This window comes from Gouania willdenowi, chromosome 5 (genome assembly GCF_900634775.1).
Source record: "Gouania willdenowi chromosome 5, fGouWil2.1, whole genome shotgun sequence".
NCBI lineage: Eukaryota > Metazoa > Chordata > Actinopteri > Blenniiformes > Gobiesocidae > Gouania > Gouania willdenowi.
In genome coordinates, this window is record NC_041048.1 from 39,425,745 (window position 1) to 39,539,593 (window position 113,849).

The 113,849-nt window shown below is 43.0% G+C and overlaps 6 protein-coding genes, 3 long non-coding RNA genes and 1 other non-coding gene across 21 annotated transcripts; 2 read left to right on the forward strand and 8 right to left on the reverse strand.

Moving 5' to 3' along the window:
* The first annotated feature begins 796 nt into the window (after nt 1-796).
* On the forward strand, nt 797-903 carry LOC114464130 (U6 spliceosomal RNA). Its single transcript, XR_003674156.1, has one exon. It is a non-coding gene; the product is annotated as a U6 spliceosomal RNA (small nuclear RNA).
* Nucleotides 904-29,308: 28,405 nt separating this feature from the next.
* Nucleotides 29,309-29,907, reverse strand: LOC114462761 (uncharacterized). The gene is made up of 4 exons (XR_003674026.1): nt 29,759-29,907; nt 29,596-29,653; nt 29,467-29,501; nt 29,309-29,358 (listed from the first exon to the last, which is right to left on the reverse strand). It is a non-coding gene; the product is annotated as an uncharacterized LOC114462761 (long non-coding RNA).
* A 319-nt stretch (nt 29,908-30,226) lies between these two features.
* LOC114463433 (uncharacterized) lies at nt 30,227-52,305 on the reverse strand. The gene is made up of 13 exons (XM_028446979.1): nt 52,182-52,305; nt 50,201-50,749; nt 49,852-50,123; nt 33,943-34,023; nt 33,745-33,863; nt 33,173-33,619; nt 32,763-33,056; nt 31,911-32,685; nt 31,607-31,822; nt 31,300-31,538; nt 30,961-31,226; nt 30,638-30,880; nt 30,227-30,551 (listed from the first exon to the last, which is right to left on the reverse strand). Exons 2-13 carry the CDS (start codon nt 50,743-50,745, stop codon nt 30,227-30,229), a joined length of 3,822 nt encoding a protein of 1,273 aa, XP_028302780.1. The 5' UTR covers nt 50,746-50,749; nt 52,182-52,305.
* Nucleotides 38,291-39,135, reverse strand: LOC114463170 (uncharacterized). Its single transcript, XR_003674071.1, has 4 exons — nt 38,811-39,135; nt 38,648-38,718; nt 38,520-38,555; nt 38,291-38,422 (listed from the first exon to the last, which is right to left on the reverse strand). It is a non-coding gene; the product is annotated as an uncharacterized LOC114463170 (long non-coding RNA).
* Nucleotides 39,415-39,890, reverse strand: LOC114463171 (uncharacterized). Its single transcript, XR_003674072.1, has 3 exons — nt 39,778-39,890; nt 39,583-39,658; nt 39,415-39,498 (listed from the first exon to the last, which is right to left on the reverse strand). It is a non-coding gene; the product is annotated as an uncharacterized LOC114463171 (long non-coding RNA).
* A 2,814-nt stretch (nt 52,306-55,119) lies between the features above and the next one.
* LOC114463167 (uncharacterized) lies at nt 55,120-96,235 on the reverse strand. Of its 11 annotated transcripts, none has more exons than XM_028446491.1 (17): nt 96,042-96,235; nt 93,270-93,757; nt 92,710-93,142; nt 92,512-92,630; nt 91,941-92,386; nt 91,531-91,855; nt 90,682-91,453; nt 90,378-90,593; nt 90,083-90,309; nt 89,744-90,009; nt 89,422-89,664; nt 88,834-89,329; nt 88,425-88,746; nt 88,262-88,332; nt 72,623-72,677; nt 72,324-72,544; nt 55,120-55,638 (listed from the first exon to the last, which is right to left on the reverse strand). In XM_028446491.1, the coding sequence occupies exons 3-10, from the start codon at nt 92,909-92,911 to the stop codon at nt 90,004-90,006; spliced, it is 2,313 nt and encodes a 770-aa protein (XP_028302292.1). In that variant the 5' UTR covers nt 92,912-93,142; nt 93,270-93,757; nt 96,042-96,235; the 3' UTR covers nt 55,120-55,638; nt 72,324-72,544; nt 72,623-72,677; nt 88,262-88,332; nt 88,425-88,746; nt 88,834-89,329; nt 89,422-89,664; nt 89,744-90,003. The 11 variants fall into 11 exon arrangements, with proteins under 11 accessions (XP_028302292.1, XP_028302291.1, XP_028302290.1 ...); XM_028446493.1 differs by lacking the exons at nt 55,120-55,638; nt 72,324-72,544; nt 72,623-72,677 and adding exons at nt 87,256-88,041; nt 88,134-88,169 and having other exon boundaries at nt 92,710-92,805; nt 92,881-93,142; XM_028446490.1 differs by lacking the exon at nt 55,120-55,638 and having other exon boundaries at nt 72,156-72,544; nt 88,262-88,319.
* Nucleotides 61,087-75,692, reverse strand: LOC114463168 (uncharacterized). Its single transcript, XM_028446496.1, has 10 exons — nt 75,276-75,692; nt 74,972-75,187; nt 74,665-74,903; nt 74,326-74,591; nt 74,003-74,245; nt 73,362-73,918; nt 72,936-73,266; nt 61,946-62,003; nt 61,799-61,853; nt 61,087-61,720 (listed from the first exon to the last, which is right to left on the reverse strand). The coding sequence occupies exons 1-6, from the start codon at nt 75,577-75,579 to the stop codon at nt 73,579-73,581; spliced, it is 1,608 nt and encodes a 535-aa protein (XP_028302297.1). The 5' UTR covers nt 75,580-75,692; the 3' UTR covers nt 61,087-61,720; nt 61,799-61,853; nt 61,946-62,003; nt 72,936-73,266; nt 73,362-73,578.
* On the reverse strand, nt 63,313-86,463 carry LOC114463434 (uncharacterized). Its single transcript, XM_028446980.1, has 13 exons — nt 86,340-86,463; nt 84,365-84,913; nt 84,013-84,287; nt 83,838-83,901; nt 83,626-83,744; nt 83,055-83,460; nt 82,876-82,969; nt 76,105-76,335; nt 64,466-65,237; nt 64,162-64,377; nt 63,867-64,093; nt 63,528-63,793; nt 63,313-63,448 (listed from the first exon to the last, which is right to left on the reverse strand). Exons 2-12 carry the CDS (start codon nt 84,907-84,909, stop codon nt 63,788-63,790), a joined length of 2,955 nt encoding a protein of 984 aa, XP_028302781.1. The 5' UTR covers nt 84,910-84,913; nt 86,340-86,463; the 3' UTR covers nt 63,313-63,448; nt 63,528-63,787.
* LOC114463169 (serine-rich adhesin for platelets-like) lies at nt 76,547-80,976 on the reverse strand. Of its 2 annotated transcripts, none has more exons than XM_028446498.1 (6): nt 80,786-80,976; nt 77,878-78,419; nt 77,463-77,800; nt 77,284-77,358; nt 77,086-77,204; nt 76,547-76,960 (listed from the first exon to the last, which is right to left on the reverse strand). In XM_028446498.1, exons 2-6 carry the CDS (start codon nt 78,318-78,320, stop codon nt 76,676-76,678), a joined length of 1,260 nt encoding a protein of 419 aa, XP_028302299.1. In that variant the 5' UTR covers nt 78,321-78,419; nt 80,786-80,976; the 3' UTR covers nt 76,547-76,675. The 2 variants fall into 2 exon arrangements, with proteins under 2 accessions (XP_028302299.1, XP_028302298.1); XM_028446497.1 differs by lacking the exon at nt 80,786-80,976 and adding an exon at nt 79,866-79,987.
* A 9,895-nt stretch (nt 96,236-106,130) lies between the features above and the next one.
* LOC114463612 (red-sensitive opsin) lies at nt 106,131-109,967 on the forward strand. Its single transcript, XM_028447276.1, has 6 exons — nt 106,131-106,279; nt 106,356-106,652; nt 106,723-106,891; nt 106,971-107,136; nt 108,376-108,615; nt 109,758-109,967. The coding sequence occupies exons 1-6, from the start codon at nt 106,177-106,179 to the stop codon at nt 109,854-109,856; spliced, it is 1,074 nt and encodes a 357-aa protein (XP_028303077.1). The 5' UTR covers nt 106,131-106,176; the 3' UTR covers nt 109,857-109,967.
* The last annotated feature ends 3,882 nt before the right edge of the window (nt 109,968-113,849 follow it).

Genomic DNA, 113,849 nt, shown 5'->3' on the forward strand with positions numbered 1-113,849 from the left:
ACTTTAATTGGTTAATAATATTATTTATCAGATACATTTTGAATCAGTTAACATTTATATTTATATTAATAACTATATATAGTTTTTAGACTTTATTTTATTGTATATTGACGGTATTATATTTATTAAAGTATATATGTACATAATACTTGATATTTCATATATTTAGCAGTTTATTTGTAATATAATACTGGTGACTGGTATTACTTGTCTAATTTTTAGAATTGATGTGGCAGATTGGTGTATATGACATAAGACATGACAAACTTCATTGTCTTTGCAAATAAACAACGGAACTTCGTTGATGACAGTCAGTTGTCAGCAGTTAAATATTAAAGAAAAGAAATCAAGTATTAAAATGGAATAAAAATAAGTAATACGTATAAAAAGGTGCATAAAATAACAGTAAACATCACACGGTATTTATTGGTAGTATAATGGAGTATTAAGTTTTAACAGTTTGAATTTATTGCACTTTACTTTAGCTCTGCTCCAGCTCGTTTGCAGCGCTCTGTGGGCGACCTCTAGCGGTACAAACTACAAACTGCAGCACATCGAATTATACCAACTTGACTTCCCATGATTCTTTGCGGGTCCCAAACCAACAAAAAACGGTACCGAAACCGGGTCAAAGAAGAAATATCGGCTCTACCTCCGACCAAGGTTCAAATCAAAATCTCTTGCTCGTTCAATTTAGCCATTTAACGGCTCAAAATGTCAAGAAATGCCCGCACCATGCTCGAGAAGGATTGTGTCCTATCAGCATATATATACCGTGTGAGAACCTTAGAATATTGTGCGGCTACAAGCCACACGTATACTAAAATTGGAACGATACAGAGAAGATTAGCATGGCCCCTGCGCAAGGATGACACGCAAATTCGTGAAGCGTTCCTTATTTTATTATATTTTTAAACATTTATTTCATATTTTATTCATGCCTGATACAGCGCAACAGCGGCGGCTGGCGGCGCCGGCGAGAACAGCAGAGCGGCAGCAGAGCAGAGCGCTCAGCTGATCTACGGCGAAAAACCTGTGTAAAGAAGCTTTAAAACCACAATACACATTCATTAAAACACTCAAACACACGAGTAAAACCATCTGAACGATATATCTAGATATTTAAACAAGTTTGGAGAAAAAGCTGAGATCTACGGTGTAAAACCCGTGACAAGCAGCTTTGAAACCACAATATACATTCATTAAAACACTCAAACACATGCGTAAAATGCTGAGCAGTGGAAGTGAATTGATGTGTGTGCGTTCAAATCAAATCAGTATTTGTTTTAGGTCCGTGTAAGAAGTATAGTTCATGTGCAATAGTTCATAATGTATCATAATACATGTGGGTATTGCTTAGTTTCATTGCCCGACTTGGTGAATGCAAATAAATGTTGACTCACTGTCGTCTTGTTTTATTGAGCAAAGACGTGCAAAGCTACTTGTTGCATTATCCAACTTGTACAATGAAAATTAAACCAAGGATGTCAACAACCAGAAACACAGCTCGCCTTCAAAATAAAGCTGCCTAATTTATGGTTCTGAACCGTGTTTATCTGTGTATGTTTTCATAAAGGACGTACTATTTTTCTGTAAACTTACTGTTTATCCTCTGCTTTGTTCAAGCCATGACATCAGCTCAAAAAGGGGATCCCTTGTACGTTTAACTTATAACTAAAGTGAGTTTTGACGTTGTAAACCATGACGTAAAGTCACCAGCAGATGGAGCAGCGAGATCACAAAGTGGAGCTCCAGGTACAAGTGGTCATCAGGTGAGTTCACATCCTGCATCATAGTTCACACAGTGGTGTTGGAGTGCAGACATATCTGAGCGGTATGGTCAGAGATCTACAGATACAGATTGCAACCTTTCAGAAAACAAAATAAGGGACACCCACGAGCCCATCAACACAATCCTCAAAAATAGATACATTTGGAAATAGAAGTGTTCCCCAAACTTTATTGCCCCCATTAGCTATGTTACACATTGTTTCTGCAGGCTCGTCTAAACTCTTTCCTGTGTCTCGTCCAACACAAACCTTGAATGTAAGCCTTTTTATTCATTTATTTAAAGCATTTTTCATGTTTTAAAATCTGAACTTCACTTTTGTGTGTATTTTAAAAAGTTGTCTCACAAATTATTGATGGGAGGAAAAAAGCCTGTGCACATTTTAAAAAAAAAAAAAAAATCAATCTACTTAATATGCCTATTTATATTGCCTAATACTACAATAATAGTAATAAAATATCTTTTATTTGACTTTAAAACCTTCACATCCCAAACAATAAATCAAATTCCAGTATTCTATTAAATCAATCCAATCATGATGTGCCTTACTGTATCAGCCTCATGGGATGATGGATGAAGACCTTCTCAGATGGTTCATATATACAGTGTTGTACTGATAAAAAAAACAAGCTGTTCTTTGTATACTTTCTATCCATTTCTAGGTCATTTGTCAATCCAGGAAGTGAATTACGGATTACAGATGACTGAGGGTTGATGCGGGGGGATTGGATATTGATGTTTCTGTGTCGCATGTTGATAAATGAGGATCCACTCTCCCCTGCATTCAGCTCCAACTTTTCCCAAACATCTTACAGTTCTACAGTCCCGTTACAAACAGTATGCAGTGACACGTTCTCTACATCAAGTCAGGTTCATTGGGATTCCATTCAAACTACATATTAATTAACAAATATTCCAACTCGAATAAACTCACTTTAGGGTTTCTTCTTCATTCCACCATGCACTACCCGTTTAGATAAAACAACCAAAAGGGTCTGTTGCTTTTCAGTCATAGTAAAGTTTTTTTTAACATTTTTTTTCATTGTTGGATTGGAAAGTTAAAGAGAAAGCAAATGTTGCCTAAATTAGGCTAACAGCTGACTTAAATTTGTGCTTGATCAACAGTTTGTCTTAGAGTGGTGAGAATGTTGTTAATTGATATAGAACTGTCATTATTGTGACACAAATGACCCACTGAACATTAATTAATTGGCTGCACTTCCACCAACCAAACATTCTGAAACATAATATAATCAAGTAGACAGTGATCCAGCAGGTCTCAGTTGGACCTGGGTTGGCCGTGTGAAGGTATCGTCATGACGCAATCCAGCTGAGCACATCCAGTCCGTGTCCTGCAGCAGGACATCATCCAGACTCTCTTGCTTCTCTCACTGCAGTAGATCACAGTAATCTGATAGATCAGATTCCACCATGGTCCATTGTGACTTTCTGCAAAAACAATCACCACAGATAGATGAGTGGTCAGTTCTCTGAAGGTATCTTTGAGTCACAGCTAGTGTAGTTAATATACCACCTACAGTAAGCTATAAAATACTATAACCCCTCCCTCACACACACACAGGTTCGTTTAGTGAGCTAACCCTAGCTAGTTAACTCATAACATGGTATCACGGTTACAGTTGAACATCTTAATGTATCATCATGTCAGCCATAAGACTGAGTTTAGTACTGTTTACTTACTTTTAAAGTTGGCTCCAGGTGAAAAGCTCCACTTTGTGTCCTCGCTGCTCCATCTGTTGGTGAGCGTTAGCTACTTAACGTCATTGTTTACGTCAAAACTCGAGTAAAAAAATAAAAGTACAAGGGATCCCCTTTGTGAGCTGATGTCATGGCTTGAACAATGTTAAAACTTTTCCCCATGTATTAAAAAGTGTAAACCTTTGAACCACAAATACCTTACCTCTTTCTCAGACATTGAACAAAGCCAAAAATAAACAGTAAGTTTACAGAAAAAAGAACATCCTCAATGAAAACATATGCAGCAAAAACGATAAAAAATGCGCAGCATTATTTTGAAGGCGAGTTGTGTTTGTTTCTGGTTGTTGACCTCCTTGGTTCAATTTTAATTCTACAAGTTGGATAATGCAACAAGCTGCGCTGAATAGCTTTACATGTCCTTGCTCAATCAAACAAGACTAAGTACATTTCTGGAAAGTAAGAAGTGTTTATCGACCGTGAGTTTGAAGAAACCTGGTGGAGGTGTCTCACGGGGTGCCCGGAGAGATGAAGAAGCTCCAGTGTCACGTACTGAGTTTACCTCCGTACTGAGATTATAACCCTAACAATAATCCAATAAATAAAACACATTTCCGTTCACTTTGAAAACAAAACTTAACTATATTTTTAGCAAAAATAAATTTTCCGGTAGTGCGCATATACAATCTCAGTACGATGCGCACTCAGTACATGACACCAGGGAAGGAGCCACAATCGTCAGTTGTGGAGGAGTGGAATCCTCAAGTTTGCAAAGAGGAGTCAACAGATGAGATGAAGCAGGGCCCTCGGGGTTGGAGGACGGACGTCTTCGAATGAAATGAAGCACGGCCCTCGGGGTTGGAGGACGGACGCCCTCGGATGAAATGAAGCAGGGCCCCCGGGGTTGGAGGACGGACGTCTTCGAATGAGATGAAGCAGGGCCCTCGGGGTTGGAGGACAGACGTCTTCAAATGAGATGAAGCACAGCCCTCGGGGTTGGAGGACGGACGCCCTCGGATGAAATGAAGCACGGCCCTCGGGGTTGGAGGACGGACGCCCTCGGATGAAATGAAGCACGGCCCTCGAGGTAGGAGGACGGACGTCCTCGGATGAGACGAAGCAGAGGCCTCGGGGTCGGAGGACAGACGGCCTCGGATGAGACGAAGCAGAGGCCTCGGGGTCGGAGGACGGACGTCCTCGGATGAGACGAAGCAGGGCCCTCGGGGTTGGAGGACGGACGTCCTCGGATGAGATGAAGCAGGGCCCTCGTGGTTGGAGGACAGACGTCTTCAAATGAGATGAAGCACGGCCCTCGGGGTTGGAGGACGGACGCCCTCGGATGAAATGAAGCACGGCCCTCGGGGTTGGAGGACGGACGCCCTCGGATGAAATGAAGCAGGGCCCCCGGGGTTGGAGGACGGACGTCCTCGAATGAAATGAAGCAAGGCCCCCGGGGGTTGGAGGACAGACGTCCTCGGATGAGATGAAGCAGGGCCCTCGGGGTAGGAGGACGGACATCTTCGGATGAGATGAAGCAGAGGCCTAGGGGTTGGAGGACGGACGTCTTCGAATGAGATGAAGCAGGGCCCTCGAGGTAGGAGGACGGGCGTCCTCGGATGAGACGAAGCAGAGGCCTCGGGGTCGGAGGACAGACGTCCTCGGATGAGACGAAGCAGAGGCCTCGGGGTCGGAGGACGGACGTCCTCGGATGAGATGAAGCAGGGCCCTCGGGGTTGGAGGACGGACGTCCTCGGATGAGATGAAGCAGAGGCCTCGGGGTTGGAGGACGGACGTCTTCAAATGAGATGAAGCAGGGCCCTCGGGGTAGGAGGACAGAGGTCTTCGAATGAGATGAAGCAGGGCCCTCGAGGTAGAAGGAGGGACATCCTCGGATGAGACGAAGCAGAGGCCTCGGGGTCGGAGGACGAACGTCCTCGAATGAGATGTAGCAGGGCCCTCGGGGTCGGAGGACAGACGTCCTCGGATGAGATGAAGCAGGGCCCTCGGGGTCGGAGGACGGACGTCCTCGGATGAGATGAAGCAAAGGCCTTGGGGTTGGAGGACGGACGTCCTCGGATGAGATGAAGCAGAGGCCTTGGGGTTGGAGGACGGACGTCCTCGGATGAGATGAAGCAGGGCCCTCAGGGGTTGGAGGACGGACGTCCTCGGATGAGATGAAGCAGGGCCCTCGGGGTTGGAGGACGGACGTCTTCGAATGAGATGAAGCAGGGCCCTCGGGGTTGGAGGACGGACGTCTTCAAATGAGATGAAGCACCGCCCTCGGGGTTGGAGGACGGGCGCCCTCGGATGAAATGAAGCACGGCCCTCGGGGTTGGAAGACGGACGTCTTCGAATGAAATGAAGCACGGCCCTCGGGGTTGGAGGACAGACGTCTTCAAATGAGATGAAGCACAGCCCTCGGGGTTGGAGGACGGACGCCCTCGGATGAAATGAAGCAGGGCCCTCAGGGGTTGGAGGACGGACGTCTTCGAATGAGATGAAGCAGGGCCCTCGGGGTTGGAGGACAGACGTCTTCAAATGAGATGAAGCACGGCCCTCGGGGTTGGAGGACGGGTGCCCTCGGATGAAATGAAGCACGGCCCTCGGGGTTGGAAGACGGACGTCTTCGAATGAAATGAAGCACGGCCCTCGGGGTTGGAGGACAGATGTCTTCAAATGAGATGAAGCACAGCCCTCGGGGTTGGAGGACGGACGCCCTCGGATGAAATGAAGCACGGCCCTCGGGGTTGGAGGACGGACGCCCTCGGATGAAATGAAGCACGGCCCTCGAGGTAGGAGGACGGACGTCCTCGGATGAGACGAAGCAGAGGCCTCGGGGTCGGAGGACAGACGTCCTCGGATGAGACGAAGCAGAGGCCTCGGGGTGGGAGGACAGACGTCCTCGGATGAGACGAAGCAGGGCCCTCGGGGTTGGAGGACAGACGTCTTCAAATGAGAAGAAGCACGGCCCTCGGGGTTGGAGGACGGACGCCCTCGGATGAAATGAAGCACGGCCCTCGGGGTTGGAGGACGGACGCCCTCGGATGAAATGAAGCACGGCCCTCGGGGTTGGAGGACGGACGTCCTCGGATGAAATGAAGCACGGCCCTCTGGGTTGGAGGACGGACGTCTTCGAATGAAATGAAGCACGGCCCTCGGGGTTGGAGGACAGACGTCCTCGGATGAGATGAAGCGGAGGCCTCGGGGTTGGAGGACGGACGTCTTCGAATGAGATGAAGCAGGGCCCTCGGGGTAGGAGGACGGACGTCTTCGAATGAGATGAAGCAGGGCCATCGGGGTCGGAGGACGGACGTCCTCGGATGAGATGAAGCAGGGCCCTCGGGGTTGGAGGACGGACATCCTCGGATGAGATGAAGCAGAGGCCTCGGGGTTGGAGGACGGACGTCTTCAAATGAGATGAAGCAGGGCCCTCGGGGTAGGAGGACAGAGGTCTTCGAATGAGATGAAGCAGGGCCCTCGAGGTAGGAGGAGGGACATCCTCGGATGAGACGAAGCAGAGGCCTCGGGGTCGGAGGACGGACGTCCTCGAATGAGATGTAGCAGGGCCCTCGGGGTCGGAGGACAGACGTCCTCGGATGAGATGAAGCAGAGGTCTTGGGGTTGGAGGACAGACGTCTTCAAATGAGATGAAGCAGGGCCCTCGGGGTAGGAGGACGGACGTCTTCGAATGAGATGAAGCAGGGCCGTCGGGGGACGGACGTCCTCGGATGAGATGAAGCAGAGGCCTCGGGGTCGGAGGACAGACGTCCTCGGATGAGATGAAGCAGGGCCCTCGGGGTCGGAGGACAGACGTCCTCGGATGAGATGAAGCAGGGCCCTCGGGGTTGGAGGACGGACGTCCTCAGATGAGATGAAGCAGAGGCCTTGGGGTTGGAGGACGGACGTCCTAGGATGAGATGAAGCAGGACCCTCAGGGGTTGGAGGACGGACGTCCTCGGATGAGATGAAGCAGGGCCCTCGGGGTTGGAGGACGGACGCCCTCGGATGAAATGAAGCACGGCCCTCGGGGTTGGAAGACGGACGTCCTCGGATGAGATGAAGCAGAGGCCTCGGGGTTGGAGGATGGACGTCCTCGGATGAGATGAAGCAGAGGCCTCGGGGTTGGAGGATGGACGTCCTCGGATGAGATGAAGCAGAACCCTCGGGGTTGGAGGACCTGACCAGTCACAGGTTTTAGCTCGTAGCCTATCTGTGGACTTGGTAAAGTCTGTTTGGTGCGTTGTCCTGTTTGCTAGGGCACGAGCCATTTGTATTGTTGCCATCATACGATTTTGATTGATAAATTCTGTTATTCACAATAAGAAAATGCGCCCATTTTTTACAGAGCGGTGCACCACCTAAGGGTGTGCTAAATGAACATAAAAAGATGTCTTTGGTTGTTTTAGCACAATCTACCATTTTGGTAAAAGGGAGAATGCAGCTCTAAGACTGTGAAGTGACTTCTTTTTGAGTTTGGGTATTTTCTTGAGTATAAGTCACTTTTTCAAGTCTGTAGCAGGGGGCTATTTTGGGGGCATCACTTTTTAAGGTCAGGTTGCCAAACGTGTGCACACAGTTTCAAGCTTTTCAGGTCAATTAATTGTTTAAATCGATTGAGAAAAACCATCCCGAAGAGAAGGGGGATCATGTGATTTGGGATGTAGATTGAATGTACTACAGACAGAGTGCCCATGTTCATTCGAACATGGGCAATTATTGTTTAACAGGATTTACAAACCCAAGAAATGTAAATGAGTTAATATGAATTTTGTTAAATTCTTAACCGAATTAGCAGATCAATTTGAAAGTTTAGTGATAAAACTTTGATGAAACTTTAGGTTACCTCTATCAATTTCAAGTTTACACCTACTTACACAAAACTAAGAGCAGTACGCTCACTAAACTAAAGATACATTTATACACAACTTAAAGGTAAAAAGCTTAGTAAAGAAAGAAAGAAATACAAGAGCATGATTTCAGTGTGTGTGTGTGTGTGGTGATAGCTATGATGAGATCAGTGTGGAGATGGAACCATGTGACTAATTACTTTAGGCCCAATTGAAATTTGAGATACAGAGTACCTTGGTTCTGAAGAGTCCGTGGTTTGTCTCTGTGGCAGAAGGGTTGTTAAAGAAAAGTCTGTAGCAGCAAGGTGTGGTTCTGGACCACTGGAATGTGTCTAAAGTGTCCTTTTGTGGGCTTTCAGAGTGTTCATCAGCTGGTTCCAAAGCTGGTCTTCACAGTTTGCACCAAAATCCAATTTGAATTTTGCGCTTCGGTTTTATCGTGATTTATGCGTTTCGACTGGTCGACGTGTTTTCGGGAGCCAATTAGATTGTTTGGGTGGTTCATGTGAGATGTGGGTTATCATTCAAGTGTGAATGGAAAAACTTTATGGAGAAAAAATTAGAGAATAACTCATAACCCGGTCATATTATAACCTTGAAAACGAGACGAAAGCATCATATTCTTCTGAACAGTTGGACACTAAACATGATATATTTCATAGTTAATCAGAGATATTCCTTTTAAACACTTTAAGAGCAAAACGCTCTATTCAAAGGATTTTCTTGTGCATAAGACAGTATTGACAGTGTAGAAAAAATACATTTCAAACTTCTATAAAAACTTTTGAGTTCACATTTTAGAGCATTTCTGTTAATTCTGGAGTGGAACAGAACAAAGAAAAGTTCAGGGGGAAAGCATATGGTTCGATTCACTGTCCTGTGGTTAAAAATTGAGCTGTGGCATCAGCCACAAACATTGTCTCCTACAATTCAATTCAACTTTATTCATATAGCGCGAATTACAACAAAGTCATCTCAATGCGCTGATCAAAAAATAAATTCATAATAAGAAAGAAAATATCCAACAAGATCCACATGAACACGCATTTAGTGACAGTGGGAAGAAAGAACTCCCTTTTAACAGGAAGAAATCTCCAGCAGAACCAGCCATCTGCGTCGACTGGTTGGGGTTAGTGGACAGAAGGACCAACAGAACATGATAGATAGAACTTCAGAGTGTTCTAGACTAGTTGAGCCGTGAACCACAGATCAGGAACCGCCATCATCAGCTTCATGACACCTGAAATAGAGAAGAGAGAGAAGGACGAGGAGAAGGCACTGACTGCAGAAAAACATGATACAGTATTATCAAGTCAGCCTGTCTTGGGCCTCACTCCCAGTGGCCTAGTCAGCACGTATTGTAAAGGTGATGAATCTCTTCCTGTTTATTGGTCTTCCCGTCCTCCCCTCTGCCAAGGCTGGCCCTCCCATCCAGGGTGATGACGGGTCCCGTCGCAGGGAAGCTCCGGCCCCCTCCTGGTCAGGAATAGCTGTTTCCCTGTCACCACCCTGTCCCCTGGACCAAGCAGTGTGTGCTCGGCCCGGGGGGTCTTGCCCTTCAGTTCAGTTTAGTAGCCATTTGCAATATGAAAACCACAGTGTAAAAAAAATGTGCAAGGAGCTCAAAGTGCAGTCAACATTTAAAAAGACATTTCACAATAAAAAAGTGAATGCCACTAAAAATATTATAATGTAAATTACTGTAGAATAAAGAGTCACATAAAACCACATCAAATATTATTGGGTCGATTCTGTACAATAAAAAGTCCATACAAAATTTATGTGTTCCATTGACAGGAGGCTCCTTCGCTGTGCGGGAGGTCCCTCTGTTGTTGGTCGGGCAGCCACCGGCAGAGGGCTCCACCACGCTGCGAACGGGCCCTCTGGTGACGAACGGCCAGCTGTCGTGGGGGGGCTCCACCTTTGTACGGTTGGGCTGCCTCGGGCTGCGCGGGCACCGTCATGACACTTTTGGGCTCTCCGGTCGTTCATGGTCTGCCTCCGGGAGAGGGCGCCATTGTTCCGTGTATGGATCCTCTGTCAGTGGGTACACCAGAGCGCTTGACCTCTCTCTCCCTGAGGATGGAGAAAAGGAGAACGCTTGCGGCTCTGCCTTGGCTGTTACGGACAACATTGAAGGGTTACAGGCTGCAGTTTGCGTCTGTCCCTCCCCGTTTCCCCAGCAAGAATCACTCTCGGGCCAACGGAGAGTCGGCCAGTGTGTTACAGGAGGAGATCACATCCCTGCTGCGCAGGTGAGCGATCTCAGTGGTTCCTCCCGCTCGGTCTCGGGAGGGATTCTACTCCAGGTACTTTCTGGTCCCGAAACGAGGGGGGGTCCAGGATGCATCCCATCCTGGACCTACGGGTCCTGAACAAGTACCTCAGGAAATACACCTTTGGAATGCTCACGCATTCCTCCCTACTGCGTCTGGTGCAACAGGGCAATTGGTTCGTATCCGTCAACCTCAGAGACGCGTATTTTTTTTGGCAGAAAAACTAGAAAATACTGTACTATTTTCCTTTTATTTTTCATTGTCAAAAGAATCCCTTGATAAACTATTCAAAACAGTGTATGTAAGATGACTGACATGCAATAATTCTAATCAAATAGTCTAGTAACAATAAATTTAATAATAAAAGAAAACAGCCAAGTAAATCAAAGTACGGTAGTACAAATTGCCTTATTCTGTGTTTATCTTAAATTTAGGTTTTTCTGGAGAAAGATGAAGTCAAACACTTGAAGTAATAATGTTTGCATTTCTATCATCTTTTTAAGTTTCAAACACCCCGATTAAATATATTACTCATTAGTAGGAGAGTGAAAATATCTTGATACGAAAATATATCGCGATGTTTCGTCTAGCGATACGTTATTGATTCACTGGCGCCAAATAGGGATGGGTGATAGACTAAAAAAAATGATCCCGATAATTTCTGGTATTTATCACGATAAATAAACAAAGCTATAAATAAATAAAACAATTCCCAATTTAAAGTGTAAACAGGTTCCTACAAACACAAACACATTTGAATACATCAACACTAAACAGATTAAAAACAGGCTACAATAGCTGCTGACTCAAAGAACTCATGAGCTGATATTTTATGGAATATACTAGTGCATATGGGTCACTATTAGTATTATTGTATGTAATTCATTTATTTCCTCACTTAAAATGAAATTATTTTCTAAAAAAAAAAGCACATGAAAAGCACAAATAACTCCACTAGTGTTTTTACTGCTGCTGAATCTTGTTTCATTTATCTGATAATGAGATACATAAAGTTATGACTGATAAATAACTCTCTGATTTCTTATAATTAAATCAGATCAAGCCGCTGATTTAATCATTCACTATATTTTGGTGTAATAATCTCAATAGTTACATTAGCCCAGGGATCTGCAACCTTTACTCTCAAAGGAGCCATTTTGCCTCATCTCACCTGGATTAAAGTCCTCCTGGAGCCGGAAAAAAAACCTTCTCAATGAAGACAATACAGTGAATGAAATTCTATACAGTTAAAATGACATAGAATAATGTTTGATTTCATGATTTGATTTATATTAATCATGTAAATGGCAACTTAAAAACAGATTAAAATAAAATGAAATAAATTAACATCAAGAAATAACAACTAAACAGTATCTTGCATCTTCAAATTCTTACACATCTCAGTTTACATGAACACAATGTTTTATAAAGATTATTTTTAGTTAATGTATTTAAAGGGCTACAAAAAGTAACTTGAAGTTTGATAACACATGATCATGTGATCAACACATGCTAATTTCTTGCCACACATAAAACATACATATTTAACCTGCACATTGGTGGTTAAATGAGTCTGTCCCCACACAACTAAAATCTCTATTTTCTTCCAGAATAGTGTTTTTGTTGGTTTAGTTATTTACCAGGGATTTAAAACTTAAGGTTAGCCACAGGTGCAGGAAAGTTGATGGTCTGTAGATGTTGCAGGAAGTGAAGTAGGAAGGTGCTGAGTCATTGCACAATGTGATTTATTTTTAGGTTAACAAATTGTTATATCTTGATTTTATTTGTCATTAATCAATAATAGCCTCTGTTGGAAAATAACAACTCTTTATTACAATAGGTTTTTTTTTAAAGCTATAGGGAGCCATTGCAAAAGAGTCAAAGAGCCACATGAGGCTCCAGAGCCGCAGGTTGCAGACCCCTGCATTAGCCTAATGGGACCAACTTTGTGAACACGTGAATTATTAAAAAATAGTGAATAGTGACATTAGTAATTATGCTAACATTTATTTCACATAACGTGTGACAAGTTTAGCTTTTATCTTTCCATTCAAGTGTTAAATCTGACCATAAACAAATCAGTGGCTCTCTGTGGTTTTATGACAGACGTGTTCTTTTTAGGTCTATTCTTTATATGGAGTGGTTAGCATTAGCTCTTAGCCCAGTCTGTGTGTCGTGTGTTAGCTTAGCATAGTTAGCTTCAGTTGAGTTTCCAGGTGATAATTGTTGCTGCAGGTTTATCTCTGTCCCCGTGTTTGTGGAACTTTGGGTGGATCTGACGGAGGAACTTAGATTAGTTCACTTTGTTTGATGGTTATCTGGTTTTAACCAAGTAGCGGTCAGTGTGGTATCGCAGCTCGGCAGCTTCAGGTAGCCAAGACGAGCACCGCCGTCTGTGTGTGAGTGAGGGCTTGGGGCATGAGCGGCGATGGTGCACACCGTGGAGGCTTTGCTACGGAGCTGCCGTGAACATCGCTCTGCTCCAGAGAATAAGTTGTTGACAACAAACTTGTGGGCAATTTTGGCCCCTGGAACGAGGTTTTTATGGGCATTCTTGGCTAAATTGAGGGACAAATGGCCCGTGGCCATCGCTAATTTCCTTTTTTGTTTGTTTTATATAATGGTGGTGGCTGTGGACGGGGGAATGAGTGAGTGGTAGTATCTAAAGCAGATATTTGGGATTAACGTGTCTCAAGTTAAGCCCAGTATGAGTTTTATCCCACATCCCAAGGCGTGCCAGGGCATCGTATACCAGTATATGTGCAAAACACCTCTACCACAAACCCAGGAACTGCCCCGGGCCCTCGCTAATGTCCGACATGGGAATTTATCGTTTCTATCGTGGGATGACATTCTAACCGGTGAGAAAATTTTTGACGATATATCGTGAACAACAATATATTGCACATTCTTACCATCAAACATCAATATTTATTTATTTATTATTATTATTATTATCCTTCCTATTACACAAGTATAGGGCCCCATAAAATCCACGTTAACGGAATCGCGGAAGAAATCAAATGGACAGAATTGGCATGAAATGCATCACTTTGAAAAGGAAGGAACCTTTTTTTTTAATGGCGAATATCTGTTTCTGGGGAGCGCTTATTAGGTGCGCCGCCCTACACCACCGTCTTGGCAGCATTAAACAGCGCCTAAACCACCTGAAACCCCATTAAACTTCGCAAATCCTAAATACAGAGCCCACCAGTGCTTGCTTAACTTTAATGTGCCTCTGAAATTCCGTCCTGTTTCTCGTGCAGAGGAGCTTCACCTGCTCAGTGTGTTAACATCTCATCAGAGTTACAGAAGATGCCATCGATGCCAGGGTAATGCACTGACTGAAATGTTAATTTTATAAAAAAAGTTCATTCAGTCAAGGCAAATTTATTTGTATAGCACATTTCATACACAAGGCAACTCAATGTGCTTTACATGATAAAACATTCAACTGTTTAAAATCAATAAGAACATTTAAAATCATCAGTAAAATCAATTAAAATCATCAACAAACACATTACATCAACAACATGACCAAAAATCTCTCTCTCAATCATACGCAGTAGAGAAAAAAAGTTCCTTTAACTTTGATTTAAAAATGCAGCATAAAATCTAAAAGCAGCATCACCATGTTTACTGTGAGCTTTGGTCTCCACTATCTGACCTGTGTTCATAGATCTGAGAGACCTGCTGGGTTCATACCTGACTAACATGTCACTGATGTATTCTGGACCAAACCCATTGACACATTTATACACCAGCAGCAGAACTTTAAAGTCGATTCTGAGGCTGACCGAGAGCCAGTGTAAAGACTTTAAAACTTTACACTGATTCAGCACTGATATGTGTCCATGTTTACAGAGAAGTTGATAATACTAGCACTGAAATTACTATTTTCTGCATTCATTTTGTTTTTAATGATTTAAAGTTAATTTGCACAAACATCATTACCAATATTTTGGTGAAGCATTATTTTGTATATTAAAGGAGACCTATCATGCATTTAAGTCCTTCCTTTTTTACATATAAATCATACAGTTGTGGTCTATATAAAGCAGAACTGCAATGCTTGGGTCTGACTTCCTCATTATTATAGCTCCACCCCTTTTCTACCCTTTTCTGATGTGCTTCTGAGAGCAACTCGTTTTGGTGTGGCCTCTTTAAATGCAAATGAGACACTTCATACCCCGCCCCCTCTCCAGGTTGCAGAGGTGACACTCGGTTCAACTCCACCCTGTTCGGCCATTTTTGTAGTTTGATAGAAGAGATACGGTTATGTAGCGGCACAGAAACTTTTTATTCACACGTTAGTTACAAAATATCAACAACAGAAGACTTGTCCATCCAGCCTTACATGTTACAGCCAGAGTCGGACTCGGCGGAGCGAGAAGAAAATGAAAATGATGAACCTGCAGAACCCTAACAAGTGAGCTAACACAAGCGCCGAGCTAACGCTAGCGTCAAGCTAACGTCACGAAATGCATTTTAATACAGTCGTTTCGGTGACAAAAACGGCAAAATGAAATGACTAATGAAAACTTTAGACTTAAATTAAATCACGTAGGGCATATCATCAAGGATCTAAAACGAACACACAGAGCTAACATATGAAGACAGTGCAACTGCTAATGCTAACAAAACAATGACAGGGACGTCTTATCATCACACTTTTTAGCGTTCTTAATAATAACAATAATAATAATAGTCTTGCAGCAAATCCTTCTTTATACTGGTGAAGCAGTCATCCTTGAAGTGCTTCGCGCACACAAAAATGACCTTACCCACAGATGCGGCTACATTTCCGTGAAAAATAAAACTCAACCAGGCACTTCAAAAAGGTTCTGATGCTGGGAGACGGTAATGAAGCGTGTGGGTTACTACATCCAACAACCGAACACTTTGACTTATCCTCTCGTAACTTCGGCATCCTTGAGCTTGGACTACAAAATCAGCGAGAAATTAAAATGGCGGATTGCTTGAAGTGTTGGGCCTGGAGTCAATGTCCTAATTTGGCAGTTCCGCTGCAAATACTGTGACGTTGTTGTTCAAAAAACGTAATAGAGAATTGAAAAATCGAAACAGATTGAAAAATATGACCAAAACAGAATATAAAGATATCAACGGAGCACCTGAAGAGATTAATTTGAACTTTTCTGTACTTCTAAACACAAAATGCATTTAAGGGCTAAAAAAGTCGATTTAGCATGATATGTCCCCTTTAAAACATAACACAAGGACATGTGATTAGTTGTTGTCAGTGTGTGTTAAGAAGAGCCACTGTTAGGGCCCAATAAAATCCGCGTTAACGGAATCGCGGAATCGACCAATAAAAACGTTTAAACGCGAAAATGGACAAAATCGGCACGAAACGCCGTCACCGTGATGCAAAGAACGTTTTTTATGGGGAAATGTTTCCGGGGACCGCTTATTAGGCGCGCCGCCCTCTCTTCTCCTGTCCTGGCTGCATTAAACTCATCTTAAACCACCACAAACACCCTCTAAAACAACGCAAATCATCACTGACTCCTAACTAAAGAACCTCTAGTGCCAGTTTAACTTTGCTGTGCCTGTAAAGCTCTGTCCGTTTTTCGTGTAGCACAGCGGTGCTCCGTGAAAACGTGATCAGCATTAATCATCTTCCCCTGCTCAGTGTTATAACTGTTATGCCTGGTTAACTAAGAATAACTCAGTCCGTGTTGTACTTTAGATCTTTTAATTCCAGCTTTTTGTCCGTGTCTGTTAAGTACACATTCACAGTCAGCTAGCCACCTCAAGTACACCCTTTCAGTGGGAACTTCCGGTTTACAAAATATAAGTCAGTTAGATCAACGTTATTAGAATGTTACATTCTAACATCTCAGAGCTACAGTAAAATGCATGTTGAAATAATGAATTAATAAAAAATTAACTAATGAAACAATCATGAAAACAATCAAAGTTTATACTTAATTGATTTTTTATTTTTTTAACTAAGCAATGAAAAATGTAAATGTAATGGGTTTTTTTCTATTTATAGAGCACATGGCTTATTAGCCAGAACATTGTTTTGTTTTGTTGTTTTCCTAAAAAATATGTTCTGTTTTCTTTTGTTTTTTAACTTCAGTGAATTGCATGGTGTTACTTTCGTCCTGACTATGGGGAACAAAAGTAAGAAAATGCAACATCTAGTAAATGTCAAATTCCACAATACACAGAAGATAGGATAATTCAAATTAGGTTAATTTAAATTAAGTTGATCAGAACTTAATCAATAAACCTGATCAGATTCAGTAAAGCATTGATCCCTGAGAGGAAATCAGATGACATTAATGTTGTTCTCATACATCTTTATATGACATAAATAATTAAAAAGGAGAAGTCAGAATAATACATGACACAACAACTTATATCTACCTTTTAATTGTGTCTTACTTTATTTTTGAGCTACATTTTTGTTTAATTAGTTTTTTAATTTAGTTTTTTTTAATTTATTATTTATTTTGTTTCCTCACAGGAGTTACAAACTAATATTTTGTTTAAAAAATGATAAATATTTCTAAAAAATGGAACTTAAAAAATTAAAGTGGAAAAACGGAATTTGGAAAAAAATAAAAACGAATTTTATAGGGCCCTACACTGTGCAGTAAACACTTGGCTGTCATTCATGTGAAATTGATCGACAATGTTTTGTAATTCCTGTGAAATGGATTCAGTGCAGTAGATAAATTCTGAATTTCTTAAGTGACACAGATGACGTGATGAATCGATTATTGCACTATCGTTGCATCGCAATATCATCGTTGTTGCGGGCAAAAATATCGTGATATATCGTATCATGAGGTACCTGGCGATACCCAGCCCTTCTCATTAGTATGTTCTTCGGCTCTGTGAATGATCCTAACATTTCATTTTTGATTATCTATAATCTGAATTTCTGATAATTGTACAAAGACTGACCGCAACTGCGTGTTACAGTGCTTGTTAAAGCCTGCAAAGCTACATGTGTGCTCTCAACTGATTGATTGGTGGATTCTCAAACCAGTGCCTCTCAAACCTTTTTGGCTTAAGTACCCCTTTTCTCTTATTTCTGAATCCAAGTACTAGGGATGAAAAATTATCCCGATCATTTCTGGTATTTATCACGATAACGATAAACATCACAATAAATCAAAAACTATAAATAAATAAAACAATTCCAAACCTAAAGTGTAAACAGGTTCCTTACAAACACAAATACATTTGAATACATCAACACATTAAAAAAGGCTACAATAGGAGACTTCCAGTGAGCAATTGAAAATGGCAGCTCAGAAAACTCACTTGGTCAATTTGGAGAAAAAAAAAAGCCCCACTAAACACAAAAAATTGCTTCTACACGAAGACAACATGACCTAAAATGAGTGGGGTTCGAAGCAAGAAGGCTCTGGGGAAAAACAACAAAAGAAAAGGAAAGCTAACAGTGAAAGCTAACAAAACCAACGTGGAAGAGATGGAGGCCAGAGGCGAGGAGGGGGACTATTCAAAACTTAGCCAAAAGCATACAAGAACTCAAAACGGAACTTAAACAACAAATGACCGACTTCAAGAACGACTTCGGAAACAATATTAAACAGGAATTCAACAGTTTTCAGACGGAGATCAATCAAAAGCTGCAGAGTATGGAGTACGGAGATGTCCGTAGCCATGGTACAAGGCTAACCGAAACAGAGCAGCGGTTGGATGAAAATGAAACGGCTAACACTGAGCTAAAAGAGGCTTTGCTCGACTCTCTTAAACAGCAGAGACTCTTACAAGCAAAAGTCACGGACCTAGAAGGGAGGTCACGCCGTAACAACATCCGTATATACGCCATTAAAGAAGGCACCGAGGGGACCTCAATGCTAACCTTTAACGACAACTTTTTAAAGACGGAGCTGACACTCGATAAGGACACGGATCTGCAAATCCAACGAGCACACCGGTCAATCGGCCCTAAACCACAAAACGAAGCACTCCCCAGATCCATCCTGGTCAACTTTCAAAGGTACAATATCAAAGACAAAATACTTAAAACAGCCTGGGCAAAGAAGATCACATGTGAGGGGAAAATGGTGTCTTTTGCACACGACTTACCCGACTAGGTGAACAGCAAACTCCGAGAATACAAAGAAATAAAGGCAATTCTGAAGAACAAACAAATACGTTTACAGACACCATACCATGCCAAAATGAGGATCTACTGGGAAAACGGCCCCCGACTTCACAACAGCGCAGCAGAAGTGACCGAGGACATGATAGAGGATATCTGACTATGAGACTCAGAGATTTTCAGAGACAATAAATATGGAGATTTAACTGTGTTACAAGGTACAATTTGGATGTTTCTACACGGAATCTTCCCCCCCAAATTAATCTTTATTTTTTTTTTTTCTCTTAATATCTTTCCCCCTCGAGCTCAGGACATCTATAACAAAATATGACCAGGAAGATAATATGTTACTGTTGAGCTCAAGCAAAAAGGGACTTTGCTTGCGCAAAGAGGGAGCCCCTACTGGAGGTAGGACTGATTCTCCACTGGCAAAGGTGAAGGTTTGTGAAGATGGGGGGGCAGTGTAAGTCCCTGAGGTTGGAAGTTAACATGTTATTGTTTTTTATAGTTCATGTTAAGGTTCTTGTTAATATTGTTTGTTACTATCACAGTCGATATGTTAATGATGCAGGAATAGGTCGAATGAAAAGTCAACTGTTGTGATGGGGTATAGCAATTTCAGAATAGTAACTTGGAATGTGATTGGCCTAAATAACCCAGTGAAAAGAAACAGAGTGATGTCAAAAATAAGAAAGGACAAAAATCACAATTTTTTGACAAGAAACATTTCTTTCAGGAAGAACATGAAAAATTAAAAAAAAAATTGGACATAAGAATAATTTTTATAGCACTCATAAAGGAGGTCATAAAAGAGGAGTGGCAATATTAATTCATAATTCCATCCATTTTGAAATGATTAGGGAGATACGGGATAATGAGGGCCGATATATTCTAGTACAAGGAAAAATAGAGAATAAATCGATCACTTTTCTTTATGTATACCTGCCTACGCTAAGTGACCAAAACATAATTTAAAAAGTTCTGGAGCTGATAACCACAGAATCACAAGGTATACTAATCTGCGCTGGGGACTTTAATACAATCATAAATAACAAATGGGATACATCTAATAATAACAGAAATGCATCCCCCCAAACTAAGACTTTGAGAAGAGGTTTGGATGAGATGGGTCTTCTGGATGTCTGGAGAGACATGCATCCAGCAGAGAAACAGTATACTTTTTACTCAGCTCCCCATGGAGTATACTCAAGGATAGATTATTTTTTTATGTTTCTGAATGAAAGACATAGAATTACAAAATGCGAGATAGGAACTAGGGATATTTCTGACCATTCACCAATTTACCTGGTTCTGCATTTAGACAGTAGACCAAAGAAAACAATATGGAGACTCAACACAAGCTTACTTAACAAAACAGTTATACAACAAATAAAATCTGGAATCAAGACCTTCCTTGAGATAAATGATATTGGAGAAGTAAACCCAAATGTGCTCTGGGACACAAAAAAAGCGGTTATCAGAGGTAAGTTGATATCCCTTAGCACAGCAATTAAAAGAGCAAAAGAAAATAAACTTACAGAACTAGAGAATAATTTAAAAGACCTGAAAAAGAAACACAGCAAAAACCAAGACCCCCAAGTTATGATTAAAATTAAAGAAACCAGAAATCAAATCCTAGATATGCATAAAGAGGAACTGGGGGAAAAAAACAAGTTTCTAAAACAGTCATATTATGAGCGAGGACCAAAAGCTACAAAATTATTAGCAAAAAAAATCCGGAAAAGACAGACCCTACAATCAATATATAAAATACGGGACCCCAAAACAGTACAAATTTACAATAACCTGGATGAATTTGATGCGGCATTTCAAACATATTATAAAACCCTTCATACACAACCAAAACAAGAAGATGAAGAGAACATAAAAACATTTTTAAATTCATTAGATCTACCATCAATTGGAGAACATCAGAATAAATGTTTAACATCACAGATCACAAAAAAAGATTTAAATACTGCTGTAAATAAATTAAAAAATAATAAGACACCAGGAAGCGATGGATTACCAGCCAAGTGGTATAAGATTTTTAAAGAAGACTTGTGCCAAATACTCCTGAATTCATTTAACTGGACACTTGAGAAAATGTCAATACCTCCTTCGTGGAATGAGGCTATTGTTACTGTTATCCCAAAAGAGGGAAAAAATAAAATGCTGTGCAGCTCATACATACTTTAAATCAAGATTATAAATTGTATACATCAATCTTATCAGGGAGACTAGATTCCTTTATGCCTGAGCTAATCGACAGTGATCAAACTGCATTTGTCCAGGGTCGCCAAACACAAGACAATATTACAATATTAGACGTTCTCTCCACATACTTCATAATCTCCATAAAACAGGAAAAAAACGTATTAGCCAGTCTAGATGCTGAAAAAGATTTTGACTGTTAGTTGGAATTATTTGTTCTTGGTCTTGGAAAGATTTGGTTTCGCTAATAATGCAATTAATAGCATTAGAACATTATATACTGCCCCTACAGCTAGAATAAAAGTAAATGCCCGCCTAACGGACCGTATAAAATTAGAAATATCAACTCGTCAGGGCTGCCCACTCTCGCCCACCCTTTTTGCTCTCTCTATAGAGCCATTGGCCCAAAAGATAAGAGAGGACTCAAATATAAAGGGAATTTTGGTCAATAACAGAGAACATAAAATAGCATTGTACGCAGATGATGTATTATTATATGTCAGTATTCCAAATGTCTGCATTCTTGCCCTTTTGGATTTTCTTGACAGATTTGGTACATACTCTGGATATAGACTTAACGTCCAAAAAACCCAGATATTAACATTCAATTATAACCCGCCACCAGAGCTTCAACAAAAACTGCCCATCGACTTGACTCAAAAAGCAATTAAATATCTTAGAATATGGTTAACTCGCTGCCCCAGTAACCTATATACAAAAAATTATGAAACAATTAACAAGACAATCAAAAAAACCCTCAGTAACTGGTCAACACCCCTGTTGAACTTCAGTGCAAGAATCGGGATCATAAAAATGTCCATTTTGCCCAGAGTTCTGTACCTATTTATGTCGCTTCCAGTTGCAGTCCCAGCTAAACAATTTCAGGAGTGGGACAGGCAGATTTCGCGATTCATTTGGAATGGGAAAAAAACCAATAATTAAATACAGTACCTTAATTATCAATAAGGAGGGTGGGGGTATGTCTCTCTCTAGCCTCAGAGATTATTATTACTCTTCCCAATTAAAAAAATATAGCCTTTTGGTGTGACAGTGGATATGAAGCAAAGTGGAAGGAGATGGAGAGCGAATGCAAGGGGATCTCAATACAAGCAATGATTGGGGATTATAAACTAACCATAACTTATCAAGATGATCTGAACCCCTTCACCTCACTTACTTTAAATACTTGGTTTGAAGTAATAAAACAAGTACATTTATGGAACCAGGTTAAAAAACTTAGGTGGATTGCATATGACACACAATTCAAACCCAACCAGATGGATTCTGGATTTAAACACTGGGTCAATAAAGGCATTGACACCTACTGTAGCATAACAGAGAACAAATCATTAAAAAGTTTTCAGGTATTAAGAGAAAAATACAATTTAGAAAAGCACATATTTTTCAGATATTTACAATTACGTCAATACTTTCTAAAAGAAATAAGTAAGAATGAGGCAATTACAGAACCTAATTAAATAATACAATCAATAATACAGGCAAATGCTGCTACCACCAAATCAATAATTTCAAACTTTATCAAGGAATTATAACAGGTAGAGGAGGAGAGCACAAACTACATCAGGGAGAGATGGGAAAAAGAGCTGAATGATAAAATGAAAAGCACATGTTATGGTCATTTTTTATATTCATCATCATATCGTCAAATGTATGTTCATGTGTACAATTTGTCATGTTTTAATACATGATGACTCCATTACTCTTTACACTTTGAACAGCTGAATCATGATTAAACAGTACAGATCGTATTATTCTCAGTGCAGCACAGAGTCTCTGCTCACATGCAGATATACACTGACGCACACACTTATCAAGGACAGATAATGACTGGCGCCCGAACCTTCCTCATAACATCTTCATCATCCTCCAACATTTCCACTGGGAGCATCTGACTCCCTCCCTTTTGTCTCTCAGGGTTGGGACCTTTTCTTATCTGTATAAAAAGCTTAAGCTTTGAAACTGTTAGTCAGAGCGTTGGAACGGGTCTTGAACGGGTTTTGCATTTTTGCTTTGCCACCAGCCTTTGTTTTTCATTCTTTCAGGATGGAAGCTTCTTCTTTACTCCTTTTTATTTTATCTTATAATAAATCTTTTTTATAAAACCATCAATGCTCCGCCTGGACTCCATCATTCAACCAGAGCAATAAATCATGTCTCCAAATGAGGTCAACCGCAAATTCAGCCGTAACACACATCAGTGTTTTTACTGCTGCTGAATCTTGTTTCATTCATCTTATGAGCTACATAAAGTTATGGTTAATAAATACTGGAACTTTCTGATTTCCTATAATTAAACCAGATCAAGCTGATGATTTAATCATTCAGTATATTTTGGTGTAATAATCTCAACAGTTACATTAGGCTAATGGGACCAGCTTTGTCTTGTGAACACATGAAATATAATTAAAAAATATTGCGTTTCACAAGTTTGGACGGATGCATAGTGACATTAATATTATGCTAACATTTATTTCACACAACATATGACATGTTTAGCTTTTATAATTCCATACAAGTGTTAAATCTGACCATAAACAAATCGATGGCTCTCTGTGGTTTTATGACAGTAAAACGTGTTCTTTTTATTTGGTCTATTCCTTATATGGAGTAGTTAGCATTAGCTCTTAGCCGTGGAGGCTTTGCTACGGAGCTGTCGTGAACATCGCTCTGCTCCAGAGAATAATAAGTTGTTGACAACAAACTTGTGGGCAATTTTGGCCCCTGGAACAAGGTTTTTTGGGGCATTCTTGGCTAAATTGAGGGACAAATGGCCCGAGGCCCTCGCTAATTTCCGACATGGGAGTTTATCATTTAGGATGACATTCTTACCCGTGAGAATATTTTTGACGATAAATTATAAACGATTAAGAAAAAAAAAAAAAAAAAAATCGCACATTCCTACAAGTACCCCCCTTCGTCCGACTAGAACATTTTGCTCAGAATTCTATGAAAAAGACAACTATAGAGCATAATGATGGAATGAATAAGTGGGTCACACACATTTGAAATATCCCTGTATAAATACGCAGAATTAAACTGTATTCAGTGCCTCGAGGATAAAGAAAATATTATATAGTTTTTTATCATTTCTGGTCACCGCCCACCTGGTGTGGGACCAAGACTGACCTTTGTATTTTCCCTTCTTGCTCTAATCAAGATAATTTTCATCATTATTATGATTATAATTTTACCTAAAAATAAACTCATAAAACCCCATATTTTTAAAGTTTTCATTTGTTAATTTTCCACTTCTCTCAAGTACCCCTAAAGTGTGATCGCGTACCCCAAATGGTACACGTACCCCCATTTGAGAAACACTGTCTTAAACTGTACCTAAACCTCTGCTTTCTCCTGATCTGCTACGAGGAGGGATTTTTTTTTTTTTTTTTTTTTAAATGCCTTGATTATGGGCAGGCTCCGGATGCAGTTAAGACACACCCAGTCTAGACTATAAAATCTAAACAATCTATGCTATGATAACTAGGTACTTAATACTCAATACAAATCTGTGTACCTTTTGGTTTCACAACCAAATAAAATAATGGGAAAAACTGACTTTTTTTTGTTTTATTAATTTAAAACCAGAAACAGGAAAACCGAAAACCAAACAAGCAGCGTTTTTCTGTTTTAAAATTAAATCTGATTCTGTTTGTGTGATATTTGGATATTTACGGGGAAACGAGAAGCTTCAAGTTTTAATCTCACCACACGGGGACATACAGACGGACTTTCATTCTACTGCGTTTGATAAAAAATAATCTTGTATCATGTTGTCCACTGTTAGGTATTTGCAAGTTTCTTTGTTATATTATATATTTATGACTTTAAGACATTGTTCTTTTTATTTCTTGGTTATAAGTAGTTTTTGTTGTGATTAAATTACCTCTTCTTTATTTTTGTTACTGTTTTCCAATTTGGGGATTATTTTTCAGGCGCTTGAAAAGCCTACGGCTCCGCTATAAATAGGCTGGGCCTGGAGTGCACGCTCTCCTCTCATTCACTTGCAGACGCGGAGCTGGGCGGAGGTCTGTTCCTGCTCGTCCACCTGCGCTTCTCTTTTTGGGGGTTTAGGTATGTTTTGTTTGTTTCTGATGGGACCGCTGTCCTGTTTTCGTTTTCAGTTGATTTTCAGGAGTAGATTGGGTTTTTTTCTTTCTTAGTTTGGATGTGGTACTGGCTTCTACGGCCCTGTATAGGGTTGGCCCAGTACCGCATCTTTTTCTTCTTTTTGGCCGGCCCACCAGGTTAACTTTTGTTAAAGTTAATTAGTTCAAGGATATGGGATGGTTTGGGGTTTTTTGTGTCCTTTATTTGTGTTTAACATTATTCTGTTCTTTAGGTCCTGAGCTTTCTTATTTTTTTTCAGGAGAAGTAAAAATAATCGTTAATGGTCACTAATAAAAGTTACAAAATCCTAATTGTTTTCCCGTGTCCTTCCTAATGTGTTTATTCCCTTTTCGGGGTGTAACATCCACCTCATTCCGATGGCAGAGGTGTAATTTGTGTGTCGACAACATTTTGTTACAGAGTTATTGATGCTGGCAGTCGGAATCCATGAATATCCAAATAGTATTCAGAGAAACTGTTGACTGGGCAGATTTTTTATCCTGGTCCGGACATAAAAATAAGCAACGCATAAGTTACATTAGTGGTGAATTGAAATGTTAAAATACATAAATAAATCATAACCAAAAAATGGATGTTACGTAAATCATGCACATGATATGTGGAACCAGAGGTGGTGTAATTAATTAACTGGTGCTCCTCGTTTCTTGTGATTAACTTAACTGCTGTTATCAAAATTCCTTTATTAATACCAGGGGGAAATTACTTACGTTACAGCCACTTAAGAAAAATCACAAATAAAGGTATAAAACATGTAACAAAGACGAAAGAAAGAATAAACATTAAATAAGTGTATAATTAAGTAAAAGACTGTTAAAATATGGTGGTAAATATTAGCGGTATTTATAAAGTGCAAAATAAACATTTTACTGCCCTCAAAAAAGCTGTAAATGTTTTTGCAAAACTGTCACAGCGTAGAAGTTCTAACATCTATTGTTCCCCACACCAGCATCACAGTTGATAGTAAGTCACCAGTTTAGTTGGATACTATTTGGACCGTAACACCGCAAAAACAAAACATAAACGTGAGCAGCTTTATACAAGCTACAACATCCACAGAGTGAATGAAATCATGAGCAAAACCACAAAACTGCTGAAATAAAATCCTAAACAGTCCTATTGTGTGAGGAGACCTGGTACAGGACCTGGGGAGGGAAACCAGGTGCAGTGGACTTCAGTTCTCGCTCGAAATTTCCTCGTCACACAAACAGAACAAGTTAAAAAAAAAAAAAAAAAAAAAATTTTAGATGCTGTTTATCTGGTTTTTCTGTATGTCTGTTTTGGTTTTAAATCAGTAAAACAAAACAACCACACTGTTTATTTGTTATTTTGATTTGGTTTTAAAACTAAATAACCAAAGACCGAAGGGTACACGGATTAATATAGCTCTTTATTCCCAATTATCAGTCCAACCTTTTCAACACAGACTGAGAGTCTACAGGTGATAGTTGTAATAGGAGCGGAAGGGCAAACAGTGACGCACGATGGTTCAGACGTCACAGAATCTAGTTCTAGGCCAATAGCAGAATTATATTGTAATAGCCTGGTTTCAACCCATAGAGGGCAGGCACTCGTACATTATTTCAACAAAATACGACAAACACAATACTACAGTCACTACCACGCTATGGACGGGTGTCGTGACACAGACTGTAACTGGACTAAATGGTGGTCTGTTATACACACACTTTCACATAACTGTCAAGTTTTGGATTTGAAAATAATGGAAATTTTCTGGCGTCCACGTCCCACCCACCCAACCAAGCTCCAGTATCCCTTATATTTTAAGATAGGTGTACAAGAAATCTAAAATTGCCACTTATCAACCACTTACTAAATACAATTATGTGATTAGAATCTGGTCGGTCGACATTTATTAACATTGAAATGCTATGAACATTCCTACTAGGGCTGGGTGATCTGGACCAAAACTCATATCTCAATATATTTTCTCAAAATGGTGATATACGATATGAATCTAGATAAATTTATTTCGAATGAAGTCTGAGAAGCAAAACAATTCTGGGTTTAAATTTGCTGATCCAAAATGCTACACACACACATTGATATATATATATATATATATATATATACAGTAAAATTGTATGTCTCCTCAAAAGAGAAGTCCACAGGAGCTGTGCTGTAGATGGTGCCCTGGCGCCCCCTCACACTCTGAGGTCAAAAGCTGAATAGGTTTCACTTCTGTGCCGTCCAGAAGTGAAATAAAATTAAAATAAACATTTTGAAATGACCAAATTACTCCAAAATAACGGATGCACACACTCGGGGTATTTGGAAGCCGTTGACTACTTTTCAGGTCGAACGCGGCGGGGAGATATTTACTGCACGCACACACACACTTTGTTTGCTTTTAAAATAGATTTTACTCATTTGGTGTATTTGTATCATAAATACATTATGTGGGGTGAGGGCGTGTTTTGATGTTTTGATGTGTTGTATGTGTGTGTGTGTGTGTGTGTGTGTGTGTGTACCTGTCCTCCCGGTTGCCGTGTGGGCCCGGACCCCGAAGTACCACGAAAAACAAACGTTTGGCAACACGAACTAGGTCCAAAATAATCAAAAAATAAACGTTTTTCAACAACAAAAACGTCCAAATTAATCAAAAATAAACGTTTTGCAACGCCAAATAAGTCCAAAATGACCAATAGTATCCAACTTCAGCCCGCGAGCTGAAGGCCCTGACCATGTGGTCTTCTTCTACTGATTATTAGAGGTTGTAAATGAACAGATTGGTGCGCTAGCGCCCCCTCACACTGACGTCAAAAGCTGAATATGTAGTATGAAAACATCATGACATCATACCTGGTTGTCACTTTTTCCCAAATGACAATTACATTAACCAAGTAATGTTATTTGTCTAAATTTATTTTTTTTTTTTTTACATGTCTATTCTATTGGTACATTGTTTATGGCAAAATTGTTGATCTGTTTTTTGTTTGTTTTTACAATAAAACCTTCTATAGTCAATTTATATATTATAATATAAAAACAATCACACCAGTTTTTTTTAAATAATAAACCAAAGTAATGCAAAGTGTTATTATTTGAGTCTTAATGTAATGATTTTTTTAATATGTCCATCCATTGGTACAATAAACCTGTATTCATAGAAGTTATTGGTATCTTTTTTGTTTGTTTTTAAACAATAAAACCTATAGTCAATCAATTCTTTCAATCTTTTCAATGTGAAGCAGAATGAAATCAATGTTTTAAAGAATCTTTTTTATTAGAAAACTCTTAAATTATAAACACACTGCACATAAATTAAAAAAATAACTTCAACACTGCACACAAATTTAACACTCTTTGCTCTGTGTCCATGTAGGGGTATTTCCGCTGAACATGTCTTTAAGCACTTTTCGCGTCCTTCACTTCCTCTGGTTGACGGCATTCCTGGTGACGCCATCAGCCCTCGCCACTGCGCCCACTCTGTCCACTCTCTCGCTCTGCTCCACCTGTCTCTCCATCTTCTGCCGATCACGCTTGGCCTGGACCCACCGGGCAGAGAGCGCCATCTCCTTTATGTCCTAACTGGTGATGCCACCCCACATCTCGCTCAGCCACCCCTCCACCGTTCTGCCCTGCGGGTCTGTGCTTTGGCAAAATCTTGCCCTGGCTGACCTCAATATTGTGTGGCCCGTTTGCCTTGTTTTCTGCGGCGGTCAGTGCCTCCTGGAAGCAGGCCCTGGGACAATGCCTTTCTTCATATTGTTGTAGGTGGTTTCCAACCTCCACCTTGTCGTCCTCAGGACGACTCATAAAGCCAGAGGTCCAGGGTCTCCCCTGTTCCCTCACAGTATATCTCGTTCTTGAAAATGAAATGTCTGTACAACTCACAATAGGGACAGTCCTTTAAAACAGGGGTTCTCAACTGGTCTCACCCTGGGACACACATTTTGCCACAGTCAGCAAATCGCGACCCACGTTTTTTTAGAATAAAAAAAAAAAACAAATTTTCAAAGATAGCTGTTGAAAACACATATATAATCTTATTTTAAACATAAATCTATATTTTTCTGTGCAACATGCTTTTCACAGCATGTCTGTCAAAAGACAAGTTTCTTTCAAAATAAAAGACAAGTCCAACATGACAGACATTAAGTATTTTATTTGATTTTTTTGGCCAGCTTTCCGCGACCCACCAGTTGAGAATCACTGCTTTAAAACACTGTGGCGTTTGATTGTGGCAGTGGTTTCCAGGTGCTGCACCCGGATGCCTCCTCTCCTGTCTGTGTGGCTCTGTTATGGAGTACGGTGAAAAAAAAAGAAAGGACAGCAGTGAGTCCAGTGCAGCGATGTTACATTAAAAGTATTTTGACTTTTGCAACCTGAATTCTTCTTATTTACCTTTTTTCCAGTCTGGCTTGCAGTGTTTTGAAGAGCTGTGGAAATTAGCAACAGCAATACTCAGTGCAGAAAATTCAAAGAATTATATATAAAGGTGGTTATTTTAAAAATTAGGTCTTATATAGTTACTTTTTCTTTGAATGCTAAAGCTCTTCCCTGCTGGTTCTTGAAGAGTGTGGTTGTCCATCTTTAAAATAAATCAAATTCCAATGTAGAAATAAGTAACAGCAGTGAGTCGCTGTATTCCATCGGTAAAGCAGCAAAAGTTAACATTATGGTGTCGTGGTTGTACCTTGTTCAGGAATCAAAGTTCGTCGGTGGTCCTCTGGTCCTTCTCTGCTCCAATGATGAATGAGTCTCCTCATTGTGCTTCACCTGGCTTTAAGGGCCGCCCTGGCTTTCACACCTCTGTATTCACACCTTCATCCTTCATCCGGCACTTCACCCCACATTGCCTCGTCTGAAGGGTATGAATTGTGCATGAATGTTGGTGGTGGTAGATAAAGCGGGAAAGTTAACATTTATGGTGGCGTGCTTGTACCTTATTGAGGAATCAAAGCTGGTCCTCCTCCCGCTTCCTCTCACTCAGCAATTCTTCCACAGTTTGACCCCCAGCAGTTGCCCTCACAAAAGTGAATCATTGTTTTCCCTTTTCTTGCTGTGGAAGAGGCTGTGTCCATATGCCTTTGTCTTTGGCTGCTTGCACAATTGACATTTGCATGAAAAGTTGGCCCTTCCAACATACGCCAGTCCTTCCCTCTCAGCCTCCTCTTTCTTTAGGTCCAACTGTTTCTGCTTCACGCAGTGGTTTTTGGCAGCCTCTTGTGTCTGAGGTCCAAACACTGGTGGTGGCAGTGGCGGAGGCAGCACTATAGCTGGTGCTGATGCTGCTGCTGCTGCGGTTGCTGTTGCGGTGGCAACAAGGGAAGCACTGGTGGCCATGTGTGGTGTAGGGACATGGACAATTGCTGTGTGGTGAAAAGGCGCAGCCATCCTCCGTGCTGCAGGCTGTCAGCGGTGGGATGCTGTCCATCTGGCCAACACAGAGAACCACGTTCTCCTGACGCGCCTTCCGCTTGTTAAACCTGGTAGAGCACATGATTGTTAGGAATCCACATAGCAGATAATAGCAAAAGGCTGCATCGAGTGTGTGTGTGTGTGTGTTTCTCACCACTGCGTCAGTGTTTTCTGGTTGATCTCAAACAGCTGGAGTTTTGTGGAGAGCATCGGGTGACTTAGCACGTTCTCCCAGATGAACCCGTAGTTACGCACGATGTCACTCCAGCGGCTGATTCGAACACCAGATATAGTCCGGTTCAGGGGAAAGATCTTGCACAGGAGAATGCAGATCGTTTCGACCAGGCGGCTGACTCCTGGACTCTGCGCTGGTCCGCTCCCCTGACTGCTGAGACATCTGCCAAAGATACACAAATAAGTAAGTGTGGTGCGTATGCAGGGCAGAAACACGTGTCTTGTGTGTTTAGTGTCACTCACCTCCTCAAGCTCTCCACCCCAGCCCGTGAATCAGTCGGTGCACGGGAGGACTTTGGCTTTTTAAACCGGCCATGCGTCAACTGGTCCCTGAACCTGGGTGGAAAAACGAGTGGCGCTTTGTCCCGCTCAGGCAGCCTCTGCCACAACTGCACCTTCTCCTCCGCCTGCCTCTGAGAAACACAGTTGAGCAAGCGCAGCTGGACCAGACGTTCAGCCAGTCCGACCACATGCTGGTAGCCGGGAGTGCCATCATCGCCCACATAAACCTGTAGAGGAGAAGACCGTCCTCAGTCCTGTTGATCAGATGGAGGCACCGATAAAGGATTTATTATTACCCACCTCCTCCGTTTGTGGCTGAGCCGTAGACGCCGGCGGCTGCGGAACTGGATTTTGCAGGAGGCCTTCCAGGTAAAACATCAGATCCTGGAAGCCCTCGTCAACATCCTGCCCTTCCTCCTCTTCCCCCTCCTCAATCACATCCACCTGCTGCTCGTCCTGAGGTCCCTCCGTGTCCTCTGGGATGTCCTCCAGGACCTGGCCAGTCTGGGCGAAAAGGTAGGCCACTCCAATCAGCTCTCCTGTAACAACATGTGAATAAGTGAGTGACACGCCCCCCTCTACACGTCTTTTCTCTCACAACACAAACCTGTGTACGGGCGCGAGGGATCCGAGTATGCGTCCAACATACGCTGCCCAAAGAGCTCCACCGAGAGCTGGTTGGCGTGCTCCATTTCCCGGGGGCTGTAGCAGAGGTGTGGGCCTCGGCTACCTCTCTGGACGGTCGCGCGGCTCCGGTCTGCGTTCCACCTCGTCAGCCCCTCCAGCAGGTAGAGCTGAAAATGGATGTCGTTTGCACTGGTCCCTTTAAAACCGCACAACAGAAGTCAGATCGGTGAGGGACAATTCAGAGAGCGAGGCTGCAGAGCGCCTCGGTCGTCGTGTCAACTCACCAGGGATGAACCGGTTGAGGTGGAGGTGAAATGACTCCAAGGAGGTGGAACCTCTGGCGCAGCGGTACACGGGGAGGCTGACTCCACCCATGGTCACCTGGCCGGTTTGGAGGTAGAGAGGCACGTGAGGAGGGTCCTGGATGCAGCACACGTGGCGGCGCTGCGTGGCCCAAATGGGCTCCACGCGGTCTGCGTCGAGGAGAGGGACGCCCATGGTGTCCGTGGCGTCTTTGAACGCGTCCAGAACATCGTCCAGGTACCTCTCCGTGAGCTCCGTGCCTCGCGTGGCATGCCGACAGTGTCGAGCCATCTCCTTCAGCGACACGGTGCCCCCAGGAGCCGGGCACCGCGGCCCTCCTTGGCTCGCTTCAGGAGAGCAACGTCCTCCGGGTCCCAGACAAAAAATGGCTGCAGAGATGCGGCGCATGAAGTTCGCGTACAGAGGGTGACTGTCGGTGGTCACCACGCCAGCCAGCCGGCGCATGAAATGCCAGATGTCCAACCTCACTTTGAGGGTGGACCACTCTGACAACATTCTCCCGGCGGCGGAGCGTCCGTCCTGGCTGGAGCAGCAGCAGTCCCTGTCAACGTACAGCGCCACGGGAGGCTCCACCCCCGCCTGCTTGTACCGGCGCATCAGGCCCTGGGCCATGGCCTTCAGGCCGTTGCCTTCGGCCACCATCAGCACGGAGATGAGGACCTGTCCGTGCTCATTGCCGACGTTTGTCACCCACTCGGCGGTCCCAGCGACGTGTCCGGCCAGCTTCTTGGTGATCTGCACAGATGCATATAATGCATGTAGTCAGAGTTCACTCACAACCCATCGTATTCAAGTGCCGTCATGACAGTTACCTTCTTGGTGGAGTCCATCTTCAGGATCGAGCCGTAAACAGACGTGATGCTGGCCTGCATCTCCTCGATTCGCCCATAGCAATGATTGCCATGGGCTGCCAGGATCCACTGCGGGCCGGGGATGGGATCCATTTGGGGGTACATGGCAGGTGGGGGCCTCTCAACATTAGGCATGTTGAACTGCCTGTATGCATGCATGTAGTGCACGCAGCGAGTCATCCAGGCCCTCGTGTGCTCCTCACGGAGGAAGGTGTACACCCTCGTGGCGCTGTTGCCCAGCGTGCGACCGCTCATCTGCGAGAGCACGCGCCGATCACAGGCCAGCCTGATGGAGAAGGAGCAGGAGGAGATTTATTCAATCTACTCCGCATCTCACAACATTGAAACAGCGATGTGAAATCAAGATCTACCTGTATGTGAGCACAGCGGGAAACTGTGATCGGTACTCCTGCGACAGCTGGCCAAGGATGCTGAGGCACCAGGAGGGCCAACTTCTTCCCACAGCTCCGGCACTCCAGGTACTCTGTGCCCATGTAGTACCAGCCGTCGCGGTCCAGCACTCTCCACATTGTCTTATATATGCCACACGAGGTCATCTTGTGCTTGCAGACTGGGCATACGATGGGGCAGCGCCACACCCGGTACGGCATCCAGAGGAAGAAGGGACGCTGGAAGAAGGCTTCAGGAGAGGTTGGAGGCTGGAAGTAGATGTGCCGTGGTCCCGGTGGGTGGTACCAGAGCTGCAGCTCTGATTTCAGGGCTGCCTTTCCGGCTGAGTCTCTGGTGAAGAGAGCCCTGCTGAGCCAGGCATGCTGTCCTGGGGGCAGCGTCTCCCTCCAGGCATCAGGGAGACAAACCTGGGGTGGAAATCAATAAATCATTAATGTGAATAGAAATTATTGCCACCGACAGAGTGTTGCATGTCCGTGCTTAAAAAACACCGTCACCATGAACAAAATAAATACAAATCACAAAGACTCACGTCCGCGGAAGACACTCCAGCAGTGCGGCTTAACACTGCAGGTGGAGGTGGAGCCTGTGGTGCTGTGGGGCCGGGAGTAGGCGTGGTGGGCGGCGGAGTAGGTGTAGGAGTGGTCAAAGCTGCAAAATACCGTGGGTCGCTAAATTATTAACCAAAGAGGGGAGGTTTATTTTACTGAAATTATCTATTTCTACTTACGAGGGAGGTCGGACTTTTCCACTTCCTCCACAGCAGACACCATCGCCGCATCATCATCATCATCATCATCAGACGACGACGCTATAAAAGCGCGCACAGATTGCAGGGTTAGGACCACGTAAAATGACTTTTTGAGAAGTTGCTGGGAAAAGACACCTATGTTTAAGGGACAGGAATGAAGATACCTATGACAGCGATCCTCTTCGTTCTCCTCACAGGAGGAGGAGGAGGTGAGGGTGATGATGAGCATTCACAGGCACCACAGATGAAGGGCTGGCAGAGACAGATGCGGAGGCGAAGGAGGCAGAGGCGGAGGTGGAGGAGGCAGAGGTGGAGGTGAAGGAGGCAGAGGCGGAGGTGGAGGAGGCAGAGGCGGAAGTGGAGGAAGCAGAGGCGGAGGTGGAGGAGGCAGAGGTGGAGGTGGAGGAGAGGCGAGGAGGCGGAGGTGGAGGTGGAGGAGGCGGAGGTGGAGGCAGAGGAGGCGGAGGTGGAGGCAGACGTCGAGGCCTTCATCGTCTGCTCATCCCTCCACAGCACGTACTTTCTCAGCTGGTCCATCATTGTACCAGCTGAGTGAGCAGGGGCCCTCCGGAGCCAGTTCCTGTAGCTAATCAAATACAGTGTTTGTCAGGTGACAGCAGGAAACATGAGCTGCCTTGTATTTATCAACACACTGACACTCACCTCTGCACCTCAGCAACAGAAGATTCGAAAAAATCTTTGTAAGTGAGTTTGGTGTGTTTACCAAAGCCAACAACCTTGTGATCCAGTGCTGAGGAGGATGCTGGAATCAGGGAGCCATCGGACAGCATCCTCTGCTCAACAGCCCGCATGACATCTAGGAACAGCTTGGCGTAGCAACATAGGCTGTCCTTGTTCAGCATTGTGTGGCTCATGTTATCACGGCCAGCCTGACGCTCCTTCAGATGAGCAGCCGCAATCATGACAGCGTAACCCATGTCATTGCAAAGGAGCCAGTAGAAGGTCTGGCCACGATATTTGCCAAACTGCAGGTCATGTTGGCTGAGGAGCAGGTTGGAATCCTCCACATCACCTTGGCCATGGTGGACACGCAGCTTTGCATTCTGAATCACTCTGGCGGGCCCTTTCACTCCACCAATCAGCATGCTCCGGGCTTGCACCTGAAGGGCATAGGCCTGCGCATCCGGTGTTGGCTTCAGAATGATTTCTCCAGAGTCGGACCAGGTGAAATTTGGAATGTAGTCCATTTTTCTAATAAGAAGACATTAAGCAGAGAAGAGTTGATTAAAATTAACAATGCCCAGGTCACCCCAGCACACACACACACACACACCAACACACACCACACACACACACACACACACACACACGAGATAAGACTTCAAAAGGACCATTCTATCTTGAGTTTTGTCTTGTTCAAACATGTCCCTGTTACATCTTATTGTTTAGCAACCCTATTGTGAAAATGCATAATTTCAAAGGTCAAGCTGTGGAAAAAACCAGCCTATTGTGTGATAGAGAGAAAAGCTTGACAATTCACACATTAAAATAATATAATGTGGTTAAAAAAACAGGTATTATTACAAGATTGGTGTTATGCATTAAAACCACACATTTATAAAATCAAAACAGCAAAAATTGTAGCATTAATGAACAAATAAAAATATCTCCTTGATAAGAAAGCTTTATATACTATCTACTGTACCCTTATTTTACCCCATTTAACACACTGTGTTGAGGTGTGGGGGAACACGTATAAAAGTTTTTTGTTTTTGCCTTTTCTTTTATCTTGGTTTGTACAACCATAAACGCTAATACATTATACTCTAGTTCTCCAGTTTCCTTTTATATATTTTACTTTTAAGGCAACAAACGATAATATATCTAGTTATGCTTCTCATTTTTTTGTTTTATGAACATGAATTGTGTAAATACAGCACTATAAAATGACAAAGGAGGGGTAGGATTTCTTATAAGTTCTTTGAACTTCCACCTACACCTTTTGAGTGGCAACTTATTATTTTCCTTCTGAATTTTGTTTTTTTGATATGCTTCTCAAATCATTTCAATTATTAATTAATTAATTAATTTAACAAAATTAATCACGTTAGTGGTATTTTTCTAAAAATGCATTCAGTTATTCATTCATGTTTAATGCTTATTGTTTAATAAACATCCATTTAACTACAGCTATTTAATATGACTAAACATCAATTAAACACAGAATACATGGATAAATGGAATACAATACAAATACTTTACATTTGTTTTTTTTTTTTGCTTTTTTTGGCCGTCAGGTCAGCGTTTAATACAGTAGTAATTACAGTTTCATTCAATATTTGACAAGGTCCTTCGCCAGTGTTAAAAAACGTGAAATACAGTTTTAGTTAGTATTTTACACGGAACAAAGCAACATATTTTCAGCGGTCTTAAGCAGTTTATACACATTAGCGTTTTATACAGTAGTAATTACAGTTTCATTCAATATTTGACAAGGTCCTTCGCCGGTGCTAAATAACGTGAAATACAGTTTTAATTGGTATTTTAAACGGAACAAAGCAACATATTTTCAGCGGTCTTAGACAGTTTAAACATGAATTCCGTCCATTTCATTACTATTTCACGATATTAAAGCTAACAAAAAGGCGGTAAAATACCCCGATTACAAAAATTGACATAATAAAACATGTATTACTCACCAGGATGGTTTTTCAAAGTTTTTGAAAGTTTGTGAACGTTCTGGGAAACGATTGAAAAGTTAACTTTTCTCTCGGTAGCTTGAGATCTGATGGAAATCAAATGCAAACTAGGGCAATGGCAACATGGCCGCCTACTAAACCTATTTGACCCGCCCCCACTCTAAGGAGAACGAGCCAATCAGAACAGTACGCAGAATCTGAGCCCGCCCTCCTCTAAGGAGAACTAAGGAGAACCAACCAATCAGAGCAGTTAGCGCTTGAGCACTCAGCCAATCAGCGACCAGAATCGGGAAGGCTAAGGAGAACCAAGGAGAACCAGAGAGAACCGATGATTCACTTCAGACGGGACCGGGCCAATCTTCGGGGGCCCCCTTGCGGCCACCGCCCCGCCTCGCAGGCCTCCAGAGCGCCGGCGCTCCGAGGACGCCCGTCAATCTCCGCGAGCAGACGGAGTTAGCATACTAAGTAGCCACGTGCACCGGATCGTATGACAACATCACACCTTTTTATTTGTTTCATTTAACAATGAAACCATCTACAGTCAATTTATATATTTAATCACACTTTTACATATTGTATATAGAAACTCTTGAAGTCACACCAGATGATGATCATAATTATTATTATTTGAGTCTTAATGTAATGATTTTCTTACACGTCCATTCATTGGTAACAATAAACCTGTATTCATAGAAGTTGTCGGTTTCCTTTTGTGTTTGTTTTTTAACAATAAACTCACAAAGCAGATCAATTCTTTCAAAACTGTCAATGTGAAGCAAGAAAGAGGAAATCAAGGTTTTAAACAACGCTTTTTTTTTTTATTATAAAACTCCTGCATAAATAGATAAAAAAAGAGTAACTTAAACACTGCAAACAAAATTATAAACACGCCGCATAAATAAATGAAAAAAAAGTAACTTAAACACTAAAAACTCCTGCATAAATAGATAAATAAAAAGAGTAACTTAAAACACTGCAAACACAAAATTAAAACACGCCGCATAAATAAATAAAAAAAAGTAACTTAAAACACTGCAAACAACAAATTATAAACACGCTGCACAAATAAATACAAAAACTTAACTTAAACACTGCAAACACACACACACACATTCAACACTCTATCATGCACAGAAGGGGCTTTGTGGCCAAACAAGTCATCGCGCACTTTCTGTGCCTGTGCCCTTCGCCTCCTCTGGATGACGGCATTCTTGGTGACGCCATCAGCCCTCGCCTCTTCGCCCACTCTGTCCACCATCTCGCTCCGCCTGTCTCTCCATCTTCTGCCGGTCCCGCTTTGCCTTGGCCTGGACCCGCCGGGCAGAGAGCGCCATCTCCTTCATGTCCTAACTGGTGATGCCACCCCGCATTTGGGTCAGCCACTCCTCCACGTTCTGCCCTGCGGGTCAGTGCGCTGGCAAAAGCTTGCCCTGGCCGACCTCAGTATTGTGTGGCCCGTTTCTCTGGTCTTCTGCTGCCCACACTTAGGACAGTGCCTCCTGGAAGCAGGCCCCGGGACAATACCTTTTTTCATATTGTTGAAGGTGGTTTCCAACCTCCACCTCGTTGTCCTCGAGACCTGCCTCTCATGAAGCCAGAGGCCCAGGGTCTCCCCTGTCCCCTCGCAGTTATTTCCTTTTATGAATGAAATGAAACCGTACGAGAGACAGAGGACTTGCAATAGGGGCAGACCTTTAAAACACTGTGGCGTTTGATGGTTGCCATCATCGTCAGCAGTGGTTTCCATGTGCTGCACCCGGATGCCTCCTCTCCTGTCTGTGTGGCTCTGTTGTGGAGTACTGTAAAAGAAAACAAGAAAGGACAACAGTGAGTGCAGTGCAACAATGTTACATTAAATGTATTTTAACTTTTGCAACCTGAATTCTTCTAATTTACCTTTCTCTTCAGTCTGGCTGGCCATGTTTCGAAGAACTGTGGAAATTAGCAACAGCAATAGTCAGTGCAGAAATGATAGAATTATAAATAAAGTTGTTTATTTTAAAAATTAAGTCTTATATAGTTACCTTTTCTTTTAGTGCAAATGCTCGTCCCTGCTGGTTCGCAAAGAGTGCGGTTGTCCATCTTTAAAATAAATCTAATTCCAATGCAGAAATAAGTAACAGCAGTGAGTCGCTGTATTTCATGGATAAAGCAGCAAAAGTTAACATTATGGTGTTGGTGTCGTACCTTGTTCGGGAATCAATGTTCGTTGGCGGTCCTCTGGTCCTTCTCTGATGCTGCTCCAACGATGAATGAGTCTCCTCATTGTGCTTCACCTGGCTTTAAGGGCCGCCCTGGCTTTCACACCTCTGTATTCACACCTTCATCCTTCCTGTTTCTTCCTGGCCTCCTGTGGTGATTCTCGTCTCTGTTGGTCCTCTGGTCCTTCTCTGCTGCTGCTCCAACGATGAATGAGTCTCCTCATTGTGCTTCACCTGGCTTCAAGGGCCGCCCTGGCTTTCACACCTCCACATTCACGCCCTTCATCCTTCCTTGGCCCCTGGACCCCCCCCTGTTGTGATTCTTCTCTCTGTTGGAAAACAAAAGGCCAGAAAACGTAAGATGTTTCTGACATCAAGAAGATTCCAAGAAATAAGTTGGTTTGAAGTTCATTGTAATTACAAGAACAATGTCAGTAAAACTTCAAGCAGGCCTAATCCTCACACAAAGGACCACACACACACACACACACACACACACACACACACACACACACACACACACACACACACCTCAAAGGTAACAGAATGTGAGAATTATTATTATGATTATTATCTTTATGTCTCTCGGAGATCCATGGCCGATCCATCGCAGGTCACTGCAGCTCGTCCTCTCGCATCTGCAGCATGGTTTTTCCTTTAAAATCAATCCAATTCTAATGTAGAAATAAAAAAGTCAGTGTATTCCATGCTAAAAATGTATAAAGCAGGAAAGTTATCATTACGGTGATGTGTTGTACCTTATTGAGCAATCAGGTCACTGCAGCTCGTCCTCTCGCATCTGCGGCATAGTTTTTCTTTAAAATCAATCCAATTCTAATGTAGAAATAAAAAAAGAGAAACAGCAGTCAGTCTGACTGACTGACTGTATTCCAGTATTCCATGCTAAAAATGGATAAAGCCGGAAAGTTAACATTACGGTGACGTGGTTGTACCTTATTGAGCGATCAAAGTTGGTCCTCCTCCTGTCTTCCTCTCGCTCAGCCATTCTTCAGCTGTTTGACTCCCAGCAGTGGCCTGACAGAAGTCCATCATTGTTTTTTCTCCTTTCTTTACTGTGGAAGCGACTGCAGCCATATGCTTTTGTCTTGAGCTGCTTACAATTGATCATTTTAAATGTAGAGCATGCGATCGTGGCTCAGTGGTAAAGTGGTCGTCCAATAACTGAAGGTTTGGGGTTCAAATTCTGCTCTATCTGAGTCGTTGTTGTTGTGTCCTCAAGCAAGGCACTTCACCCACATTGCCTCGTCTGAATGGGTATGAATTGTGCATGAATGTTGGTGGTGGTCATAGGGGCCGTAGATGCAAAAATGCAGCCGTGCTTCTGTCAGTATGTCCCAGGGCAGCTGTGGCGACATTGTAGATTACCACCACCGTATGACTGGCATGGATGACAAATGGACACGCTTTTAAAAAGAGAAACAGCAGTCAGTCAGTCAGTGTATTCCATGATTCCAGGAGCCGGGCACCGCGGCCTCCATGGCTCGCTTCAGGAGAGCAACGTCCTCCGGGTCCCAGACAAAAATGGCTGCAGAGATGCGGCGCATAAAGTTCGCATACAGAGGGTGACTGTCGGTGGTCACCACGCCAGCCAGCCGGCGCATGAAATGCCAGATGTCCAACCTCACTTTGAGGGTGGACCACTCTGAGAACATTCTCCCAGCAGCAGAACATCCGTCCTGGCTGGAGCAGCAGCAGTCCCCTGTCAACGTACAGCGCCACGGGAGGCTCCACCCCCGCCTGCTTGTACCGGCGCATCAGGCCCTGGGCCATGGCCTTCAGGCCGTTGCCTTCGGCCACCGTCAGCACGGAGATGAGGACCTGTCCGTGCTCATTGCCGACGTTTGTCACCCACCCGGCGGTCCCAGCGACGTGTCCGGCCAGCTTCTTGGTGATCTGCACAGATGCACATAATGCATGTAGTCAGAGTTCACTCACAACCCATCGTATTCAAGTGCTGTCATGACAGTTAACTTCTTGGTGGAGTCCATCTTCAGGATCGAGCCGTAGACAGACGTGATGCTGGCCTGCATCTCCTCGATTCGCCCATAGCAATGATTGCCATGGGCTGCCAGGATCCACTGCTGGCCGGGGATGGGATCCATCTGGGGGTACATGGCAGGTGGGGGCCTCTCAACATTAGGCATGTTGAACTGCCTGTATTCATGCATGTAGTGCACGCAGCGAGTCATCCAGGCCCTCGTGTGCTCCTCACGGAGGAAGGTGTACAGCCTCGTGGCGCTGTTGCCCAGCGTGCGACCGCTCATCTGCGAGAGCACGCGCCGATCACAGGCCAGCCTGATGGAGAAGGAGCAGGAGGAGATTTATTCAATCTACTCCACATATCACAACATTGAAACAGCGATGTGAAATCCAGATCTACCTGTATGTGAGCACAGCGGGAAACTGTGATCGGTACTCCTGCGACAGCTGGCCAAGGATGCTGAGGCACCAGGAGGCCAACTTCTTCCCACAGCTCCGGCACTCCAGGTACTCTGTGCCCATGTAGTACCAGCCGTCGCGGTCCAGCACTCGCCGCACTGTCTTATATATGCCACACGAGGTCATCTTGTGCTTGCAGACTGGGCACACGATGGGGCAGCGCCACACCCGGTACGGCATCCAGAGGAAGAAGGGACGCTGGAAGAAGGCTTCAGGAGAGGTTGGAGGCTGGAAGTAGATGTGCCGTGGTCCCGGTGGGTGGTACCAGAGCTGCAGCTCTGATTTCAGGGCTGCCTTTCCAGCTGAGTCTCTGGTGAAGAGAGCCCTGCTGAGCCAGCCATGCTGTCCTGGGGGCAGCGTCTCCCTCCAGGCATCAGGGAGACAAACCTGGGGTGGAAATCAATAAATCATTAATGTGAATAGAAATTATTGCCACCTACAGAGTGTTGCATGTCTGTGTTTAAAAAACACCGTCACCATGAACAAAATAAATACAAATCACAAAGACTCACGTCCGCGGAAGACACTCCAGCAGTGCGTCTTAACACTGCAGGTGGAGGTGGAGCCTGTGGTGCTGTGGGGCCAGGAGTAGGCGTGGTGGGTGGCGGAGTAGGTGTAGGAGTAGTCAAAGCTGCAAAATACAGTGGGTCGCTAAATTATTAACCAAAGAGGGGAGGTTTATTTTACTGAAATTATCTATTTGTACTTAAGAGGGAGGTCGGACTTTTCCACTTCCTCCACAGCAGACACCATCGCCGCATCATCATCATCATCAGACGACGACGCTATAAAAGCGCGCACAGAATGCAGGGTTAGGACCACGTAAAATTACTTTTTGAGAAGTTGCTGAGAAAAGACACCTATGTTTAAGGGACAGGAATGAAGATACCTATGACAGCGATCCTCTTTGTTCTCCTCACAGGAGGAGGAGGAGGTGAGGGTGATGGAGCATTCACAGGCACCACAGATGAAGGGCTGGCAGAGACAGATGCGGAGGCAAAGGAGGCAGAGGCGGCGGAAGAGGCGGAGGAGGCGGAGGTGGAGGCAGACGTCGAGGCCTTCATCGTCTGCTCATCCCTCCACAGCACGTACTTTCTCAGCTGGTCCATCATTGTACCAGCTGAGCGAGCAGGGGTCCTCCGGAGCCAGTTCCTGTAGCTAATCAAATACAGTGCTCGTCAGGTGACAGCAGGAAACATGAGCTGCCTTGTATTTATCAACACACTGACACTCACCTCTGCACCTCAGAAACAGAAGATTCGAAAAAATCTTTGTAAGTGAGTTTGGTGTGTTTACCAAAGCCAACCACCTTGTGATCCAGTGCTGAGGAGGATTCTGGAATCAGGGAGCCATCGGACAGCATCCTCTGCTCAACAGCCCGCATGACATCTGGGAACAGCTTGGCGTAGCAACATAGGCTGTCCTTGTTCAGCATTGTGTGGCTCATGTTATCACGGCCAGCCTGACGCTCCTTCAGATGAGCAGCCACAATCATGACAGCGTAACCCATGTCATTGCAAAGGAGCCAGTAGAAGGTCTGGCCACGATATTTGCCAAACTGCAGGTCATGTTGGCTGAGGAGCAGGTTGGAATCCTCCACATCACCTTGGCCATGGTGGACACGCAGCTTTGCATCCTGAATCACTCTGGCGGGCCCTTTCACTCCACCAATCAGCATGCTCCGGGCTTGCACCTGAAGGGCATAGGCCTGCGCATCCGGTGTTGGCTTCAGAATGATTTCTCCAGAGTCGGACCAGGTGAAATTTGGAATGTAGTCCATTTTTCTAATAAGAAGACATTAAGCAGAGAAGAGTTGATTAAAATTAACAATGCCCATGTCACCCCAGCACACACACACACACACACACACACACACACACACACACACACACACACACACGAGATAAGACTTCAAAAGGACCATTCTATCTTGAGTTTTGTCTTGTTCAAACATGTCCCTGTTACATCTTATTGTTTAGCAACCCTATTGTGAAAATGCATAATTTCAAAGGTCAAGCTGTGGAAAAAACCAGCCTATTGTGTGATAGAGAGAAAAGCTTGACAATTCACACATTAAATAATAATATAATGTGGTTTAAAAAACAGGTATTATTACAAGATTGGTGTTATGCATTAAAACCACACATTTATAAAATCAAAACAGCAAAAATTGTAGCATTAATGAACAAATAAAGATATCTCCTTGATAAGAAAGCTTTATATACTATCTACTGTACCCTTATTTTACCCCATTTAACATACTGTGTTGAGGTGTGGGGGGAACACGTATAAAAGTTTTTTGTTTTTGCCTTTTCTTTTATCTTGGTTTGTACAACCATAAACGCTAATACATTATACTCTAGTTCTCCAGTTTCCTTTTATATATTTTACTTTTAAGGCAACAAACGATAATATATCTAGTTATGCTTCTCATTTTTTTTAGTTTTATGAATATGAATTGTGTAAATACAGCACTATAAAATGACAAAGGAGGGGTAGGATTTCTTATAAGTTCTTTGAACTTCCACCTACACCTTTTGAGTGGCAACTTATTATTTTCCTTCTGAATTCTGTTTTATTGATATGCTTCTCAAATTATTTCAATTATTAATTAATTAATTAATTTAACAAAATTAATCACGTTAGTGGTATTTTTCTTCTAAAAATGCATTCAGTTATTCATTCATGTTTAATGCTTAATGTTTAATAAACATCCATTTAACTACAGCTATTTAATATGACTAAACATCAATTAAACACAGAATACATGGATAAATGGAATACAATACAAATACTTTACATTTGTTTTTTTTTTTTGCTTTTTTTGGCCGTCAGGTCAGCGTTTAATACAGTAGTAATTACAGTTTCATTCAATATTTGACAAGGTCCTTCGCCAGTGTTAAAAAACGTGAAATACAGTTTTAGTTAATATTTTACACGGAACAAAGCAACATATTTTCAGCGGTCTTAGACAGTTTAAACATGAATTCCGTCCATTTCATTACATATTTCACGATATTAAAGCTAACAAAAAGGCGGTAAAATACCCCGATTACAAAAATTGACATAATAAAACATGTATTACTCACCAGGATGGTTTTTCAAAGTTTTTGAAAGTTTGTGAACGTTCTGGGAAACGATTGAAAAGTTAACTTTTCTCTCGGTAGCTTGAGATCTGATGGAAATCAAATGCAAACTAGGGCAATGGCAACATGGCCGCCTACTAAACCTATTTGACCCGCCCCCACTCTAAGGAGAACGAGCCAATCAGAACAGTACGCAGAATCTGAGCCCGCCCTCCTCTAAGGAGAACTAAGGAGAACTAGGGAGAACCAACCAATCAGAGCAGTTAGCGCTGGAGCACTCAGCCAATCAGCGACCAGAATCGGGAAGGCTAAGGAGAACCAAGGAGAACCAGGGAGAACCGATGATTCACTTCAGACGGGACCGGGCCAATCTTCGGGGGCCCCCTTGCGGCCACCGCCCCGCCTCGCAGGCCTCCCGAGCGCCGGCGCTCCGAGGACGCCCGTCAATCTCCGCGAGCAGACGGAGTTAGCATACTAAGTAGCCACGTGCACCGGATCGTATGACAACATCACACCTTTTTATTTGTTTCATTTAACAATGAAACCATCTACAGTCAATTTATATATTTAATCACACTTTTACATATTGCATATAGAAACTCTTGAAGTCACACCAGATGATGATCATAATTATTATTATTTGAGTCTTAATGTAATGATTTTCTTACACGTCCATCCACTGGTAACAATAAACCTGTATTCATAGAAGTTGTCGGTTTCCTTTTGTGTTTGTTTTTTAACAATAAACTCACAAAGCAGATCAATTCTTTCAAAACTGTCAATGTGAAGCAAGAAAGAGGAAATCAAGGTTTTAAACAACGCTTTTTTTTTTTATTATAAAACTCCTGCATAAATAGATAAATAAAAAGAGTAACTTAAACACTGCAAACAAAATTATAAACACGCCGCATAAATAAATGAAAAAAAAAGTAACTTAAACACTATAAAACTCCTGCATAAATAGATAAATAAAAAGAGTAACTTAAAACACTGCAAACACAAAATTATAAACACGCCGCATAAATAAATAAAAAAAAGTAACTTAAAACACTGCAAACACAAAATTATAAACACGCTGCACAAATAAATACAAAAACTTAACTTAAACACTGCAAACACACACACACACACATTCAACACTCTATCATGCACAGAAGGGGCTTTGTGGCCAAACAAGTCATCGCGCACTTTCCGTGCCTGTGCCCTTCGCCTCCTCTGGATGACGGCATTCTTGGTGACGCCATCAGCCCTCGCCTCTTCGCCCACTCTGTCCACCATCTCGCTCCGCCTGTCTCTCCATCTTCTGCCGGTCCCGCTTTGCCTTGGCCTGGACCCGCCGGGCAGAGAGCGCCATCTCCTTCATGTCCTAACTGGTGATGCCACCCCGCATTTGGGTCAGCCACTCCTCCACCGTTCTGCCCTGCGGGTCAGTGCGCTGGCAAAAGCTTGCCCTGGCCGACCTCAGTATTGTGTGGCCCGTTTCTCTGGTCTTCTGCTGCCCACACTTAGGACAGTGCCTCCTGGAAGCAGGCCCCGGGACAATACCTTTTTTCATATTGTTGAAGGTGGTTTCCAACCTCCACCTCGTTGTCCTCGAGACCTGCCTCTCATGAAGCCAGAGGCCCAGGGTCTCCCCTGTCCCCTCGCAGTATATTTCATTCTTATGAATGAAATGTCCGTACGAGAGGACAGAGGACTTGCAATAGGGGCAGACCTTTAAAACACTGTGGCGTTTGATGGTTGCCATCATCGTCAGCAGTGGTTTCCATGTGCTGCACCCGGATGCCTCCTCTCCTGTCTGTGTGGCTCTGTTGTGGAGTACTGTAAAAGAAAACAAGAAAGGACAACAGTGAGTGCAGTGCAACAATGTTACATTAAATGTATTTTAACTTTTGCAACCTGAATTCTTCTAATTTACCTTTCTCTTCAGTCTGGCTGGCCATGTTTCGAAGAACTGTGGAAATTAGCAACAGCAATAGTCAGTGCAGAAATGATAGAATTATAAATAAAGTTGTTTATTTTAAAAATTAAGTCTTATATAGTTACCTTTTCTTTTAGTGCAAATGCTCGTCCCTGCTGGTTCGCAAAGAGTGCGGTTGTCCATCTTTAAAATAAATCTAATTCCAATGCAGAAATAAGTAACAGCAGTGAGTCGCTGTATTTCATGGACAAAGCAGCAAAAGTTAACATTATGGTGTTGGTGTCGTACCTTGTTCGGGAATCAATGTTCGTTGGCGGTCCTCTGGTCCTTCTCTGATGCTGCTCCAACGATGAATGAGTCTCCTCATTGTGCTTCACCTGGCTTTAAGGGCCGCCCTGGCTTTCACACCTCTGTATTCACACCTTCATCCTTCCTGTTTCTTCCTGGACTCCTGTGGTGATTCTCGTCTCTGTTGGTCCTCTGGTCCTTGTCTACTGCTGCTCCAAAGATGAATGAGTCTCCTCATTGTGCTTCACCTGGCTTCAAGGGCCGCCCTGGCTTTCACACCTCCACATTCACGCCCTTCATCCTTCCTTGGCTCCTGGACCCCCCCCTGTTGTGATTCTTCTCTCTGTTGGAAAACAAAAGGCCAGAAAACGTAAGATGTTTCTGACATCAAGAAGATTCCAAGAAAATAAGTTGGTTTGAAGTTCATTGTAATTACAAGAACAATGTCAGTAAAACTTCAAGCAGGCCTAATCCTCACACAAAGGACCACACACACACACACACACACACACACACACACACACACACACACACACACACACACACACACCTCAAAGGTAACAGAAGTTGAGAATTATTATTATGATTATTATCTTTATGTCTCTCGAGATCCATGGCCGATCCATCGCAGGTCACTGCAGCTCGTCCTCTCGCATCTGCAGCATGGTTTTTCCTTTAAAATCAATCCAATTCTAATGTAGAAATAAAAAAGTCAGTGTATTCCATGCTAAAAATGTATAAAGCAGGAAAGTTATCATTACGGTGATGTGTTGTACCTTATTGAGCAATCAGGTCACTGCAGCTCGTCCTCTCGCATCTGCGGCATAGTTTTTCTTTAAAATCAATCCAATTCTAATGTAGAAATAAAAAAAGAGAAACAGCAGTCAGTCTGACTGACTGACTGTATTCCAGTATTCCATGCTAAAAATGGATAAAGCAGGAAAGTTAACATTACGGTGACGTGGTTGTACCTTATTGAGCGATCAAAGTTGGTCCTCCTCCTGTCTTCCTCTCGCTCAGCCATTCTTCAGCTGTTTGACTCCCAGCAGTGGCCTGACAGAAGTCCATCATTGTTTTTTCTCCTTTTACTGTGGAAGCGACTGCAGCCATATGCTTTTGTCTTGAGCTGCTTACAATTGATCATTTTAAATGTAGAGCATGCGATCGTGGCTCAGTGGTAAAGTGGGTCGTCCAATAACTGAAGGTTTGGGGGTTCAAATTCTGCTCTATCTGAGTCGTTGTTGTTGTGTCCTCAAGCAAGGCACTTCACCCACATTGCCTCGTCTGAATGGGTATGAATTGTGCATGAATGTTGGTGGTGGTCATAGGGGCCGTAGATGCAAAAATGCAGCCGTGCTTCTGTCAGTATGTCCCAGGGCAGCTGTGGCGACATTGTAGATTACCACCACCGGTATGACTGGCATGGATGACAAATGGACACGCTTTGAAAAAGAGAAACAGCAGTCAGTCAGTCAGTGTATTCCATGATTCCAGGAGCCGGGCACCGCGGCCTCCATGGCTCGCTTCAGGAGAGCAACGTCCTCCGGGTCCCAGACAAAAATGGCTGCAGAGATGCGGCGCATAAAGTTCGCATACAGAGGGTGACTGTCGGTGGTCACCACGCCAGCCAGCCGGCGCATGAAATGCCAGATGTCCAACCTCACTTTGAGGGTGGACCACTCTGAGAACATTCTCCCAGCAGCAGAACATCCGTCCTGGCTGGAGCAGCAGCAGTCCCTGTCAACGTACAGCGCCACGGGAGGCTCCACCCCCGCCTGCTTGTACCGGCGCATCAGGCCCTGGGCCATGGCCTTCAGGCCGTTGCCTTCGGCCACCGTCAGCACGGAGATGAGGACCTGTCCGTGCTCATTGCCGACGTTTGTCACCCACCTGGCGGTCCAGCGACGTGTCCGGCCAGCTTCTTGGTGATCTGCACAGATGCACATAATGCATGTAGTCAGAGTTCACTCACAACCCATCGTATTCAAGTGCTGTCATGACAGTTAACTTCTTGGTGGAGTCCATCTTCAGGATCGAGCCGTAGACAGACGTGATGCTGGCCTGCATCTCCTCGATTCGCCCATAGCAATGATTGCCATGGGCTGCCAGGATCCACTGCGGGCCGGGGATGGGATCCATCTGGGGGTACATGGCAGGTGGAGGCCTCTCAACATTAGGCATGTTGAACTGCCTGTATTCATGCATGTAGTGCACGCAGCGAGTCATCCAGGCCCTCGTGTGCTCCTCACGGAGGAAGGTGTACAGCCTCGTGGCGCTGTTGCCCAGCGTGCGACCGCTCATCTGCGAGAGCACGCGCCGATCACAGGCCAGCCTGATGGAGAAGGAGCAGGAGGAGATTTATTCAATCTACTCCACATATCACAACATTGAAACAGCGATGTGAAATCCAGATCTACCTGTATGTGAGCACAGCGGGAAACTGTGATCGATACTCCTGCGACAGCTGGCCAAGGATGCTGAGGCACCAGGAGGCCAACTTCTTCCCACAGCTCCGGCACTCCAGGTACTCTGTGCCCATGTAGTACCAGCCGTCGCGGTCCAGCACTCGCCGCACTGTCTTATATATGCCACACGAGGTCATGTTGTGCTTGCAGACTGGGCATACGATGGGGCAGCGCCACACCCGGTACGGCATCCAGAGGAAGAAGGGACGCTGGAAGAAGGCTTCAGGAGAGGTTGGAGGCTGGAAGTAGATGTGCCGTGGTCCCGGTGGGTGGTACCAGAGCTGCAGCTCTGATTTCAGGGCTGCCTTTCCAGCTGAGTCTCTGGTGAAGAGAGCCCTGCTGAGCCAGGCATGCTGTCCTGGGGGCAGCGTCTCCCTCCAGGCATCAGGGAGACAAACCTGGGGTGGAAATCAATAAATCATTAATGTGAATAGAAATTATTGCCACCTACAGAGTGTTGCATGTCTGTGTTTAAAAAACACCGTCACCATGAACAAAATAAATACAAATCACAAAGACTCACGTCCGCAGAAGACACTCCAGCAGTGCGTCTTAACACTGCAGGTGGAGGTGGAGCCTGTGGTGCTGTGGGGCCAGGAGTAGGCGTGGTGGGCGGCGGAGTAGGTGTAGGAGTAGTCAAAGCTGCAAAATACAGTGGGTCGCTAAATTATTAACCAAAGAGGGGAGGTTTATTTTACTGAAATTATAAAAGCGCGCACAGAATGCAGGGTTAGGACCACGTAAAATTACTTTTTGAGAAGTTGCTGCGAAAAGACACCTATGTTTAAGGGACAGGAATGAAGATACCTATGACAGCGATCCTCTTTGTTCTCCTCACAGGAGGAGGAGGAGGTGAGGGTGATGATGGAGCATTCACAGGCACCACAGATGAAGGGCTGGCAGAGACAGATGCGGAGGCAAAGGAGGCAGAGGCGGCGGAAGAGGCGGAGGAGGCGGAGGTGGAGGCAGACGTCGAGGCCTTCATCGTCTGCTCATCCCTCCACAGCACGTACTTTCTCAGCTGGTCCATCATTGTACCAGCTGAGCGAGCAGGGGTCCTCCGGAGCCAGTTCCTGTAGCTAATCAAATACAGTGCTCGTCAGGTGACAGCAGGAAACATGAGCTGCCTTGTATTTATCAACACACTGACACTCACCTCTGCACCTCAGAAACAGAAGATTTGAAAAAATCTTTGTAAGTGAGTTTGGTGTGTTTACCAAAGTCAACCACCTTGTGATCCAGTGCTGAGGAGGAAGCTGGAATCAGGGAGCCATCGGACAGCATCCTCTGCTCAACAGCCCGCATGACATCTAGGAACAGCTTGGCGTAGCAACATAGGCTGTCCTTGTTCAGCATTGTGTGGCTCATGTTATCACGGCCAGCCTGACGCTCCTTCAGATGAGCAGCCGCAATCATGACAGCGTAACCCATGTCATTGCAAAGGAGCCAGTAGAAGGTCTGGCCACGATATTTGCCAAACTGCAGGTCATGTTGGCTGAGGAGCAGGTTGGAATCCTCCACATCACCTTGGCCATGGTGGACATGCAGCTTTGCATCCTGAATCACTCTGGCGGGCCCTTTCACTCCACCAATCAGCATGCTCCGGGCTTGCACCTGAAGGGCATAGGCCTGCGCATCCGGTGTTGGCTTCAGAATGATTTCTCCAGAGTCGGACCAGGTGAAATTTGGAATGTAGTCCATTTTTCTAATAAGAAGACATTAAGCAGAGAAGAGTTGATTAAAATTAACAATGCCCAGGTCACCCCAACACACGCGCGCACACACGCACACACACACACGAGATAAGACTTCAAAAGGACCATTCTATCTTGAGTTTTGTCTTGTTCAAACATGTCCCTGTTACATCTTATTGTTTAGCAACCCTATTGTGAAAATGCATAATTTCAAAGGTCAAGCTGTGGAAAAAACCAGCCTATTGTGTGATAGAGAGAAAAGCTTGACAATTCACACATTAAATAATAATATAATGTGGTTAAAAAAACAGGTATTATTACAAGATTGGTGTTATGCATTAAAACCACACATTTATAAAATCAAAACAGCAAAAATTGTAGCATTAATGAACAAATAAAAATATCTCCTTGATAAGAAAGCTTTATATACTATCTACTGTACCCTTATTTTACCCCATTTAACATACTGTGTTGAGGTGTGGGGGGAACACGTATAAAAGTTTTTTGTTTTTGCCTTTTCTTTTATCTTGGTTTGTACAACCATAAACGCTAATACATTATACTCTAGTTCTCCAGTTTCCTTTTATATATTTTACTTTTAAGGCAACAAACGATAATATATCTAGTTATGCTTCTCATTTTTTTTGTTTTATGAATATGAATTGTGTAAATACAGCACTATAAAATGACAAAGGAGGGGTAGGATTTCTTATAAGTTCTTTGAACTTCCACCTACACCTTTTGAGTGGCAACTTATTATTTTCCTTCTGAATTCTGTTTTATTGATATGCTTCTCAAATTATTTCAATTATTAATTAATTAATTAATTAATTTAACAAAATTAATCACGTTAGTGGTATTTTTCTTCTAAAAATGCATTCAGTTATTCATTCATGTTTAATGCTTAATGTTTAATAAACATCCATTTAACTACAGCTATTTAATATGACTAACCATCAACTAAATACTGAATACATGGATAAATGGAATACAAGACAAATACTTTACATTTGGTTTTTTTGCTTTTTTTGGCCGTCAGGTCAGCGTTTAATACAGTAGTAATTACAGTTTCATTCAATATTTGACAAGGTCCTTCGCCAGTGTTAAAAAACGTGAAATACAGTTTTAGTTAGTATTTTACACGGAACAAAGCAACATATTTTCAGCGGTCTTAAGCAGTTTATACACATTAGCGTTTTTATACAGTAGTAATTACAGTTTCATTCAATATTTGACAAGGTCCTTCGCCGGTGCTAAATAACGTGAAATACAGTTTTAATTGGTATTTTAAACGGAACAAAGCAACATATTTTCAGCGGTCTTAGACAGTTTAAACATGAATTCCGTCCATTTCATTACATATTTCACGATATTAAAGCTAACAAAAAGGCGGTAAAATACCCCGATTACAAAAATTGACATAATAAAACATGTATTACTCACCAGGATGGTTTTTCAAAGTTTTTGAAACTTTGTGAACGTTCTGGGAAACGATTGAAAAGTTAACTTTTCTCTCGGTAGCTTGAGATCTGATGGAAATCAAATGCAAACTAGGGCAATGGCAACATGGCCGCCTACTAAACCTATTTGACCCGCCCCCACTCTAAGGAGAACGAGCCAATCAGAACAGTACGCAGAATCTGAGCCCGCCCTCCTCTACGGAGAACCAACCAATCAGAGCAGTTAGCGCATGAGCACTCAGCCAATCAGCGACCAGAATCGGGAAGGCTAAGGAGAACCAAGGAGAACCAGGGAGAACCGATGATTCACTTCAGACGGGACCGGGCCAATCTTCGGGGGCCCCCCAGCGACCGAGGCCGCGCATCGCAGGCCCTCCGAGCGCCGCCGCTCCGAGGACGCCCGTCAATCTCCGTGAGCGGGCGGAGCTCACATGAAAACATCATGACATCTTACCTGATTGTCACTTTTTTCCCAAATGACAATTACATTACACAAGTAATGTTATTTGTCTTAATGGTTTTTTTTTTCCTTTTTACATGTCTATTCTATTAGTACATTATTTATGATAAAATTGTTGATCTGTTTTGCGTTTGTTTTTACAATAAAACCTTCTATAGTCAATTTATATATTATATATAAAAACTCTTGAAATACAATCACACCAGTTACTTTATAAATAATAAACCAAAGTAATGCAAAGTGTTAATATTTGAGTCTTAATGTAATGATTTTTTAATATGTCCATCCATTGGTACAATAAACCTGTATCCTATTCATAGAAGTTATTGGATTCTTTTTTCTTTGTTTTTTAACAATAAAACCTATAGTCAATCGATTTTTTCTATTCTTTCTTTTTATTAGAAAACACTTAAATTATAAACACACTGCACATAAATTAAAAAATTAACTTCAACACTGCACACAAATTTAACACTCTTTGCTCTGTGTCCATGTAGGGGCTTTTCTGCTCAACAGGTCTTTAAGCACTTTTCGTGTCCTTCGCTTCCTCTGGTTGACGGCATTCCTGGTGACGCCATCAGCCCTCGCCACTGCGCCCACTCTGTCCACCCTCTCGCTCTGCTCCACCTGTCTCTCCATCTTCTGCCGATCACGCTTGGCCTGGACCCACCGGGCAGAGAGCGCCATCTCCTTTATGTCCTAACTGGTGATGCCACCCCACATCTCGGTCAGCCACCCCTCCACCGTTCTGCCCTGCGGGTCTGTGCTTTGGCAAAATCTTGCCCTGGCTGACCTCAATATTGTGTGGCCCGTTTGCCTCGTTTTCTGCTGCGGTCAGTGCCTCCTGGAAGCAGGCCCTGGGACAATGCCTTTCTTCATATTGTTGTAGGTGGTTTCCAACCTCCACCATGTCGTCCTCAGGACCTGCCTCTCATAAAGCCAGAGGTCCAGGGTCTCCCCTGTCCCCTCACAGTATATCTCGTTCTTGTGAATGAAATGTCCGTACAACTCACAATAGGGACAGTCCTTTAAAACAGGGGTTCTCAACTGGTCTCACCCTGGGACACACATTTTGCCACAGTCATCAAATCGCGACCCACTTTTTTTTAGAATAAAAAAAAAACAAATTTTCAAAGATAGCTGTTGAAATAATCTTATTTTAAACATAAATCTATATTTTTCTGTGCAACATGCTTTTCACAGCATGTCTGTCAAAAGACAAGTTTCTTTCAAAATAAAAGACAAGTCCAACATGACAGACATTAAGTATTTTATTTGATTTTTTTGGCCAGCTTTCCGCGACCCACCAGTTGAGAATCACTGCTTTAAAACACTGTGGCGTTTGATTGTGGCCAACATTGTAAGCAGTGGTTTCCAGGTGCTGCACCCGGATGCCTCCTCTCCTGTCTGTGTGGCTCTATGACAAGCCCTTTTAACATTTAATAAGTCTGGCGGACATGTAGCAATTTAGTTTTCACTAGTGGAAATTACATTTGAACATGTTCAAATGTAATTTTGACATGTTGAAATGTTAATTCAAGATATCTGTAAAGCCATTTTCATACGTAACAAATATATTTCAACATGTCAAAATGTCATTTCGACATGTAGAAACTGAATTACAGATATCTGCAATTACATTTTTACATGTAACAATGTGTCATTGACTTCCATTCAAATTGAATTGCAGATATCTGCAATTCATTTGTTACATGTAAAAATGTAATTGCAGATATCAAGAATTCAATTTCGACATGTAATTCAATTGCAGATATCTGCAATTCAACTGCAGATATCTGCAATTCAATTGTTACATGTAACAATTGAATTGTAGATATCATGAATTAGAATTGCCACATGTCAAAATGTAATTGCAGATATCTGCAATTACATTTTTACATGTAACAATTGAATTGCAGATATCTGCAATTGAATTTCAGATATCTTATTAAATGTTAAAAGGGCTTGCCATAGTGGCTCTGTTGTGGAGTACGGTGGGGAAAAAAGAAAGGACAGCAGTGAGTGCAGTGCAACAATGTTACATTAAATGTATTTTGACTTTTGCAACCTGAATTCTTCTTATTTACCTTTTTTTTCAGTCTGGCTTGCAGTGTTTTGAAGAGCTGTGGAAATTAGCAACAGCAATACTCAGTGCAGTGTTTGTTACAGTCAATTTATATATTTAATTACACTTTTATATATTGCATATAAAAACTCTTGAAATCACACCTGATGATAATAATTATTATTATTTGAGTCTTAATGTAATGATTTTCTTACACGTCCATTCATTGGTAACAATAAACCTGTATTCATAGAAGTTGTTGGTTTCCTTTTGTGTTTGTTTTTTAACAATAAACTCACAAAGCAGATCAATTCTTTCAAAACCGTCAATGTGATGAAGCAAGAAAGAGGAAATCAAGGTTTTAAACAACGCTTTTTTATTATAAAACTCCTGCATAAATAAATAAATAAAAAAAGTAACTTAAACACTGCAAACACACACACATTTAACACTCTATATTCCTACACAGAAGGGGTTTTGGGACCGAACAAGTCATCAAGCACTTTCCGTGCCTGTGCCCTTCGCCTCCTCTGGATGACGGCATTCCTGGTCACGCCATCAGCCCTCGCCTCTTCGCCCACTCTGTCCACCATCTCGCTCCACCTGTCTCTCCATCCTCTGCCAGTCACGCATTGCCTTTGCCTGGACCCGCCGGGCAGAGAGCGCCATCTCCTTCATGTCCTAACTGGTGATGCCACCCCGCATCTTGGTCAGCCACTCCTCCACCGTTCTGCCCTGCGGGTCTGTGCTCTGGCAAAAGCTTGCCCTGGCTGACCTCAATATTGTGTGGCCCGTTTGTCTCGTTTTTTGCTGCCCACACTTAGGACAGTGCCTCCTGGAAGCAGGCCCTGGGACAATGCCTTTCTTCATATTGTTGTAGGTGGTTTCCAACCTCCACCTTGTCGTCCTCAAGACCTGCCTCTCGTAAAGCCAGAGGCCCAGGGTCTCCCCTGTTCCCTCACAGTATATTTCATTCTTATGAATGAAATGCCCGTACGAGAGGACAGAGCACTTACAATAGGGGCAGTCCTTTAAAATGCTGTGGCGTTTGATGGTTGCCATCATCGTCAGCAGTGGTTTCCAGGTGCTGCACCCGGATGCCTCCTCTCCTGTCTGTGTGGCTCTGTTGTGGAGTACTGTGAAAGAAAAAAAGAAAGGACAGCAGTGAGTGCAGTGATGTTACATTAAATGTATTTTGACTTTTGCAACCTGAATATTTCTATTTTGCCTTTTTCTTCAGTCTGGCTGGCCGTGTTTTGAAGAGCTGTGGAAATTAGCAACAGAAAGTCAGTGCAGAAAATGTGAAGGATTATAAATAAAGTTGTTTATTTTAAAAATGAAGTCTTATATAGTTACCTTTTCTTTTAGTGCAAAAGCTCGTCCCTGCTGGTTCGCAAAGAGTGTGGTTGTCCATCTTTAAAATAAATCAAATTCCAATGTAGAAATAAGTAACAGCAGTGAGTCGCTGTATTTCATGGATAAAGCAGTAAGTAAGTAGTTAACATTATGGTGTCGTGGTCGTACCTCGTTCGGGAATCAGGGTTCGTCGGTGGTCCTCTGGTCCTTCTCTGCTGCTGCTCCAATGATGAATGAGTCTCCTCATTGTGCTTCACCTGGCTTTAAGGGCCGCCCTGGCTTTCACACCTCTGTATTCACACCTTCATCCTTCATCCGGCACTTCACCCACATTGCCTCGTCTGAATGGGTATGAATTGTGCATGAATGTTGGTGGTGGTCAGAGGGGCCGTAGATGCAAAAATGCAGCCATGCTTCTGTCAGTATGTCCCAGGGCAGCTGTGGCGACATTGTAGATTACCACCACCGGTATGACTGGCATGGATGACAAATGGACACGCTTTGAAAAAGAGAAACAGCAGTCAGTCAGTCAGTGTATTCCATGATAAAAATAGATAAAGCGGGAAAGTTAACATTATGGTGGCGTGCTTGTACCTTATTGAGGAATCAAAGCTGGTCCTCCTCCCGCTTCCTCTCACTCAGCAATTCTTCCACAGTTTGACCCCCAGCAGTTGCCTCACAAAAGTGAATCATTGTTTTCCTTTTCTTGCTGTGGAAGCGGCTGTGTCCATATGCCTTTGTCTTTGGCTGCTTGCACAATTGACATTTGCATGAAAAGTTGGCCCTTCCAACATACGCCAGTCCTTCCCTCTCAGCCTCCTCTTTTTTTAGGTCCAACTGTTTCTGCTTCCACGCAGTGGTTTTTGGTAGCCTCTGTGTCTGAGGTCCAAACACTGGTGGTGGCAGTGGCGGAGGCAGCACTATAGCTGGTGCTGATGGTGCTGGTGCTGATGGTGCTGATGCTGCTGCTGCTGTGGTTGCTGTTGCGGTGGCAACAAGGGAAGCACTGGTGGCCATGTGTGGTGTAGGGACATGGACAATTGCTGTGTGGTGAAAAGGCGCAGCCATCCTCCGTGCTGCAGGCTGTCAGCGGTGGGATGTTGTCCATCTGGCCAACACAGAGAACCACGTTCTCCTGACGTGCCTTCCGCTTGTTAAACCTGGTAGAGCACATGATTGTTAGGAATCCACATAGCAGATAATAGCAAAAGGCTGCATCGAGTGTGTGTGTTTCTCACCACTGCATCAGTGTTTTCTGGTTGATCTCAAACAGCTGGAGTTTTGTGGAGAGCATCGGGTGACTTAACACATTCTCCCCGATGAACCCGTAGTTCCGCACAATCAACTGGTCCCTGAACCTGGGTGGAAAAATGACTGGCTGTTTAGAACATGTGTGCGTGTTTTTAATGTCTGGGTGGCTGACAATTATTTTCTTATCCTCTGTCAGAAGGAACTGGAACATCAACGATGAAGAAGCCTTTGATGTAATTCCAAACTTCTTTAATGAACTCTTGCAGTGGTTACATGGGGGTTGAATAGTATTGTGTGTGTGTGTGTGTGGTTTTATGGAAACAGTAGAAAGGAGGTAAACATAATTAGGATATGGTTGAATGCAGGTAACAAACCAACAGGCAAACAAATGCACCCTGAACAGGCCAGCGGTCTGAGGGCCAATGGCGCCACCTCTTGGATGTATTAATGTACTGCACTCAACTATTGAGGCTGCAGTCGATGCAAAGGAGTGCAATATAACATTAAACACTATGGAAACAGTTATAATACAGTAAATAATAGTCACTTTGATGGATGTTATGTTCAGGGAACCCTTAACCGCCTAGCCACGTGTTACAAAAGAGCGTTAGTGGTATTTTTATTCTCCAAAAGCATTCAGTTATTCATTCATGTTTAATGCTGTTTTACCTAATATTTCGCATTGTATATGAAAATTATAGATATAAAAATCATTATCATAAAACATCCATTTATCTATATCTATTGAATATGACTAAACATTAACTAAATACTGAATATATAAATAAATGCAATATAATACAAGTACTTTATATTCTGTTTTTTTTTTTTTTTTTGGTCGTGAGGCATCACATTTCTAACGGTCTTCAGCATTTTATACAGTATTAACTACAGTTTCATTCAATATTTCACAAGGTCCTTCGCAAATGCTAAATAACGTGAAATACAGTTTGAAGTAGTATTTTAAACGGAGCAAAGCAACACAATTTCAGCGGTCTTAAGCAGTTTATACACATTCATTCAATCAATTTCATTAAATATTTCACGATATTAAAGCTAATAAAAAGGCGGGAAAATAATCAGATGACAAAAATTGACATAATAAAACACGAATTACTCACCTGGATAGTTTGCAAAAGTTCTGGAAACGATTGAAAAGTTAACTTTTCTCTCGGTAGCTTGAGATCTGATGGAAATCAAATGGAAACTGAGGCGGTGGCAACATGGCCGCCTACTAAACCTATTTGACCCGCCCCCACTCTAAGGAGAACGAGCCAATCAGAACAGTACGCAGAATCTGAGCCCGCCCTCCTCTAAGGAGAACTAAGGAGAACCAACCAATCAGAGCAGTTAGCGCTTGAGCACTCAGCCAATCAGCGACCAGAATCGGGAAGGCTAAGGAGAACCAAGGAGAACCAGGGAGAACCGATGATTCACTTCAGACGGGACCGGGCCAATCTTCGGGGGCCCCCCAGCGACCGAGGCCGCGCATCGCAGGCCCTCCGAGCGCCGCCGCTCCGAGGACGCCCGTCAATCTCCGTGAGCGGGCGGAGCTCACATGAAAACATCATGACATCTTACCTGGTTGTCACTTTTTTCCCAAATGACAATTACATTACACAAGTAATGTTATTTGTCTTAATGTTTTTTTTTTTTTCCTTTTTACATGTCTATTCTATTGGTACATTATTTATGATAAAATTGTTGATCTGTTTTTTGTTTGTTTTTACAATAAAACCTTCTATAGTCAATTTATATATTATATATAAAAACTCTTGAAATACAATCACACCAGTTACTTTATAAATAATAAACCAAAGTAATGCAAAGTGTTATTATTTGAGTCTCAATGTAATGATTTTTTAATATGTCCATCCATTGGTACAATAAACCTGTATCCTATTCATAGAAGTTATTGGTATCTTTTTTTCTTTGTTTTTTAACAACTAGTACAGTGCCCGTCGGAAGTATGCATTCATATAGTGGGCGCTTAAGGAGAGTTGTCAATTACGGGCATAATAATATACTCTGTAGCATTATTAAGGGGTATATTTGCAGGTGCAAAGTAAAATAACGTGTGCAATTTCCCTGGTTTAATTCTATGAGACATGTGAATGATGAATGTGTTGGTTTTTTTACTCATTTTTATATTTTTTGATTTAATTATTGTTTGATGTTGCCATTGTAGTGTTATTCTGGAGTCATTTTGTGTATTTTTTTATGTAGTTTTGTGCATTTCTGTTGTCATTTTAGTGTATTTTTTTGTATAAATATTTAGTTTTGTGTATATTGAGTCATTTTCATATTTTTGTTGTTTGGTGTATTGTTCTGTAATATATGTTTTTGGAGTGATTATGTGTGTTTTTGGAGCCTTTTGTATCTTTTTGTGCATTTCTGTTGTCGTTTTGTGTACTTCCTGTATAAATATTGTTTAGTTTTTTGTTTTACTTCATTTGTGCATTTTTTTTGTATAATTATTGTCTTTTGTTGCATTTGTAGTGTGATTCTGGAGTCATTTTGTATCTTTTTTTCGTGTAGTTTTTTGCATTTCTGTTGTGTTTTGTGTATTTTTTGTTTAAATATTTAGTTTTGTGTGTTTTGAGTCATTTTCATATTTTTGTTGTTTGGTGTGTGTTGGGGGGGATCCATTCTAAATTCATGCGCACCAGTCCATCCACGTGTACCTGCCTAACTTTCACTAAACGTATCTATTGTCAGTAGTTAGATGTAGTGGCAGGTGTGTCGTGAGAGAAGCTGCAGTAATCAGGTGACCTTCACTATGTAACATGTAAACACTTAGATCTGACTCACTCAGAGCGTAACACTACAGTCACTTCCACCCTATGGACGGGTGTCGTGACACAGACTGAAACCGGACTAAATGGTGTTCCGTTATTCACTCAACACACATACCTGCACGCATGTCACGTAGACGGTGATCGATCGTGAAGCCCACCTGATCGATATGTTTGTGTGTGTGTGTGTGTGTGTGATTCTACCTGAGACTCTAATCTCCTCCGTTGGTTCTCACACACACACGCACCGCGAAAAAATGTGCAGCTTTCAACACAGCAGCCATTGCCGTCAATAACTTCCGGGTAAGGTCTGTCCGGTCTAAATAGCGAAAGGTCAAACTAACATGAAAATAAACGTTTTGAAACATTATCACCAAATAAGGAACAGTAAAAAGTATGTTTCCTCAAAAGAGAAGTCCACGGGAGCGCACTTCCACGTTACGGACGTATGTCGTGACACAGACTGTAACCGGACTAAATGGTGGTCCGTTATACAACTTCCGGGTGAGGTCCGTCTAGCACCCCCTCACACCCTGAGGTCAAAAGTTGAACAGGTTTCATTTCGGGGCAGTCCAGAAGTGAAATAAAATTAAAATAAACATTTTGAAATGACCAAATTACTCCAAAATAACAGATACACGCAGTCGGGGTATTTGGAACCTGTCGAGCAAGTTTCAGGTCGAACTGGCACCGCGTCGGGGAGATATTTGCTCCACACACACATCCACACAGACCTCCCTTGAATTATTTTTTAACAATAAAACCTATAGTCAATCGATTCTTTCAATCTTTTCAATATGAAACAAGAGGAAATCAAGGTTTTAAACAAAGCTTTTTTATTAGAAAACACTTAAATTATAAACACACTGCACATAAATTAAAAAATTAACTTCAACACTGCACACAAATTTAACACTCTTTGCTCTGTGTCCATGTAGGGGCTTTTCCGCTGAACAGGTCTTTAAGCACTTTTCGTGTCCTTCGCTTCCTCAGGTTGACGGCATTCCTGGTGACGCCATCAGCCCTCGCCACTGCACCCACTCTGTCCACCCTCTCGCTCTGCTCCACCTGTCTCTCCATCTTCTGCCGATCACGCTTTGCCTGGACCCACCGGGCAGAGAGCGCCATCTCCTTCATGTCCTAACTGGTGATGCCACCCCACATCTCGGTCAGCCACTCCTCCACCGTTCTGCCCTGCGGGTCTGTGCTTTGGCAAAAGCTTGCCCTGGCTGACCTCAATATTGTGTGGCCCGTTTGTCTCGTTTTTTGCTGCCCACACTTAGGACAGTGCCTCCTGGAAGCAGGCGCTGGGACAATGCCTTTCTTCATATTGTTGTAGGTGGTTTCCAACCTCCACCTTGTCGTCCTCGAGACCTGCCTCTCATAAAGCCAGAGGCCCAGGGTCTCCCCTGTACCCTCACAGTATATTTCATTCTTATGAATGAAATGCCCGTACGAGAGGACAGAGCACTTACAATAGGGGCAGTCCTTTAAAATGCTGTGGCGTTTGATGGTTGCCATCATCGTCAGCAGTGGTTTCCAGGTGCTGCACCCGGATGCCTCCTCTCCTGTCTGTGTGGCTCTGTTGTGGAGTACTGTGAAAGAAAAAAAGAAAGGACAGCAGTGAGTGCAGTGCAACAATGTTACATTAAATGTATTTTGACTTTTGCAACCTGAATATTTCTAATTTGCCTTTTTCTTCAGTCTGGCTGGCCGTGTTTTGAAGAGCTGTGGAAATTAGCAACAGAAAGTCAGTGCAGAAAATGTGAAGGATTATAAATAAAGTTGTTTATTTTAAAAATGAAGTCTTATATAGTTACCTTTTCTTTTAGTGCAAAAGCTCGTCCCTGCTGGTTCGCAAAGAGTGTGGTTGTCCATCTTTAAAATAAATCAAATTCCAATGCAGAAATAAGTAACAGCAGTGAGTCGCTGTATTTCATGCATAAAGCAGTAAGTAAGTAGTTAACATTATGGTGTCGTGGTCGTACCTCGTTCGGGAATCGGTGTTCGTCGGTGGTCCTCTGGTCCTTCTCTGCTGCTGCTCCAACGATGAATGAGTCTCCTCATTGTGCTTCACCTGGCTTTAAGGGCCGCCCTGGCTTTCACACCTCTGTATTCACACCTTCATCCTTCATCCGGCACTTCACCCACATTGCCTCGTCTGAATGGGTATGAATTGTGCATGAATGTTGGTGGTGGTCAGAGGGGCCGTAGATGCAAAAATGCAGCCATGCTTCTGTCAGTATGTCCCAGGGCAGCTGTGGCGACATTGTAGATCACCACCACCAGTATGACTGGCATGGATGACAAATGGACACGCTTTGAAAAAGAGAAACAGCAGTCAGTCAGTCAGTGTATTCCATGATAAAAATAGATAAAGCGGGAAAGTTAACATTATGGTGGCGTGCTTGTACCTTATTGAGGAATCAAAGCTGGTCCTCCTCCCACTTCCTCTCACTCAGCAATTCTTCCACAGTTTGACCCCCAGCAGTTGCCTCACAAAAGTGAATCATTGTTTTCCTTTTCTTGCTGTGGAAGCGGCTGTGTCCATATGCCTTGGTCTTTGGCTGCTTGCACAATTGACATTTGCATGAAAAGTTGGCCCTTCCAACATACGCCAGTCCTTCCCTCTCAGCCTCCTCTTTTTTTAGGTCCAACTGTTTCTGCTTCCACGCAGTGGTTTTTGGTAGCCTCTGTGTCTGAGGTCCAAACACTGGTGGTGGCAGTGGCGGAGGCAGCACTATAGCTGGTGCTGATGGTGCTGGTGCTGATGCTGCTGCTGCTGGGGTTGCTGTTGCGGTGGCAACAAGGGAAGCACTGGTGGCCATGTGTGGTGTAGGGACATGGACAATTGCTGTGTGATGAAAAGGCGCAGCCATCCTCCGTGCTGCAGGCTGAGGGTCGCCTGTCAGCGGTGGGATGTTGTCCATCTGGCCAACACAGAGAACCACTTTCTCCTGACGCGCCTTCCGCTTGTTAAACCTGGTAGAGCAAATGATTGTTAGGAATCCACATAGCAGATAATAGCAAAAGGCTGCATCGTGTGTGTGTGTGTGTGTGTGTGTGTGTGTGTTTCTCACCACTGCGTCAGTGTTTTCTGGTTGATCTCAAACAGCTGGAGTTTTGTGGAGAGCATCGGGTGACTTAGCACGTTCTCCCTGATGAACCTGTAGTTACGCACAATGTCACTCCAGCGGCTGATTCGAACACCAGATATAGTCCGGTTCTGGGGAAAGATCTTGCACAGGAGAATGCAGATCGTTTCCACCAGGCGGCTGACTCCTGGACTCTGCGCTGGTCCGCTCCCCTGACTGCTGAGACATCTGCCAAAGATACACAAAAAAGTAAATGTGGTGCGTTTGCAGGGCAGAAACACGTGTCTGTGTGTTTAGTGTCACTCACCTCCTCAAGCTCTCCACCCCAGCCCGTGAATCTGTCGGCGCACGGGAGGACTTTGGTTTTTTAAACCGACCATGCGTCAACTGGTCCCTGAACCTGGGTGGAAAAACGAGTGGTGCTTTGTCCCGCTCAGGCAGCCTCTGCCACAACTGCACTATCTCCTCCGCCTGCCTCTGAGAAACACAGTTGAGCAAGCGCAGCTGGACCAGACGTTCAGCCAGTCCGACAACATGCTGGTAGCCGGGAGTGCCATCATCGCCCACTTAAACCTGTAGAAGAGAAGACCGTCCTCAGTCCCGTTGATCAGATGGAGGCACCGATAAAGGATTTATTGTTACCCACCTCCTCCGTTTGTGACTGAGCCATAGACGCCGGCGACTGTAGAATTGGATTTTGCAGGAGGCCTTCCAGGTAAAACATCAGATCCTGAAAGCCCTCGTCAACGTCCTGCCCTTCCTCCTCAATCACATCCACCTGCTGCTCATCCTGAGGTCCCTCCGTGTCTTCTGGGATGTCCTCCAGGACCTGGCCAGTCTGGGCGAAAAGATAGGCCACTCCAATCAGCTCTCCTGTAACAATATGTGAATAAGTGAGTGACACGCCCCCCTCTACACGTCTTTTCTCTCACAACACAAACCTGTGTACGGACGCGAGGGATCCGAGTGTGCGTCCAACATACGCTGCCCAAATAGCTCCACCGAGAGCTGGTTGGCGTGCTCCATTTCCCGGGGGCTGTAGCAGAGGTGTGGGCCTCGGCTACCTCTCTGGACGGTCGCGCGGCTGCGGTCTGCGTTCCACCTCGTCAGCCCCTCCAGCAGGTAGAGCTGAAAATGGATGTTGTTTGCACTGGTCCCTTTAAAACCGCACAACAGAAGTCAGATCGGTGAGGGACAATTCAGAGAGCGAGGCTGCAGAGCGCATCGGTCGTCGTGTCAACTCACCAGGGATGAACCGGTTGAGGTGGAGGTGAAACGACTCCAAGGAGGTGGAACCTCTGGCGCAGCGGTACACGGGGAGGCTGACTCCACCCATGGTCACCTGGCCGGTTTGGAGGTAGAGAGGCACGTGAGGAGGGTCCTGGATGCAGCACACGTGGCGGCGCTGCGTGGCCCAAATGGGCTCCACGCGGTCTGCGTCGAGGAGAGGGACGCCCATGGTGTCCGTGGCATCTTTGAACGCGTCCAGAACGTCGTCCAGGTACCTCTCCGTGAGCTCCGTGCCTCGCGTGGCACGCCGACAGTGTCGAGCCATCTCCTTCAGCGACACAGTGCCCCAGGAGCCGGGCACCGCGGCCTCCTTGGCTCGCTTCAGGAGAGCAACGTCCTCCGGGTCCCAGACAAAAATGGCTGTGGAGATGCGGCGCATAAAGTTTGTGTACAGAGGGTGACTGTCGGTGGTCACCACGCCAGCCAGCCGGCGCATGAAATGCCAGATGTCCAACCTCACTTTGAGGGTGGACCACTCTGAGAACATTCTCCCGGCGGCGGAGCGTCCGTCCTGGCTGGAGCAGCAGCAGTCCCTGTCGACGTACAGCGCCACGGGAGGCTCCACCCCCGCCTGCTTGTACCGGCGCATCAGGCCCTGGGCCATGGCCTTCAGGCCGTTGCCTTCGGCCACCGTCAGCACGGAGATGAGGACCTGTCCGTGCTCATTGCCGACGTTTGTCACCCACCCGGCGGTCCCAGCGACGTGTCCGGCCAGCTTCTTGGTGATCTGCACAGATGCACATAATGCATGTAGTCAGAGTTCACTCACGACCCATCGTATTCAAGCGCTGTCATGACAGTTACCTTCTTAGTGGAGTTCATCTTCAGGATCGAGCCGTAAACAGACGTGATGCTGGCCTGCATCTCCTCGATTCGCCCATAGCAATGTTTGCCATGGGCTGCCAGGATCCACTGCGGGCCGGGGATGGGATCCATCTGGGGGTACATGGCAGGTGGGGGCCTCTCAACATTAGGCATGTTGAACTGACTGTATGCATGCATGTAGTGGACGCAGCGAGTCATCCAGGCCCTCGTGTGCTCCTCACGGAGGAAGGTGTACAGCCTCGTGGCGCTGTTGCCCAGCGTGCGACCGCTCATCTGCGAGAGCACGCGCCGATCACAGGCCAGCCTGATGGAGAAGGAGCAGGAGGAGATTTATTCAATCTACTCCGCATATCACAACATTGAAACAGCGATGTGAAATCCAGATCTACCTGTATGTGAGCACAGCGGGAAACTGTGATCGGTACTCCTGCGCCAGCTGGCCAAGGATGCTGAGGCACCAGGAGGCCAACTTCTTCCCACAGCTCCGGCACTCCAGGTACTCTGTGCCCATGTAGTACCAGCCGTCGCGGTCCAGCACTCGCCGCACTGTCTTATATATGCCACACGAGGTCATCTTGTGCTTGCAGACTGGGCACACAATGGGGCAGCGCCACACCCGGTACGGCAGCCACAGGAAGAAGGGACGCTGGAAGAAGGCTTCAGGAGAGGTTGGAGGCTGGAAGTAGATGTGCCGTGGTCCCGGTGGGTGGTACCAGAGCTGCAGCTCTGATTTCAGGGCTGCCTTTCCGGCTGAGTCCCTGGTGAAGAGAGCCCTGCTGAGCCAGCCATGCTGTCCTGGGGGCAGCGTCTCCCTCCAGGCATCAGGGAGACAAACCTGGGGTGGAAATCAATAAATCATTAATGTGAATAGAAATTATTGCCACCTACAGAGTGTTGCATGTCCGTGCTTAAAAAACACCGTCACCATGAACGAAATAAATACAAATCACAAAGACTCACGTCCGCGGAAGACACTCCAGCAGTGCGTCTTAACACTGCAGGTGGAGGTGGAGCCTGTGGTGCTGTGGGGCCGGGAGTAGGCGTGGTGGGCGGCGGAGTAGGTGTAGGAGTAGTCAAAGCTGCAAAATACAGTGGGTCGCTAAATTATTAACCAAAGAGGGGAGGTTTATTTTACTGAAATTATCTATTTGTACTTACGAGGAAGGTCGGACTTTTCCACTTCCTCCACAGCAGACACCATCGCCGCATCATCATCATCATCATCATCATCATCAGACGACGACGCTATAAAAGCGCGCACAGAATGCAGGGTTAGGACCACGTAAAATGACTTTTTCAGAAGTTGCTGGGAAAAGACACCTATGTTTAAGGGACAGGAATGAAGATACATATGACAGCGATCCTCTTTGTTCTCCTCACAGGAGGAGGAGGAGGTGAGGGTGATGGAGCATTCACAGGCACCACAGATGAAGGGCTGGCAGAGAAAGATGCGGAGGCGAAGGAGGCAGAGGCGGAGGTGGAGGAGGCCTTCATCGTCTGCTCATCCCTCCACAGCACGTACTTTCTCAGCTGGTCCATCATTGTACCAGCTGAGCGAGCAGGGGTCCTCCGGAGCCAGTTCCTGTAGCTAATCAAATACAGTGTTTGTCAGGTGACAGCAGGAAACATGAGCTGCCTTGTATTTATCAACACACTCTGCACCTCAGCAATAGAAGATTAGAAAAAATCTTTGTAAGTGAGTTTGGTGTGTTTACCAAAGCCAACCACCTTGTGATCCAGTGCTGAGGAGGATGCTGGAATCAGGGAGCCATCGGACAGCATCCTCTGCTCAACAGCCCGCATGACATCTGGGAACAGCTTGGCGTAGCAACATAGGCTGTCCTTGTTCAGCATTGTGTGGCTCATGTTATCACGGCCAGCCTGACGCTCCTTCAGATGAGCAGCCGCAATCATGACAGCGTAACCCATGTCGTTGCAAAGGAGCCAGTAGAAGGTCTGGCCACGATATTTGCCAAACTGCAGGTCATGTTGGCTGAGCAGCAGGTTGGAATCCTCCACATCACCTTGGCCATGGTGGACACGCAGCTTTGCATCCTGAATCACTCTGGCTGGCCCTTTCACTCCACCAATCAGCATGCTCCCGGCTTGCACCTGAAGGGCATAGGCCTGCGCATCCGGTGTTGGCTTCAGAATGATTTCTCCAGAGTCAGACCAGGTGAAATTTGGAATGTAGTCCATTTTTCTAATAAGAAGACATTAAGCAGGGAAGAGTTGATTAAAATTAACAATGCCCAGGTCACCCCAACACGCGCATGCACACGCACGCACACGCGCACACACACACACACACACACACACACACACAACTGAACTGAACTGAACGAGTTCTGAAGACTCTTTGAAGCTAAGATTTCCCATCCCACCAAGGAGATGCAGAGGTGTCATCACACGAGATAAGCCTTCAAAAGGACCATTCTATCTTGAGTTTTGTCTTGTTCAAACATGTCCCTGTTACATCTTATTGTTTAGCAACCCTATTGTGAAAATGCATAATTTCAAAGGTCAAGCTGTAGAAAAAACCAGCCTATTGTGTGATAGAGAGAAAAGCTTGACAATTCACACATTAAATAATAATATAATGTGGTTAAAAAAACAGGTATTATTACAAGATTGGTGTTATGCATTAAAACCACACATTTATAAAATCAAAACAGCAAAAATTGTAGCATTAATGAACAAATAAAAATATCTCCTTGATAAGAAAGCTTTACCCTTATTTTACCCCATTTAACATATTGTGTTGAGGTGTGGAGGAACACGTATAAAAGTTTTTTGTTTTTGCCTTTTCTTTTATCTTGGTTTGTACAACCATAAACGCTAATACATTATACTCTAGTTCTCCAGTTTCCTTTTATATATTTTACTTTTAAGGCAACAAATGATAATATATCTAGTTATGCTTCTCATTTTTTTTGTTTTATGAATATGAATTGTGTAAATACAGCACTATAAAATGACAAAGGAGGGGTAGGATTTCTTATAAGTTCTTTGAACTTCCACCTACACCTTTTGAGTGGCAACTTATTATTTTCCTTCTGAATTCTGTTTTATTGATATGCTTCTCAAATTATTTCAATTATTAATTAATTAATTAATTTAACAAAATTAATCACGTTAGTGGTATTTTTCTTCTAAAAATGCATTCAGTTATTCATTCATGTTTAAGGCTTAATGTTTAATAAACATCCATTTAACTACAGCTATTTAATATGACTAAACATCAACTAAATAATGAATACATGGATAAATGGAATACAAGACAAATACTTTACATTTGGTTTTTTTGCTTTTTTTGGCCGTCAGGTCAGCGTTTAATACAGTAGTAATTACAGTTTCGTTCAATATTTGACAAGGTCCTTCGCCAGTGTTAAAAAACATGAAATACAGTTTTAGTTAGTATTTTACACGGAACAAAGCAACATATTTTCAGCGGTCTTAAGCAGTTTATACACATTAGCGTTTTTATACAGTAGTAATTACAGTTTCATTCAATATTTGACAAGGTCCTTCGCCGGTGCTAAATAACGTGAAATACAGTTTTAATTGGTATTTTAAACGGAACAAAGCAACATATTTTCAGCGGTCTTAGACAGTTTAAACATGAATTCCGTCCATTTCATTACATATTTCACGATATTAAAGCTAACAAAAAGGCGGTAAAATACCCCGATTACAAAAATTGACATAATAAAACATGTATTACTCACCAGGATGGTTTTTCAAAGTTTTTGAAAGTTTGTGAACGTTCTGGGAAACGATTGAAAAGGTAACTTTTCTCTCGGTAGCTTGAGATCTGATGGAAATCAAATGCAAACTAGGGCGGTGGCAACATGGCCGCCTACTAAACCTATTTGACCCGCCCCCACTCTAAGGAGAACGAGCCAATCAGAACAGTACGCAGAATCTGAGCCCGCCCTCCTCTAAGGAGAACTAAGGAGAACTAGGGAGAACCAACCAATCAGAGCAGTTAGCGCTTGAGCACTCAGCCAATCAGCGACCAGAATCGGGAAGGCTAAGGAGAACCAAGGAGAACCAGGGAGAACCGATGATTCACTTCAGACGGGACCGGGCCAATCTTCGGGGGCCCCCCAGCGACCGAGGCCGCGCATCGCAGGCCCTCCGAGCGCCGCCGCTCCGAGGACGCCCGTCAATCACCGTGAGCGGGCGGAGCTCACATGAAAACATCATGACATCTTACCTGGTTGTCACTTTTTTCCCAAATGACAATTACAGTACACAAGTAATGTTATTTGTCTTAATGTATTTTAATATTTTTTTTTACATGTCTATTCTATTGGTACATTATTTATGGCGAAATTGTTGATCTGTTTTTTGTTTGTTTTTACAATAAACCTTCTATAGTCAATTCATATATTATATATAAAAACTGTTGAAATACAATTACAGCAGTTACTTTTTAAATAATAAACCAAAATAATGCAAAGTGTTATTATTTGAGTCTTAATGCAATGTTTGATGAATAAATTTAATAACAATAATTAAAAATAAAAAAAAAACCCGTCAAGGAAATCAAGGTTGGATGTACAAAGAGGTGTACATACTCTGTACTCTGCATTGTTATAAAGGGATTTATTTGCGGGTGCTAAGGGCGTGTTTTGATGTGTGTGTGTCGCTACCTGTCCTCCCGGTTGCCGTGTGGGACTCTCTATCTCCTCCGTGGGCACACACTCCGTCACAGGTTGTTGAGAGGAGGGAAAAAACCGGACCCCGAAATACCACGAAAAATAAACGTTTTGCAACACAAATTAAGTCCAAAATGATCAATAGTATCCAGCTTCAGCCCCGGAGCTGAAAGCCCTGACCATTGGGCCATGTGGTCTTCTTTTACTGATTTTTATAGGTTGTAAATGAACAGATTAGTGCGCTAGCGCCCCCTCACACTCAAGTTAAAGCTGAATATGTTAAAAATTAAGGGGGTTCACATACAATCAAACATTTTAAAAACTGTACAGATGTAAATGGTTTTCTGAGCCTTTTTATTTTCTGATTTTTAAATGAAATTTATGTAATTTATTATATCAATATGAAAGTGAATGAAGATTGGTTTTTGATTGCTTACTTACACTTATGAATGTAATATTTTGCCAAAATAATCAAGAAGTTTATTTTAAAAAAAAAAATAAAAAATAACACACACAAGACAATATCCTCCCTTTTCAGTGCAAAGTCTTTGTAAAGATGGATAATGATAGATTGACTGAAGTCTTTCCAGAAAGTCCTTGAGTGTGAGAAGGACCAGAAGAGGTGTTGCACTGTTTCCGGTTGGGTTCCAACAATACAACAATTTATATCAATGTCTCTTTTAAACTTGGTCATGAAATGGTTGACTGGGTAGTACCGATGTAATATTTCAAAAGACACTTCTTTTACCTTGTTGGTGATCAGATACTTATTGGGGATTGACCAAACTTTTTATATCAGCTACAAAACTGTTCCAGTATGATTTAATTTATGGGATAGAAATTACATTCTTCTGTTATAATATACAAATCTTCGTGTTTCTGTTTTTGGATTGAGTAAAGCAGGTTATACCAATTTCTTGTGGTTGTTTTTGTGGTTGATAAACACAATGGTTTGAGTTTATCAGCCGTACTCAGCAATTGCTCTTTGTGAGAAAGCAATATTCTGTCTTCTGTTTATATATTGTTTTGATTCACGTTGTTAACTTTGCTGCCTAATGTGCACCTAAGGCACTAAAATAATTGATATTTTTTTATTTTTATTTATTTATTCAGTTTATTTCCGACATGGTTGCATTCACAGAAGTTTTGTTATTCCTTTTTTTTTGTTTTGTACATGCCGAAAAAGGAGACGAGAGAAGCAGTTTGCTTATCTTCAGACGGGACCGGGCCAATCTTCGGGGGCCCCCCAGCGACCGAGGCCGCGCATCGCAGGCCCTCCGAGCGCCGCCGCTCCGAGGACGCCCGTCAATCTCCGTGAGCGGGCGGAGCTCACATGAAAACATCATGACATCTTACCTGGTTGTCACTTTTTTCCCAAATGACAATTACATTACACAAGTAATGTTATTTGTCTTAATGTTTTTTTTTTCCTTTTTACATGTCTATTCTATTGGTACATTATTTATGATAAAATTGTTGATCTGTTTTTTGTTTGTTTTTACAATAAAACCTTCTATAGTCAATTTATATATTATATATAAAAACTCTTGAAATACAATCACACCAGTTACTTTATAAATAATAAACCAAAGTAATGCAAAGTGTTATTATTTGAGTCTTAATGTAATGATTTTTTAATATGTCCATCCATTGGTACAATAAACCTGTATCCTATTCATAGAAGTTATTGGATTCTTTTTTCTTTGTTTTTTAACAATAAAACCTATAGTCAATCGATTCTTTCAATCTTTTCAATGTGAAACAAAAGGAAATCAAGGTTTTAAACAGAGCTTTTTTATTAGAAAACACTTAAATTATAAACACACTGCACATAAATTAAAAAATTAACTTCAACACTGCACACAAATTTAACACTCTTTGCTCTGTGTCCATGTAGGGGCTTTTCTGCTCAACAGGTCTTTAAGCACTTTTCGTGTCCTTCGCTTCCTCTGGTTGACGGCATTCCTGGTGACGCCATCAGCCCTCGCCACTGCACCCACTCTGTCCACCCTCTTGCTCTGCTCCACCTGTCTCTCCATCTTCTGCCGATCACGCTTGGCCTGGACCCACCGGGCAGAGAGCGCCATCTCCTTTATGTCCTAACTGGTGATGCCACCCCACATCTCGCTCAGCCACCCCTCCACCGTTCTGCCCTGCGGGTCTGTGCTTTGGCAAAATCTTGCCCTGGCTGACCTCAATATTGTGTGGCCCGTTTGCCTCGTTTTCTGCTGCGGTCAGTGCCTCCTGGAAGCAGGCCCTGGGACAATGCCTTTCTTCATATTGTTGTAGGTGGTTTCCAACCTCCACCTTGTCGTCCTCAGGACCTGCCTCTCGTAAAGCCAGAGGCCCAGGGTCTCCCCTGTCCCCTCACAGTATATTTCATTCTTATGAAGGAAATGCCCGTACGAGAGGACAGAGCACTTACAATAGGGGAAGTCCTTTAAAATGCTGTGGCGTTTGATGGTTGCCATCATCATCAGCAGTGGTTTCCAGGTGCTGCACCCGGATGCCTCCTCTCCTGTCTGTGTGGCTCTGTTGTGGAGTACTGTGAAAGAAAAAAAGAAAGGACAGCAGTGAGTGCAGTGCAACAATGTTACATTAAATGTATTTTGACTTTTGCAACCTGAATATTTTTATTTTGCCTTTTTCTTCAGTCTGGCTGGCCGTGTTTTGAAGAGCTGTGGAAATTAGCAACAGAAAGTCAGTGCAGAAAATGTGAAGGATTATAAATATAGTTGTTTATTTTAAAAATGAAGTCTTATATAGTTACCTTTTCTTTTAGTGCAAAAGCTCGTCCCTGCTGGTTCGCAGAGTGTGGTTGTCCATCTTTAAAATAAATCAAATTCCAATGTAGTAATAAGTAACAGCAGTGAGTCGCTGTATTTCATGGATAAAGCAGTAAGTAAGTAGTTAACATTATGGTGTCGTGGTCGTACCTCGTTCGGGAATCAGGGTTCGTCGGTGGTCCTCTGGTCCTTCTCTGCTGCTGCTCCAACGATGAATGAGTCTCCTCATTGTGCTTCACCTGGCTTTAAGGGTCGCCCTGGCTTTCACACCTCTGTATTCACACCTTCATCCTTCATCTGGCAATTCACCCACATTGCCTCGTCTGAATGGGTATGAATTGTGCATGAATGTTGGTGGTGGTCAGAGGGGCCGTAGATGCAAAAATGCAGCCATGCTTCTGTCAGTATGTCCCAGGGCAGCTGTGGCGACATTGTAGATTACCACCACCGGTATGACTGGCATGGATGACAAATGGACACGCTTTGAAAAAGAGAAACAGCAGTCAGTCAGTCAGTGTATTCCATGATAAAAATAGATAAAGCGGGAAAGTTAACATTATGGTGGCGTGCTTGTACCTTATTGAGGAATCAAAGCTGGTCCTCCTCCCGCTTCCTCTCACTCAGCAATTCTTCCACAGTTTGACCCCCAGCAGTTGCCTCACAAAAGTGAATCATTGTTTTCCTTTTCTTGCTGTGGAAGCGGCTGTGTCCATATGCCTTGGTCTTTGGCTGCTTGCACAATTGACATTTGCATGAAAAGTTGGCCCTTCCAACATACGCCAGTCCTTCCCTCTCAGCCTCCTCTTTTTTTAGGTCCAACTGTTTCTGCTTCCACGCAGTGGTTTTTGGTAGCCTCTGTGTCTGAGGTCCAAACACTGGTGGTGGCAGTGGCGGAGGCAGCACTATAGCTGGTGCTGATGGTGCTGGTGCTGATGCTGCTGCTGCTGGGGTTGCTGTTGCGGTGGCAACAAGGGAAGCACTGGTGGCCATGTGTGGTGTAGGGACATGGACAATTGCTGTGTGGTGAAAAGGCGCAGCCATCCTCCGTGCTGCAGGCTGTCAGCGGTGGGATGTTGTCCATCTGGCCAACACAGAGAACCACGTTCTCCTGACGCGCCTTCCGCTTGTTAAACCTGGTAGAGCACATGATTGTTAGGAATCCACATAGCAGATAATAGCAAAAGGCTGCATCGAGTGTGTGTGTGTGTGTTTCTCACCACTGCGTCAGTGTTTTCTGGTTGATCTGAAACAGCTGGAGTTTTGTGGAGAGCATCGGGTGACTTAGCACGTTCTCCCTGATGAACCCGTAGTTACACACGATGTCACTCCAGCGGCTGATTCGAACACCAGATATAGTCCGGTTCAGGGGAAAGATCTTGCACAGGAGAATGGAGATCGTTTCGACCAGGCAGCTGACTCCTGGACTCTGCGCTGGTCCGCTCCACTGACTGCTGAGACATCTGCCAAAGATACACAAATAAGTAAATGTGGTGCGTTTGCAGGGCAGAAACACGTGTCTTGTGTGTTTAGTGTCACTCACCTCCTCAAGCTCTCCACCACAGCCCGTAAATCTGTCGGCGCACGGGAGGACTTTGGCTTTTTAAACCGGCCATGTGTCAACTGGTCCCTGAACCTGGGTGGAAAAACGAGTGGCGCTTTGTCCCGCTCAGGCAGCCTCTGCCACAACTGCACCTTCTCCTCCGCCTGCCTCTGAGAAACACAGTTGAGCAAGCGCAGCTGGACCAGACGTTCAGCCAGTCCGACCACATGCTGGTAGCCGGGAGTGCCATCATCGCCCACATAAACCTGTAGAGGAGAAGACCATCCTTAGTCCTGTTGATCAGATGGAGGCACCGATAAAGGATTTATTATTACCCACCTCCTCCGTTTGTGGCTGAGCCGTAGACGCCGGCGGCTGCGGAACTGGATTTTGCAGGAGGCCTTCCAGGTAAAACATCAGATCCTGGAAGCCCTCGTCAACATCCTGCCCTTCCTCCTCTTCCCCCTCCTCAATCACATCCACCTGCTGCTCGTCCTGAGGTCCCTCCGTGTCCTCTGGGATGTCCTCCAGGACCTGGCCAGTCTGGGCGAAAAGGTAGCCCACTCCAATCAGCTCTCCTGTAACAACATGTGAATAAGTGAGTGACACGCCCCCCTCTACACGTCTTTTCTCTCACAACACAAACCTGTGTACGGGCGCGAGGGATCCGAGTATGCGTCCAACATACGCTGTCCAAAGAGCTCCACCGAGAGCTGGTTGGCGTGCTCCATTTCCCGGGGGCTGTAGCAGAGGTGTGGGCCTCGGCTACCTCTCTGGACGGTCGCGCGGCTGCGGTCTGCGTTCCACCTCGTCAGCCCCTCCAGCAGGTAGAGCTGAAAATGGATGTCGTTTGCACTGGTCCCTTTAAAACCGCACAACAGAAGTCAGATCGGTGAGGGACAATTCAGAGAACGAGGCTGCAGAGCGCATCGGTCGTCGTGTCAACTCACCAGGGATGAACCGGTGGAGGTGAAACGACTCCAAGGAGGTGGAACCTCTGGCGCAGCGGTACACGGGGAGGCTGACTCCACCCATGGTCACCTGGCCGGTTTGGAGGTAGAGAGGCACGTGAGGAGGGTCCTGGATGCAGCACACGTGGCAGCGCTGCGTGGCCCAAATGGGCTCCACACGGTCTGCGTCGAGGAGAGGGACGCCCATGGTGTCCGTGGCGTCTTTGAACGCGTCCAGAACGTCGTCCAGGTACCTCTCCGTGAGCTCCGTGCCTCGCGTGGCACGCCGACAGTATCGAGCCATCTCCTTCAGCGACACCGGGCACCGCGGCCTCCTTGGCTCGCTTCAGGAGAGCAACGTCCTCCGGGTCCCAGACAAAAATGGCTGCAGAGATGCGGCGCATAAAGTTCGCGTACAGAGGGTGACTGTCGGTGGTCACCACGCCAGCCGGCCGGCACATGAAATGCCAGATGTCCAACCTCACTTTGAGGGTGGACCACTCTGAGAACATTCTCCCGGCAGCAGAGCGTCCATCCTGGCTGGAGCAGCAGCAGTCCCTGTCGACGTACAGCGCCACGGGAGGCTCCACCCCCGCCTGCTTGTACCGGCGCATCAGGCCCTGGGCCATGGCCTTCAGGCCGTTGCCTTCGGCCACCGTCAGCACGGAGATGAGGACCTGTCCGTGCTCATTGCCGACGTTTGTCATAGACCCGGCGGTCCCAGCGACGTGTCCGGCCAGCTTCTTGGTGATCTGCGCAGATGCACATAATGCATGTAGTCAGAGTTCACTCACGACCCATCGTATTCAAGTGCTGTCATGACAGTTACCTTCTTAGTGGAGTCCATCTTCAGGATCGAGCCGTAAACAGACGTGATGCTGGCCTGCATCTCCTCGATTCGCCCATAGCAATGATTGCCATGGGCTGCCAGGATCCACTGCGGGCCGGGGATGGGATCCATCTGGGGGTACATGGCAGGTGGGGGCCTCTCAACATTAGGCATGTTGAACTGACTGTATGCATGCATGTAGTGCACGCAGCGAGTCATCCAGGCCCTCGTGTGCTCCTCACGGAGGAAGGTGTACAGCCTCGTGGCGCTGTTGCCCAGCGTGCGACCGCTCATCTGCGAGAGCACGCGCCGATCACAGGCCAGCCTGATGGAGAAGGAGCAGGAGGAGATTTATTCAATCTACTCCGCATATCACAACATTGAAACAGCGATGTGAAATCCAGATCTACCTGTATGTGAGCACAGCGGGAAACTGTGATCGGTACTCCTGCGCCAGCTGGCCAAGGATGCTGAGGCACCAGGAGGCCAACTTCTTCCCACAGCTCCGGCACTCCAGGTACTCTGTGCCCATGTAGTACCAGCCGTCGCGGTCCAGCACTCGCCGCACTGTCTAATATATGCCACACGAGGTCATCTTGTGCTTGCAGACTGGGCACAAGATGGGGCAGCGCCACACCCGGTACGGCATCCACAGGAAGAAGGGACGCTGGAAGAAGGCTTCGGGAGAGGTTGGAGGCTGGAAGTAGATGTGCCGTGGTCCCGGTGGGTGGTACCAGAGCTGCAGCTCTGATTTCAGGGCTGCCTTTCCGGCTGAGTCCCTGGTGAAGAGAGCCCTGCTGAGCCAGGCATGCTGTCCTGGGGGCAGCGTCTCCCTCCAGGCATCAGGGAGACAAACCTGGGGTGGAAATCAATAAATCATTAATGTGAAAAGAAATTATTGCCACCTACAGAGTGTTGCGTGTCTGTGATTTGTATTTATTTTGTTCATGGTGACGGTGTTTTTTAAGCACGAAGACTCACGTCCGCGGAAGACACTCCAGCAGTGCGTCTTAACACTGCAGGTGGAGGTGGAGCCTGTGGTGCTGTGGGGCCGGGAGTAGGTGTGGTGGGCGGCGGAGTAGGTGTAGGAGTAGTCAAAGCTGCAAAATACAGTGGGTCGCTAAATTATTAACCAAAGAGGGGAGGTTTATTTTACTGAAATTATCTATTTGTACTTACGAGGGAGGTCGGACTTTTCCACTTCCTCCACAGCAGACACCATCGCCGCATCATCATCATCATCATCAGACGACGCTATAAAAGCGCGCACAGAATGCAGGGTTAGGACCACATAAAATGACTTTTTGAGAAGTTGCTGGGAAAAGACACCTATGTTTAAGGGACAGGAATGAAGATACCTATGACAGCGATCCTCTTTGTTCTCCTCACAGGAGGAGGTGAGGGTGATGATGGAGCATTCACAGGCACCACAGATGAAGGGCTGGCAGAGACAGATGCGGAGGTGGAGGAGGCAGAGGTGGAGGTGGAGGCAGAGGCGGAGGCAGAGGCAGAGGCGGAGGTGGAGGCAGAGGTGGAGGTGGAGGCAGAGGCGGAGGTGGAGGAGGCAGAGGCGGAGGAGGAGGCAGACGTCGAGGCCTTCATCGTCTGCTCATCCCTCCACAGCACGTACTTTCTCAGCTGGTCCATCATTGTACCAGGTGAGTGAGCAGGGGCCCTCCGGAGCCAGTTCCTGTAGCTAATCAAATACAGTGTTTGTCAGGTGACAGCAGGAAACATGAGCTGCCTTGTATTTATCAACACACTGACACTCACCTCTGCACCTCAGCAACAGAAGATTCGAAAAAATATTTGTAAGTGAGTTTGGTGTGTTTACCAAAGTCAACCACCTTGTGATCCAGTGCTGAGGAGGATGCTGGAATCAGGGAGCCATCGGACAGCATCCTCTGCTCAACAGCCCGCATGACATCTGGGAACAGCTTGGCGTAGCAACATAGGCTGTCCTTGTTCAGCATTGTGTGGCTCATGTTATCACGGCCAGCCTGACGCTCCTTCAGATGAGCAGCCGCAATCATGACAGCGTAACCCATGTCGTTGCTAAGGAGCCAGTAGAAGGTCTGGCCACGATATTTGCCAAACTGCAGGTCATGTTGGCTGAGGAGCAGGTTGGAATCCTCCACATCACCTTGGCCATGGTGGACATGCAGCTTTGCATCCTGAATCACTCTGGCGGGCCCTTTCACTCCACCAATCAGCATGCTCCGGGCTTGCACCTGAAGGCCTGCGCATCCGGTGTTGGCTTCAGAATGATTTCTCCAGAGTCGGACCAGGTGAAATTTGGAATGTAGTCCATTTTTCTAATAAGAAGACATTAAGCAGAGAAGAGTTGATTAAAATTAACAATGCCCAGGTCACCCCAACACGCGCACGCGCACACACACACACACACGCACGCATACACACACACACGAGATAAGACTTCAAAAGGACCATTCTATCTTGAGTTTTGTCTTGTTCAAAGATGTCCCTGTTACATCTTATTGTTTAGCAACCCTATTGTGAAAATGCATGATTTCAAAGGTCAAGCTGTGGAAAAAACCAGCCTATTGTGTGATAGAGAGAAAAGCTTGACAATTCACACATTAAATAATAATATAATGTGGTTAAAAAAACAGGTATTATTACAAGATTGGTGTTATGCATTAAAACCACACATTTATAAAATCAAAACAGCAAAAATTGTAGCATTAATGAACAAATAAAAATATCTCCTTGATAAGAAAGCTTTATATACTATCTACTGTACCCTTATTTTACCCCATTTAACATACTGTGTTGAGGTGTGGGGGAACACGTATAAAAGTTTTTTGTTTTTGCCTTTTCTTTTATCTTGGTTTGTACAACCATAAACGCTAATACATTATACTCTAGTTCTCCAGTTTCCTTTTATATATTTTACTTTTAAGGCAACAAACGATAATATATCTAGTTATGCTTCTCATTTTTTTTTGTTTTATGAATATGAATTGTGTAAATACAGCACTATAAAATGACAAAGGAGGGGTAGGATTTCTTATAAGTTCTTTGAACTTCCACCTACACCTTTTGAGTGGCAACTTATTATTTTCCTTCTGAATTCTGTTTTATTGATATGCTTCTCAAATTATTTCAATTATTAATTAATTAATTAACTTAACAAAATTAATCACGTTAGTGGTATTTTTCTTCTAAAAATGCATTCAGTTATTCATTCATGTTTAATGCTTAATGTTTAATAAACATCCATTTAACTACAGCTATTTAATATGACTAAACATCAACTAAATACTGAATACATGGATAAATGGAATACAATACAAATACTTTACATTTGGTTTTTTTGCTTTTTTTGGCCGTCAGGTCAGCGTTTAATACAGTAGTAATTACAGTTTCATTCAATATTTGACAAGGTCCTTCGCCAGTGTTAAAAAACGTGAAATACAGTTTTAGTTAGTATTTTACACGGAACAAAGCAACATATTTTCAGCGGTCTTAGACAGTTTATACACATTAGCGTTTTTATACAGTAGTAATTACAGTTTCATTCAATATTTGACAAGGTCCTTCGCCAGTGCTAAATAACGTGAAATACAGTTTTAATTGGTATTTTAAACGGAACAAAGCAACATATTTTCAGCGGTCTTAGACAGTTTAAACATGAATTCCGTCCATTTCATTACATATTTCACGATATTAAAGCTAACAAAAAGGCGGTAAAATACCCCGATTACAAAAATTGACATAATAAAACATGTATTACTCACCAGGATGGTTTTTCAAAGTTTTTGAAAGTTTGTGAACGTTCTGGGAAACGATTGAAAAGTTAACTTTTCTCTCGGTAGCTTTCGATCTGATGGAAATCAAATGCAAACTAGGGCGGTGGCAACATGGCCGCCTACTAAACCTATTTGACCCGCCCCCACTCTAAGGAGAACGAGCCAATCAGAACAGTACGCAGAATCTGAGCCCGCCCTCCTCTAAGGAGAACTAAGGAGAACCAACCAATCAGAGCAGTTAGCGCTTGAGCACTCAGCCAATCAGCGACCAGAATCGGGAAGGCTAAGGAGAACCAAGGAGAACCAGGGAGAACCGATGATTCACTTCAGACGGGACCGGGCCAATCTTCGGGGGCCCCCCAGCGACCGAGGCCGCGCATCGCAGGCCCTCCGAGCGCCGCCGCTCCGAGGACGCCCGTCAATCTCCGTGAGCGGGCGGAGCTCACATGAAAACATCATGACATCTTACCTGGTTGTCACTTTTTTCCCAAATGACAATTACATTACACAAGTAATGTTATTTGTCTTAATGTATTTTAATATTTTTTTTACATGTCTATTCTATTGGTACATTATTTATGGCGAAATTGTTGATCTGTTTTTTGTTTGTTTTTACAATAAACCTTCTATAGTCAATTCATATATTATATATAAAAACTGTTGAAATACAATTACAGCAGTTACTTTTTAAATAATGAAACCAAATTAATGCAAAGTGTTATTATTTGAGTCTTGATGTAATGTTTGATGAATAAATTTAATAACAATAATTAAAAATAAAAAAAAAACCCGTCAAGGAAATCAAGGTTGGATGTACAAAGAGGTGTACATACTCTGTACTCTGCATTGTTATAAAGGGATTTATTTGCGGGTGCTAAGGGCGTGTTTTGATGTGTGTGTGTCGCTACCTGTCCTCCCGGTTGCCGTGAGGGACTCTCTATCTCCTCCGTGGGCACACACTCCGTCACAGGTTGTTGAGAGGGGGACAAAACCGGACCCCGAAATACCACGAAAAATAAACGTTTTGCAACACAAATTAAGTCCAAAATGATCAATAGTATCCAGCTTCAGCCCCGGAGCTGAAAGCCCTGACCATTGGGCCATGTGGTCTTCTTTTACTGATTTTTATAGGTTGTAAATGAACAGATTAGTGCGTTAGCGCCCCCTCACACTCAAGTAAAAGCTGAATATGTTTCACTTCTGGGTAAACATGAATGTGTCGTCCGAATGAAAACAAACATTTCAAGCAAAAGGGGGTACAAGGCAAGAAAATTAAATTAAATTAAATTAAAAATTAAAAAAAAAAAAAAAACAATAGTAATGGGAGCATAGACACCTTGTATTCTGTTTGCATACTGTTTGTTTGCAAAATTAAAAATTAAGGGGGTTCACATACAATCAAACATTTTAAAAACCATACAGATGTAAATGGTTTTCTGAGCCTTTTTATTTTCTGATTTTTAAATGAAATTTATGTAATTTATTATATCAATATGAAAGTGAATGAAGATTGGTTTTTGATTGCTTACTTACACTTATGAATGTAATATTTTGCCAAAATAATCAAGAAGTTTATTTTTAAAAAAAATAAATAAAAAATAACACACACAAGACAATATCCTCCCTTTTCAGTGCAAAGTCTTTGTAAAGATGGATAATGATAGATTGACTGAAGTCTTTCCAGAAAGTCCTTGAGTGTGAGAAGGACCAGAAGAGGTGTTGCACTGTTTCCGGTTGGGTTCCAACAATGCAACAATTTATATCAATGTCTCTTTTAAACTTGGTCATGAAATGGTTGACTGGGTAGTACCGATGTAATATTTCAAAAGACACTTATTTTACCTTGTTGGTGATCAGATACTTATTGGGGATTGACCAAACTTTTTTCCAGTTTATATCAGCTACAAAACTGTTCCAGTATGATTTAATTTATGGGATAGAAATTACATTCTTCTGTTATAACATACAAATCTTCTTGTTTCTGTTTTTGGATTGAGTAAAGCAGGTTATACCAATTTCTTGTGGTCGTTTTTGTGGTTGATAAACACAATGGTTTGAGTTTATCAGCCGTACTCAGCAATTGCTCTTTGTGACAAAGCAATATTCTGTCTTCTGTTTATATATTGTTTTGATTCACGTTGTTAACTTTGCTGCCTAATGTCCACCTAAGGCACTAAAATAATTGATTTTTTTATTTTTATTTATTTATTCAGTTTATTTCCGACATGGTTGCATTCACAGAAGTTTTGTTATTCCTTTTTTTTGTTTTGTACATGCCGAAAAAGGAGACGAGAGAAGCAGTTTGCTTATCTAGGACCCGTCCCTTGTTTTGAACACAGAAAATTTACATCAAAGCTTGTCTCTCTGGTCAAACAGTCTTAGGTTGTTCTGAACACAATTACAAATTTATTTATTTATTTTTTGTCCTTTTTTATGTAGGATTTATTCTCATCTGTAGTCAGTGTTGTCTTTTTTTATTCCTCCTCCTCTCCATCGTTGTTCGTGTCGTCCTTCTTCCCTGCAGATTTCTGCTGTGTTCAGCTTATTTCTGAGTTGGTTATTACTATAAGGCCACTGATGGCGTCTCTACGCGACCTGGCCCGTGGCTTAATACCTGATTGGGGTAGTGTATGTGCTTTGACTGGGTCACTAGTGGTGTTTCCGATCAAGCTGACCCAGCTGCTAACTTTCAGTGTGGTAACTGCTGGATTTTTTAAAAACCTCAGAAACTGTCTATCAAGGTGGAATGGTTGGCTAACGGAAGGGCCTCTCATCCGGCAATATGTATGGCACTGCACGCTTGGAAATGGATGTGCCACGGGCAGGAGCAGCCCCCTCTGTTGCCTTCTTTCGGTGGCAGTCTTTTGTGTCTTCCCTTTGGTCCCTCCCTCAGAGAAGTATATAAAAGAGCTTGACTGTTGGACAGACACCAATGCATTTTTTGAGGCTCGCTTCTGACAGAAGGGCACTGGCTGCAATGCAGGACTCAGGGAACTATGTGCTCCTCACGGAGGAAGGTGTACAGCCTCGTGGCGCTGTTGCCCAGCGTGCGACCGCTCATCTGCGAGAGCACGCGCCGATCACAGGCCAGCCTGATGGAGAAGGAGCAGGAGGAGATTTATTCAATCTACTCCGCATATCACAACATTGAAACAGCAATGTGAAATCCAGATCTACCTGTATGTGAGCACAGCGGGAAACTGTGATCGGTACTCCTGCGCCAGCTGGCCAAGGATGCTGAGGCACCAGGAGGCCAACTTCTTCCCACAGCTCCGGCACTCCAGGTACTCTGTGCCCATGTAGTACCAGCCGTCGCGGTCCAGCACTCGCCGCACTGTCTTATATATGCCACACGAGGTCATCTTGTGCTTGCAGACTGGGCACACGATGGGGCAGCGCCACACCCGGTACGGCATCCAGAGGAAGAAGGGACGCTGGAAGAAGGCTTCAGGAGAGGTTGGAGGCTGGAAGTAGATGTGCCGTGGTCCCGGTGGGTGGTACCAGAGCTGCAGCTCTGATTTCAGGGCTGCCTTTCCGGCTGAGTCCCTGGTGAAGAGAGCCCTGCTGAGCCAGGCATGCTGTCCTGGGGGCAGCATCTCCCTCCAGGCATCAGGGAGACAAACCTGGGGTGGAAATCAATAAATCATTAATGTGAATAGAAATTATTGCCACCTACAGAGTGTTGCATGTCTGTGTTTAAAAAACACCGTCACCATGAACAAAATAAATACAAATCACAAAGACTCACGTCCGCGGAAGACACTCCAGCAGTGCGTCTTAACACTGCAGGTGGAGGTGGAGCCTGTGGTGCTGTGGGGCCGGGAGTAGGCGTGGTGGGCGGCGGAGTAGGTGTAGGAGTAGTCAAAGCTGCAAAATACAGTGGGTCGCTAAATTATTAACCAAAGAGGGGAGGTTTATTTTACTGAAATTATCTATTTGTACTTAAGAGGGAGGTCGGACTTTTCCACTTCCTCCACAGCAGACACCATCGCCGCATCATCATCATCATCATCAGACGACGACGCTATAAAAGCGCGCACAGAATGCAGGGTTAGGACCACGTAAAATGACTTTTTGAGAAGTTGCTGGGAAAAGACACCTATGTTTAAGGGACAGGAATGAAGATACCTATGACAGCGATCCTCTTTGTTCTCCTCATAGGAGGAGGAGGAGGTGAGGGTGATGATGGAGCATTCACAGGCACCACAGATGAAGGGCTGGCAGAGAGATGCGGAGGCAAAGGAGGCAGAGGCGGCGGAGGTGGAGGAGGCAGAGGCGGAGGAGGCGGAGGTGGAGGCAGACGTCGAGGCCTTCATCGTCTGCTCATCCCTCCACAGCACGTACTTTCTCAGCTGGTCCATCATTGTACCAGCTGAGCGAGCAGGGGTCCTCCGGAGCCAGTTCCTGTAGCTAATCAAATACAGTGTTCGTCAGGTGACAGCAGGAAACATGAGCTGCCTTGTATTTATCAACACACTGACACTCACCTCTGCACCTCAGAAACAGAAGATTTGAAAAAATCTTTGTAAGTGAGTTTGGCGTGTTTACCAAAGTCAACCACCTTGTGATCCAGTGCTGAGGAGGATGCTGGAATCAGGGAGCCATCGGACAGCATCCTCTGCTCAACAGCCCGCATGACATCTGGGAACAGCTTGGCGTAGCAACATAAGCTGTCCTTGTTCAGCATTGTGTGGCTCATGTTATCACGGCCAGCCTGACGCTCCTTCAGATGAGCAGCCGCAATCATGACAGCGTAACCCATGTCATTGCAAAGGAGCCAGTAGAAGGTCTGGCCACGATATTTGCCAAACTGCAGGTCATGTTGGCTGAGGAGCAGGTTGGAATCCTCCACATCACCTTGGCCATGGTGGACACGCAGCTTTGCATCCTGAATCACTCTGGCGGGCCCTTTCACTCCACCAATCAGCATGCTCCGGGCTTGCACCTGAAGGGCACAGGCCTGCGCATCCGGTGTTGGCTTCAGAATGATTTCTCCAGAGTCGGACCAGGTGAAATTTGGAATGTAGTCCATTTTTCTAATAAGAAGACATTAAGCAGAGAAGAGTTGATTAAAATTAACAATGCCCAGGTCACCCCAACACACACACACACACACACACACACACACGAGATAAGACTTCAAAAGGACCATTCTATCTTGAGTTTTGTCTTGTTCAAACATGTCCCTGTTACATCTTATTGTTTAGCAACCCTATTGTGAAAATGCATAATTTCAAAGGTCAAGCTGTGGAAAAAACCAGCCTATTGTGTGATAGAGAGAAAAGCTTGACAATTCACACATTAAATAATAATATAATGTGGTTAAAAAAACAGGTATTATTACAAGATTGGTGTTATGCATTAAAACCACACATTTATAAAATCAAAACAGCAAAAATTGTAGCATTAATGAACAAATAAAAATATCTCCTTGATAAGAAAGCTTTATATACTATCTACTGTACCCTTATTTTACCCCATTTAACATAATGTGTTGAGGTGTGGGGAACACGTATAAAAGTTTTTTGTTTTTGCCTTTTCTTTTATCTTGGTTTGTACAACCATAAACGCTAATACATTATACTCTAGTTTTCCAGTTTCCTTTTATATATTTTACTTTTAAGGCAACAAACGATAATATATCTAGTTATGCTTCTCATTTTTTTTTGTTTTATGAACATGAATTGTGTAAATACAGCACTATAAAATGACAAAGGAGGGGTAGGATTTCTTATAAGTTCTTTGAACTTCCACCTACACCTTTTGAGTGGCAACTTATTATTTTCCTTCTGAATTCTGTTTTATTGATATGCTTCTCAAATTATTTCAATTATTAATTAATTAATTAATTTAACAAAATTAATCACGTTAGTGGTATTTTTCTTCTAAAAATGCATTCAGTTATTCATTCATGTTTAATGCTTAATGTTTAATAAACATCCATTTAACTGCAGCTATTTAATATGACTAAACATCAACTAAATACTGAATACATGGATAAATGGAATACAAGACAAATACTTTACATTTGGTTTTTTTGCTTTTTTTTGGCCGTCAGGTCAGCGTTTAATACAGTAGTAATTACAGTTTCATTCAATATTTGACAAGGTCCTTCGCCAGTGTTAAAAAACGTGAAATACAGTTTTAGTTAATATTTTACACGGAACAAAGCAACATATTTTCAGCGGTCTTAAGCAGTTTATACACATTAGCGTTTTTATACAGTAGTAATTACAGTTTCATTCAATATTTGACAAGGTCCTTCGCCGGTGCTAAATAACGTGAAATACAGTTTTAATTGGTATTTTAAACGGAACAAAGCAACATATTTTCAGCGGTCTTAGACAGTTTAAACATGAATTCCGTCCATTTCATTACATATTTCACGATATTAAAGCTAACAAAAAGGCGGTAAAATACCCCGATTACAAAAATTGACATAATAAAACATGTATTACTCACCAGGATGGTTTTTCAAAGTTTTTGAAAGTTTGTGAACGTTCTGGGAAACGATTGAAAAGTTAACTTTTCTCTCGGTAGCTTGAGATCTGATGGAAATCAAATGCAAACTAGGGCAATGGCAACATGGCCGCCTACTAAACCTATTTGACCCGCCCCCACTCTAAGGAGAACGAGCCAATCAGAACAGTACGCAGAATCTGAGCCCGCCCTCCTCTAAGGAGAACTAGGGAGAACCAACCAATCAGAGCAGTTAGCACTTGATCACTCAGCCAATCAGCGACCAGAATCGGAAAGGCTCGGGAGAACCAAGGAGAACCAGGGAGAACCGATGGTTCACTTCAGACGGGACCGGGCCAATCTTCGGGGGCCCCCTTGGGGCGACCGCCCCGCCTCGCAGGCCTCTCGAGCGCCGGCGCTCCGAGGACGCCCGTCAATCTCCCGTCAACCTCCGCGAGCGGGCGGAGTCAGCATACTAAGTAGCCACGCGCACCGGATCGTATGAAAACGTTGTGACATCACACCTTTTTATTTGTTTCATTTAACAATAAAACCATCTACAGTCAATTTATATATTTAATCACACTTTTATATATTGCATATAGAAACTCTTGAAATCACACCAGATGATGATGATGATAATTATTATTATTTGAGTCTTAATGTAATGATTTTCTTACACTTCCATCCACTGGTAACAATAAACCTGTATTCATAGAAGTTGTCGGTTTCCTTTTGTGTTTGTTTTTTAACAATAAACTCACAAAGCAGATAAATTCTTTCAAAACTGTCAATGTGAAGCAAGAAAGAAGAAATCAAGGTTTTAAACAACACTTTTTTTTAATTATAAAACTCCTGCATAAATAGATAAATAAAAAGAGTAACTTAAACACTGCAAACAAAATTATAAACACGCCGCATAAATAAATGAAAAAAAAGTAAGTTAAACACTATAAAACTCCCGCATAAATAGATAAATAAAAAACACAGCAAACACACACACACACGCAGCAAACACTCTACTCCTGCACAGAAGGGGCTTTGTGGCCAAACAAGTCATCAAGCACTTTCCGTGCCTGTGCCCTTCGCCTCCTCTGGATGACGGCATTCCTGGTGACGCCATCAGCCCTCGCCTCTTCGCCCACTCTGTCCACCATCTCGCTGTGCTCCGCCTGTCTCTCCATCTTCTGCCGGTCCCGCTTTGCCTTGGCCTGGACCCGCCGAGCAGAGAGCGCCATCTCCTTCATGTCCTGGCTGGTGACGCCACCTCGCATCTGGGTCAGCCACTCCTCCACCGTTCTGCCCTGCGGGTCAGTGCGCTGGCAAAAGCTTGCCCTGGCCGACCTCAGGATCGTGTGGCCCGTTTCCCTGGTCTTCTGCTGCCCACACTTAGGACAGTGCATCCTGGAAGCAGGCCCCGGGACAATACCTTTTTTCATATTGTTGAAGGTGGTTTCCAACCTCTACCTCGTTGTCCTCGAGACCTGCCTCTCGTAAAGCCAGAGGCCCAGGGTCTCCCCTGTCCCCTCGCAGTATATTTCATTCTTATGAATGAAATGCCCGTACGAGAGGACAGAGCACTTGCAATAGGGGCAGACCTTTAAAATGCTGTGGCGTTTTATGGTTGCCATCATCGTCAGCAAAGGTTTCCAGGTGCTGCACCCGGATGCCTCCTCTCCCGTCTGTGTGGCTCTGTTGTGGAGTACTGTGAAAGAAAAAAAGAAAGGACAACAGTGAGTGCAGTGATGTTACATTAAATGTATTTTAACTTTTGCAACCTGAATTCTTCTAATTTACCTTTTTCTTCAGTCTGGCTGGCCGTGTTTCAAAAAACTGTGGAAATTAGCAACAGCAATAGTCAGTGCAGAAATTATAGAATTATAAATAAAGTTGTTTATTTTAAAAATGAAGTCTTATATAGTTACCTTTTCTTTTAGTGCAAAAGCTCGTCCCTGCTGGTTCGCAAAGAGTGTGGTTGTCCATCTTTAAAATGAATCTAATTCCAATGCAGAAATAAGTAACAGCAGTGAGTCGCTGTATTTCATGGATAAAGCAGCAAAAGTTAACATTATGGTGTTGGTGTCGTACCTTGTTCGGGAATCAGGGTTCGTCGGTGGTCCTCTGGTCCTTCTCTGCTGCTGCTCCAATGATGAATGAGTCTCCTCATTGTGCTTCACCTGGCTTTAAGGGCCGCCCTGGCTTTCACACCTCTGTATTCACACCTTCATCCTTCATCCGGCACTTCACCCACATTGCCTCGTCTGAATGGGTATGAATTGTGCATGAATGTTGGTGGTGGTCATAGGGGCCGTAGATGCAAAAATGCAGCCGTGCTTCTGTCAGTATGTCCCAGGGCAGCATTGTAGATTACCACCACCGGTATGACTGGAATGGATGACAAATGGACACGCTTTGAAAAAGAGAAACAGCAGTCAGTCAGTCAGTGTATTCCATGAAAAAAATAGACAAAGTTAACATTATGGTGCCGTGTTTGTACCTTATTGAGGAATCAAAGCTGGTCCTCCTCCCGCTTCCTCTCACTCAGCAATTCTTCCACAGTTTGACCCCCAGCAGTTGCCTCACAAAAGTGAATCATGTTTTTTCTTTTTTGCTATGGAAGCGGCTGTGTCCATATGCCTTTGTCGTTGGCTGCTTGCACAATTGGCATTTGCAAGAAAAGTTGGCCCTCCCAACATACGCCAGTCCTTCCCTCTCAGCCTCCTCTTTTTTTAAGTCCAACTGTTTCCGCTTCCACGCAGTGGTTTTTGGTAGCCTCTGTGTCTGAGGCTCAACCACTGGTGGTGGCAGTGGCGGAGGCAGCACTACAGCTGGTGCTGATGCTGCTGATGCTGACATGGACGCTTGCTGCGTGGTGTAAAGGCGCAGCCATCCTCCGTGCTGCAGGCTGAGGGTCGCCTGTCAGCGGTGGGATGTTGTCCATCTGGCCAACACAGAGAACCACTTTCTCCTGACGCGCCTTCCGCTTGTTAAACCTGGTAGAGCACATGATTGTTAGGAATCCACATAGCAGATAATAGCAAAAGGCTGCATCGTGTGTGTGTGTGTGTGTGTGTGTGTTTCTCACCACTGCGTCAGTGTTTTCTGGTTGATCTCAAACAGCTGGAGTTTTGTGGAGAGCATCGGGTGACTTAGCACGTTCTCCCTGATGAACCTGTAGTTACGCACAATGTCACTCCAGCGGCTGATTCGAACACCAGATATAGTCCGGTTCTGGGGAAAGATCTTGCACAGGAGAATGCAGATCATTTCCACCAGGCGGCTGACTCCTGGACTCTGCGCTGGTCCGCTCCCCTGACTGCCGAGACATCTGCCAAAGATACACAAAAAAGTAAATGTGGTGCGTATGCAGGGCAGAAACACGTGTCTGTGTGTTTAGTGTCACTCACCTCCTCAAGCTCTCCACCCCAGCCCGTGAATCTGTCGGCGCACGGGAGGACTTTGGTTTTTTAAACCGACCATGTGTCAACTGGTCCCTGAACCTGGGTGGAAAAACGAGTGGTGCTTTGTCCCGCTCAGGCAGCCTCTGCCACAACTGCACTATCTCCTCCGCCTGCCTCTGAGAAACACAGTTGAGCAAGCGCAGCTGGACCAGACGTTCAGCCAGTCCGACAACATGCTGGTAGCCGGGAGTGCCATCATCGCCCACTTAAACCTGTAGAAGAGAAGACCGTCCTCAGTCCCGTTGATCAGATGGAGGCACCGATAAAGGATTTATTGTTACCCACCTCCTCCGTTTGTGACTGAGCCGTAGACGCCGGCGGCTGCAGATTTGGATTTTGCAGGAGGCCTTCCAGGTAAAACATCAGATCCTGAAAGCCCTCGTCAACGTCCTCCCCTTCCTCCTCAATCACATCCACCTGCTGCTCATCCTGAGGTCCCTCCGTGTCCTCTGGGATGTCCTCCAGGACCTGGCCAGTCTGGGCGAAAAGATAGGCCACTCCAATCAGCTCTCCTGTAACAATATGTGAATAAGTGAGTGACACGCCCCCCTCTACACGTCTTTTCTCTCACAACACAAACCTGTGTACGGACGCGAGGGATCCGAGTGTGCGTCCAACATACGCTGCCCAAATAGCTCCACCGAGAGCTGGTTGGCGTGCTCCATTTCCCGGGGGCTGTAGCAGAGGTGTGGGCCTCGGCTACCTCTCTGGACGGTCGCGCGGCTGCGGTCTGCGTTCCACCTCGTCAGCCCCTCCAGCAGGTAGAGCTGAAAATGGATGTTGTTTGCACTGGTCCCTTTAAAACCGCACAACAGAAGTCAGATCGGTGAGGGACAATTCAGAGAGCGAGGCTGCAGAGCGCATCGGTCGTCGTGTCAACTCACCAGGGATGAACCGGTTGAGGTGGAGGTGAAACGACTCCAAGGAGGTGGAACCTCTGGCGCAGCGGTACACAAGGAGGCTGACTCCACCCATGGTCACCTGGCCGGTTTGGAGGTAGAGAGGCACGTGAGGAGGGTCCTGGATGCAGCACACGTGGCGGCGCTGCATGGCCCAAATGGGCTCCACGCGGTCTGCGTCGAGGAGAGGGACGCCCATGGTGTCCGTGGCATCTTTGAGCGCGTCCAGAACGTCGTCCAGGTACCTCTCCGTGAGCTCCGTGCCTCGCGTGGCACGCCGACAGTGTCGAGCCATCTCCTTCAGCGACACAGTGCCCCAGGAGCCGGGCACCGCGGCCTCCTTGGCTCGCTTCAGGAGAGCAACGTCCTCCGGGTCCCAGACAAAAATGGCTGCGGAGATGGGGCGCATAAAGTTCGCGTACAGAGGGTGACTGTCGGTGGTCACCACGCCAGCCAGCCGGCGCATGAAATGCCAGATGTCCAACCTCACTTTGAGGGTGGACCACTCTGAGAACATTCTCCCGGCGGCGGAGCGTCCGTCCTGGCTGGAGCAGCAGCAGTCCCTGTCGACGTACAGCGCCACGGGAGGCTCCACCCCCGCCTGCTTGTACCGGCGCATCAGGCCCTGGGCCATGGCCTTCAGGCCGTTGCCTTCGGCCACCGTCAGCACGGAGATGAGGACCTGTCCGTGCTCATTGCCGACGTTTGTCACCCACCCGGCGGTCCCAGCGACGTGTCCGGCCAGCTTCTTGGTGATCTGCACAGATGCACATAATGCATGTAGTCAGAGTTCACTCACGACCCATCGTATTCAAGTGCTGTCATGACAGTTACCTTCTTAGTGGAGTTCATCTTCAGGATCGAGCCGTAAACAGACGTGATGCTGGCCTGCATCTCCTCGATTCGCCCATAGCAATGATTGCCATGGGCTGCCAGGATCCACTGCGGGCCGGGGATGGGATCCATCTGGGGGTACATGGCAGGTGGGGGCCTCTCAACATTAGGCATGTTGAACTGACTGTATGCATGCATGTAGTGCACGCAGCGAGTCATCCAGGCCCTCGTGTGCTCCTCACGGAGGAAGGTGTACAGCCTCGTGGCGCTGTTGCCCAGCGTGCGACCGCTCATCTGCGAGAGCACGTGCCGATCACAGGCCAGCCTGATGGAGAAGGAGCAGGAGGAGATTTATTCAATCTACTCCGCATATCACAACATTGAAACAGCGATGTGAAATCCAGATCTACCTGTATGTGAGCACAGCGGGAAACTGTGATCGGTACTCCTGCGACAGCTGGCCAAGGATGCTGAGGCACCAGGAGGCCAACTTCTTCCCACAGCTCCGGCACTCCAGGTACTCTGTGCCCATGTAGTACCAGCCGTCGCGGTCCAGCACTCGCCGCACTGTCTTATATATGCCACACGAGGTCATCTTGTGCTTGCAGACTGGGCATACGATGGGGCAGCGCCACACCCGGTACGGCATCCACAGGAAGAAGGGACGCTGGAAGAAGGCTTCAGGAGAGGTTGGAGGCTGGAAGTAGATGTGCCGTGGTCCCGGTGGGTGGTACCAGAGCTGCAGCTCTGATTTCAGGGCTGCCTTTCCGGCTGAGTCCCTGGTGAAGAGAGCCCTGCTGAGCCAGGCATGCTGTCCTGGGGGCAGCGTCTCCCTCCAGGCATCAGGGAGACAAACCTGGGGTGGAAATCAATAAATCATTAATGTGAATAGAAATCATTGCCACCTACAGAGTGTTGCATGTCCGTGCTTAAAAAACACCGTCACCATGAACGAAATAAATACAAATCACAAAGACTCACGTCTGCGGAAGACACTCCAGCAGTGCGTCTTAACACTGCAGGTGGAGGTGGAGCCTGTGGTGCTGTGGGGCCGGGAGTAGGCGTGGTGGGCGGCGGAGTAGGTGTAGGAGTAGTCAAAGCTGCAAAATACAGTGGGTCGCTAAATCATTAACCAAAGAGGGGAGGTTTATTTTACTGAAATTATCTATTTGTACTTACGAGGGAGGTCGGACTTTTCCACTTCCTCCACAGCAGACACCATCGCCGCATCATCATCATCATCATCATCATCATCATCATCATCAGACGACGACGCTATAAAAGCGCGCACAGAATGCAGGGTTAGGACCACGTAAAATGACTTTTTGAGAAGTTGCTGGGAAAAGACACCTATGTTTAAGGGACAGGAATGAAGATACATATGACAGCGATCCTCTTTGTTCTCCTCACAGGAGGAGGAGGAGGTGAGGGTGATGGAGCATTCACAGGCACCACAGATGAAGGGCTGGCAGAGAAAGATGCGGAGGCGAAGGAGGCAGAGGCGGAGGAGGCCTTCATCGTCTGCTCATCCCTCCACAGCACGTACTTTCTCAGCTGGTCCATCATTGTACCAGCTGAGCGAGCAGGGGTCCTCCGGAGCCAGTTCCTGTAGCTAATCAAATACAGTGTTTGTCAGGTGACAGCAGGAAACATGAGCTGCCTTGTATTTATCAACACACTCTGCACCTCAGCAACAGAAGATTAGAAAAAATCTTTGTAAGTGAGTTTGGTGTGTTTACCAAAGCCAACCACCTTGTGATCCAGTGCTGAGGAGGAAGCTGGAATCAGGGAGCCATCGGACAGCATCCTCTGCTCAACAGCCCGCATGACATCTGGGAACAGCTTGGCGTAGCAACATAGGCTGTCCTTGTTCAGCATTGTGTGGCTCATGTTATCACGGCCAGCCTGACGCTCCTTCAGATGAGCAGCCGCAATCATGACAGCGTAACCCATGTCATTGCAAAGGAGCCAGTAGAAGGTCTGGCCACGATATTTGCCAAACTGCAGGTCATGTTGGCTGAGGAGCAGGTTGGAATCCTCCACATCACCTTGGCCATGGTGGACACGCAGCTTTGCATCCTGAATCACTCTGGCGGGCCCTTTCACTCCACCAATCAGCATGCTCCGGGCTTGCACCTGAAGGGCATAGGCCTGCGCATCCGGTGTTGGCTTCAGAATGATTTCTCCAGAGTCAGACCAGGTGAAATTTGGAATGTAGTCCATTTTTCTAATAAGAAGACATTAAGCAGAGAAGAGTTGTTTAAAATTAACAATGCCCAGGTCACCCCAACACACGCACGCACACGCACGCACACGCGCACACACACACAACTGAACTGAACTGAACGAGTTCTGAAGACTCTTTGAAGCTAAGATTTCCCATCCCACCAAGGAGATGCAGAGGTGTCATCACACGAGATAAGACTTCAAAAGGACCATTCTATCTTGAGTTTTGTCTTGTTCAAAGATGTCCCTGTTACATCTTATTGTTTAGCAACCCTATTGTGAAAATGCATAATTTCAAAGGTCAAGCTGTGGAAAAAACCAGCCTATTGTGTGATAGAGAGAAAAGCTTGACAATTCACACATTAAATAATACTATAATGTGGTTAAAAAAACAGGTATTATTACAAGATTGGTGTTATGCATTAAAACCACACATTTATAAAATCAAAACAGCAAAAATTGTAGCATTAATGAACAAATAAAAATATCTCCTTGATAAGAAAGCTTTACCCTTATTTTACCCCATTTAACATACTGTGTTGAGGTGTGGAGGAACACGTATAAAAGTTTTTTGTTTTTGCCTTTTCTTTTATCTTGGTTTGTACAACCATAAACGCTAATACATTATACTCTAGTTCTCCAGTTTCCTTTCATATATTTTACTTTTAAGGCAACAAACGATAATATATCTAGTTATGCTTCTCATTTTTTTGTTTTATGAATATGAATCGTGTAAATACAGCACTATAAAATGACAAAGGAGGGGTAGGATTTCTTATAAGTTCTTTGAACTTCCACCTACACCTTTTGAGTGGCAACTTATTATTTTCCTTCTGAATTCTGTTTTATTGATATGCTTCTCAAATTATTTCAATTATTAATTAATTAATTAATTTAACAAAATTAATCACGTTAGTGGTATTTTTCTTCTAAAAATGCATTCAGTTATTCATTCATGTTTAAGGCTTAATGTTTAATAAACATCCATTTAACTACAGCTATTTAATATGACTAAACATCAACTAAATACTGAATACATGGATAAATGGAATACAATACAAATGCTTTACATTTGGTTTTTTTGCTTTTTTTGGCCGTCAGGTCAGCGTTTAATACAGTAGTAATTACAGTTTCATTCAATATTTGACAAGGTCCTTCGCCAGTGTTAAAAAACGTGAAATACAGTTTTAATTGGTATTTTAAACGGAACAAAGCAACATATTTTCAGCGGTCTTAGACAGTTTAAACATGAATTCCGTCCATTTCATTACATATTTCACGATATTAAAGCTAACAAAAAGGCGGTAAAATACCCAGATTACAAAAATTGACATAATAAAACATGTATTACTCACCAGGATGGTTTTTCAAAGTTTTTGAAAGTTTGTGAACGTTCTGGGAAACGATTGAAAAGGTAACTTTTCTCTCGGTAGCTTGAGATCTGATGGAAATCAAATGCAAACTAGGGCAATGGCAACATGGCCGCCTACTAAACCTATTTGACCCGCCCCCACTCTAAGGAGAACGAGCCAATCAGAACAGTACGCAGAATCTGAGCCCGCCCTCCTCTAAGGAGAACTAAGGAGAACTAGGGAGAACCAACCAATCAGAGCAGTTAGCGCTTGAGCACTCAGCCAATCAGCGACCAGAATCGGGAAGGCTAAGGAGAACCAAGGAGAACCAGGGAGAACCGATGATTCACTTCAGACGGGACCGGGCCAATCTTCGGGGGCCCCCCAGCGACCGAGGCCGCGCATCGCAGGACCTCCGAGCGCCGCCGCTCCGAGGACGCCCGTCAATCACCGTGAGCGGGCGGAGCTCACATGAAAACATCATGACATCTTACCTGGTTGTCACTTTTTTCCCAAATGACAATTACATTACACAAGTAATGTTATTTGTCTTAATGTATTTTAATATTTTTTTTTACATGTCTATTCTATTGGTACATTGTTTATGGCGAAATTGTTGATCTGTTTTTTGTTTGTTTTTACAATAAACCTTCTATAGTCAATTCATATATTATATATAAAAACTGTTGAAATACAATTACAGCAGTTACTTTTTAAATAATAAACCAAATTAATGCAAAGTGTTATTATTTGAGTCTTAATGTAATGTTTGATGAATAAATTTAATAACAATAATTAAAAATAAAAAAAAAAACCCGTCAAGGAAATCAAGGTTGGATGTACAAAGAGGTGTACATACTCTGTACTCTGCATTGTTATAAAGGATTTATTTGCGGGTGCTAAGGGCGTGTTTTGATGTGTGTGTGTCGCTACCTGTCCTCCCGGTTGCCGTGTGGGACTCTCTATCTCCTCCGTGGGCACACACTCCGTCACAGGTTGTTGAGAGGGGGAAAAAACCGGACCCCGAAATACCACGAAAAATAAACGTTTTGCAACACAAATTAAGTCCAAAATGATCAATAGTATCCAGCTTCAGCCCCGGAGCTGAAAGCCCTGACCATTGGGCCATGTGGTCTTCTTTTACTGATTTTTATAGGTTGTAAATGAACAGATTAGTGCGCTAGCGCCCCCTCACACTCAAGTAAAAGCTGAATATGTTTCACTTCTGGGTAAACATGAATGTGTCGTCCGAATGAAAACAAACATTTCAAGCAAAAGGGGGTACAAGGCAAGAAAATTAAATTAAATTAAATTAAAAATTAAAAAAAAAAAAAAAAACAATAGTAATGGGAGCATAGACACCTTGTATTCTGTTTGCATACTGTTTGTTTGCAAAATTAAAAATTAAGGGGGTTCACATACAATCAAACATTTTAAAAACCATACAGATGTAAATGGTTTTCTGAGTCTTTTTATTTTCTGATTTTTAAGTGAAATTTATGTAATTTATTATATCAATATGAAAGTGAATGAAGATTGGTTTTTGATTGCTTACTTACACTTATGAATGTAATATTTTGCCAAAATAATCAAGAAGTTTATTTTAAAAAAATAAATAAAAAACAACACACACAAGACAATATCCTCCCTTTTCAGTGCAAAGTCTTTGTAAAGATGGATAATGATAGATTGACTGAAGTCTTTCCAGAAAGTCCTTGAGTGTGAGAAGGACCAGAAGAGGTGTTGCACTGTTTCCGGTTGGGTTCCAACAATGCAACAATTTATATCAATGTCTCTTTTAAACTTGGTCATGAAATGGTTGACTGGGTAGTACCGATGTAATATTTCAAAAGACACTTCTTTTACCTTGTTGGTGATCAGATACTTATTGGGGATTGACCAAACTTTTTATATCAGCTACAAAACTGTTCCAGTATGATTTAATTTATGGGATAGAAATTACATTCTTCTGTTATAACATACAAATCTTGTTTCTGTTTTTGGATTGAGTAAAGCAGGTTATACCAATTTCTTGTGGTCGTTTTTGTGGTTGATAAACACAATGGTTTGAGTTTATCAGCCGTACTCAGCAATTGCTCTTTGTGAGAAAGCAATATTCTGTCTTCTGTTTATATATTGTTTTGATTCACATTGTTAACTTTGCTGCCTAATGTGCACCTAAGGCACTAAAATAATTTATATATTTTTTATTTTATTTATTTCTTCAGTTTATTTCCGACATGGTTGCATTCACAGAAGTTTTGTTATTTCTTTTTTTTGTTTTGTACATGCCGAAAAAGGAGACGAGAGAAGCAGTTTGCTTATCTAGTACCCGTCCCTTGTTTTGAACACAGAAAATTCACATCAAAGCTTGTCTCTCTGGTCAAACAGTCTTAGGTTGTTCTGAACACAATTACAAATTTATTTATTTATTTTTTGTCCTTTTTTATGTAGGATTTATTCTCATCTGTAGTCAGTGTTGTCTTTTTTTTATTCCTCCTCCTCTCCATCGTTGTTCATGTCGTCCTTCTTCCCTGCAGATTTCTGCTGTGTTCAGCTTATTGCTGAGTTGGTTATTACTATAAGGCCACTGATGGCGTCTCTACGTGACCTGGCCCGTGGCTTAATACCTGATTGGGGTAGTGTATGTGCTTTGACTGGGTCACTAGTGGTGTTTCCGATCAAGCTGACCCAGCTGCTAACTTTCAGTGTGGTAACTGCTGGATTTTTTAAAAACCTCAGAAACTGTCTATCAAGGTGGAATGGTTGGCTAACGGAAGGGCCTCTCATCCGGCAATATGTATGGCACTGCACGCTTGGAAATGGATGTGCCACGGGCAGGAGCAGCCCCCTCTGTTGCCTTCTTTCGGTGGCAGTCTTTTGTGTCTTCCCTTTGGTCCTTCCCTCAGAGAAGTATATAAAAGAGCTTGACTGTTGGACAGACACCAATGCATTTTTTGAGGCTCGCTTCTGACAGAAGGGCACTGGCTGCAATGCAGGACTCAGGGAACTATGGTCTGGGGCGTATGCCGGCGGTGGAACCGGCTATCTCTTCACTGGTAGTGCGGCGAGGGGAGACGCTGCGGACCAATGCACGTTACCCTCAACTGCAGTGGCGTATCACAGATAAGTTGATTGCAAGATGTTGCCATGGGAGCTTGCATGAGTCGCATCGGGAACACCCTGTCATATCTGTCGTTTGGACTGACTGCTTCAATTGAGGCTGTATCTTGGATAAGTCTACACAGGGATTGATTGAAGCATCAATGCAGGCTTTTGCCCTCCAATCTACAGAATTGGGGCGGCTGCTAATGACACAGGTTCAGACTCAACGTCAAGTCTGGTTGGCGTAGTCTCCCCTCTCGGAGGAGTCTCTCAGTGGTTCCTGGAGAGCTGTTCGACTCGGCTGCACCCGAGGCCTTGGAACACACGGCTCAGGCCAGTCGCATATGACAGCAGTTGGTGGGGCTTCATAGACAACCCATCACCACACTGTACCGGGTGCTTCTCATGCTTTCTTCAGAGGTATTCAGCACCGCCGTGGTTGGCTACTTCACCCCGCAGGGCAGAGGGCCCTGATTCGGGAGATTCACACTTTGCTGGACAAGGGCATTATAGTCCCGTGGACGCCCTGCTGAATCCAGGTGGCTTTTTTCCCGCTACTCTCGTCCAAAAAAAAAAAAAAACTGGTAATCTGCACCCGGTGTTGGACCTCAGGGGTCTGAATATGTTAAAGGTCCTCCCTTTCAAGATGTTGGGTGTCAAACATGTACTACAGGTGCTCTTTCTAGGAGAATGGGTTACATCTGTTGTCCCCATCTCACTTCCACATTGAAGGTTTTCTTTGCGTTGCCTTCCAGGTCAGTTTGCTGCATAGACTAAATGAAGCCGGAACCGGAGGTGTGTGTGTGTGTGTGCGTGTGTGTGTGTGTGTGCGTGTGTGAGAGAGAGACTCGCTACTCCATGGCTCGTGCACTTACACACACATCAGTGACTCACATCAGGCCCAAACAGTGAGACTTGAGAGCTTTGCTAGTATGTTGGTGTGAGCGGCTGCTCAGACGCCCCTCCCCCCTCTGCGGTCTAAACTATCTTCCTCTCTCACTCATGTGTTTGCAGTCCGTGTCTGCTTGGCTGTGTGTGCAGCGATTGGCTCTGGCTGCACACGTTTCCTCGCCTGCGAGTGCACTTATTTATTTGTACGTGTGTGTGTGTGTGTGTGTGTGTGTGTGTGTGTGTGTGTGTGTGTGTGTGTGTGTGTGTGCAAACACACAACTACCCCCCAACCCCAGGGTCCTGGAAACCATGCAATGGAGAAACGACTGTGAAACAAGCAACAAGTAAACAGTAAAACACATGCAATATGTTTGGTTACATCACACACACACATTCTTTTAAATTACATATCACAACATACACACACACACACACACACACACACACACACATCTGTGCATGGCTCAACATTTACGTTACACTATCATCCCAATGATTTTAATCACTTCAAGGCTGTGGACATCTCAGCCCAACCTCCCCAACATGTTGTTTAAATGAAACATAATTTGAGCTCTTTTTAATGCTTTCATTTCACTCAAGTCAACAAACAACTGGTTGAGTATGACTGAGTATGACAAATTAAAGTTATTAGATAGATAGATAGATAGATAGATAGATAGATAGATAGATAGATAGATAGATAGATAGATAGATAGATAGATTAAATAGCGCCTACTTAAAAATAATAACAATAATTGATTCTAATATTAATCCATTTTACATTTACAAGACCAAAGTATAATAAACATACAAAGTTCCTAACGGATGAATTAAATTTATTTGATTTGATTTGATTTGATTTGAAAAAAAAAAGGATTTTTCCACACAGAATAATTGTTTGTACACATAAAATAATTTCTAGATCTTGACAAGTTGTTTTGATGATGAAGCAATAAACTTTAGAAATGTAAATTGTAAAGTGCAGTTTAAGTTTATATTCTTATCATTTTGTTTAATTTGTAGCATTTTTTTAAATGCAATTTCAGAATGTAGTCGCTAAAACAATGGGGGGAAATCCAATTTTGGATTTGTTAATCTATCAATTATTATGCAATGATTTTACAGCTCTGGCTTATCTCTGCAACAAAAAAAAGCTCACTGTCTGAATAATTTACTTTTTATTTATATATATGTAACTTCTTTAGAAAAATGATGTTCAGTCAGTATTATGACATATTACAGTATATATAAACTTGCAGTTGGTAATAATCTGAAGGTTTTTTAGGTTCATTTATCCAACAGATGATGCCATTGCATCAGAGAAAGTTCAGTTTACAACAGATCTAATACACTTTTTCTTTCACCACCAACTTAAAATTTTTTTTTTTTTAAAAATTCCTTTACGTAAAAATCCACTCGCCAAGTTTTAAAATATCTAAACCAGGTCTGGTCCCGGAGAGCTCCCGTCCTGCATGTTTTAGACATCTCCAGGATCTAATGATGGTGTCAACATGCAGAGCTGCATGTTGACACCATCATTACAAGTTACAAGATGAATAAGAAAAAATGAAAACAAACTTTTCATTATTATTACAGTAAATAGAGGTTTGGGACAAATAACTCCATACAACTCTTTTGACCCATGTCTTTAATCAGTTGTAAAATACAGTTAAAAAAAGTTTTTCATCTCTTGGCTACCTTGTTAGGCTTTCTTATCCATAAAAATATCTGCCTGGGCGATTTCATTTTTTTTTAATTAGTTAAATGATCCTTGAGAACTGACTTGTTGGAAAACTTGATATGAAACATATTTTAAAATTGTTAACTACATATGTGTATGCCATAGAAATGCAATATGGTTCCCCTGTTTTACATTGAATTGACAGTTTTTACAGAATTGTCATGCCAGTTACAATTAAAAAGTAAATAACCTGAACTGAGTTACAATTCAATTACGATTACAACAGCAACAGATTTTTTTTTAATATCAACTACAATTAAATGTCATAATTGTAATTAGTTATCAATCACAATTATAACTGACCTAAACCCTGGTACACTCACAAAAATACTCTTTTTTAGCAGCTGTAACCAGATATTTAAACAAAATTCTAAAGATATACAAACACTTATTACTGTAAATATAGAATGCCATCATTATTTCCACATCAATTACATAATCCTAAAGCAATGGGTAGAAATCCATAAAGTTTAAGCTTAAAAATCACTCAGTGAATAAGAAAAATAGAAATAGAGGAAACGCTGTAATAATAATTAATGTCCCTTAAAGGAGCAGGAGTGTTACCTGATGTGAAGTGAACACAAGATCATGTGAGGAGTAAAAGTGGCCCATGTTCGCCTTACAGCAGTGTAAGCATTAACCGTGCTCGTAGACCACCTGCACAGACCCTAAACCCCCTCCCACAGCCTAAAAGAGGTCACACAGAGACCATAAAAGAGGTCAGACATGAGTCCTGTCGCCAAGTCGGGAGCAGATCCGAGTTCTGCTAGTAGTGAACTTCTACCAAGCATGAATAGTTCAGAACTAGCGGAATTCCAGACCTACCCTCGAAAACATCCCAGCATCAGAAGAAGGTCAACAGGAATAGGAATAGGAACCGCATTAGTCCCATCACTTGTCCTCACTTCAAACCCGCAGAAGTTCTCAAATATTCACTCATCAAGCACTCTTGGAAAATGAGAAAGATTTACAATCTTTTTTTGCTTTTGGAGTCCATGTTCCTCTTCATGGAGAGCTCCAGTCCATCGTGAGGTTCTTATCAAATTAGTGAACCGTGAAGCCTTAGAAAAACACACACAATCATGAGATTAAAATAAACCGACTATAGTAGCTTTGAATAACCTCAGATGATTTTGCCCCTGAGTGAACTGTTGTTCCGGAGTGATTAAAGAGTTACGGAGTGAGGTGAGCACGCCACAAGTAATTACTTTGTGATAATCTGTTTTGTGGAAGAACCTGAGATGTCCGTATAATCTGATTTGGTCTCTGCTGTCACATGATGAATCCTCAGCATGTTTTTCACTGTGTAAAGATTCTGGCCTGTAAAGTAACTTCTTATCTTCAGTCTGATGTATAGAGTTTTTGGAATTTAGACTTCCAACATCTGATAATAACTAGTCACACGTGTCCATCAGTTCATTCTCATTAAAGCACCTAATTGTAAGCTGTTTTCTCACCATTAAATATACTCTATCGATTGTAGTCCATTAAAAAATTAAATTAAAGAATCGCTCAATAAGTGCAGCATCAGACGGTCATAATTATGAACAATTTGCCAGAAGAAAAAATGATCAGTTTACCCAAAACGACTCATTAACAACATTTGTTATGTAGGCTATACTTAATGAAGTCTAACAATTAGTCATTTTTGTCATAGTTTTTGTCAATTATCCCTATAGTTTGACATGTTGATAGTGATGCTGCATTTAGTTGTTATGCTGCAAAGAAGTGGAACAAACTGCAGAAGAGCTGAAGTCAGCATCACATGTGAACATTTTAAAATCAAAGTTAAAGGCAGTTTTATTCTCTACTGCGTATGATTGAGAGGGAGATTTTTGGTCATGTTGTTGATGTAATGTGTTGGTTGATGATTTTAATTGATTTTACTGATGATTTTAAATGTTCTTATTGATTTTAAGCTGTTGAATGTTTTATCATGTAAAGCACATTGAGTTGCCTTGTGTATGAAATGCGCTATACAAATTAATTTGCCTTGCCTTGACATGTTTAAGGTTGCAATTCTTTATAAAGTCCAAATTGACCCACGTATCAAACCAGTGCGATAAAAGCGTCTTGACCTCGACCTCATCAGACCGTCTGATAACTAAACGGCAAACGGATGAACCTCCTCATGCGTGAGTTCCACATCCCCAACGTTACACAACACTTTCCAAAAAGCAGAGCATCTCCTGAAGAAGAAGAGCACTGACCCATTGAGTACTCATCCTGACCCATTTGGATTCTGATCAAAACTCTACACTAATATAAGGGAGGACGACCACTTTTGAGAATTCTTCCATTCAGTGCCCAACCTTGGAGAGTTACAGTAGCTGTGTACAGTGAGTGATGATCAGGATTTAGCCAAATTTCAGAAAAATAATTGTGACATTTTATATTACCTCTTTCATTATTTTATTGTTATCTATTAGGGGATGGGATGATAGACTGAGTTCCCGATACACTAGTCAAATCTGAAAAACACTGAAGTAAAGTACAGAAATTGACAAAAATCTGAAAAGCACAAACAATTGGAGAAAAAAGTGAAAAAATAAAAATTCTGAAAATAAGGATTTAGAAAGACCCTAAATATAGTGCAAAAATGACTACCACAATTAAATGGGGGGTTAGACTGAAGTAAAGTACAGAAATTGTCAAAAAATCTAAGGTGTGGTGTGCCAAAAAAATGAAAAAATGTAGAATTTTTTGTTCTGAAACTTGTTATTTCTGATTCGAAGTACTTTCTTTGTGAAGCATTTTGCAACATTTTTCTTATAATACTACTAAAAAAAACTACTTTAGAGCAAAATGTTGAAAAGTTAACACAGTTTAAAGAATCTAACTTTGAAAAAAACAAGTGGAATGAAACAGTATTTAGTGCCTCCTGGGTAGATGTATTTCTTAAGTGTTTGTTTTTTATTAATAATTTCCGGTCCCTCCTTTGTCTATAGAACAAAGGAGGGACTTATATAGAGTACATTAATGTATATGAATGACCACCGACAGTAGACCATATGAAGACTAGTTAGGTTTTTTTTCTCATTTCAAAAGAATCAAATATAAACCTAAATAGAAAATAGGATTACTATTGCAACAACACATCATCAGTAGGGTAAAACTAACCTGTCTCACGACGGTCTAATAGAAAATAAATAGAAACCTAAATATCAGCCTTAAGGTTTTATTTATTCAGACAACTGTTACTTAGGAAATCCACTTAGATCTCCTGACACGTTTCGACTGTCAACTGCCAGTCTTCGTCAGAGGCGTCTGCTGATCACTTTGAAGTTTCCTTGACTTCCGATTAGTAATTCCAACAAGATTATTTTAGTCTTCTTTCTCAAAAAAGAAAAAGATTTTTTTTAACAAGTCCATATCGCCCAGCCCTACCGGGCGGCGTTGGCACTCGGCTCAAAACCAAATTGCAGTCCTAAATCTGCAGCAGGACGATATGAGAAAACATTTTAGTAGGAAAATTCTCAAATTCAATCAATGCACTATTGTCAGTCGTTAATTTTGTTTTAATTGAGTGACTGAGGTCAGCAGCCTGATACAGTAAGTCTGTGATTTCAGGAGCCAAACCCGCTAATCATTCACTGACCTTTCCAATCAAAGGTCAAACTGTTATGCAGTTGTTGTGTTTTGTTGTGTAGTATTTACCAAAATGCTTTCCAATGCATGCTGCACAATGGTTTGATTTGTTTGCTTCACATATAGAAGGACCTAAAAATATTTTTAAAAATCCCTGGTAATTATCAATGGAGCTTGTTGAAAGCACTTGTTGGCTTTTAAGGGTCCGTCCGGAGGATAGATAGGTTGTGCCGCTCACACCTATCCGCTTTGCCTTGGCCATAAGGACGATGACGTGAGCCGCAGCTCAGAGGAGTGACAAAAATCCTGTGATCTGAGGTGAACCGACTTTCCGGAGGTAATTAAGGTTCTTACCTCACATGCCAACAGCTGAAAATGTCACTGGTAAAGAAGTGGGGATCTTCACCTGACCTATAAAGCTACTTTAAGACTTGTTTGACCTGCCAACAATAATCCAACAAATCTAAATGAATAAAGATGTTTTTTTCATTATGTGGGGGGGGAGAATAATCAAGTTTACTATTCATGGACACCTTTTAAACTTCTACAACATAGTTCAGTTAAACGTCACAATGAGATTTTCATTACATTTTTTTTCCTTTAAGGTCACCATGTTCAAACTCAATGATGTAGCATTTAACAAAAATCTACAAAAAATCACAACTTTATAATTTGTTAATTATTTGAATATTATGAATATATGAATACATTAAAAATTGATTATCATTTTTAAGTTCCCCTTGTTCTAACTTATTTATGTCAGCTTTTGCAAAATGCACATTATAAAAAGTTAATTATTTTAGTAATATGAATATATGCCTATATACAGTATGTGCATACTTCTTGCCTACTCCTATTTTCTTTTTGTTTTCTCAACACAATTTTTATTTAGATTGTATCATTGTACAACATTCACCAAAATTAATAGAAATCAATCAATATCTGAATACATTAAAAAGTTTTTTATTATTAAAAAAAAAAAAAACTTTGTTGTAACAAATCGGTTTCAGTTCCATTTTATTTGAGAATGTTTTAAAATTGTGCATCTGATATCATCAACTGGATTTTTACTAGGAATGTTCTCAATTTAACAAAGACATTTAAATCAGGGGAATAATCATTCACTCACAGAGATTATTTGGTCACGGGAGCAAATGTTTTTTATTTTAATCAAACTTAAGTGCCAGAAAGAGTCAAGTTTAGCCAGAAAAAAGACTCACTTTTATCCTTCCTTACAAGCCCTAATGCATCTATCACACATGCGTCGACGAGAGCTACAAACAACATTAAAAGTAGCAGGTGTACTCTGCTCTCCACAGTGTAATTGATTGTTTGATTGACAAAAAGCAGAGATAAGCCTGTATTGGTTTAAGATGTTTGTGTAACATCTCGTTGAAATGCCCTAAATTTCAGATCGCCATGCACCATGTTAGCTAGTCAAAGATCTTGTGTTTAATTCATCCGATAAAGTCAACGGAAATCCACTTTCAAACCGGATTATTCTGGCATTTTGTGTCTTAACCCCATTAGGATGAATTACAGTTCGAAATAAGGTTTTTGCTCTGCCATTGAGTGTCAGAGCCAAGCCTTGCACACCTCCACAGTGATGTGTCTGTGGTCTAATCCTATCAGAGGTCTCCTGACCACAGGTATAAAAGCTAATGCAGGATGGGCAGCATCAGTCATCCATAGGAGGTTGGAAGTGACAGGACTGACAGCGAAGGACCTCCTTCTGAGATCAGGATGGCAGAGGACTGGGGGAAACCGGCTTTTGCTGCCAGACGGTACAACGAAGACTCAACACGAGAATCCGCCTTCGTCTACACAAACAGCAATCACACCCGAGGTATGGCAGACCATTGAATGCAATAGTGACAGAAGTGTCAAATAAACACATTATGGGGTTGATTTTTTTTCTCCAGATCCTTTTGAGGGTCCTAATTACCACATTGCTCCACGATGGATTTACCACCTGGCTACATTATGGATGTTCTTTGTGGTCGTCGCGTCAGTCTTCACCAACGGTCTCGTCTTGGTGGCCACAGCCAAATTTAAGAAACTCCGTCATCCTCTCAACTGGATCTTGGTCAACCTTGCTATTGCCGATCTGGGAGAGACAGTTTTTGCCAGCACCATCAGCGTGGTCAACCAGTTCTATGGCTATTTTATTCTGGGACACCCGATGTGCAAGTTTGAGGGCTACACCGTCTCTGTTTGTGGTAAGTGATTCAACTATTTTTAAATCAATAACCCTTTAGGAAGAGTTTCTAATTGTCATTCTTCATCCAGGCATCACTGCTCTCTGGTCCCTGACAATTATCTCATGGGAGAGGTGGATAGTCGTGTGCAAACCTTTTGGAAATGTGAAGTTTGATGCCAAGTGGGCCACAGGTGGGATCCTCTTCTCCTGGATCTGGGCCGCATCATGGTGTTCGCCCCCCCTCTTTGGATGGAGCAGGTAAATATAGTTTCCGACGCTGCTTTTTGTTTTTATTGCTTCACTTGTTTCTTAATGTCACACTAATGTCTCACATCAGGTACTGGCCTCACGGACTGAAGACTTCCTGTGGACCGGATGTGTTCAGTGGAAGTGAAGACCCTGGGATCCAGTCCTACATGGTGGTTCTGATGCTCACGTGCTGCATCTTTCCCCTGGCCATCATCATCCTCTGCTACCTGGCCGTGTGGCTGGCCATTCGTGCTGTAAGTCCCTACGGTTACTTCGATGGTCTTTGAGTGAAGCTGACGGCGGTTTGGTTAAAACCAGGGTTGGGGTCACTTATAATATATAACTGTATTAATTGTGATTAATTGTAATTGAACTTTGGTAACTGAGAATGTAATTAGTGCACGATTATTGAAGGCAGTGTGAATGCCCTATTGTTCCCATAAGGACTTTTCTTATTATTATTATTATTATTCTACCGCCACTTTACTTGGATTTTTTAGGCCTTTCCAGGTGGTGCAATTTCATAAAATTTGGCTGGAACGGTATAGTGAAAAATTTAACATGTAGTTTTTGATGCAATTCCGTGACTTGTTAGCGCCACCTAGCATTTGTAACTTTGCAGTGGTTTGAACTAGCTTAATGGCATTAGGTAGGTATATACATTGGACCATGACTAGAAAAAATTCAGTTTGGACCTATAATCTAAATTCAACATGAAGTCTGTAATTTTGAATTTAGAAGGCCAAATTTGGCACTTTTTCTCAATTTTTGGCCAAACCACAGCATCTTTAAAAGCAAACTCCTCATAGACCAGGGGTGTCAAACTCATTTTAGTTCAGGGGCCAAATACGGAGCAGTTTGATCTCAAGTGGGTCACAGATTTTAACATTATTGTCATATCAATCTTCACTTCAAAAGTTATTGATTTTGTAACCAATTTTTATGTAATGTTGTGGAATTATTTGTGAAAACTTGCAATATTTGAAAAAAAACAATAGATTTCCATCCATAATTTTATTAATTTGCAATCAAAAATGACTGCATTCATGCGATATAAGCATGGGAAAACTTTGAGCCCCCAAAAATATTGTGGAATTTCATTGAATTTGTGAATTTGAGAGATATCTACAACTGAATTATTTGGTAATTTACACAATAATTCATCTTTTCTCAATCATTTGACTGTCTTCTGTGGGCCAAATTGGATGTTCTAAAGGGCCAGATTTGGCCCCCGGGCCTTGAGTTTGACACGTGTCCTAGAGTATCCATAATTTTCACCTGAAATTTTGGATTTATTGTAATTTATTCTCAGGAGGGAAAAAAATAAAATAAAATTGTAATTATAATTGGAAAAATGTCAGTCACCATGTCAGTCACCATAATCATAATTGAGTTGTAATTGAACATGGACAATTGAAGATGTAATTGTATTTGAAAAATGTAATTGACCCCAACCCTATGCCTCACACTGACTCTTGTTTGGTGGACCACAGGTTGCCCTGCAGCAGAAGGAGTCCGAGTCGACCCAGAAGGCTGAGAGGGATGTGTCCAGGATGGTGGTGGTCATGATCTTCGCCTACTGCTTCTGTTGGGGACCTTACACATTCTTTGCCTGCTTCGCCGCAGCAAACCCAGGATATGCCTTCCATCCTCTGGCTGCTGCCATGCCTGCTTACTTTGCCAAGAGCGCCACCATTTACAACCCAATTATCTACGTCTTCATGAACCGACAGGTCAGCATGCACAGAAGGCTGAACTTTAATCCTCTCCAACCAGGGTTGGGGTCAATTATAACTGTAATCACATAACTGATATACTTTGTATGATTTTGTAATTGTTCCGAACATTCTATAAAATTGTCATTTATAATTCACTGCTAAACTGGGGAACCATGTTACAGTTGTTACATGTTATTCTCATGTAGTTTACAATTATTATTATGTTTCATATCAAGCTATCCCACATTTTACCATTTAATAAATGGAAATTGAGGTGTATAGTGACAGAAAGAGGCTCACACCAAAAATATTAAAACCTACAGTATATATTCATTAACTAGGAAGCCTAACAAGGTAACCAATAGATAGGAAAGAAATTAGATTATATATTTGTTTTTAGTGTATTTTACAGCCGATATGGGGACCCTTTATAATAAGACATACTAACAGAAATCTTTGAATTTGAATTTATTTAGGCATTCTTCAGAAAACAAAAACAGAACAAACAACACTCAATTGTCTAACTCTTCAGCTGAAAAGGTGTAGGTTGAAGCAAGGCTAATACATACCTACCCCATCACAACAAAGCAATATAAGGTTCTATAGATAATATCACACACAAAGATGTACATACTATTTTTACAATGTGCAAGTTTTACACATACAGTTTATACATGCACATCAAACATATATACATACATATACACATATATAGATATATACATTAAATACACATATTAATATTGTACTATTTCATATTTATGACACAAATTTCATCAATTAAATTATAAATTGGTAATATTCTCTATCACAATATACACCTTTTATTGTTAATTAAATATTAGCATATTTCATTCCATTATATACATATTTAACATTATTGCAGTCCTAAAAATGTTCTTATTCTTACTAATGATATATGTCTGGTTTACATGCTTTGTTTTGTTTCATCCTTTAGGCAGTTTCATAATTTAACCCCTGCTGTTGTATTATTCTTTTCAGTGTTGTTCTAGCATATTGTATCTTGAAATGTAGTTTCCTATTAGTAATTTAATTGTAGATGGAAAAAAAATGCAGATCACTGCAATCGTAGTTGAATTGTAATTGAACGTGGGTAATTGTTGTTTTAACACACGTTTCCTCTGCCTCTCCTCCAGTTCCGTGTGTGCATCATGCAGCTCTTTGGTAAGCAGGTGGACGATGGTTCTGAAGTGTCCACGTCAAAGACAGAAGTCTCCTCTGTGGCTCCTGCATAAACCTCAGGCTCCTCACTTTTGTGGAAAATATGGGAACTGTTTTGATTTGTACAGTAAAATTTATTGTTTCTTCTTCTTCTTCTTTTTTTTTTTTTTAGTAAATCTAGCTCTCTGGCAAATGAAAAAAATCAACAAAAAAATATCTATACAGAAAGAAAGAATCCTATTACTGTTGTTTTTTCAAATGAACATAAAAAATATCAAGCATGATTTTTCTGTGGGTGTTATTATTTTTCTCTTTGCTTAGGTTTGTCATGTAAAATACTGTGTAACTAATGTTCATTTCAGTTTAATTACCCAACAAACCTTTTACTCTTTCAATATTTGAATTGGGTTTTGAAAATAATGTCCTTCCCCAGTCTGCATCATTGATTTTACCAAAATATGATCAATTATTTCACTCAAAGATTAACCTAATTAACACATGTTAACAAAATACACTGAATAAATGTTATGTTGTATTGAAATTTATGAACGATAATAATGATAATAGGAACTAGAATTTTTGCATTTCCTGAAGAAAATGCAAGTGAGGATGCATGTGCTGGCCCCCGTCGCACTACATTAGCATAGCATAAACCTAGCAATAGCCTTAACGTTGTAATAACTTAGCAACAATCGCTAAAACCAGTTTATATACTAGTATAAGTAAATTCCCAGTATGAGCTGAAAGTGAACAAACAGCCGAAGCATTAGTTGAAAAGTTTGTTGAAAAGTTTAAAAAAAGGTTGAAAAAGTTTGAAAAGGTTGAAATGGGTTGAAAAAGTTGAAATGGGTTGAAAAAGTTTGAAAAGGTTGAAAAAGGTTGAAAAGGTTGAAAAAGGTTGAAAAGTTTGAAAAGTTTGAAAAAGGTTGAAAAGTTTGAAAAAGGTTGAAAAGTCTGAAAAAGTTTGAAAAAGGTTGAAAAAGTTGAAAAGGTTGAAAAAGGTTGAAAAGGTTGAAAAGTTTTAAAAGTTTTAAAAAGGTTAAAAGGTTGAAAAAGTTGGAAAAAGTTGGAAAAAGGTTGAAACAGTTGAAAAAGTTGAAAAATTTGGAATATTTTGAGAAGGTTGAAAAGGTTGAAAAAATTTCAAAAAAGTTGAAAAAGGTTGAAAAGTTTGAAAAAGTTTGAAAAAGTTTGAAAAAGTTTGATGAACCTAGCGTTAGCATTTACATTTAGCTTTAATGCCCTAGCATTAGCATTGTGCTAGCATTAGCGTTGTGCTAACATTAGCATTATTCGAGCATTAGCATTGTGCTAGCATTAGAAATGTGCTAGCATTAGCATTGTGCAAGCATTAGCATTGCGCTAGCATTATCATTGCGCTAGCATTAGCATTGTGTTAGTATTGCGCTAGCATTAGCATTGTGCTAGCATTAGCATTGCGCTAGCATTTGCATTGTTCGAGCATTAGCATTGCGCTAGTATTAAAAATGTGCTAGCATTAGCATTGTGCAAGCATTAGCATTGCGCTAGCATTAGAATTGCACTAGCAATAGCATTGTGCTAGTATTGCGCTAACATTAGCAAAGTGCTAGCATTAACATTGCATTGGCATTGTGGTAACATTAGCATTGCGCTAGCATTAGCATTACGCTAGCATTAGCATTGCGCTAGCATTAGCATTGCGCTAGTATTAGCATTGTGTTAGCATTAGCATTGTGCTAGCAATGCGTTTACATTAGCATTGTGTTAGCATTAGTATTGCGCTAGCATTATGCTAATGTTAGCATTGTGCTAACATTAGCATTGTGCTAGCATTAGCATTGCGATAGCACTAGCATTGCACTAACAATAGCATTGTGCTAGCATTAGCATTGCGCTAGCATTAGCATTGCGTAAACATTAGCATTGTGCTAGCAATAGCATTGCGCTAGCATTAGCATTGTGTTAGCATTAGCATTGCGTTGGCATTGTGCTAACATTAGCATTGTGATAGCATTAGCATTGCGTTATCATTAGTATTGCGTTAACATTAGCATTGTGTTAGCATTAGTATTGCGCTAGCATTATGCTAATATTAGCATTGTGTTAACATTAGCATTGTGCTAGCATTAGCATTGTGCTAGCATTAGCATTGCGCTAGCACTAGCATTGCGCTAACAATAGCATTGTGCTAGCATTAGCATTGCGCTAGCATTAACATTGCGTTAACATTAAAGTTTGAAAAAGGTTGAAAAAAGTTGAAAAGGTTGAAGAGGTTGAAAAAGTTTGAAAAAGTTTGAAAAGGTTGAAAAAGGTTGAAAAAGGTTGAAAAAGATTGAAAGGGTTGAAAAAGTTTGAAAAAGTTTGAAATGTTTGAAAAAGGTTGAAAAAGGTTGAAAAGGTTTAAAAGGTTGAAAAAGTTTGAAAAGGTTGAAACAGTTGAAAAAGGTTGAAAAAGGTTTAAAAATGCTGAAAAAGTTGAATGGTTTGGATCAGTTTCAAAATGGCCGACGATGAAGAGGGTCAAAGTGCACAAGAGGGTCAAAAAGGTTTGAACTTTCAATGTAAGTAGAAGAGAGCAAAAAGTTCCACGAGAAATAACTATAATAATAATAAAAGTTGAAAAGTTTTGAAAAAGCTGGAACATAGCAGAGAAGTGCAGAATTTTCTGAAAAGTTTGATACCTCAATTGTTGAAATTGGTTGAAAACTGGGACGAGTTTGAGAGGACGGAAGAATAATAACATATAATAATAAAGTACGACGAATACAATAGTGAGGATGCCAATGCATCCTCACTAATTATTACGAGATACTCACCCCATGACCTTGAAAACATGAACAAGCGGGTCAGAAAATAGATGGATGGATCAAATATTAAATCCTTTAGCCAACGACCTCCCAGATGCTGCGATTTGTAAAAGAGGCATTAAAGGTTTTGGAGTTATCCGAGAAATTTCATTAGCACGAAATGTGAAAAAATGGACTGTTGTCTCAACATAACATTTATTAGTCATAGATCATAGAACATGTTCACTTCACTTTGGTAAATCTCAGGTTTGTTTTTTTCAAAGAAAACAGAATTTAAAGAGGTTTAAGGTTTACTGCAGCAAACAAAAAGGCACGAGTAAGTCAAGCAAATAATCTATACACACATACTTTCATATATATATATATATATACAGTATATGACTTTTCATTCATTCCATATATTCCGAGAGTCAAGAAATTTTACTTTATTTTACTTTATTTTCCCACTAATATAAAATAAACATTATCTGTTTTTTTGTTTGTTTGTTTTGTTTTTTGTTTTTAAGACAATATAACGTTGGATCATATTTTTATTTTGCACATATAATGTTTTATGTGGAACACATCAGGTGGAGAATCACACTAAAATATGTCTTATTTGGTTAATACTTAAAATTGGAAATGAAATGAAATATATTGTATATCGGCGAAATGCTAATATCATTAAGCTAACATCTCCAATAGAAAAAACAAAAACAGATAAATATGTAATTACGTATATAATATAACATGTTTTTCTACATGAATTTTTGTGTTCGATGTGAGGAAAATGAGCTAAATGTGTAAAATGATCAGCAAAATAGGTGCAAACTGTATTTTTTTTTACATTTTCCACCTTCAGATATTTTCAAGACTCCCCAAATTAAAGGCTGACCAGATGTGGTCGGTAGCAAGTTTCTCATGGGATTTAATCCAGGAAGACAAGATGCTTATTGGACAAGATGCTTATTAAGTATAGGCATATAAGTATATATAAGTACATACATTAGTATGTAAATAAGACTGTTATTATTTATGAATCTGCTGACATCTTCAATACATTATCCTTGCCTTTAGACCACATAGTGACTGCATATAGTCTTGTGGAATGCGCATAGCACCAACAGACCCACATGTTTGTTATTAGAAATTAGAATTAAAGAAATAATTAGAAATGATCCTTTTTCACAATAAAAGAAAAAAAAGGTGGAAAAAGAGAGAATTTTTTTTTTAATCATTTGTATGACAAAATGTACTGCAGAGATGGGCAAATTTAATCACAGCGGGGGCCACAAATAT

Coding starts and splice junctions, on each gene's coding strand:
- LOC114463169 (XM_028446498.1), bottom strand. CDS start 78,320: ATGCTGATTGGTGGAGTGAAAGGGCCCGCCAGAGTGATTCAGGATGCA. Junction 77,359..77,462: donor AAAGAGGATCGCTGTCATAG/GTATCTTCATTC, acceptor GCGCTTTTATAG/CGTCGTCTGATGATGATGAT. Junction 76,961..77,085: donor CTGGAGTGTCTTCCGCGGAC/GTGAGTCTTCGT, acceptor TTTCCACCCCAG/GTTTGTCTCCCTGATGCCTG.
- LOC114463168 (XM_028446496.1), bottom strand. CDS start 75,579: ATGGCTCGATACTGTCGGCGTGCCACGCGAGGCACGGAGCTCACGGAG. Junction 74,904..74,971: donor TCCCTCGCGCCCGTACACAG/GTTTGTGTTGTG, acceptor ATGTTGTTACAG/GAGAGCTGATTGGAGTGGGC. Junction 74,592..74,664: donor CTCAGCCACAAACGGAGGAG/GTGGGTAATAAT, acceptor TCTCCTCTACAG/GTTTATGTGGGCGATGATGG.
- LOC114463433 (XM_028446979.1), bottom strand. CDS start 50,745: ATGGACTACATTCCAAATTTCACCTGGTCCGACTCTGGAGAAATCATT. Junction 31,539..31,606: donor TCCCTCGCGCCCGTACACAG/GTTTGTGTTGTG, acceptor ATGTTGTTACAG/GAGAGCTGATTGGAGTGGCC. Junction 30,552..30,637: donor CAGAAAACACTGACGCAGTG/GTGAGAAACACA, acceptor GTGCTCTACCAG/GTTTAACAAGCGGAAGGCGC.
- LOC114463167 (XM_028446491.1), bottom strand. CDS start 92,911: ATGTATCTTCATTCCTGTCCCTTAAACATAGGTGTCTTTTCCCAGCAA. Junction 92,387..92,511: donor CTGGAGTGTCTTCCGCAGAC/GTGAGTCTTTGT, acceptor TTTCCACCCCAG/GTTTGTCTCCCTGATGCCTG. Junction 91,454..91,530: donor AGATGAACTCCACTAAGAAG/GTAACTGTCATG, acceptor GCATCTGTGCAG/ATCACCAAGAAGCTGGCCGG.
- LOC114463434 (XM_028446980.1), bottom strand. CDS start 84,909: ATGGACTACATTCCAAATTTCACCTGGTCCGACTCTGGAGAAATCATT. Junction 83,902..84,012: donor GGAGAACAAAGAGGATCGCT/GTCATAGGTATC, acceptor GCGCTTTTATAG/CGTCGTCGTCTGATGATGAT. Junction 64,094..64,161: donor TCCCTCGCGTCCGTACACAG/GTTTGTGTTGTG, acceptor ATATTGTTACAG/GAGAGCTGATTGGAGTGGCC.
- LOC114463612 (XM_028447276.1), top strand. CDS start 106,177: ATGGCAGAGGACTGGGGGAAACCGGCTTTTGCTGCCAGACGGTACAAC. Junction 106,892..106,970: donor CCCCTCTTTGGATGGAGCAG/GTAAATATAGTT, acceptor GTCTCACATCAG/GTACTGGCCTCACGGACTGA. Junction 108,616..109,757: donor ACGTCTTCATGAACCGACAG/GTCAGCATGCAC, acceptor CCTCTCCTCCAG/TTCCGTGTGTGCATCATGCA.